The 144,179-nt window shown below is 41.7% G+C and overlaps 1 protein-coding gene across 1 annotated transcript; it reads right to left on the bottom strand.

Moving 5' to 3' along the window:
- Positions 1-31,291: 31,291 nt before the first annotated feature.
- Positions 31,292-107,288, bottom strand: Ell2 (elongation factor for RNA polymerase II 2). Its single transcript, XM_045133391.1, has 13 exons — positions 107,209-107,288; positions 107,022-107,178; positions 88,056-88,103; positions 62,197-62,318; positions 57,274-57,437; positions 49,112-49,368; positions 45,311-45,435; positions 45,065-45,152; positions 42,588-43,155; positions 40,139-40,205; positions 35,794-35,965; positions 32,999-33,043; positions 31,292-32,908 (listed from the first exon to the last, which is right to left on the bottom strand). Exons 1-13 carry the CDS (start codon positions 107,286-107,288, stop codon positions 32,792-32,794), a joined length of 2,010 nt encoding a protein of 669 aa, XP_044989326.1. The 3' UTR covers positions 31,292-32,791.
- Positions 107,289-144,179: the final 36,891 nt, after the last annotated feature.

Here is a 144,179-nt window from a genome sequence, read left to right as displayed (position 1 = left end):
AAAATGAAGACAAATTCAGAGGAGCATGCTCAGTATGCTCTCAGGCAAGTATGCAATGTCGTGAGCATTTTGACTTGGGACATAAATTCTATCCCTTCCTGACTCAGGGAAACACACCGAGGCTAAAGAAAATGAAAAAAGTTCAGGCTTCTTGTGAACAGTGTACCTGCACGTCTTTTGTTGTTGTTGTTGTTTTTCGAGGTAGGGTCTCACTCTAGCCCAGACTGACCTGGAATTCACTCTGGAGTCCCAGGGTGGCCTCGAACTCACGGCGATCCCCCTACCTCTGCCTCCTGAGTTGCTGGGATTACAGGTGTGAGCTACCATGCCTGGCTTTGCACGTCTTTTAAGTTCGCTGGTCATGACCGATCCAGGCTCATCAAGGCATAAGCCTGCCTGCAAAAGAAAACAGCTGTTGTCACCTTGTAAGAATGCCAGCGCGTGTGTGTGTGTGTGTGTGTGGGGGGGGGGGGGGTCATAAGCTATGTTGTGTGTGGTCAGAGGACAGCCTTGGGTATCAGGCCTCACCTGCCACCTAGTCTGAGGCAGGGTCTCCTGATGTTCAGTGACGTGTATACCAGGGCGACTGTCAACGTTCCAAGGATTCTCCTATCTCTGCCTTCCATCTCAGCATAGGCACATTTAGGATTATATATGGTCCTCCTGGATCTGGCTGTACGTGGGTTATGAGGGATATAAAGTCAGTTCTTCACGCTTGCGCTGTTAGGACTTCACCAACTAAACCATCTGCAGCCTCTCGTCTGCTGCTTTTAAATATCTGACCTTGGCAGAATGGGCAAGATGGGTTTGAGTGCCTTGGCTGACACAGGAGGCCCTGAGTGAATTTCCTAAGAACCTGGATGTCAGAAGTATGACTAAGCCCAGCTTGAATCATGCCTTGAAACGTCGGCTGCTCAGCCTTTGTGGGCTGAGCGAGGAAGACCAGTATTAAATCAAAAAAGCATCTCATCTCTTTGTAAGAGTTGTGAAGATCAGGGGTCTCCTGTGAGTGAGGACGGTCTTACCAACATCCCAGCTCTCAGGTGAGCCCTATACTATATCCCGAGTGATCTGCCTGGACAGTCCCGCACCCATGAGCCACAAATGAAAGAATGGCTGGAATATTGCTTCATGTTCTCTGGCCAGCAGTGCTGAGTTTATGTAATTAGAGGATTGTAGGATCTCAGCCAGACTTCTATCATCTACTTCTCTTCCCTTATGAGGAGAGTTGCTGGCACAATGGTGGTTTCCTGTCTGCGTGGTTAGTGTCTAATTCTCTAGAGTTGCTCAAGTGTGTGTGGCCGTGTTTCACTGACTCACGCCCCGACGCCTGCGCTAGATCTGACGGCTATTGGATGGGAAGAAGGCGGCGTGGAAAGCCCAGGAATTGTCCCCTAGCCTGCCCTGTGGCTTCCTGCCGATTCCTCAGAATAAGCTGCGCATAGCTTAACTTTCAGAATGAACCGCCTCACTAGTCATTGCTCCTGATGCGGAATTGGAAAAAGGCTGTCTCTGAGGGTAAAGTGGAAGTGGGCATGCCAGCCTGCCTGGGCCTGGTTCTCGGAGTCCATTGCTCCCCGCTGCAGTTTGCACGCCAGCTGGATGGCCGAACGCTTGTGTCTGTGGCAAAGGCTTTCGTGGTGAATCAGCTGAGTGGCAACTTTGTGGCTTCTCTGCAATTACTGACGTTACCACATTGAAAGGGGTGGATTGGACATGAGACGTGTCTTAGGAATAAACTCTGCCTTTAATCCCAGCACTTGGGAGGCAGAGGCAGGAGGATCACTGTGAGTTCGAGGCCACCCTGAGACTGCATGTGGATTCCAGGTCATCCTGGGCTAGAGTGAGACCCTACCTCGAAAAAACAAAAAACAAAATACAAAATCAAAAAATAAAAGGAATAAGCGTTCTTTGGTTCAAGACAAAACTGTTTTCTTGAGGTGAAGGCTTTATTTGTTTTTATTTTTGAAAAGTCTAGAGCTAATTACAGAGACAGTACAGTCATCACCTCTTTTCACCTATCCTCTAATGAAAATGAAAATATCAAAGTAACCAGAACTATCAGTTTCTCATGCTCCGTAGTTATTGTGTTTCTTGTCTTTGGCACACATGACTGGCTCCTGTGCCACGCTGGCCACCCTTTCCCCCTTCCTTTCTCCTGTCTCACTTGCTGGTCTCATAGTTCCTCTCAATGCCATTGTCAAAATCACCTTTACGCACGCCTGTAAGCCCAGCACTCGGGAGGCAGAGGTAGGAGTGTCACCATGAGTTCGAGGCCACCCTGAGACTCCATAGTGAATTCCAGGCCTGCCTGGGCTAGAGTGAGACCTTACCTAAAAAAAAAAAAAAGACAAAAAGTCACCTTTCGTGTGGAGGCACTTTGGGGTCTTCCCCCCCTAGTTTATCTTGGGGGTAGAGTGGTGTTGCAGTCAGGTTCGCATTGCTGGTAGAACTCACCCAACCAAGAGCAGCTTGTGGGAAAAAGAGATTTATTTTGGCTTACAGGTTCGAGGGGAAGCTCCATGATGGCAGGGGAAAACGATGGCATGAGCAGAGGGTGGACATCACCCCCTGGCCAACATAAGGTGGACAATAGCAACAGGAGAGTGTCCCAAACACTGGCAAGGGGAAACTGGCTATAACACCCATAAGCCTGCACCCAACAATACACTCTCTCCAGGAAGCATTAATTCCCAAATCTCCATCAGCTGGGAGCCTAGCATTCAGAACTTCTAAGTTTATGGGGGACATCTGAATCAAACTACCACAAGTGGGTTGGGGTAGGGATGGGTATTTATTTATTTAACACATGTAGCCCAGGTTAGCCTGGAACTCAGTGTGTAGCTGAGGGTGACTTTGAACTTGTGATCCTCCTGCCTCTACCTCCTGAGTGAAGGGATGACAGGTGCACCCCGCACTGACTCCCAGCTTCTTCCTGCCCTGATCCTTATCCTTTTCAGCATCTTCTTTTACTTCTGAAACTTGTACACAGCGTTCTCAGGTCATTCCCTGGGTACATCATGTGTCTGATTATTCATTCAGGTCACGGCAGTGCCTTCAACTATCTCTTGTTTCTTCCCTCCGTTTCTTCTCACCGGTGATACGCAATCTATGTAGCTTCCAGTGTCAGGCCTCACTCTTGGGCCAAAAAACAAATGTTCTGCGAGTGAGATAAGAACAAAACCCCCTTCTTCTGAAGCCCGTGTGAATACTACACCCCCCCCACACACACCCCACGTAGCCAAGACGTACAAAGTTTCAGATTCAACCTCTACCCAGACACGAGCTTGCCGAGATCATCTCCGACCAGATGACAAATCCAGATGTCTCTGCTTGCTATTCACCACTTGCTTCCTGGTCACGTTTCCAGGTAACCTTAATGGCTGTGTGCTTCTGGAGAAAGAGGAGTAGAAAATAACTTACCTCTTCAGTAAGTGGTTTTAAAAATGTAACAGGAGTTAAAAGCTTTTAAAGAGCCATTCTCTCCTTCCGGCTGCTGGGGCCATGTTTGCTTTGTGATAGGAAACCCCGTAATACCCCAGTTTGGCAACATCCAACCAGGACAGAAGGCAGGTCGAACGGGCAGGAGATATATTTATTTATTTTTTTCTCTGAAGAGCTTTCCACACAGGGTGTGGGAGGGAGATCATTTGGCCAAGTAGTGGCCTGTGAGATTTCCTCCATATGCTCTTCATAGGGAAGGCTAGTCAAAGCCCTTTTCAACAAGTCAGTCCGAAATCCCAGTGGGGAGCAGGTTGTTCTGAAGACCCTGGAGGGCCAGGCATGGGTCCCAGCTATCTATCTATCTGTCTTCCCATTCTCGTTTCCATGCAAAGGTTGCCAGGGAAATGGACCCACATCATGCGCATGTTTTGGCTTCTTGTGGCCACCTGGTCGCTACTCAAGCCCGACTCTGGTGAGGACGAGTTCAGTGGGCCAGTGCAGGTCTGTGTGGACAGCTTTAAGAGCCGTGAGGGGCTGGAGAGATGGCTTAGCGGTTAAGCGCTTGCCTGTGAAGCCTAAGGACCCCGGTTCGAGGCTTGGCTCCCCAGGTCCCACGTTAGCCAGATGCACATGGGGGCGCACGCGTCTGGAGTTCGTTTGCAGAGGCTGGAAGCCCTGGCACGCCCATTCTCTCTCTCTCCCTCTATCTGTCTTTCTCTCTGTGTCTGTCTCTCTCAAATAAATAAATAAAAAAATTTAAAAAAATTAAAAAAAAAAAAAAGAGCTGTGAGGACAATCCCCTCTGCTTGGGACTTACCTTCCTCTAAGCAGTGAGCAAGAATCTCATGTTTATAAAAATCTCAGGCCCCAGGGTGTCTTCCCGTGAGGACAGAGAAAGAGGAGTCGGTAGTTCAGGACACCTCATGACTTCTGTCCCTCCATTCTTGCCTAGCAAAGAAAGATCTGTGAGGTGCCAGCGATTGGCCATGCGTTCATTGGTTAAGCTTTGGCAACTTGGTCTAAAAGTTTTCATTGTAAATCTACTAGGTTTTCTGTATAGACTCTTATTTTTGTTTTCCCCAAACTGTAACACCATATTCATAAAAGACCTACTCTATCTTTTTTTTTTTTTGATGACAGAGAGAGAGAGAGAGAGAGAGAGAGAGAGAATTGGCAAGCCAGGGCCTCCAGCCTCTGCAGTTGAACTCCAGTCACATGTGCCACCTTGTGCACGTGTGCAACATTGTGTGCTTGTGGCACCTTGTGTGTCTGGCTTATGTGGAACCTGGAGAGTCGAACATTGGTCCTTAGGCTTGGCCGACAAGTGCCTTAACCACTAAGCCATCTCTGTAGCCCCTACACTGGTCTTGAAAATGCACTGGCAAATGCAGTTTTTGTTTTAGTAAGGACTTAGTGTGTGTGTGTGTGTGTGTGTGTGTGTGTGTGTTTCCTTAAAAAAATGTTCATTCTTTTCTTGTTTTTCTTTTTGATATATATGTTCTTTGACATTAAGTACTAACTCAGTATTTGGTGAATGTGATTCAAATATTTTCTAGAGTTTTCTGTCCATCTGGTGTTGCCTAGAGCAGAAATGGCCTCATATTTTATGCACAGCCACCATGTCCTCACTCCTCTGCGTGTGTCTCTCTTACACCTAGGAGTGCAAACTGCTTCTTACGTTTGATGGAGCTTCTAGACTTTCAAGAAAAGTGTCAATGCCCATCTTACACAGTGAGCCTATGTGGGACCCAATTAGATAATGTCTTTTAGAAGATACGAGAGGTTAGGGGCCATTCAGAGTTTTACCTATTTGAAGACACGGTGACTATATGTGTATTTGCTACTCATTGATCTGTAAGGAATGAGGATTCTAAGGTATCATCGTATGAAAAATAAAACGTTATCATGTGACTGTAAAGACTCTGAAAGTACTGGTTCATAATTTCCTTAATTAATTGGAGCGGGATGATAGGAACTTAACTGTTCATGTTCAGGCAGAGTCAGGCCGAGATTTCCATCAGGATTAAACTCTTAGTCACATTAATGTTGGGTGAAAGTTTCATGAAGAAGTTTGGAGAAGCAGCAAACAATCTATGTGTAGGACTTTAGAAAGTCGCACCTCACATATAAAGTGCTCAGGTTCATTTCCTACTAGTATATATATGTACATTATATATTACATATATAATTCAAAATCAAGGGCTGGAGAGATGGGTTAGTGGTTAAGGGGTTTGCCTGCAAACACAAAGGACCCAGGTTCAATTCTCCAGGACCCACGTAAAGCTAGATGCACCAGTGGCTAGAAGCGGTGGCATACCCCATATTCATTCATTCATTCTCTGTCTCCCAAATAAATAATAAAATATTACAGAAAAAGAATTAAAAAAAAATTCAAAATCAAGTCTATGGGAAGCCACAAGGTAAATATTAAAACAGCCTCCCATGGTAGCTACTTGGTTGACTAAAATATGTTCAACTTTTCCTCTCGTTCCCCGCATATTGCTGCCATCCCAACTAAGCACGGGCTTGGTCTGACGTAGTTACGTTAGGCAGGCAGCTTTGGAGGAGGTCGTTTGGAAGAATGTAGGTGCAAAACTGAGGGTACCCTGCCTGCACAGCCAAGGGCCAAAGAGAGTTAAGTGACAGCCCCAGCGAGAGCTGCTGAGTGAGTGGAAGTTACAATGAGTAGGCAGTTCCTTTTAAGCGCTGAGTGCTGGGCATGCAACTTATGGTTTGCACACACACATCTTTTGGCTGGATGGCTGGAGGCAAACAGCTCATTAGGAAAATAACCAAAGAGCTAAATATAATAGAGGAAGTAGGCTAGGCGGCTGACCCTGGACAGACAAGAATGGCTCATAGTCCTTTATAGGAGACCAGAGGCCAAGCCAAACCAGCACGCCTGTCCCCTCTGAGGTCAGCCATCCAGGGCTTTATCACACCAGGAAGGGAAGGGAGTTTCAAAGGGCCTTTTGTGGAATACACACCGCTCCTGCCCCTGAGATTCAAATCAGGATCTAGAAACCTGTGTAGCAACCGCCTGCTCACAGATGCTTAGAGACCAGCCGGTCCCTCCCCTGCCCCTTTCCTTTCTGTGGACTCCAAGGTTCCCTATAGTTAGAAAACAGTTCACTAAGAAAATAAGTAGGACTAAAGAAAAACTCCTGGTTACAGTGTAAAACATGTTATTTACCTGTTTGTTGATAAAACAGCAAGCGTTACATTACTACTTTGTTTTTGTTGGATATTAATCAACAAAAGGGAAATGTATTTTAAAGCCAAGGGTTTTCTTTTTTGTTTCTATATGTCATATATATTTACGCATGGACTCCTTCTGTGTGCATATATACGTCTATCTGTCTCTCTAAATGTACATATATATTTGTGTGTGCATAAAGTTCTGAGCCAATTAGCAGTTAACTTACTAAAATTTGAAATAAAACATAATGTATAGATTCTCCCTCATTTTCACCTCTATTTTCTTTTGTTGGATCGTACTTTCTATGCATATTACTGCCCCTTTCTTTTCCTTAGAATGGCTAAAGATGCTTCTTGAACTCTTTTCTATTCTTTTCTTTTTTTAGTTTTTTGAGCTATTCTTTCACTCTAGCTCAGGCTGACCTGAAATTCACTATGTGGTCTCAGGGTGGCCTCAAACTCATAGCAATCCTCCTACCTTTGCCTCCCGAGTGCTGGGATTAAAGATGCACACCATCACACCTGTTTTTGTTTTTTTTTCTTTAACTTTTTTTTTTTTTTTTTTTTTTTGAGGTAGGGTTTCACTCAAGTCCAGGCTGATCTTTTATATCTTGCTTGTGCTCATGATTGAGCTGCCGTGTCTCGGGGGTGGGTTTCAATCAGCACGTAGCCCTTACTTGTTTAGCTTGCTTAGCTTGCTACAGAAGCAACGTCAAGGGCTCTGGGCTGCAAATGGGACGTGTGAGGAGACAGTGCCCGCAGGGCAGAGGACCTCAGGGCCCCTTCCTCCTGGGCCCCTGCTCACGCCCCACTTTCTAGGTGGTGGCCCCCGGCTGGCCCTTCCTGTCCTCCGAGATGCAGTTTTGTGGCTGCTTACCTCACCGAGTTGCTGCGGACATCAAACAAAGCAAGGATTATCAAAGCACTGCTCAGATATAAATTACGTGTTACCATTAGTAAGGTTTCTATTTTATCCCAAGACAAAGGAACATGGGCTAGTCACTCATTCGGTCTGTTTTCTTTCTTGACTCCTGTCTTTCATTCACCACGCTTCCTCTTTCTATTTCTGTCCGTGGTTCTCTTAAAATTTTACAAGGTTAAAATGATGTTGTCATTATTGAGTCAATAACTGAGTCAGCCATTAAGAATATGAATCGGCGGAAACCTGGGGCAGCATGTCTCACAAGCACGGGGGTGTCACTAGGGGGTCACTCACTGCCTGTTGGAGAGGGGAAAAAACAGTAATCTTTCATTGTGAAATTCTCAACGAAATGTTAAGTGGAAGGCTAAGGGGACTGGGTCTGTTAGCAGGGAGAGGCAGTGGACAGTACATGTAGCGTCAGAAGGATTTTCAAAAGCTGCAGAGGGCCATTTTGAACTTGCCGGCTTGGTAACCTGTAATCATCCTTGAAGACAGGAATATCATAATCTCAGCAAGTTGAGCCAACGAGGCTAACCAGTGAAGCCAACCTATAGTTATGCAATGGCTTGCCTTGCAGTTCAGTAAGTTTGCTGACAATGGGTTCTCCCCACCCTTTCATTGAAGTTTCTTGCTCCAGGAGGGTTGAACCTCTGTCAGAGGCCCATGCCTAAAGTGAAAATTCCTTAAGCATTGGTCATTATTGCCTGTCATGTTCCTATTGTGATTGATGTATTTATAAACCAGCCATTCAAGTTTGTTTGTGAAGCCTAGCACTGGGCTTTCAGCTTTTGGTTTTTGAACATGACCTTGTTTAATACGTGACAGAGTCCTTGGCCCTTCTCAGAATGAGGGTGCTTTATATTTAAAAACACAAGACAAGGGGCTGGAGAGATGGCTTGATGGTCAAGGCGTTTGCCTGCAAAGCCAAAGGACCCCGGTTCGATTCCCCAGGACCCATGTAAGCCATAGTCACAAGGTGGTGTTTGTGTCTGGAGTTCGTTTGCAGTGGCTGGAAACACTGGCGTGCCGATTCGCACTCTCTCTCAATCTCTCACTCTGCCTCTTTCCCTCTCTCAAATAAATAAAAATAAAATATTTTAAAACACACAAGACCAGATACACAAAGTACCAAGAAATCCAATTACATATGTACTTCTTTATGGATATATTGAGATTTACTGGTAAGTTTAATGAGTGTTTTAAATTAACATAGTGATAAGATTAATTTTTTACATACCTATTTTAGGGTGTTGACAACAAATTTTAATAATAGGTAAATTTAATAAAGTCTCAACTGTCTTTATGACTAAGAGAGATGCTAAGTTTCAGGTATAGGTTAGTAAAAATATTTAGATCTTTTTCCTCTCTGAATTTTAGATGCCTGGACTTTTTTCTACCCAGCAGCTCCCTTCCGTTTCTTCAGGTCCAGGTAAAGCACTGTGCCACAGCAGCTTCCTTGGGACAGGTCTAAAGTGGTCACATGGCCCGAGATGAGCAGAATCCCCTCTGTCTTCATGGTGTCTGTACTTAAGAAGCCCAGTCTTTCACAGTCCATTCCTAACTGATGGGTCTAAGTAGGGTGAACAGAATGGCAGGAACTTGCAGAAGTGAGTCGGGATCTCTAGTCAGTGCACACCATGCTTGCTTTCTGTCTCTGCTGGGGTGTTCAGATAGCCAGACTACACAGAGAGTCCAAGTTCGAGATGACTTGCCAAAATAAAGGTTCAGAATCATCAAGACTTTGAGGGAATCTAGGCCCTTGGAGATAAGCTGAGAGGCCGGCACAGAAGTGGACAGCCAGCCAGATGAAGGCAGAGTGAGGCCCACATCAAGGGTAGCGTGAGCGCAGGCACAGGAGGCGTGGAGAGGTGCGGGGCTCAGGCCTGCGGGCCCGGCACAGGTAGTTCTGCCCTCCATGTGCCAGATCTCGACTGGGCGGCAGGGTGCCGGCTCAGTGAGCCCAGCAGCACAGGGCGGAGCCAGCCTCGGGCAGGACCATACATGAAAGCCAGATGGTGGCCTCCACCTGTAGTCCAGCCCTTGGGAGTCCGAGGCAGAAGGATCACCATGAATGTGAGGGCAGTTTGGGTTTCAAAATAAAGTTCTAGACTCACTTGAGCAAAAGAATCAGACATTATTAAGCAAACAAACAAATAAATAAAAAGGAAATGAGGAAAAGAACAAGAAAGAAAAATAAGAAGAACCACCACCACAAAATCTATTTTTTAGAAAAATATTTTTTCGGCTTGAGAGAGCTGGTTTTCTTTTGGGGACTCAAGGGAAGTGAAGTTTGAAATGACTTTCACAATTAGGCAGCCTCCATATAGAATACATTCAAGAAAGAAAAAGGCATTAGTAGACCTTAGAAATCATATGTCTTAACCTGCTCAGAGCTTTAATTAATTCCAGAATAATTCTTAAGTTTTTTTTTTATTAACAACTTCCACGATTGTAAACAATATCCCACAGCAATACCCTCGTTCCCCTTTGAAACTCCATTCTCCTTCATATCCCTTCCCCATCTCAATCAGTCTCTGTTTTATTTTGATGTCATGATCTTTTCCTCCTCTTATGATGGTCTTGTGTAGGGAGTGTCAGGCACTGTGAGGTCATGGATATCTAGGCCATTTTGTGTCTGGAGGAGCACGTTGTAAGGAGTCCTACCCTTCTTTTGGCTCTTACATTCTTTCTGCCACCTCTTCGCAATCAGAATAATTCTTTTGGAGATGTTGATATCAGTGTTTTTAAGACCTATACCTTTACCATTTGGCACTGACCAAATTTTATGAATGTGGATTGATATGTATTCACGCAAAGTATGCATTATATTATAGTTTGTGGTTCTTTTTGTCTTTGAACATGTCATTAACTGCAAAGAAGCTGGATAAACAATCCTTATTTTGAGAAAATGAATTCAAGGAATAATAACCCGAAGCTGGATAACAAACCTGAGGGCCCCGTGGTGTTTTCTTACTGGTTTCTTCCTGAGTCACGTACACAGTATTTTCAGCTAAGTATCTGAGGGAGCCATCTACGCATGTTTCGATAAGGGTTGAGTCAAAACGACTCGAGGGAACAGCTCTGAAGAAATAAAAGGTAAGTGAGGTCTTCCAGAGAAGAACAAATTTGCTTTTAGTTTGGAAAAGAACCCCCTTCTCTGAAATGGAGAGGAGTGCATTGTCTTGCTGGAGGAAAGCCTTTAGGGTGAAGATGGGTTCGCAGTCAGTGGGTTCTCAGCATCGCAGGGGCTTGGGAGCAGCCCCTGCTGGGATGCGGGGTGCGGGGAGGAAGCACGCAGGGGGTGTCTCGAGCTGTCACTGCCCCCGTCTCTGCCTCAGAGCAGTGGGCACCTGCGTGGCATCCTTCTGCTTCCCTCTGATGTCTGGGCATCTGAGAAGCAGTAGCTCATTGCTCTGGGCTCGGTGGCTACCAGGTCTAGTGGAAACGCCCCATTTGAGCTCAGCCCCCTGGGGTGGCTGAAAGTACTGGCCATGGTTTCTATGCAGGGACCCAGTTTCGAATTTCTAAAAATAAAATAAAATGAAATATAAAATAAAATAATAAAATCATTGTGCTATGTTGCTAGTACTTTCTTTGTAATGCTTGCAACAGAACTGAAACCTGTCGAGCTCCTTGCTCCCGTGAAGAGCGGGTTCCTCGCTTCGCTCCGTAGAACCCATTTCCTGAAGCAAGCCTTGCACACGGTGTTCTGGGAGGTGCAGGAGGATTAGGAGTGACCTTTCGCTGGGGAGCCAGGCAGCGCGTCTACAAGAGATCCTGACCTAGTTTTCTCTCTCTCTCTGTGTATGTGTGTGTGTGTGTGTGTGTGTGTGTGTGTGTGTATCATATTGCACATCTACGGAGAACACTGGCAAAGTTCCAAGCCCGGCTCAGGCAGACCCTAAACAGTAGAAAACTTGTCTAATTACATAAACACCAGGGTAAAATTCCAGCTAAGATTGGCTAAAAGTGTCACCTGTTCAAAGAGGAGGGCCGGGATTTCTTTTTCAAAGGAGGGGACATCAACTAATACGATCATGTGACCACAACACCATTTGCTTACACTGGTTTAGTACCCGATAGCTGGAAGAATACTTTCACAGTGTCCCATTTGACTTTTCACACAGCAGGTTTACAGAGCAAGATGATACTTGGGCCACACCATTATATAACGTATAATTACCTACATGGAAGAACATTCCTTTTAAAGCAAACTTCTTATATGTTAAATATTTAATAAAATACACATAACAATTAAAAGATGAATCATGTTTCACAATAGACTTCACTTGGAGAGAAAATAAACATTTACAAAACACTTTTATAAATATTTTTATTTATTTATGAGAGAGAGAGAGAGAGAGAGAGAGAGAGAGAGAGAGAGAATGGACACACCAGGGCCTCTATCCACTACAAACAAACTCCAGATGCATGCACCATCTTATGCATTTAGCTTATGTGGGACCTGGAGAATTGAACCTGGGTCCTTTGGCTTTGCAGACAAGCACCTTAACTGCTAAGCCATCTCTCCAGCCCAAAACATTGTATTTTTATTTTATTTTTTGGTTTTTCAGGGTAGTGTTTCACTCTAGTCCAGGCTGACCTGGAAATCACTATATCGTCTCAGGCTAACCTTGAACTCACAGCGATCCTCCAACCTCTGCCTCCTGAGTGCTGGGATTGAAGGCGTGCGCCACCACACCCGGCTATAAAGCATTTATCACAGTCTAGTACAAAACAGAAATGTGGACCAATGGAATAGAATATAGGACCTAACAATAAACTCACCCAGCGACTGCCTCTTAGCACCATGCACAGGAAAAAGGACAGCCCCTTTCCGCAAGTGGTCCTGGGAAAACAGGGTTTCCATCTGTAGAAGAATGAAAGCAGATTTGTGTCTCTCATCCAGCACAAAAACGTCAGTTCAAAATGGTCAAAAAATCTTAATGTAAGACTTGGAACTCTGAGCCTGGTAGAGGAAAGCACAGGCAAAACACTTCAAGATACAGGCACAGGCGTGTAGTTCCAGCATTGGAAATCATCCCGTGAACTGACAACTAAGATGGCATGAAATTAAAAAGCTTCTGTCATCATAATAGGAGGAAAAGATCACAACATCAAAATAAAAGAGAGACTGATTGAGATGGGGAGAATGGAATTTCAAAGGGGAAAGTGGGGGGAAGGAGGCTATTACCATGGGATATTTTTTATAATCATGGAAATTGTTAATAAAAATTAAAAAAAAAATAAAAATAATTTTTTAAAAAAGCTTCTGTACAGCATAGGAAGCACTGAGTCAAGCAAAGAGACAGCCTACAGAACCTGAGAAAAACCTTTGCTGATTAGCTGTCCCACAGGGGCTTGACATGCAGACTCTAGAAAGAACTCCTCAGACCCAAATCATTCAATCAACAAGTGGGCTAATGAATTGACCAGGTAGTTCCTGAGAGAAGAAGCATAAATGACTGATAAATATTTGGAAAAGTGTTCAACATTGTTACTCGTCAGGGAAAGCGAACCAAGACTACTTTGAAATTCTTTCTCATCCCAGACAGAATGGCTATGACGAAGAAAATACATGACCACAAATGCTTGGGAAGATGTGAGGAAACTGGAACCCCTGTACATTGCTGGTGGGAATGTAAACTGGTAGGGTCACTTTGGAAATCAGCATGTAGTTTCTTTAAAGAAACTGAACACTGAACTACCAATGATCCGGCCATAGCACTCCTGGCTGAATCCATGAAGGCTTCTAAAGTGAGCATAGCACATAGACACTCGCACATCCAAGTGGATTGCTGCACTGTCCCCGATAGCCAAGATAGGAAACTGGCCTAGAGGCACACCTCCGGTGATGGGCAATGAACATTTGGCACTATGTACACTGGAGCTTTATCCAGCTGTAAAGAAAAAGTGAAGTAAGTACACTTGCAGGAAAATGGATGGTACTGGGTATCACGATGTTAAGAAAAATAAGCCAGAAAATCATCACATTTTCTGCCTTCCCCCCCTTTTGTTGAGGTAGGGTCTCACACTAGCCCTGGCTGACCTAGAACTTACTCTGTAGTCCCAGGCTGGCCTTAAGCTCATGACTCATGACAATCCTCCTACCTCTGCCTTCCAAGTGTTGGGATGTATGCCACCACACCTGGAATCTAGATTTAAATTCATACCTACACACACACACACACACACACACACACACACACACACACACACACGGCATGAAATGAGAAAGGAGACTATGGGAGGGGAGGAGAGGATCTTAAGTGAGGTGAGGAAGAAGGAGAAGAGACAGAATAGAGGAGACAGTAGAATACATATGGCATGAAAGCATAATGGGGACTATTACGTTGGGGAGCAAGGGAAACAGAAGGCGAGATGGGGGACAAGGGAAAACACGGAGAGGCTGAATAAGGACAAAGTATAATGATAAATATGTCTGAAATGTCACAATGAAACTATTTCTTTGTATGCTACCAAAACATTAACAGTAGTGGAACAAAGCACTGATGAGCCAGGCACTGGGCAGGGATCTTGACATTCATTATTCCTTTTGGCCTTTGAAACAGATTGGCAGCATTATGTATTTTACAAAGACACAAAGTTCATATTCAGAAATGAGTGGTTGTACTGAGGTCACATAGTAATTGTATGACCTGAGAAGTGAAGCCAGTGTCTAGATAACTCCAAAGCCCATGGTCTTGCCGTTAGACTAGCCTCCCTCAGGTTACATAAATTGAGCACATATCACCCAGGATTTCAAGTTTTTGCTAACCAGTCAACTGGATAGGATCACCCTGTTGTCAAACTTTTCATAAATTCCTCTCATCATCATCCTTGCTATCATCATCACCACCATCATCACATTGATTGCATTTCCATTGAACTCCATTGAATGCATTTCATTATGGTTACTTGCAAATTTCTCTTCTTCCTCATGTTATATCATGTGTTCCTTGGGAGTAGGTCTTGAGCTTTTGACTCATTTTTATATCTTTATCAGTGTTTTACATATTCTTCTGCATCTATGATCTCCTCAATCAATAATGTGGAATGAAAAAATAAGGAAAGAGAAATACTCATAATCCAGGGAGTTCATAAACTAGAAAGCTCAGAAAATTCAATATCCTAGCTAAAGGGTTTTTAGATATGTTTTTCTTTATTCCCTCCCATGAAACCTACCAAAAATTATTTTGTGAAATATGAAAATTCTATATGAAAGGGCCATCTACCAATGAGACTAGGAAATAGCTTAAATTTCAAAACCATGTAATTTACCAAATATGGTAAGTCTGGATCAAGTCCAGGGAGCTTCTAGAAAGCAAAGACCCACCTTCTTTAAAAATATTTATTTATTTATTTATTTGAGGGAGAGAAGAAGAGAAGAGAGAGAGAATGAGTGCTCCAGGGCCTCTAGCCACTGCAATGGAACTTCAGACTCATGTGCTACCTTGTGCATATGGCTTATGTGGGTACTGGGGAATCAAACCTGTGTCCTTAGGCTTAGCAAGCAAGCCCCTTAACTGCTAAGCCATCTCTCCAGTCTCATGACCCACCTTCATGATTCCAGTTAGGACAGAGAATCTCCTGAATGTTGGACAAGTGCCCCAGTAATTTCCTTCCTTCAAGCAGGGATGGAGGGTTCGGATGGGACTCAGGATGCACACAAGTGCAGATCATTCCCTTGGGGGTTGGTTTTACTTTGCAGAGAAGAAGGGATGGCCAGACAGATGGTAGGAAGTTATTTGGCAAGATATGTTTATTTTCTCTGAAAATAGAATGTCTATTTAGGAAGCTAGGCAGGGATTATAAAAAACAGCAACAACAGACAACTTTGCACTGGGTGAACCAAACCAAACTACAAATAAACATAAAGAACCAAACAGGAGATTAGAGAGTTAGAGTCTCCACCATGATTCTTACTGACTGACATCCTGCCTGGACAACCCACTCATTTGTATGGTCAGAGAGTATGATAAATATGGCTACGCAGACCCTGTGAGCAGCCAGACCTAATTGGAAGCCTATGCCAGTCCCTGCTTACCCTCACTCATCTCTAATGCTTTCTAAAAAACTAGCAAACCAGGAGAGAAGTGAGCTTCTTTCAGAACAGACACAAGGTTTTCACATAGGCATATCAATAGCCTATCAATATCACTTATCAATAGCACCAGAAGCAAATAAAGACAACCCCACTACAAATAAACATGCAAATAAAAACAAAACAAAACAACAACAAAAGTATTGGAGAAGAAACCTTCCAGTCAAATGGCAGATGTGGCTGGGTGTGGTGTTGCAAGCCTTTAATCCCAGCACTTGGGAGGCAGAGATTGGAGGATCTCCATGTGTTTGAGGCCACCCTGAGACTACATAGCAAATTCCAGGTCAGCCTGAGCTAGAGTGAAATCCTACCTCGGGGGGGAGGGGGGGGAGGGAAGGCAGATGTGTAAGATCTTAAGAAAGATTGATCTAGCAAACCAAAGGGCATCTGATGCATATTTCTCTACATTCTCAAAGAAATGTAAACAATATATAAACTCCTTGTGAAATGAATTTCAAAATGAGCCACAGGAGGTGAAAAAAAATAGAGAAAAGAAGATAGAATAAGCAAAAAGAGAGGTGACAGAAATTGGTGATGAAACCATCATAGTAGTGAAAATTACATCAGAACAGATACTGTTGGAAAAATGTCAATTATGGAGGTCAGACCATAGAGAATAAAATGACATTTAGTGGGGGCAGGCACATGAATGGAACTGAGCAAAGTGAAGATGACAGATACTCAATATAGCCACCTATCAACCAGCATATGGGATGATGCTGTATTTGAAATACAGAGCAGAACATGGGTCAGGGAAGAAATGCCCAGAATAAAATTGCAACCCCACTGAAGTCTAGTGTGACCCAACTGTTCCGGTACAAAGATTTCAGGTGGTGAGACACCAGATTACATACAGAATGACCAATAAAAAGGCATGTAGGAACACACAGTGAGTTTCTGAAACAATACACAGATTTTATGAATATCCAGGCAGAAACTACAAGATTCACCTAAGTCAAAAGAAGAAGCTGACCTCAGGTTTTTCAACAGAAATAATTCAATTATAAAAATTTATAAAATATAAAAAATTAAAAAAATTATAAAAAAAGGAAGGGGAGGTAATGAAATCTCAAAAAAAAAAGTCAATCAAAGATAAATCCATTTAAACACAGGGTGCACAAAGCAAATGCATGTAGAATCTTGTTAAGGAACAGAAGGTAATGTGTAAACATGAACACAAATGTGCAACATAATATAATCAGAAGTCCAAAATGTGTATAGGGAAATGAAATAGCTTCTATTTTTTCCTCTTGATTCATAGCATAGAACTTTAGCTACCACAACAAATTGCTGAATTCAAGAAACAATTTAGTTTCTCACATCCAGAAATTACTGGGTCACAATATTTCAAAGTTTATTTTTTGCAAATGATTTTCAAACATCCTTCAAATTGCCTTTGTCCTTTCTGGGTTCTAGAATTTGAGAAAGATTTGATGAATGATGCAGACAGAGTAAGGGAAGTGGAAACTCTGAGAAGGGACTAAAGATTAAGATGCTAAGCAAGGTCTGGAGACATGGCTCAGCAGTTAAGGTGCTTGCCTATGAAACCTAAGGACCCAGGTTTGATTCCCCAGGACTCACATAAGCCAGATGCACATGGTGGCACATGTGTCTAGAGTTTACTTGCAGAGGCTATAGACACCTATTCTCTGTCTTTCATAAATACATAAAAAATCAATTTTTTTAAAAAAAAATATGTTAAATGATTCAGATAAACAAGAGAGTTTCTCTGACCATTTTTGGTGATATGTCCAAGTTTTCACTCTTAGGAATAAGATGAATCTCATAATTGACGTAAACTATTAAATGGCTGAGTAGCATGCAGTGGTGAACAAGAATGAAACGCGACATGACTGGCTACTGCACGATAAGGTTCAGGCAATGCTGTTAGGTATCTGCAGTTTGATATCATATTTGGACAAGTGAACAGTCCATGGACTCTTGGCAGTCCTGTCTGAAACTTGGGAAGAGGAGCTTCAGACTTGTATCATATCCACTGAGTTTTTAGAGTTTTTGCAAAGAGCACAAAATAACTTTTAACAGCAGATTAAGATAAAAGAGAAAGAATCAATGGATCTTGTTTTATATTGGGTTATTAAGAAGAGAAAGTATTGATCTTGATTTATATTGGGTTATTATAGTCATGGTCAGTGAATCAGGAAAATGATCTGGTCAAATGGCTCTGCTTATCACTGTCTTTCAGATTCTGTTCTCAGCCTGGCCCTGTGGCTTGGGAACACTCAGGACCTCTTGTATAAACCTAACTTTCTTGCCCTGGCCTGTTTCTGCTGGCTTCCTGCTGTACCCTGACTCTATGGCCTCTAGCCTTATGATTTGGCTTCTAGTTTCAGTTTCACCTCAGCATTTGCATTGATTCCTGGCAGAGCCATGGTTTTGCTTAGCTCTGTCTTTCAGAATAGAGACCTTTGGAAGGCAAGGGGCTCTGCAGATTTAGTGTTAGGCAGAACTGCCATGGAGCAGACTTGCCAGGCTTTAGTGAATGAATGATTCTTTCCATTAAGGCAAGGTTCCTGGAGGCAAGCCACCAATATGTCTACAGGTTGATCATTCATTTGTCCCATTTTCTTTCAAGTTTTTTCCTCCCCTTTGTGTTTTTCCATCAGATGTCACTATGTGGGGCAGGCTATCAGAGACAAAACTGTGATTAGTTACATCATAGATTGCTTTATCTCATCTGGTTTTGTATAGGGCACTCAGTCCACAATTTCAGACTTTCTTTGGTAGAAATCATCTGAGTAATACTCATCAAGGGTTGACAGATAGAAAGCTTTTTACAAATAATCCCAATTCCATTTTTTAAAAAATAAAAACACGTGGGTATTGAGCTTTTGTCCTATTCAAAAAAGAAGTATGGATGAAGGGGTGTTGGGGACCCTGAAATGTTAGAAAATGTATTTGATATCAGGCTCTGCACCTCACATATGAGTTTATTAAAGATACTAGCTTCCATCTTGAGATTCTCTTTCTCCTTTCACTATGTGAGAATCTACTCTTTATGTATAAGGACACTTACTCATTTTTATTATTTATTGAGAAAGAAAGAGTGAGAAAGAGGCAGATAGTGAGAGAATGGTTGTTCCAGGGCCTCCAGCCACTGCAAATGAACTCCAGACATGTGCACCCCCTTGTGCATCTGGCTCACATGGGTCCTGGGGAATCGAACCTGGGTCTTTTGGCTTTGCAGGCAAGTACCTTAACCACTAAGCCATCTCTCCAGACCACACTTACCCATTTTATGAATAGCTTCCCATGGTAAAGAAAGGACGGGCCCAGCCAAGAGCCATCTAAGTAAGCTTAGAAGGAGGTTCTCCAGCCTTGTTAAGCCTCAAGGCAGTTGCAGCTTTAACCATTACCTGAATTCTAACTTGGTGCAGAATTGTAAACTAGAGTTACCTGAGACCTGATCCTCCAGAACTGCATGGGAGAATTTTAAGAGGCTAAATACATGGCCATAATCAAACTTTGCATAACTCTTCAACATTAAGAATTATACACTGTCATCATGTGAGATTTACAGGCATTAGGAAATGGTCCTATGGGCAGTTTGGGAGTTTTTCTTTGCAGTTCTATGCCACAGCAATTTTTTTTTTTTAAATTTTGTAGAAAGGAAACCTAAAAATGTACAAAACCCCTCTATTTCTTCCTTTTCTCTTTTAAAGTATACCACAGCTGTGTATCTTTAATCTACCAAAAAGGACTTAAAAAGGAACAAATGCTACCAGATCATAAAACTAATAAAAACAAAAATGGAAAGACACAACTGACCACAGTTGTGAGGTGATAAGAATATACTAGGAAATCGAAACTAAAGCAATGTTACAATGAAGTCCAGAATCACTTTTGGTTTCCTGGACTGAAAGCCAAACAAGACAACATCATGGGCTGAAAAGTTCTCATCTAACTGAAGGAAATAAACTAGCATGCTGGAAGAGGTTGCTGACCCCCTGGCCCCCAGTGGCGTAAAGCTCAATGCAAAAAAATCTCAAAAAGGATGGCTGATGAAAGGATTGTTGAGAGTGAGTGTTCGCATGTACAAGCACACACACACATACACACACACACACAGAGCACGTATCAGGGAGGCTCTCTGTCCTTTTTCTCCCTTGCGCCCTCTCTAGACCCTCCTTTTTTCCTTTCTCTCTCTCTCTCTCTTTCTTCCTTCCTTTTTACTTTCTCCTTCCTTCCTTCCTTCCTTCCTTCCTTCCTTCCTTCCTTCCTTCCTTCCTTCCTTCCTTCTTCCCTTTCTCCTTCCCTCCCTCCCTCTTTTCTTTCTTTCTTTCTTCTTCTTCTTTCTGCCTTTCTTTCTTTTTTTTTTTTTTAAAGTTTTTTGGTTCATTTTTTATTTATTTATTTGAGAGCGACAGACACAGAGAGAAAGACAGATAGAGGGAGAGAGAGAGAATGGGCGCGCCAGGGCTTCCAGCCTCTGCAAACGAACTCCAGACGCGTGCGCCCCCTTGTGCATCTGGCTAACGTGGGACCTGGGGAACCGAGCCTCGAACCGGGGTCCTTAGGCTTCACAGGCAAGCGCTTAACCGCTAAGCCATCTCTCCAGCCTTGCCTTTCTTTCTTTACAAGGACTCCAGTCAGCGAAGAGATGGTTTGAGATAGGCACTATCGCGCAGGTACACGGCATTCCAATGAGCCGACTTGCTGTCAGAACAATGTTGAATAGAAAGTCTAAGGTAGCGTTTCTGTTTCTGATTGGAATGCTGGTTGTTAGAGACTGATAAAATGGTGCACTCGTTTCTGTTCCCTGGTGAAGATTGGATCAACATATTAATGGTTGCCTTTGTAAACACAAAAATGTTGTCTCCCTCTCTCTCTTTTTATAAGAATGCATTCAAAATGCTGAAATTTGAAGGTTTTTTTAAAAAATGCTTAATTTATTTATGAAAGAAAGAGAGAGAGAAAGAAAGGGAAGGAGAACGGGTACACCAGCCACTGCAAATGAACTCCAGATACCTGCACCACCTTTTGCATCTGGCTTACATGGATTCTGGAGAATCAAACTTGAGTCCTTTGGCTTTACAGGTTAAGTGCCTTAACCTAAGCCATCTCTCTAGTCCAAATCTCTGGAATACAGCATTTTCCCTGATTTCTTAGGCTGTACAATTCTTTTTGTGCAATGTCTACAAACCTTCCCTGACATTCACCTGGGAGATGTAAAGTCTTAGCCAGGTAGATAAACTTTCATGGACCCACATCTACAGACTGACTTCCTAGATGCGGGTGAGGGCCTGGGCACTGTGGTGGTTTAAAAGTCCCTAGTGGGTCCTAACCACAGCAGTTAAGGACATATTTGGAAGGTATCTTAAAAAAAAAAAGAAAGCACTGAGGGCTGGTCTTACCCTGTGGGTTTCTGATGCAGTTGGCGGAGGGCCCAAGATTTTGTATTTCTTCACCAGATGTTTCTGCTGCTGGTCAGTGGCTATTTCTGAGAACCCCTTCTCTGAGGAACCATGGGTTTCAGTGGCTGCCAGGTTGAACAGTCGCAGGTGCAGGGCACATCTCCTTGCCGGGGCAAAGCCACACACACACACACACACACACACACACACACACACACACGGAGATGGGTTACAATAGGGGCTGGGAGCCTGGCTAGGCACCAGGGATCTGCGGAATAGTCTCAACCCAAGGGCAGTGGAGCAGAAAAGGAGGTGCCTTCAAAGCAGGTTGAGAAGACAGGGCAGTGAGGAGCTCCTGGCTCCAAGTATACGTAAGGCAGGAGAAACTGTGCTTCTGGACCAAAAACGGGGGAGAGGAGGTAACTTGAATAGTTTGGGGTAAAACTCAACTTCCATGGAGGTGGAACACAGGCTGTGAGGAGCCTTCCTGGGTCCCCCTCTTTGGGACCGGAACTGAGTCAGAGGGCAAGAAGCTCCTAACGGGTGACATGAATTGGGGTGCGGTGGGGAGGCAAGACCTGCACTCTTGTCTGTCACTCACCTGACATGGTCCCTCTGGGCTCACTTGGTCACCTCTCACTGGATGGGAGTGGATTAAAGAGCTCAATTGAGAGCTCCTGTAGAGTGCGGCGGTCATCAAGTGGTAAAAGGCAAAACCCGAAAACATACATTTCCCTACTGTTGCACATTTTCCCTCACAGAGGGGTTCTTGCGTTTCTCTGACCCTTTGGCATTTCCCCAGACCCTACCATTTCAGTTTCCTGTTTGCCCAGTAACCTCATCAGAGTCATACCTCACAGATGGTCTCCCTGGCTGCTGATAGCAGAGCGATCTGGTTGGCAATGTTTTTTTTTTTTTTTTTTTTTTTTTTTTTTTATTTGAGAGTGACAGAGAGAGAAAGAGGCAGATAGAGAGAGAGAGAATGGGCGTGCCAGGGCCTCCAGCCACTGCAAATGAACTCCAACCATGTGCACCCCCTTGTGTATCTGGTTAACGTGGGTCCTGGGGAATTGAGCATCGAACCTGGGTCCTTAGGCTTCACAGGCAAGCGCTTAACTGCTAAGCCATCTCTCCAGTCCTGGCAATGTTTTTTTATAAAATATTTTTATTTATTTGTGTGGGAGAGAGGCAGAGAAAGAGAGAGGGAGAGAGAGCGAGAGAGAGAATGGGCGCACCAGGGCCTCCAGCCACTGCAAACAAACTCCAGACACATGTGTCACCTTGTGCATCTGGCTTATGTGGGTCTTGGGGAATTGAACCTGGGTCCTTAGGCTTCCCAGGCAAGCACCTTAACTGCTAAGCCATCACTCCAGCCCGTGGTTGGCAATCTTAATGGTACAGATGTTACTTCTGTTTCTCAACGTGAACTACACTTGCTTAAACTGAAGCAGCATTCACCCCAGGTTTCTGGCTCGCTTGCTCTCTCTCCACGCCCCCCATCTCTGTATCAGGCTCTGACCTCCAGCATGACAGAGGTGTCACACAGTTTGGGAAAGGTGGTCACAGCTCCTCCGTAGCTCACAGTTGTCCATGTGAAAGCGAATGGGCCATTCCAGAGTCCACCGGCTCATCAAAATGATATCTATTCATTTTGGTAACTTTCTTCAGCAGGAATTAGCAATATAAGCCACCAGATAAGAATCTCAAGTACTAAATAAGGCAATAAAGTGACATTGCTCGCCCTCAGGAAAGGAAGCTTTCAAGTCTCTTGCTTTAAGTCCCCAGAAATGCTTTGTAGAGGAAAATTAGCAACCGAGGGACCAAGTAGAACAACAAAAGAAAAACAGGCTCTTTTGTTAATGAGAGCCATTGACTAAACAAACATGACATTGACTGAGGGCTAAAGGCATTCTTAACTTTCAGGCCTTCCCAACATGTCCTTGTCTGGGCAATCACTTGTCATGCAATTGCCACTAGCTTCCTATTGCTTCCCCAGAACACCTCTGGGGTCCCTCAGCACCGTGGCCCTTTCTTACTCATTCTCACAGCTAAACTTATTTCGCAGCATTTGTCGTCAAAGGAAATCACTTTGTAGAATTCACATTTGTCTTGTTGAGTGTTGTTTTCCTGTTTGTAAACTCAAAGCTAAAGTGTATATAAAAGACTTGCAGGCTGGAGAGATGGCTTAGTGGTTAAGGCATTTGTCTGCAAAGCCAAAGGACCCAGGTCCAATTCCCCAGGACCCACGTTGGCCAGACGCATAAAGGGGCACACGTGTCTGGAGTTCACTTGCAGTGGTTAGAGGCCCTGGTGCACCCATTTTCTCTCTCTCCCCCTTTTTCTCTCTGTCAAATGAATAAATAATAAAATAAAGTGTATATAAAAGACTTGCTGAATGAACACAGAATGCTGAAAGAAGAACTCAAAAATTATGCAATGAAGTTAGTGTAGGACTTTCTTACAGCTTTTGTTGATGCCTGGAGACAGTCGACATCATCTTTCTGTCTGCTGCCGCGCTGGAAAGTCAGATCTGGAACCACATACGTGGAACCTTTCAGAGGGGATGGGCAAAAACCCTGGGACCACTCCCCTTAGATTCCGATTCCTTTGATGGTGGACGGGATAGAAGTTGACAAGTCTGTAGCCATGAAAGGCATCATATAGCTCCTACTGAAGAGCTGCTGCTGTGATCTTCTTTACCAAAGGCTAATAGAAGCTTCATGAGGGCCTCTTAGAAACACTGATTGGTGACTCCCCAAGTTTGCGCTGGTATGTGATTCACGAACGAGAATAAGTTTATAGCAGAGTTGGGATACACTTGGTGGCTATTGCCCCCTCAGTGAAGGTCACAGGGCTTCCGGATGGGAAGAGTGAGGGTGAGAGAATAGATATCACATCTCTAGCTTGTATGATGGTCTGGTCATTTTAAAAAGAGGCCTTTGGTGACTAGCTCACTGCCTGAAACCAAAGTAAGCTGGGTGGTGACTGCTAGGATCCGTGCATGCTGTGAAAGCCAGAGAAGGGTCTGAGATGCCCAGAAGGGACCTGCTAGTACTTGGAGGAAGGCGAGGTTCATGTCAAGGAGCTCTTCTACCCTTCACCTCTGCCCTGCCCTCTTCCTTCTGCCCTGGGGGAAGCTGACTGGTGGAAGAAATAGGAAGAAAATAAACACTTGGCCACAAGACTAAAGCAGGCCAAAGCTGGGAACAGAGAGAAGCTTTAGAGTTCTGGCCATTATTCAAGACTGGAATGTCAAGTTCTCAAAATGAGAATGCCTTATCTAAGGGCAGGTGTTCTGGAGACATTGTGGGACCTGCCACAAGCTTCTCTCTGAAGGCGAACAGCTTGCAGGGGGACCCAGGCAGACGAGTAGCGTCACCTAAGCGTTGCTGTGCCCGGTTCTTCTAGTTCAATGCAACAGTCTTAATCCGCACGGAACTGAGAGTTATCCTGATATTTGCTAGTTGATGGATGGAAGATCCAAACTTCCCTGGGTCAGAGATTGGCAACCCCAGAACTAGAACGAAGACACGGGGCACAGGTCACTACAAAGCAGTTCATCTCTGGTTCCCAAGGCTTTCCCTTGCTGCTTTGAGTGCCTGGTTTCTGAACCGGGCTTTTTGTCACCTGTTACCTGAGTTACCTTTGACCAAAAACAAGGAAACGGTGTGACGTGAACATATGTACAGAGGAGAGGGAGGGCAGGGTAGCTCATTCAGGCAAGAAAAGTAAGCTAAGGCAGAAGCAGGTGGATGGTGATCATTGGCTAGCACAGCATTGCAGACTTGTCAACAGGGGCAGAGAGAAGGGGAAGAAGAGAATGGACAGAAAGGTGGGTTTTCTACCAGCCCCCAGCATCCCCTTACAGCTGTTCTCAGGCCTCCTAAGGCAAGTCTGATATAAATGAATTTTATCCTTGAGAAGGAAAAGCCTACAGGTGTAAGAGGGAGTTAGTTTCATGACAGCCTTTTCCCCAAAGCATCTTTTTTATTTCATTTTATTTTAATTTTTTTATTTGAGAGCGACAGACACAGAGAGAAAGACAGATAGAGGGAGAGAGAGAGAGAGAATGGGCGCGCCAGGGCTTCCAGCCTCTGCAAACGAACTCCAGACGCGTGCGCCCCCTTGTGCATCTGGCTAACGTGGGACCTGGGGAACCGAGCCTCGAACCGGGGTCCTTAGGCTTCACAGGCAAGCGCTTAACCGCTAAGCCATCTCTCCAGCCCTTCCCCAGAGCATCTTAACTGTAATAAATGATGTCAATCCCCTCCAGCCCCTAGGTGGCAAGAAGCACTAGGCTTGCAAACATAAAGTTCTTTTAAAGAACTGACCGTCCTTGCTGGCTTGGGAGGAAGAGGCAGGAGGATCACGATGAGTTCCAGGCCCGCCTGGAGCTACAGAGTGCGTTCCTGGTCAGGCCCGGCTAGAGTGAAACTAAAAAAACTGCCCATTGTAAAGATAACTGGAAAAGGGAATAGGGACAACTTTCACAAGTTTTGAGCAAGTGCACCAGCACTGTAAGTTCCCGATAGCCATGATGCTATCATGGAGGTACCTAATTAGGAACCGAGCCACAGAATGTTCTGGTCTATCTACCATGAGGCGCTCGATCACTGTTATGCAAAAATCTAACCCAACTTGCTTTGTCAGGTATTTTGCTCCCAAACTTTCCACATACAAATAAAAGATGGGAAGGAGTAATGTTGAAATATGCAATGAAAAACATATATGAGAATTTAGTTAAGTGAGGGGCTGGAAAGATGGCTTAGCAGTTAAGTGTTTGCCTGTGAAGCTTAAGGACCTCGGTTCGAGGCTCGATTTCCCCAGGACCCATGTAAGCCAGATACACAAGGGGGCATGTGTGTCTGGAGTTCGTTTGCAGTGGCTGGAGGCCCTGGCACACCTATTCTGTATCTGCCTCTTTCTCTCTGTCTGTTGCTATCAAATAAATAAATAAAAATAAACAAACAAAAAAGAATTTAGTAAGTGAGGCCAGGCATGGTAGCGCATGCCTTTAATCCCAGCATTCAGGAGGCAAAGGTAGGAGGATTGCTGTGAGTTCAAGACCACCTTGAGACTACATAGTGAATTCCAGGTCAGCCTGGGCTAGAGCGAGACCCTACCTCACAAAAAAGAGTAAGTGCCAGGTGTCTCTTCAAGCGTGCATCCTCATAACAACCCCAGAGGGGGTACTCTCCCATTCATTGATAGGAAACTGGAAACAGGGCTGTAGACACCTGCCCACCATCTGCAGCGTGTGAGGGGCAGAGCCAGGCTCCTAAGCCAGGCTCACGCTTGGAACCACAGCAGCCATTGCCTGTGCCGTGGTCCAGCTCACCTGGCTCTTTACCATTTCCTGGTTCTCAGCACTACCTAGCAAGTGTTTAAGCTCCTGGGGGCCTCTCTTTGTTCTGCCATATGCTGTCACCCCCGAGATCTTTGCCATTAACAAAATGAAGGCAGCTTTTGTGAATGCTAAGGACTTCACTAGCTCTACCCTTACAGGAAGCCCTTCAAGTGTCTACCCCTTGGAAAGTCATAGGAGTGCTAGCCACAAAATGAACGTCAACAAAAGCTTATGTTGGACTTAAGGAAACTTTTCTAGAGCTGTCTGAGGAACTTCTACCCTCCACTCTATCCCTGAGAAGTGAAAGAAAGCTGTTCAAAACAACTTAGGAAATGAAATCAGTACCTATCCAGAAGCTATGGTCAATAATAACAAAATCATTTCATTTCAGATTTCAGAACACTACAGACCGTTGAGACATCTGCATAAACTAGAGGTGTGAACGCCGCTATTGGAAAAAGAAGTCCATTTGAAAGCATCACTAACCGTGGCAAAAGGACTCCTAACATTGTTAACCCATGTATGCACCACGGCTTTGGGGAGACAGAACAGCAAGGCACAGGGGCGTGAAGTATCAGGGCGATCCAAGTGAGTGTGGGAAATTGGCAATGCTCGAGTGGAGATTTTCGCTGAGGAGGAAGGGAAGACAGGTAGCACTTAGCACCTGAGACCCTGGGACGGAGGGGGGGGAGCAGTGTGTATTGGGGACCCTGCAGGTGGGCCTTATGAGCAGGAACAGAGAGTGAGAAGAGCAGGAAATGAGGAGGGTAAAACGCACTTTCCACAAAGCAACACAGCGCGGTTCTGCAAACCCAGTGGGAAGTCACTGAGCATGCGGGGCCCTCAGAAGTCCTGTCTACTAACCTGCTACCTAAAGCAAACACGCTTGCTGGCAACGTGGGCTCATTTTCGGAAGCTCTCTCCCACACATCTAGACAGGGAGTCTTTATTACCCATCTACAAAAGCCCACTCCAGTCTAATCAAAATTGAGAAACCCAGCCTGGCAGGTCAGCTGAACCAGGCAGGCGGGCATTGGAAATGGCATGTCTCTTGACTCCCAGCTCGAGAATTAAGCAATCATAAAAATGCCCCAGCCACCTGCTGCCGCTGCCAGCCTCCCAGGCCAATGTCAGAAAAGTCAAACCAGAAGAGCAGGTACACAAGTGCCTGGCATTCCATCAAACCAGCCCCGAGCACCCCACCTCGAAACCTCAAGCTTCTCTCTGCCTCGGTCCCCTTTGCAATCAGCCAAAACGGACCTGCCTGTTCTCACTTGGAGAGCACTGCTTCAAGAGGTACGGTCTGCACCGGACACCCGGTCTCTAGACCTCTCTAATGCTTTATGCAATGAGATCTCTTCCATAGGCCAGTGGGGAGACATGGTTTCCCTCCAGGGCTGAGGACACGCAGTGGAATGTCAGACCTCTGACAGGAAGGGCTGTTGTCCCCACGATCACTTTTGAGGCCTCGTTTATCCGTCAGGCTCCCTGTAAGCTAACCAGAGTCATCGCTGGCACCAAGAGCTCCGGTTCCTACTGGCAGTTCTTGGGAGGCTTCCTGTAGCTCCTCCTGCATTATTCCCTCAGAAAACTTTTAGCCAGGCTGTCCTGATGTCTGATGCAAACTGGGTAGCTTCTAAAGTTGGGAGTCTGCTCCTGGGAGACAGCCTTTAACTACAGAAAGAAAACAAGACCGTGGCCTTCTCTAGCTGCCCTGCCCCACTTTCGAACAATCCTCTGCTCAGACTGAATACGTTCAAGAGTAAGGGGGTCAGCGCAGACACCATCTGTTCTCAAAATCCATTTCGGCCTGCTTTAGACCTGCTCTATTGTTCCGGACAAGTCGGCTTACCGAGAATCTTCTCCCAGCCATCACACCAAACGACGTTATCTCACCTCTTTGGAATCGAGAGTTTGGTCTACCCTGTGTGATACCACGGGGACTGCCACCCTGTGAAGAGGAATCTTGCCCTGTGCAGCTCAGCAGGGCAGTGTGGAGAAGTGGTTAGGAGCACAGATGGGTACCACCATTTATGAGCTGTGATGGGAAAGTTTTTTTTTTAAATTTTCTTTTGAGGCAAGTGCAATAGACTACCTCTTTTTTCTTTTAGAGTTTTTTTGTTTATTATTTACTTGAGAGTGACACAGAAAGAGGCAGATAGAGGCAGCCACTGCAAATGAACCGGGAGTCCCTTGTGCAGCTGGCTAACATGAGTCCTGGGGAATCAGGCCTCGAACCGGGGTCCTTAGGCTTCACAGGCAAGAGCTTAACTGCTAAGCCATCTCTCCAGCCTGAGAAGTCTCTTCTTAAAGCCTGTTTGCTTATGTGTAAACTGAAGATGACAGCAGTGAGAAATGGGATGACACGTGCAAAAGAGCAGCAAGTAGAAAACTCAGGAAGTAGGAGTGTCGGTCACCTTTTGATGGTGCCCCCCGTGAGCATGTCCTGTACTTACAGAGACGACAGAGTCCTGGGGCAAATGTCCTGTTGCCATTGCCTCGTGCCACTGACCAGCAAGGTCTCTGTCCCAGGAAGATCATTTACAAGAGTGTGTCAGAGAACACCGTGTCATGGGCTTGAAGTCAAGGGCATTGAAAGGAGACAGAGGAAAAAACAAGGACCAGAAATTGCAAAGTTAACATTTTTATTGAACTGAAATTGTGTAGAACAGGGGTCACCACAGCTGCTGAGCTCGGTAACAACTGAAAAGCCCCTGTGACATTTTGCCCTTGAAAAGCCTACCATGATTGGGAGGGAAACAGCAGAGATACATGTATGTGTGTGTGTATAATATTTATATATAATGTTATACATATATATGTTATATGTATTTTTATATATAAATTATATATAATTATTCACTTCAAAATAGTTTGAAATGAGCCTCACAGACTATCAATTTTTGGGTTACATTTTGGCCTTCATTTAGTAGTATCAGTTAATATATTTTCCACAAATCTTTCTTTCGAAATGCTGGGTATACTTTTTTATTTATTCAATTCTCACCCATACACATTAAAAAAAAAGACTTAGTAACACTTGGGCAAATAATGAGCTGGAAGAACTCAACAGTAGGAAAGGCATACACTAGTAAGCACACTGACTCGCCATCCATACTGCCGGTGAGCTGGCTGAGGAGTTTCAGGCACGTTCCAGAAGCAGAGCACGCTGCACTCACGGAGAGGGCAAGGCACTTGGGCAGTGTGCAAACCGATGGGCCGCTTCTGTCTATATGCCATTTCAACACCTTGCTTCCAACACTGTAAGTATGCATTTGTTTTACATATAAGGTTTAATACTGTAAAGGAAAAGAAAACCCCTAGGAAGGTTATAAAGTCAATTAGAAAGGGCAGAAAATTAACACTGAATTTTGATAATCAACTAACATAATAATAGTAATGATAAAAACTGACTACACCAATAACTTCTGCAAAAAAATAACTACTGAACATCTCTTAGAAAGTTGGAAGCCAATGATACTTCAAAGAAATAAGACAGAAGGTGAAAATCCCACGTAAATGTTCTTCTACCTTGCTTTAAATTAGCCATCCATTCAACATGAAGTTGATGAGCATTGCTAAAATCCTTCAAGAACCCGAATTATTTTAGATGAAATGTGACAAAATGAAATTGTTCTACCAGAGTCACTAATTCCAAGTGGCCCTTCAATCCTTCAGCACTCTTTTGCAAGAAAAAAAAAAAAATCCTGCACTGGGAATATATAATGATTATAAATATTTTAAAAGGCCCATTTCCACTTTCAGGAGGGAAGTAAACTTGGCTCACAGTAGGTTCAGAGACCTACAGCTTTAGGATTTGCAATGCTAAACATTTTGCAAGGATAGGTCTGATGTCTACAACATCTACATTAAGGCTTTTGCTGGTACGTGGTCAAGTCTATGGGTGTGCCATGCTGGGTTTCCATAAAGCCTCTCCAGCTTCCACTTCTGATCCAACTGGTAAACCAGAAGACGTGCTGACCGTAGGTGGGTAGGCAGGAGCTCCAGGGGGTGATGATTAACCAACTGGAAGTTTTGTTTGTAAATACAAGCTGGCAGTGAAGCAACTGCGAGGGCACCTCAGATTATGCTGAGGGGAAAACCGTTTGCAGCTGCTGAGGGGAATGGGCCTGAGAAACACCGCATAGATGATCTAAATACAGCCCAAGATGCCAAGACTAAGGCACTTAAACGTTTATAGAGCTATGTTCACACCAACGGTCCTCACACTAACTTGCCAACGTCACTTACTGGAAACTTGTAGAAAATATAGGTACCTGGGCTCTACCCAGAGATTGTAATTTGGGTAAGCCATCCGAGGATCCTGCTTTTGAGAAACATTGGTTTTATCAAATAGCAGCACAAAATCTGTGATTACAAAGCCAACATATCCAGGAAATAACATCACTGAGGTCACTAGCTATAGACACTCCCCCACGCCCGAGACTCTACCATAATAATCTGAGGATCAAGTTTAGCTTAATTCATTTCTTTTCTAACCACAAGTTAGAAATAAATTAACATTTAATAATGACTGTTCCAATTCTGAGGAAAAAGGAAAAGCACCAGGGATCTTAAGGCTAGAGGAAAAGGAGTTCCCAAGGAGGTTTATGTGCCACTGAAACAAAATTTCTGCACTGTCTTAGGGTGTAAGGTGAAAGGGTCTTGTGTCAGGTCTGAACAGTGTATGTGCTGCTAATATACTACCTAACCTTTCCAGTAATGTCTTAGGGTGTAAGGTGAAAGGGTCTTGTATCAGGTTTCTACAGTCTATGTGCTGATAATATACTACCTAACCTTTCCAGTTAATGTGTTAGAAAGAACCCACAAAGATACTTAATCCACACGTTCCGTCATGTTTCTTAAATATCAACGTTTTCTGTTCACAGTGATACACGACCAAGTTAGGTATTTATTTATTTTGTGGATGCTGGAGACAAACATCTTTATTAAAGATACTACCAAAGTTTTGGCAAACATTTCAAAACAGATTTGTAAACATAATGCTTCCCTTTTCAACTGGCAGCACTTTGAAAACACAATACGATACGACAACACAACTTGAATCAACATTATTCAAAATCCTTATATTTTTGACCACATAACTTATGTTCCCACATGATAAAACAAGTGACATTTTAAATCAACGTCAACAGATAAACTCCATGAAATGAAAGTTTGTGCTGTTTGATGAATCACAGTATGTTATGGTTAAATATATCTCCTCTTTTTTTATATTCCTGGTGTCTAGGATGAAAAAAAAATCTTTAAATATACATCTGATGTAGGTAATAGCTTCTTTTCATATCTCTCTTCAAAAAATACTTTATAGCAATATATAAATAGGTTACCTACACATTTAATTTTATAATTTTGCCCCAAAACTATAGATCTGTTTCATTTTTATAATATATCAATTTTTTGCCCAACATTAATAAAGCTGACAAACTGTTGAAATGGAAATGCTTTTGTCTTCCACAATAGAAGTAGCAATTTGACAGAAAAAAAAACAAAAAAACAAAGAACACCACCCTACAGTAACACTCATCAGTTGCTTAGCCCGAGCGTTTGGCCAACTGAGAGTAGCAGCTCTTTTCCTTCCAGCATGCTCACGTCCACTCCACCTCTGCACACACACAGGCTGAACACACGCTTCCGACGCTGGTAGTCCACAGTGTGCTTCCCGTTGCTGTCATCACTGGGAAGCAGTGTAGCTAATGATTAACCACACTATGTACACACCTAGCAAACACCTTAAGGCAACCATTGCAATGGGGGGCTAACTTACAGGGCAGATTCAATATTCTAGATCAAGTCAGCCTGTAGATAGGTATGTGTAGAAGATCTATACGCATACTCACTTAACTTTCCATTTTTTTAACCCTCCAAAACAATGTTTTAATTTTTTTTTGTATTTTGTGCAAATGTCTTAAATATTCTACCATTTAAGGCAAAGAGTTCGCATTAAGAAAGGTCAGAAAATAGGCTTATGTTTATCCAAAAGCATTTCATCTTGCACATTACTGTTTGTTTTGTTTTTAAATATACATAACTTTTCAGTATGGACATTTCATCCTCAATATTTAAAAAAATCATTTCTAATGACAAACACAAGTTTTCAAGGAAAAGTTGATTTGAAGTATAGACACTGGATCCCCAATATCTAAAAAAAAAAGTTTCTATTAACAAATATAAGTCTTGAGAGGAGGGGAAAAAGAGGACCAGAAAAAAAAGCAGCTTCAAAATGCAGGAAAGCAAAGTAAAATGAAGAAAGTAACTCGAGTTTACTAATACTGAAACTTTCAGCAGGCAAAGTTTCGTCTTCTTAGAATCTAGAGCCACTTACGTGGCATTTTAAATAAATAAGCCTAAGTTTATTCACATCTTCTGGTCCAGGCGCAGTTCTAGTGCCACGACTCTGCTTGCTGTTGATCAAATTCCCCTATGAGTCTCTTGATGTGAGCCAGCTTGTTATGAAGATACTCGCAGCGGTATTTTTCTTCATGGTAGTTGGGACTAGACTGCAGGTGAAAAAAAGAGTGAGGCATTAGTCACTGAATTTATAAAACTTCTCAACTTCAGGTCAGAAAAATCACAGTGATGAGACCCACCTGCTTGATCTTCTGATATTCTTGCAAGACTTCTTCATGAACATTCTACAAAATTAAAAATTAGAAATAAGAGAACCATTTTTTTTTTGGGGGGGGGAGGCAACACAATATCTAACAAGCATTCAGCAAAGTTAGGAGTGCTGAGGATGACACTGTAACTTCTTGGTACAGTCTTTACGGAAGGTCATTTGGCAACAGCTAACAAGACAGCAAGTGCAAAACCGATTCAGCAACTCTGTCCACCCTGAGTCCATGACGCCTGCATAAGATTGTTTACTGCTGCACTGTACAGCAAAGACACTAACGACATTAAAACATTCATGAGTCGATACAAGGGAGACCGAGAAAACATTCAAAGTGGAGAAGTGGCCAGGCATGGTGGTGCACGCCTTTAATCCCAGCCCTCGGGAGGCCGCAGTGGGAGGCTTGCTGGGAGTCTGAGGACTGCCTAAGACGACAGGCCAGCCTGGCGCTACAGCGACACCCTGCCTCGAAAACCAAACAAAAAAATGAGGAAGTACTTCATGTACTGATATAAAAATTCTCGCCTTTAATCCCAGCACTCGGGAGGCAGAGGTAGAAAGACCACTGTGAGTTTGAGGCCACCCTGAGACTCCATAGTGAATGCCAGGTCAGCTGGGGATAGAGTGAGACCCTACCTCGAAAAACAAACAAACAAACAAACAAACAAACAAACAAACAAACATCTCCAAGACTCATCATATTGTTTAGTGAAAAATGCAAAATTATATGGACATGGGACTGGAAAGATGACTTAGCAGTTAAGGCACTTGCTTGCTAAGCCTAAGGACCCAGGTTCGATTCCCCAGGGCCCACATAAGCCAGATGCACATGGTGGTGTATGCATCTGGAGTTCGTTTACAGAGGCTAAAGGCCCTGGTGTGCCCATTCTCTCTCCTTTCTCCCACCCCACATCTGCCTCTTTCTCTCAAATAAATAAAAATAAAATATTAAAAAATAACATTAAAAATAAATAAATTTAAAAAATACTAAAAATAACATGGACAGTTTAATACTATTTGTTTAAAAGAGAAATATAGTATATTAATAATTTCAAAAATTTTAAGATTCACATTTCTCAATACATGGTTTAAGTTACTAGTATATATCATGGTGCCTTTTATAGCTGAAAAAATTATATTCAATTAAATATAGTACATAGGTCAATTTGTATACACACATACATACACACATACAATACACGCTTCTGAAAGAACACACTGGAAACCTGTATTGATGACGGCCCCAGAGGGTATATAGGAATATACCAGGTACCAGGCATGAATCTATCTACATAGTTTACAAACTCCTGTTACATTTATTACTGACAGCAACTTCACAATAATTCTGCTTTGTGGATGTGGAATTTTAGGTAGAGTCACTCAATAACTTGCTGGAGGTCATACAGATATTAAATAACAGAGCTTGGAACTTATTTAATATTTTATTTTTATTTATTTATTTGAGAGAACAAGCCAGAGGGAGGGAAGGAGGGACAGAGGGAGAGAGAGAGAGAGAATGGGCACACCAGGGCCTCTAGCCACTGCAAATGAACTCCAGATGCATGTGCCCCTTTTATATCTAGTTTACGTGGGTCCTAGGGAATTGAACCGAGGTCCTTTGGCTTTGCAGGCAAGTGCCTTAACCACCAAGCCATTTTTCTAGCTCTAGAACTTGGAATTTAACCCATGTAATGTGGCTTCCGCACGTTCTCCTAATCACAATTGTTAGAATGACTAAATTTTAGTTTATATATAGTCATAGAAACTAATAAAATAATAGTGCAGGAGAAAACAAACCACAAACCTCATCAGCAAGTTTTTCTTTGAGTGTTTTGAGGTCGGATCTCGCTCTGGCCCAGGCTGACCTGGAATTCACTATGCAGTCTCAGGCTAGCCTCGAACTCTCGGCAATCCTCCTACCTCTGCCTACTGCATGCTGGGATTAAAGGAGTGTGCCACCGTGCCTGGCATCAGCAACTTCTTGTACTGCAAACATGGACTCTTCTGGCCAAGTCTATGACTCTTACCAGCTTACTGAAGACATTAAGGCCCACAAATCTAAGACATGACAAACTTCCTAGACATACAAGGCCTTAGGCTGCCTTTCCTGACATGGTGAAATTCAGACATTTTTGCACGCAGGTTCTAGTCACAACAATAGTATCTATCTATTTGCTAAGAAGTACAGAAAAAGTCAGGAGATAAGTCAAGCTTATACTGATCTTTGTCAGCTACAGAATATTACCATGCAAGGTGGGGAAATACAGACAGATTAATACTTGCTAACAAGTACTCGGAATATAGCTGGAAGCAAAAACTTTCTTAATTCCCAAACCTCTACAGATTACATCCTTTTATATCTAAAATGTCTCCAATTCTTTGTCAGAATGAGGTTACAAAAATAGTAATTAAAAACTATCTGAAGTAGAACATTTGGGAGGAAAGTGCTGTAACTGGGAGCCATAGTCTCAGCTGAGCTGAACGAAATCGAACACTCAAGTGAGCGCCAAGGCCCCCGTGCCCTCAATTTCTATTCCACTGTGTTTGATATGTTTCTCAAGACGGTATACTGTAGTTGTGTAATTTTTTTTTTTTTTTTTGCTTATTTACTTATTTTCAAGAACTGTGTCAAATATGTACTTTCTTAAAGTACTAGAGAGGCTGGCCTGCTGGAAAGCAGACTATGGAAGCTAGAGGCGGCCGGGGTCAGTGGCACTGAAAGGACAGAGGTACAATTTCCAAGTCGTTCCGTTCAGGGACGAAGCCGTTTACCTGGTACTCCTTGGAACCCGGGGAAAGGCGTTTTCGTTGTGCGTCCAGCTTGATAAACCTCCTGGCCACAGTCTCCATCCGGGCATGCAGCGCCCTGTACTCGTCATACTCCGCGTTGAAGTCATCCTTGTAGTTCTGCCGCTGCTCATAGGAGACGATAGCAATATACTTTCTAGAAAGAAAAACAGCAACAAATGATAAATGGGGAGGAGCTACGGAGTAAATGGGATAGCATGGGTCTGACGTTTAAACACGTAGAAACAATCTCCTTGCAGATTGCTGCTGGTATTTAATGCCATGATACCACTAGTTGCTGCCAGTTGACTCCTCACAGAACCTTTCAGGTAGAATGATTATGCAGAAGGGCTTAAGTCAGCGCTTCCATGGAGGACAAATGTGGAAAAGACCACAGTGGAATTTAAAAACTTCTGTGCAAAAAGGTAACAGTAGAGTGTGGTAGTACATGTCTTTAATCCCAGCACTTGGGAGGCAGAAGTAGGAGTAATGTTTTGAGTTCAAGGCCAGCCTGGGGATTACAGAGTGAGTTCCAGGTCAGCCTGGGCTAAAGTGTAGCTTGAAAAGAATCGAACAAAACAAAAAGAACACAGTATTTACACAATTTGCTTCCTGAATTTTTTACTATACAAACAATTCACTACCTCACTGATGGAAGAGGTCAAACCATGTGACAAGTTCCATCAGGACAGAAAATCTTGGTGAGGAACATGAGACCGGGGGAAGTCTACACAGCCCGCTGAGCGCTGCAGCCAAGGATGGCCCAGGACCCACTGCCCACGGAGCATGTCTTTCACCTTGCACATCTGTGCTGAGCAGAAGCCTTCAGAATGAGGCCTCCAGCTTACTTCCGGGATTCCTTTTCTCATATTTTTAATTAGGCAAATATAAAATAGAAAAAGGGAATTGTTCATGTATTCTTTTCAAGTGAAAGTCAGTCCTCCCCTTTCATCAAAGGGAATAGTTCTCTAGTTTTCCAATTCCCCCACCCTTGGTTCTTTTTATTTATTTATTTATTTGAAAAAGAAAGAGGGAGAGTGACAGAATGGATGTGCCAGGGCCTCCAGCCACTGCAAACAAACTCTAGACGCGTGTGCCCCCTTGTACATCTGGCTAACGTGGGTCCTGGGGAATTGAACCTGGGTCCTTTGGCTTTGTAGGCAAACGCCTTAACCACTAAACCGTCCCTCCAGCCCCACACTTTTTTTATTTTTTGAGATGGGATCTCAAGTAGCCCAGGCTGGCCTCCAGCTCCTCCTGAATACTGTGATCACAAGATGTGCTCTACTACACCACCTGTTTCTCTAGTTCTTTTTAAATACTCACCATGTCATATTACATGCAACAGAAAGCCAGTGTTGTACTACCTAGTCCAGTTTACCCTCAACATAAAATGACACACATCTGTTTTCTCCTTTTGAGACATGGACAGTCTGTGGAAACTGCTAAGTGAAGTCCATCATCCCAGTATGCAGTTTATCCAGTGTTAAATTGAAACAGCATTAAAACAAACCATATCAGTAGTTCATGGTTGGGAACTAGGATCTCGTCAGGCCTGGTTCTTTGCCCTCTGTGCTCCTGTCCTGGAAACGTCTCCCTCGGTTGGCTGGGATGAAAAAACAAGATTCCAGGCAGCTGGGCAGCTTCTGTATGCATCCCAGAGGTACCTATTTGTTCCTATCTGGGGTAACATCTTGGATTTCAGTCCCCCTCAAGTAGTTTTACATAATCCTATTGGATTTATTTAAGTTGCTGTATCACAGATGCCTGGCTGGAAATGTGAGAAAGGTGATGCAGTGTGCAAGCTTAGTGTCTGCATTAATACTTCATTCCTGCTGACTGGGCGGTGCGGAGGTGGAGTCCTCCCGTGTAACTGGGGCAGCGAGCGGGTGGGTCCAGAGTGGCGCCGAAGGGAAGCCCCCCCTCCCCCCCCCCATGGCTATCCTGCTGCACGGCCCCGGAGTCCTGAGGCAGAAACAGGTTCCTGGGGATGAGCGCATGTAAGCAAAAAGACTAAACCAATTCTGAAACCCAGATTTAAATGGTTGTATAATGAATTTACAACACTTTCTCAAAAATTATACGCTTAGTATTATTAGGTTAATAATTTTATGAAGGAAAAACTGGGACAGTCATGTTACTATTTGCTTACACTGGCATTTTAATAAAAACGCACCCACTATTTTAAAGCCTACTTTACAACTGGACCTTGTGTGTGTGGAGTGCACATGCACGTGTGTGCAGCTGGGCACACGCGCGGAGGCGCGGGTAGGGTGTTCTGTGATCCTCGCCTCTCCGTCTTCCTGGCCAGGCTCTCTCAAGCCCAGCACGCGCTGATGCCTCCAGTGTGGGCAGCTGCCTTGCCACGAGGACTCCCGGTCTCTGCCTCCCACGTGCTGGGATTACAGGCGCTGGCACACCCACCTGGCATTTACGTGGGTGCAGGGAGCTTGAGCCCCAGTCCTTAGACTTGGGCTGCAAGTGCTTTCTCCAGAGAGCCGCCTCCCAGCCCCAACGGTCCACTTTTAATGCAGTGACAGCATAAAAATGAGGCCAGGAATGGTAACCCCACGCTTTTAATCCCAGCCCTCGGGAGGCAGAGGTAGGAGGATCGCTGTGAGTTTGAGGCCACCCTGAGCCTACAGAGTGAATTCCAGGTCAGCCTGGGCTAGAGCGAGACCCTACCTCAAAATTAAAAAAAAAAATTATTAATATTGCGGTTCAGTATGTTATCCATATGGATCACTAAGATTTTATAATATTTCCTTTTCCTTTGCTTAGGAGGCAACTTAAGTTCTATGTTTTGGTAACTTTCTCAACATTTTTAGACAATGTGCTCCATTTGTACTTAACTTAGCTTTTAGGCTTGGTTAAAATACATTGCTTTCCTTTAAATAACTTAAGCATACAACCTCGGCCCTAGGGACATGACAAGCATGCCCCGAGGCAGAGGTAGCAACCTTCCTAGATGAGTAACTAAAAAAGTTCTTCACTACAGAATTAGCTAATTAGGTTGGCACACACAGCAGCAGCTCTGAATCTATGAAGAGAAGTTTAGTTCTTTTAGTTTCCCCACCAAATTCTGTTGACTGTAACACAAGCATACCACTATTAATAAAACCGACTGAAATCCATCACAGGAAAATGACAGCGGCATCCTGGCAGTTACGACTCGAGGGCCTGACTTTCAGCAGTTGTCTAAGGAGCAGAAGTGGGTTTGCAGCTGGAGGGGGAAGCCCTTAGCAGTGGAGCCAGGGGCTGTCACGGCTAGGGACGGATGACCACCCAGAGGCAGCTAGTTTTCAGGACTCCCGCACATAACTCTAACCCCCCCACGACTTTAGATGACAGAGTACGCAGCATGGCTTCCTGGGCTCCTCCTGGTAGTTAGGAGACGATAACCAGCATTATGCATTTTCCTTTCCCAACAACTGTAGCTTTCACACTAGTCTAAAACGTTCCCTCTAGACAAGGCAAAGCTAAATAGCACCACTTAATTTTGTCTGGTACGAGAAGCCAGTGACAGAAAAAAATGTTCCTGCAGCCCAAATTTTATTTTTGTTCTACATTCTAGCTATTTTGCACATTAATTCATTCTCGTGTTGTCTGCCATCCGATGTTTTCTCTCATGCTCCATTTTTCCAGGTACTTGCAACTTAATTATTTCCTTCTTACAGAAGTCTTTTATTGTGTAAAAAAGCTAGAATTATGTGTCCAAGTTATAATTTCTATGATAAGCAGTTACAAAAATGTCCCCAGCTCAGCATTTAGTAACTTGTCATAACAAGAAAAGCCATTATAACTGGTGCTAAAGTGAAATGGTCAAGTTCCACTATTCTCTCCTCTTAAAATTAATTTGAGGGCAGACCTTTCTTTACATAAAAACGAACATATCTCCACTCTGTATTATTAGGTACAGAGGTTCAAGCACATTGTCAGCAATAAGCCACCCCTTCAGGGGGCCCCAGTGAAGGGCTCTGCGTTGACAGCCTGTCAGCTTTGAAGAGTCAGATCCCTGAAATCTTCCATAATCAAATGCGTGGCTTGGCCTGGAACAAAGGACAAGCTTCTCTACACTTAAAGGCCAACGGGCTTGCTGGGACGGGGAGGCACCGCCAACGGGCTTGCTGGGACGGGGAGGCACCGCCTGCACGCGCAGCCTGGGCTGGCTTTGGGACAGCAGGCTGGACAGCAGCTTTTCACCCGCGCTGGTGGCTCCAGGACTCTATTTTGGGAATTTCTTACTTTTTTGATTTGCAAATGAAGGCAAAAGAATTTGCAAACTTTCTAAAATTAAACACCTCTCTCTCCCGGCAGACATACAACTTACATCAAATAATCTGGGAGTCCCGTTGTTGATGAAGGCTCCATGGAGGCAGTGCAATCTTCTTTAACGCCTAGGAAAGGGGGGGGGGGGGAGAATCAGCATTCATCAACTGGGGTGGTTATCAAATACCTCTAATTCTGAAATAGATTAGAAACATCTGGAACACTTTTCCTCAAATTCGATTCTTCCACCTCGATAAGCAACAGTGGGGAAGGAATACAATTGGACACGAACAACAGAGGCCCCGTGACCAGCGCCAGCAGAACCGACGCCAGGCATGCAGAGCGCCCTGGCTACTGCAGCGTCTGCACAATGAAGGAATTCCATCCTCACCCAAGGTCAGGCTTCTGTCCTTTCAAGAACAGTTGTGGCATCTGGCCAGCAATTCAAAGACTGTGGTGGCAGATGCAGCCAGACAATGAGAGATACAAATTTTACATCAACATCTACTTTTCATGAGATTTGAACGAGGCAGACCAAACAGAGAAGTCAGGTAGCAGAATGCTTTGGTCACTGCATTTTTTATTGCTATGCTTTTTTTTTAAAGCAGAATTTCATAGGAAGTTTCCCCATTGGTTTTAAAACAAGGCATTATTGAATCTTGATTTATACTCCTCTAATCTCTAGTTCTCACAATATTAAACACATGCTTTTAGGACAACAACCACAACACAATGTTCCACACTTGCCTATGTTGTTTAAAGTGGGTAAATTCTCAGTATTCTAATTGTTTAAATACATCATTTCTTTTCTTAAAATATTTTTTAAAGCATTAAAAAATTTATTCATTTGAAAGAATAAGAATGAGAGAGAGAGAGAGAGAGAGAGAGGGAGGGAGGGAGAGAATGGATGCACCAGGGCCTCCAGCCACTGCAAAGGAGCTCCAGACGCACGTACCACCTTGTACATCTGGCTTACGAGGGTCCTGGGGATTCAAACCTGGATCCTTTGGCTTTGCAGGCAAACACCTCAACTGCTAAGCCATCCCTCCAACCCTAAATACATCATTTCTAGGGGCTATATTTAGACTCTTTATTAAGGTAATTTTTTTTTTTTTTACTTAAGGTACACTTAATAACAAATTCTAATCTGCTGGCAAGATATAACATGCTCATTATAAAATAAATGTGACTATCTGACAATCTCTCATTCAAATACTGTAAAAGACACAGTGCCCTAAGTAATTTACACAGGCGGGCTTACTGCTCACCCACACACATCTGATTTAGGCCTGGCTTCAAGGGCACACTTTTGCTCAGGAAACAGCGTCAGGAACAGGTCACTTGCCCTTTGCCACAGCCGTCAAGGAAGTTCCCACGGTTGCACGGCATGCGGGTCTGGATCTGTCCTGCGTTTGTGACAACCTGTTTGGCTGCTAAAAGATTTCCCTCCTTCCACTCAGGAAGGATTCCGAGAGTCTAGCCTGATTCCCCAGGCTGCCGATGCGCAGAGCACACAGCCTGTGCCGCGGTCTCAGCACGCGGAATCGGGTCCTCCTCGCAGGAGGCTCTGACCCAGGACCGCCCGCTGACGGGGGAAGCGTGCAGAGGGGAACCTAGCTTATTAACTCTAAACATGGACTTAGTGCTTCGCCATGGCTTTTCCTGGCCTGACAAACTCAAGTTCAAGAGTGTGGGAGGGAGAAAAAAGCTTATACTTAGAGGTAAGAATATCATAGTGTCTACATATTTCAACAGAAATCCTTTGACATGCAATCTCCTCAGTGCAGGTCAACAGAGGCGCTGTGTCGTATTCCTCGGTCACGCCTCCTCTGCAAGTGCACCTCACAGAAAGCCGAGCTGCTCTAATTTGGCAGAAATGGCCAGGTACATCTCAGGATCGTAGGCTTTCAGTGATATGGGCAAGATACGGGTTGCCAATTGATGTTAGTTTACTAAAACAAGTAGTTCAAAACTGAAACGCAGCTCACAGTCGCCAACAGCCTTGTGAAAGACAGGCTGCCTTCACCGAGAGGAAGATGATGCCATGGACCCACCAGCGAGGTGCTCTGACCTTGCCTGTTTTATGAAGAATTTGGCATTTTCTCTGTGCTAATATTCATTAAATCAGAGGTGCTTGAGCAAGAAGGAAATTAGTATTTCCATTGCTAATTGTGTATTTGGTTAGATCAGCTCAGGAATGGCATGTGCCAGTCACTGTGAGGATGCACAGTGACATATTAGATAAGGAAAGGACACTGAAGTCCACCTTCTAGCAATTTTGCAGAAGGGCAGGGTCATTTTCAAATGCCACCATTTTATTAAGTAATGAAGAAATCATATTTAATCCTTGGCTAAAGAGAGACTGAAATGGCAGTTGTAAGATGAAAGAAAGAAATGGACTTAATAGAATGTCATTTACTTAAGAAGCATTACTAATTATAAACATCATTTAAAATTGACAGCACCAAGCTCTACAAAGCAAACAAACAAAAAGCTCAAATGTACAATACCTTCACTGGGATTTGGACTGGAGTTTTTTATCTTGGCAATTTCTTCTCTTTGAGGGTCTTCCTCCTTTTCCTCAAGAGTCTCAATGTCCTGCTTTTTGGTTTGGTCCTTTTCCTTGTGTTTTTTAGACTTTTTTTTGGACTTTTTGTGAGACATTGACTGGTTTTCTTCCATAGGCTTTGGACACTTTAGTAGAACTGAGCCAGGGGGTAATGTTTCCAGAGAAGTCCTAGAGGTATATTTGTCTTGCTGGTCCTCATACATGCTCCCGTTTTGACTAAAACTGTCAACAGGCAGGTCTTGAGTCCCCCGGCCTTCTGGAGTGCTAGGGGAGTTGGAGTTGGAGTTTACAGTCTGAGGGGGGTTGGAGACAGGGAGGCGGGCGGAAGGCAGCGGTGAGGGAGTGGGGGCGGCCGCAGCTGCAGGCGGGGGCAGGAGGCTGGCAGCAGACTTCTCACCGGTGGAGTTCAAGTGATCGCTTAAGGTCGGTGGTACTCTATTTGTCAGGTGAGATATTCGGGCTTTTTTATTCATTAAAGGATCGATGAAATCGGAATCCATAGGCCGTTTCTGAGTGGACAAGAGGAAAGTGAGAATTGCATTAAAATTGAATAAATTCAATATATGTGTGTCATTGGTTAAACAATTAGGCAAATTTATTCATACTAAAGTGTCTCCTAGATTAAGCAAAAAAAAAAAAAAACACCCCAAAACAAAAACATCCCCCCTCAATTCCTGTAATAGCCCCAAACTAACAACAGCAAGCAAAAAGTAAAATAAATTTCACTTTTTACATCAAAAGCAGCATCTGGACACTTCAGCACTTCTTGTAAGGCTGAGTCAATCTTTCTGATTTTACAGCCTCCCACTAGGTTGCTATGCTGTGCTGACTTCCGGGGCTTAGACCACTCAGGAAGTACTGAGCAGAGCAGCCAGTCTTCACTGCTGGCCATGGCTGACCTAGTTCTAGCCAATGAGAAGAGAGCAACGCGTAGCATTTGAGCCCTAGTGAGGCTAGGTAAAGGGCAAGCCTGAAGCGTTCCAGTGCTCCCGTCAGGACTGCCGCGGGCCACGGAGTGAAGCGGCCATCACGTTTACAGCAGTGTCTTTCTCACTGCAGTTCTGCCTCCTTAGGCATCTGTTCACAATCTACTACACCAAGTCTCCAGAACTCGCTCATTAAAATGATGTACAAGTGCCTTAAAATCAAGTAATATTAGCTCAGCCCAGCAATAATAATAGTTTTGTGATTGCTATGAAGGAAACTCAACAGTTGAAAAGTATAAAGCATATAAGCCACACTTTTTTTTTTTTTTTGCATTTTGGCTTGAAAGAAAATAATAGGAGGCTGGGGAGATGGTTTAGTCAGGCAAGTGCCTGTTGTGAAAGTGTGAGGACCCGAATTTAGATCGCCGGACCCCATGTAAGTGCCGAGTGGGTGTGGCAGGCTGCCTATAATTCCAGCACTTGGGAGGAAATGAGGATCCTTGGGGCAACCTGGCCAGCTAGACTAGCCCAATGGGTGGGCTCTGAGTTTTGTGAGAGACCATATTCTCAACGCGTATGGTGGAGAAGAACCAAGGCTGACCTCTGGCCCCCATATGCCCGAGCACACATGTCGTGACCGTGTTCCTTCGTACACCCACATACATTTCACAAACACAAAACAGAAAATAACCCACCCGTTACTTTAACTTAGGCTCATTTATTTGGTATCTGGTATATGACGTGATGAGAGTAGAAGCTGTTTCACAGAAGTAGGGGTTAAATAAAGCTTCCACAGATAATGTGCAGCCAAGACAGAACTGCTCATTCTTTCTCCCTTGCATTCCTCACAACAGATTGCTGACATTTTCTGACACATGACTAGCATTTGTACAGGGTCTGCTTGGTGTTCTCCACACATCTGTGTGCTTCTCTCTAATTCTTAGCGGCGGGTACAGAGACGAGCTCCTGTATCAGCAGTCCTGCAGACAGGCAGGCCTTCCCCACTGCCTGCCTGAAGCACGCAGAACACGGAAACTCACGGAGAGGAAGCCAGACTGGAGCAGGGCCTGACGGGAGTATTCTGATTACAATCAAACTAAAAAGAGCTTGAGGAAAACACGTACACAATTGTCAACGTGTTCTGTTTATTTGCTCATTGCAAACATACTTTCCCAAGAATATTCTTCTAGAACACGTTTTAGAGAAAATTAAATATAAAAATTAGAATTAAAATCTTTAATTTCCTATATATGCTAAGGATTCCATGAGACTGGAGAACAATTCTAGTTTGTGACAAATGGAAAAGCAGATGTTCTTACAGTGAAGTGTGACTTTTGAAACGTGGGAAAGTAAGGCATGTGTTCAGTTCTCTGACAAGCACTTAGGCAGCAGGGAAGAGTCCCGGGTGGGCTTTGTCTCCTTCCTCACATGTAAGTCAAGGGCCTGGCTAGCTGTCAGGGCAGGCCTGTGGTTTTGCAGCCTTGCGACGTACCTGAGGAGAGGACGCAGCATCTTTGCCACTACATACGGGAGATTCCGAACGGCTAGTGCCAGCGGCATTCTGAGATGGGTTTAGTTTTCTGTAAAGGACATGCACATTTGAGGTAATGAAGAGCACGTAGAAAAGCTCATAATAGAAAACTGCATGTCACTTTCCTACCACATCACTAAAATAGCAACAACTAAAACGATTAACTTATATGCATCATTTCTACAAAGGGGCAAAAAACAAGCTTACCTAGAGAGCACCGACTCCAACGCCCGCCTATCTGCTTCACTGTACCCTGGCCAGTCTCGCTGCAGCTCCTTGAACACATACTCCTTTAGAGTATAGGAGAGGTCCTTAGGATTCAGATTGGCCACCTGGGGTAGAGTGTAAAAACACAGCATTAGATACTTTTATTGGCTACCTAAAACAAGTGATATTTAGGATTTAAAGAAAATAATTAACCAATTGGTTCAAAAGGAGTGACTAGTTTTGCATGTCAGATCTCAATACATGCCATTCATTTCATGTGGGGAAGTTAAATGCATGCAATGAAACTTTTCTATGTGGAGCTCAATGTCCCCTTCCCATGGCTACTGCATTTATCAAATTTCTAATCAAGTAAATCCATAATAGGGGGAAAAAAGAGGGAAGCTTTTTTTTTCCAAATACATATTTTCTGGTCAAAGTAAAACAAAAGTTACATATCTGTTAAACCAAGCAACCAATACTTCACATCTGGATTTCTGCAGTCAACTCACTTTACTCCCTTTCATTCTCCCCCTCTACCCACACTCTGTAACCATGCTTGTCACAAAAGTCTGATTTGTTTGACTTCTCATCTCACTTAAGATACAGCTCGAATTTCTTACCCTTGACCTAGAAAGGTTCTCTGGGATTTGGCCTCTATTCTTTCCTCCTCTGTCTTGAGCCTTCTCTTTCACCAGATTCCAGAAATGACTCATTTAATCTCTGGCTCTTCATTTCAGCTAACAGGTATCCAACTAAAGAAGAGGTTCCTGAAGTGAGGTGTCCTCTGTGGGTAGAAGACCTCTCACCCAGCTCCTCTCAACTCCCCATCCTACTGAGTTGATCTAATGGCTACGCTTTTGGAGACTAGGATTGTCCGGTGGGGTAACTCTGGGATTCCAGCATTCAGAGTGCCACCTGGTGCAGCTGAGTGCAGTCACCCCTTGGTTTTCACAGGGGACTGGTTTTAGGACCCCAAGGGTGTCAAAATACCTGGATGTTCAAGTCCCTTATATAAAATTATGTATTCTCCCATCTACTATAAATAATATCTAGGTTGCTTATAACAGCTCATATAATATAAATGTTAAATAGTAGTTATTGTTTAGGAAATAATGACAAGAAAAAAATGTATGTTCAGTACACATGCAATTTTTAAAAAATATTTTGATTTACAATTGATTGAATTCATAGATATACAGCACAAACTATTCTTAATGAATTGAGCTGAATGAAATGAATGTTGAACTTGAAGCAAATATCCAATGTTAAGCTGAAGGAGAACTTCATTAGGTTTATCTAGTTGCTTTTCTGACTTTTGAACTTTATTATACATCATACTTTTTAATGAAAAATTGTAAGAAAAAGGAAGTTTTACCAATGTATAGTAGCTTAGTAATAGTTTTCAGCTGTAGTGGCACATGCCTTTAATCCCAGCACTTGGGAGGCAGAGATAGGAGGATGGCTTGTAAATTCGAGGCCAGCCTGAAACTACAGAGTGAGTTCCAAGTTAGCCTGAGCTGGAGTGAAATCCTACCTTAAACTGTCCTGACCCCTTAAAAAAAAACTTAAATTAAGACACAATATGGTTTTATTGGGGAAAAGTCATCTTAATTTAAAAAATGCACTACTGAAAACTACTATGTAAGTAACAATTCAGCAAGTATCTCTATCAGCACAGGAAAGAAAGACTGACCATTTTAGCTAACAGGTTTAGCAGCTAGAGACAAAATAACCAATTTTGGGGATGATTTGTGTATTGTGTTTTATATTCCTTTCCTTTCATGTCTAATTTTGGTCCATTTCATTGGCGTAAAAATCATGTTATCTTAGCTGTTAGGTAAGTGGTTTAAGTCCAAGTTCTCAATGTAATTCTGTTGGCTTCCTTGTGAAGAGTAAATGAAATCGTGCATGAAATGTACAGCACACACAGTGTCTGACACATAGTTCGTGCCTCTGCAGTGCTATGTGTTTTCACTAGGCTGGCGGTTTGTTGCTCATGTTACACATTTGAATTGCTCAAGTGATTTATATAATATTGGTGCCCAGGTCCTACCTTCAGATACTTAGATTTGGCTAGTTTGGGGTAGAATTCTGCTATACGCAAATGCAAAGCCAGGATGAGAGTATATTCTAGAGTCTTAACAAATAACCAAATAAATTACTCTCTTATCTGCTTGCTTATGAGTCAAGCACATCCATTTTTATGTCTTGTCTGTCTACTCTCTCCCTCTCTCATAAAACTATTGACATGTACAGCAGTAGCTTTGATGAGGCTACTCTCCATCATTTTGATGTCCTCTACCCACACCCTTGTTTTAGTAAGGTAAATACTTTGTCAAGTATTTTGTGATATGTAACCTGATTCTTCCCACTTCCCCAAATGTAAGACTGAACACACACACGCACCCATCTTTTCTCTCATTTGTTCTCTTTTATTTTTAATTTTTTAAAAATATTTTTATTTATTTATTTGAGAGAAAGAAGCAGAGAGAGAGAAAGAGATTGAGGGAGGAAGGGAGGGAGGGAGAGAGGGAGAGAATGGCGCACCAGGGCCTCCAGCCCCTGCAATCAGATGCCCTCTGTGCATCTGGCTTACATGGGTCCTGGAGAGCTGAACCGGGATCCTTTGGCTTTGCAGGTAGATACTTTAACTGCTAAGCCATCTCTCCAACACCTAATTTGTTCTCTTGAGCTTTAAAAACTGATATATGACATATGGATTTAAATTGTCTACAAAGGTGCTCAATGAATTTAATAAAGATCATTGAGACTGATGAGGATGTTTAGGGACTGGATGATCCTGACATGCATATGATGGTTTTATTCTTTCATAACATCATTGTCTTGAATGTAAGATAATTAATGAAAATAGGCTTAACAGTGTTATCTTTCAAGTAGCAGATGAAAATAGGCATTTTTCAGTGGTGAGATTTAAGAACAATTTGGAAATGTCATTGCTTTAGAAAAAATAAAGTGATGGACCACTATTTATGATGGATCAGAATGCTAATTAACATTTATAACCTGAAGTATGAAAAGCACAGGAAGTTACAATTGGACAGGCTACTGTTGTCAATAAAAATAATGGCCTACTTTACACTGAAATGTGACTATAAGGTAACTAAATGTTCATAGCTAATATTTTACACACTCATACCTTTTGTTGCAGACAAGTAACTGACCAATCTAGGCATACCCAGTGGCCAAAAAGGCAAAGTCATAAAAACTCAAGAACTTGAAAGCTGGGAGACAACCTACTTAGTTGGCATAAGTGTCGTGCTTACACCAACCAAAGCCCACTAGAGTATCCCACACAACCTTCCCTATACACAGAAGCCAGCAAAAATTAAGGCAAGACTGCAGGTGATTCAAGACTATGAGCAGATAACAAAAACTTCATACTTACTTCTTAAGGAAGTCACAGCAAAATTTATTTAACCTAAATAAAGACAATATCCATGTTTCATCTGGTTTTAAAGTAAATGCTTTAAAAAGATATTTTAAGCCTGGCATGATAGTGTATGTCTACAGTTCCAGGACTCAGAATGCCAAGGTGGGAAGACAGGTGAGTTTGAGGTCAGCTTGGGCTACATAGCAAGTTTGAAGCAAGCCTAAGAGACTTAGCAAGAATTTGTCTTAAAAAAAAATGTTTTAAGCTAAAATCCAATAGTTGTATTTTATATAGGATTATCAAAATGACTGAAATGTATCTATAAGTAGTTATAATATTACCAACAAAAGCACTCTGAAGTGAACCCCGCAAGAGGGCACACACAAGTACCTCTCTCCAAAAGTCCTCACCTGTTGCAGAATTGCTCCCAAGGAGTTCTTATCTTTTTGATTGACACCATCTTTCTGCAGTCGGGCAAGCAGCTCAGGCTTCTTGTAGGCCTTTAGTGCCAGTAAGTGAATGACCCTGTCCCTGTACGGCCGCTGGGAAACAGTGCCGCCATGTGTCTTTCGAATTGTATTTGCAGGGTTCATGGGGGTTGACCTTTTCCTCTCAGGCACTGCATCCGAGACGGCTTGAGGTGCTTTCCGAATCTGCACTCTCTTCCCTAAGGGCCAGTGGAAAAGACACTGTCACACGTCTGTGGGTTACAACATAACGAGCATTTTGGATTCCACAACTCTGGCTTAGGTACCTATTGGTTTCTAGAGGGAACAAAGGCCATTTTATTTCAACTTCAAGGGGACATACAAACAGGAAGCATTCTAACTAAACTGCCTGAAACATGTAGTGGGAATTTTTGATGGAATCCCTTTTTGTAATAAATGGTATACACAGGAGTACTAACTGCTGACACAAACTACATCAACAGACTCGACTTTCTTTTTCTTCAAGGTAGGGTCTCACTTTATCTCAGGCTGACCTGGAATTCACCATGTATTCTCAGGGTGGCCTTGAACTCACAGCAATCTGCCTACCTCTGCCTTGAGAGTGCTGGGATTAAAGGCGTGTGTCTCCACGCCTGGCTAGACATTTTTTAGATTGTAGGCTATTTGATGTTAAGTGGGAATAATTTACATGCTTAGACCATTTTTGAAAAGCGGACATGAATAGAGTGAATATGGAGAAGTGTGAGACACCTGCTGGGCCTTACTGAGGGCTCACTCTTGCTAACTGGGGCGATACTGCCCCGACTCCACAGGTGCAGAAGCCACAGGGCGAGGCCTGAAATCCCGCCAGGTGGCCCCTACTGACACTCCTGCAGCAGGCCGTAACAAATTTGGGGAGTTAAGAACCAAAATCAGCCAACCACCCACTCAACAACTGCCAACCAACAATCTGTGATCAAAAGGGTCAGACTAACATTCCGCCCTCTGTAGAGCTGAAAGTGCGCGGGTGGGTCAGAGGCCTTCTCGTAACTTTTACAGGGCTGGGGGCATCCGTGCAGGTCACTCGTTTTCTGCTTGTACTGAAAACTGATCCTTGACAAGTGGCTACTTTTAAAAAACGCGTGGGGTAGAGCAACCTGGGTACTGTGTCTGTGAAAATTATCCAGACATGGCTGGTCACCGACAACCTCAGAAATTATTCCTTGCTGAAGGAACAGAAAGTAGCAGAAAAGACCAATGTCTCTCTTTTTAAGATATCTGGGGTAGAATCTTTTTAGCTCATGTGTGCCCTCTGGTTATAGACGGGGGAGAACTGGCAATGCTATGCGATGTTGGGCAAATGCATCAGGAACAAGGCTGGAACGTAGACACAATGGGTAAGGAGAAACTGTCTCTATGATGGGCGAATCAGCTGACTGAGGCAGAAACTGTACTGACTAGAGTAATGCTGGTCAGAGGGCGTAAGTGTTTGGATACCATACTACCTCAGGCAGGGGAAAAAGGACAGATGTTCTCAGAAAATGTTTGCTAGTTAGTATACTTCTTTATAATTTGGATGTGAGTGCTGGCAAATATCAGATCAAACTACCACACAACAGGAACTCAACACTAAGGGGATGCGGCCTAGTGATAAGAAAAACTGTCACATCAAGTTACAGTTATCGAGATACTTAGGCCTGGCTTATATGTTTATAATTAAAAAAATAGCTGGGTCGCTGTCAGCTGGGGAAGGAACTCATATTTACCATGAGCCAATCAAGGAGGAGCAGTGCTAGGGGCAGTACACCAGGTGACGTGGAGTCTCATGGCAACCTGAAAAGGTGTCTTGTCTCCATGTCACAGAAAAGAACTCTGAGGCTTTCAGTGGGACAGCTGAAGAGCAAAGTGCTCACTTAGCGAGTGAGTTCAGTGACGCCGGCGACGGGGGGCGCGGCGTGAGGTCAGGCCGCGCTGCACCCCGGCCGCGCAGCCCTCGGCACTGATGGCTAGTGGGGGGCAGCAGCCCAAGCCAGATGCTCCCACACCGCAGAAGGCGGGTCTGAGGACAAGCTGAGATCTCTTAAGGTGAAAATGTGAAGGCAAGCCTGTTGTGTTTGGGGAAAAACAGTATCACAAAAATTTAGAGATGCTAGATATTCCAGACTTCCCCAGCCCTGGCCAATAGTTGCAGAAAAGGAACCTACTCTACTCTTCCGGACCACACTACTACGGTCCAGGCATTCAGAATGAATTCACGCCAGCGAGAGACGTGAACAGGTTCCAGCTGCCTGGCCTCTGTGCTTCTGGTCCCCCTCAATCCTGCCTCAGAAGGGCTCCATCGTGCGCTTCATTCACCCTCATCTTCCCAGAAGCAAGCATGGAGGAAACCAATAGAGGAGGCCAACCGTGCCCATATGAGGGAAATAAGTGTGACGTCTGATGAGAAATTCGAGTCTGGTGAGGGAGAACAGTCTCAAGGAAGGCCCAGTGCTCAGCCTTCCCTTCGTCTGAGGACCCTCACCTGCTGATACCCTCACTCCAGTTTTCTTTCAGACAGCCAGTCATGAAGTAACCATTTCTTTGAGTGTTGAATGAACAATGCAAGAACACTGGACCACTGACTTATACTCAAACATCACTCGCTTACTGGATTCTCAAACTTTCTATGTCTAATTCAACCAGGAAAGAGAACTCATATTTAAGGAATGACAAGCTACACGTGAAAAAAACAAACCACCACCACCAAAAAACCATTTAGTGACACAGATGTTTATAGAATTGAGATGCTAGGGAAAGAAAAAGTAAAGCAGGAAGATGCCAGCTTCCAAGTGGACAGCACAGCTTTATTTTTAATATTTGCCTCAAAAGGCTTTTAAAATATTTTATTTATTTATTTGAGAGAGATACAGAAATATGCAGGGAGGGAGGGAGAAAGAGAGAAAGAGAGAGAGAGAGAGAGAGAGAGAGAGAGAGAGAGAGAGAGAGAGAGAGAGAGAATGGGCACACCAGGGCTTCCAGCCACTGCAAACGAACTCCAGACACGTGCACCCCCTTGTGCATTTGGCTAATGTCAGTTCTGGGGGGTCGAACCTGGGTCCTTTGGCTTTGAAGGTAAGTACCTTAACCGCCAAGCCATTTCTCCAGCCCTCAAAAAAGCTTTTAATAAAGCCTACGGGAAAACCTAATTCTCTTCCCAGGCCCAACTGTTAATCAATTCCCTGGGCTCCTTTATAAACAGCAGCAGTGGTACCAACAGGCAGGGTGATGTGGGACTGACTATATCTGAGTCGTCATAGTTTTTCATAACAAGGAGTCCACTTTTAGCTCCTCTGTTCAATACGGGATGGTACTTGTGCCTTAAAGGCTGAAGTATGGTGTCACACACCTTAAATTTCAGGCTGAGGTAGGAGGCCAGCCTGGTCTCCAGAGTGAGTTCCAGGTCAGCCTGCGTGAGAACCTGACTCAGAAAAGAAAACAATAAAAAGATTTAAACCTCAGGCTAATGGATCTGAGTCAATGACCTGAAAGAAGATGTAAAAACAGGTGATCACAAGAAGAGCAGAGACTGTGGCCATCTTCTACATTGTTTTCCTCTTCAATGGGAACTGAACAGAGCCTTTGCAACACAGATTCGAAGCTTCAGAAACACCAGCAGGGCTGCGACGGTCACTCTGCTAGTTTACCTTAATGGGCTCCATCTCTACCAGTTAGCAGTTGTGACCATTCTTTTTTCAAAGGTTCACTACCAAAATATATATGCTTAACAGACACCAAAATGTTAAGAGCTACAAAAGGACCTTGGATGTTATCTAGTTCAGTTACCCTTTCTTTAAGATTTGATAAAATTAACAGGTTTAATGATTCGTCTCATTACTAAAATATATGCTAACTCATCAAAAATAAGGAAGGTGGAGAAACTGAAACAAAATTTTAGGTATTAGATAAGCTGAGCTATTTTATATATCAGACTAAAAATATCAATACCTAAAATGAATTGAAATTCAAGAAGATTCTAGACTTCATACAGGAGTCCATAAGCAGACTTACGATACTACACAAGTAGACATGATGATGACTAGTGTTTTTTTTTTTTTTAAGCAAAGGGGAGGAGCTGTAATAACATAATATTAACCACTGACACAAATGTCATGACCAGAAGTAGAAATATTACTGGAGAAATAATATTTAGGTAACAATATCTTTGGCTCCTCTTCTATGCAAATAGGATTTGCCTTTTTTGGGGGGGGGGCTTTTCAAAGTAGGGTCTCTAGCCCAGGCTGATCTGAAACCTGCTGGCCTGGAACTCATGGGGATCCCCCTACCTCTCTCTGCCTCCCATGTGCTGGGATTAAAGGTGTGCTCCACCACACCCAGGGTCTCCTTTCTTTTTAGTAGAAACTTTGTATGGACACATCATGTACTGGTACCATCGTTTCCCTACACCCTCTCTACTGAGGACCCTCCTTGTGGGACGGCCAGGATGTGGGTGGTCCTCATGCAGGTGTGGGGTCTGAGTTGCGAGAGCAGCAGTCGGTCACTGGGGAGAGGGGCAATGCCTCTGGATGTTCCCTCCCACTCTGGGAGTTTGCTTTATTAAACCTGCCAGAAGATTGTAGAACTCATATTCCAAGAAACTAGGCCAGTTGACTCCCAGACCCCTAAAAGTACAAACTTTATCCTTTAAGCTTGGCTTGTGCCCTAGTTTAGCTGGCAGAGGCCTGTCTGGCATCAGGCCATACCACAGTGGGATGAGCATTATTCTCACTTGCCTCCACCCAGGCTGACACTACCGAAAGAAACCTTGTTCTGCAGGTACTCAGGCTGGCATAGGTGAGCTTTCTGTGCCATGCTACATGGCATGGTCAATTATGAACTAAATAGGTGATTCCTGTTGTTCAGGAAGAGCACACAACTTGCCCATGAGGACATGCCTACATCATCTGCTGTCTCCTGAGCCTAAAAACCCAATATACAAAATGAGGAGATAGTCATAACCTCCTTCGTAATTATGAGATTTAGATGTGGAGCTACATGTAAAGTGCTGTCCCATGTCTTATGGGCAGTGAACGTTCAGTAAGTACCAGGTAATATTAGAATTACAGGTCGACAGACCAACATTGTAAAGAACTGAGCTAGTTTTAAGAAATTGGAAAAAGCAAAAGCAGACATATAAAAATAGCTACCATATCAAAATCCAGTAAAAATGAAGCAACAGAAAATTCAGTTGGGACACTAAGGGCTCCAGAGCTGGCCAGCTTTTTATTCAGAGGAGCCTGTCCAGTTTGGAAATGTGAGGCGAGGAGCTAGAGGCAGTCCAGAGAGGAATGATACAAGTAATTAAAGGGTTCAGATACAGGCCACATTAAGTCAAGTTAAAAGGAGTTGGGCTAGGTGACCTAGAGAAAAATGGCTGAGGAGGTTAATGGCAAGATTTTAGAGCAGAGAAGAGCATTGTGCTGTGACGGTGAGTGGCCAGGGCAGTGAGAACAGGCTGGTAGGAAAAGGCTAAGGAAGATGGGATGACAGGGATTGGTGCATGTTCAGAGGAAAGAACACTCGTTCTAAATGGGAGACACAGAATTTGGGTCTAATTGAAACTTTGTTAACTTCAGATTTTTTGTGATCATCTATAAAGAATATATAAATTGAATCCCTGTAGAAAGTGATGAAGATAGCAATGACAATGACAACGACCTAGAGAATGAAAACTGTATGCACACTAATTAATGGAAGTCCTAGGAGCCATAAGAGAGACTTTCCTGCTAGTGATATTAATGGAAATGAAGTCACCTACCACATTAAAAATAAAAGTCTGAGATGGGGAGTTTCAGATAATCGAATGTAAATCCTTTATCAGATTTTAACTTGTGTAGTACTTGAAGTGAAACACAATGAAAACTTTAAGAGAAATTGTCTCTTAATACATTTACAGTCTTCTATTTACAAGCTAAATATATAGGAAATCACAAATAAATCCCTTTTAAGTTTGAAAAAAAAAAAAGAATATATAACTTGAAATCCCTATGAGAGGGTTGGAGAAATGGCTTAGTAGTTAAGGCGCTTGCCTACAAAGCCAAAGGACCCAGGTTTGATTCCCCAGGACCCACATAAGCCATAGATACAAGATGGAGCACGTGTCCGGAGTTCGTTTGCAGGGGCTGGATTCCCTGGCATGCCCATTCTCTCCCCCCCCCCCCGCCCACCTCTTTCTTTCAAATAAATAAATAAAAACAGAACATTAAAAAACTCCCTATAAGAAACTCTGCAAACTCTAAGGTACTCTTGTGGGATTCTGGATGTTAAAGAGTATGTTGTATAGGTTGGGTGTGGTAGCTCTTGCCTGTAATCCTAGCACTAGACAAGCCTAGACAGATTATGAATTTGAAGACAGATTGGCTACACAGTGAATTCCAAGCCAGCCTGGGCTACAGACTGAGTGTCTCGAAAACAATGACAACAATCGTGACCACAAAGCAGAAACTCAGAGAAGTTTGGTGTGTGTGCTGTAAATGACTACACGTGGTCATGACCCTGCTAGAACAGAAACAGGTCATCAACACGGGGGACACTGAAGGATTGCGTGGCAGAAAAGTACAGCCAGTAGTCATGGACGATCTTTAATCTTTAGAAAAGATCATGGCAAGATTTCAGCTAGTTTCCTGGGAGGAAAGAGTCATTTTAATGATTTGCTGCATTGACTACTTTGCCATGCACACCACACATTAAAACAATTCTTTCAGAAAGTGATAGATAATTCATAGCTTGTGCTTAAAATGTAAGTGTGGATGACTGTGTGGATTTTTAAAAAAATGTACTGTACGATGTAGCCTAGTAGCATGGACAGCTAACTAAGTTACTTATGAGGTTGGAGAGGAGAGAGAAAGAAGGCTGGAAGTTGCTACTTCACCGAGTAGAAAAGAGAAGGTAAAAAGTCTCGTCACTGGTAATTTAGTAGGCAGGGAAGTGTGCCCTGGGGCACAGATACCTGGGGACATCATGAATTGTTGTTAAACCAAACTAAAAGTATCTAAGCTAAGCACCAAGCCCCAGGAGCCCTGGCTGTGTTCCAGAGAAACACTTATTAAAAATACTAGTGGAGCCTCTCAAGCTGTACAGAAGCAGAGTCACATGCGAACCCTGGAAGATGTTGATGAAAGGGGCTCGTTTCTGTGAGGGACTGGTTTTGAAAGCATGGGCATTTCCAAGTCAGTAGCGTTTCGCTGTTGCCGCTTGAGTTGTGAAGCTGATCAAGGAGCCAGACAGGTCATCCTTACTCTTTATTGTTCTATTCCTGCTCACAGGCACTGTGAATTAACTTCATCAAGTTGCTCAGGACACTGCTCACAGACACTCCTCTTGCCCATCTGGTCTAATTTCCATCGGATGCGCATGCGAGAGAGCAGATGACGGAGGTGGTGACTGGGGCACGTGAGGACAAGGGTGACAACTGGAACCAGGGTCACCCTACTGTCTTGCTGTAATGCTGTGTCATCAGCGTATTTTATATCTTACAGTAAAAATTCGTTACTGTTCCACAATCCTCTGAAAATATAAGCAAAATCTGTAACAATGAGATTATGAACTCGGAAATCTGTCTAGTAGATTTTGCTGTTAAAAATAGCTTAACAAAGCAGGGTATGGTGGCACCTGCCTTTAATCCCAGCACTCCGGAGGTAGAAGTAGGAGGATTGCCGTGAGCTCAAGGCCACCCTGAGACTACATAGTGAGTTCCAAGTGTGCCTGAGCTAGAGTGAGACCCTACCTCAAAAAACAAAAACAAGAAACCAAACAACTTAATAAAAATGAAAAACGAGAACCTTATCATTGAAATTACATCATCTAATGACAAAGAAAACACAACGGTTCCACTGTTAAAACCTCACATAATAACATGACCAGATCCCAGTATTACAAAATAATAATAGCCAACAGAAGATTCAAGATTAAGGAAGTCATAAAGATTTAAAATTTGCTTTTACCAGTGGTCTAAAGGGAAAAAATTACTTTTGTAAAACTATGTACTTAATGTAAGATGTTCTAAAAATATCAGTGTTTTCATTAAGTCAATATTATCAGTATTTACCTATAGCCAGGCTGAATTACTCCAATCAATCAATGAGAAGGATAAATATGTCTATACAAACCTACATATGGTCCACCGGGTTTGATAACTTTTGTGCTTCTATTGCGGGATTCTTCCTCTGCCTGGGTCATTCTTTCTCGTGTCATCTGATACGAATCATTTGTTGCACACACTGTAATTTTATCTTGGATAAATCCCAGGCAATTAAGCTGGGAGGCTCCAGAGCTGTCAAGTAAGATAGTGGCTTTGTTAGCGATGACCCTTACTCTGCACAACAGAAGTGAACAAGAATTGTATTATTCTATAACCAGCAGCTCAAATAAGTTTGCAATCCTACAATAACTGATATGAATTTTAAATGTAAAGATTTAAAAATGCTTAATTTCTCTCTTTGTGCTACTCCCGCGTCTCTAACATTCTGAACAGAATGGGTAAAATAAGCTCTCAGAGGCCAAACCATGAATTTTTAAAAATAGTACATGAACTGAAGACCAGAGTCCCAACGGACGCTGCAGTTCTACTTTCATTTAGCAGTCAACTATTTTTAAATTACCCACCACTGACATGAGCAATGCTTAAGATTTTGCTTTCAATGAAAGTAAATTATACATGCTTTGGAACTAAGTGAAATGTACTTGCTACAGTTCTATTTTTGATATTTTTATTTATTTTTGATAAGGTATTGGTTATAAGGCTAAAATTCTGACAAATATGAGATATTTTCTATTATTAGTACCCTCAAATTTATAAAATTTATACTTGCCACTTCCTTGTATTTATAGATAGCAAATAATTGAAAAACAATTAAAGAAAACATTCTTGCAGATTATTTTAAAAAACATTGAAACAATAAATGTTAACATTGACTCAGAAGATAGTGTTGTTTCACAGTAATATGCTAATGTCAGGGGACCATGGTAGTAACAGTAACTGATGTTTTAAAAGGAAACACTATAGCTTTAACAGAAACTAAAAGACAAAATAATGAAAACGACACTATACTTCAAATCCTCTATTTCCACACTGATCTGGAAGTAACTTTGTTATAATACTAAGAAATAAAAGTTGATATATATTTCTTCAAATTGCTAATAACTGTCTTTACAAATTCTACTTATAAAAAGGCTCATTTAGGCCAGGCATGGCGGCGCACACCTTTAATCCCAGCACTTGAGAGGCAGAGGTAGGAGGATCACTGTGAGTTCAAAGCCACCCTGAGACTACATAGTGAATTCCAGGTCAACCTGAGTTAGAGTGGATGTGAGACCTTACCTCGAAAAACCAAAAAAGAAAAAAAAAAAAAAAGCTCATTTATCTCATACTTATTTATGGGGCAGGTATGGCATGTTGGGTAATGAGAGAGAAATCAAATCTGAGACAAGGAATAGGCAGACATGGTCCCTCAATCAAGAAACCTCTTCTCTAATGGGACACAATTTTGCTATGGGACATTGTAACAGTATGACGAAATCCAAGGAGCAGGGGAGCCCCAGGAAGAATGCTTCACTTGGACTTCGCAGAGGACTGTACGGTTACTGGGCAGGGAGAGGAGACAAGAATGCCCCACCAAGATAACCGACCTGCGCAAAGCTAGGCTGGGGGCAGCAAAGACGGCCATCAAGCACAACTACAGACAGTGAAAACCACCTCATGCAGGCTTTGGGAGTCATGTTAGGGGTTTCTGAATGCTGAATACAGACACTATCTCATTTGTGTTGTGGGAAGATCAATCTAGAGGGCAGAAACATGAGTTATAATAGTGATGTGAGACTGAATGCTGGGACCAGTCCGGGGTCCATGGAAGGGCTACAGGCGGACAGTGGCGCCTCAGCAAGAGCACACACAGCCTTTGGAATGCAGAGGGTAGGCGGGTTCCAGAGATTAGGGGAGGGGCAGAGCTGACGCCATCTGAGCAGTGATTAGACACAGGGACGGGTGGGGGAGGGAAGTTGAAGATCACGTCCAGCTTACTAGCCATAGGAAGCTGCCCACCGAACGCAAAAAGGGCAGGTTAGACAGTGTTGGAAGATAGTGACTTTGAAGGAATGAGGGGAAAAAAGCCTTGGGACGGAACTATGAAAATCGTTAACACGTAAGTCATAGGAAGAAAACAAGACCACAAGAGATTGAAAAGAAACAGCCACAGAAGTAGGTAAAAAACACAGAAGAGTACTCGGTCAGTGGAAACCTCTAGAACAGTGTTTCCGGCAGCAGAGTGAACACTGTGCAACACTGGCCTGAGGACAACAATTGTAAGGAACCTAGAAATACGCACTGGGTTTAGTGGCAAGGAGGTCACCACCCCTTTGAGGGAACAATTATGGTGGAATGGTGGGGAGTGAAGGCAAGAAGTGTGTGCAAAGGAGGTTGTTTCCATTTTCTTTTTAAATGAGGCAGATTTTAGTGTGTTTGAATACTGAAAGCCCAGTGAAAGAGGAGGGAGGTTTAACTCTCAGGGAAGAGTGAAGGTGTGGTGGCAGGAAGCCTGTGTTTGAGCATCTCGCTGTGTCTCACTGAAGAATGCAGCCAGTGAGGTCAAGCAGAACTCGTGCCCATCATGATGATGACTGCGCACATCACCCACGATCAAGACACGGATCTTAGATGAAAATACCACTAAGCTTGTCCATGCAGGCTAGACATCCTTTACAGATAGGAAGCACCAGTCATTCAAATCACCTTGAAAGTTGGCGCATTTCAGGCATGCTCACCATTGTTCCCCTTCTCTTGTTCTGGTCTGGTTCAGCTTCCCACCTGTAAGTGGGTATTACTGAATGACTCAAACTACATAGATTAAAGAATTTCTGGCCAGGCATGGTGGCGCACACTTTTAATCCCAGCACTTACTTGGGAGGCAGAGGTAGGAGGATCGCTGTGAGTTGGAGGCCAGCCTGACTACATAGTGAATTCCAGGTCAGCCTGAGCTAGAGAGAAACCCTACCTCAAAATAACAACAACAACAAAAGAATTTCTGAAAGGTAATTTGGACTGTGAGATTTCCTCCACTTTATGTACAAGAAGAGTAAGGTTTAGAGACATGGAAGGGATCAGGATTTGCTGAAAATCTACTTTAAGCTAAGGCAACAGTGGGGCTAGAAAAAGAAAGCCCTCTCTTTCTGAAGAGACTGCACTACTGAGGCAGTCATAAGAGCCAGAGTACACACAGCTTTGCTTGCCAAGCTGAGAGAACTAACAGTTTCAGAGCTTTCATTTTCATGGTGGCAAATTTTAATTTATAACCATGCATCTCTTCTTTCTCACCCCCCCCCCCACAGACACATACGACACATACATCATTTGATAAGCATCTGAAGGAATACTAATGCATTTTCTCAGTTTTCTTATATTTTTTTTCTGTTTCTGTTTTCTTGCTGTATCATGAAGTTTTGTAAGTCACCTTAAATCCTTTTCTAAAAATGTAAAATAGAAATAAACATACAGTGCATACATTATGTAAGGTAAAACCATATTAGTTATTATATTATAGGGTTTTGAAGAAGAGACTAAAATTTATAATAAGATTCCTAAGGGGACATAGTTCAGTTCAATGTCAATGTCAGATGCTCTACTACAATAAAATACTTAAGGACATGCATCTCAGGGATGGCACACTAACTGGACGCTGGCAGTGAGCCTTGTGGTATGGAAAGCATACCAGGCTGGGAGAGCTCAGTACTGCTTCTGCCCAGCTACAAACTGACCAGCTATACAGCCATATGCAATCACGAAGGGTCCTTAATAATCTACTGCAGTGACATCCAAGAGAAGTTCCTTCAGAGGCAGAAATGACTTGTATCTGTGATATCCATGTGATAACCACCTGTGGCTTGTGAGACTAAAATATTTTTAAGGGGAATGAACAATAACTTTCACATTTCATGTTAATTTTTACCAGTTGAAATGTAAATAACTACCTGTAGCTAGTAGCTATGGAAATGAATAGAGCATAAAAGATTAATCTATACTATACACAGTTCATATCAAAGTTTTCAGAGAGATTATTTTCAGAAAGCCAGAAAAACAAAAACAAAAACAAAAACAAACAAACAAAAAGCACATCACAATTTATACTCAAGGTAAAAAGTTGGTCACCTTAAATGGGAGGGAAGGAAAAAAAAACCTGCGAATCTTTCAGTGATGTGTGTGGTTTCATCCTGCCTCCTGGTCCAGCTTTCCCTCAACTAGCACGTGCGTACACAAATCCAGTACTGCACAGGTAAGCCACAAACACAGAGTACCCCAGGGCCTTTGGACCAATGTCAAAGTCTTGCACTCACGCAAATAACAGCTCTTGACCTCTCAGCTTACGCAGGGACAGAATAAACTCCCTCTACTCAAGGGCCATCCTTCAGTCAGAACCACCAAAGGGAAGTGAAGGAAAACAATCGCTTATTGTTCCCAGGGGATCAAGCCAGGTGAGGGATCCAGCTCTGCTAGGCGGTGCCTACTCTGGTCTCCCCCCCCCACACCCCGCTTTTCCTTCTTTTGTAAAATTACTTTCCTGGGGTTAATGCCTTGTTTCCAGCTTGCTGTTACATAAAGATTGTTTTTAAAAACAAAGATATACACAGAGAAAGAGGAAGACGACATACAAAATATTTATATATTCGTATTTTTTACCTTTATATGTAAGCCTTGAATCTACTAAAAGATGCTTTTGTTTAACTGCAGAAAGTCCTCAAAACTTTAAAAACACATTTTATGGGATTATTTTCAAATTTTTGGCCTTTTGTGGTTATATACCAATGACAAACACGGTTTCTAGTATGTAATAGGTACTCAATATTTTTTTATTATTCTTTTTTATTATTCTTTTCTTTTTATTAACATTTTCCATGATTATAAAAAAAATCCCATGGTAATACCTCTCCTCCCACTTTCCCCTTTAATATGTTTTAAAGACAGTAGCTCTACAATTCACTAAATACTCACTGGTGATCAGGAAGGGGAAAGCTCCCCTTTAGCACACCTTGGGAAGACTTACCTGGAGAGCGTTTGCTGGATACAGTCAAAGCTGCCCTGGGGGTTGTCTCTGCCCACGTTTGACAGATAGAAGTTAAAGTTGTGTACTTCACTGACGGGGTCATTTTTGGGAATTTTGACAAGCTAAAAAGTAGGAAAGAGACAAACACTTCAAATACAGAATTGCCAAAAAAGATCATATGATCTTCTGCCTTACTGGTTTGTCAAGTGAATCATTTTATAAGCCTCTTGATACACATCTTCATAGCATTTAAATTACCAAATAATTCTAGCAATCTGACAAGCATGCCTATAAATCACCACATTCTTATTTCTATTTTTTTCCTTACCAATAGTGTCAGTAATCACTTCTGTTCAGTAATTAGCTTGTAAGTGGAGTAAGAGTTCTTCTCATCAATCATCAGAAGATTACAGTTCACACGAAAAGGTTAGTAGTGAGCTGGATACAAAAGCTCTTCTTCCTTTGAGCCATGAGCGAGGCCAGCTTTGTCTCTAGCTGGTAAGATCCTTGCTGAGCAGCTTCTAGACATTCTACATCACGGGGTTGGAGATATACTTCACACTCTCCAATCTTTGTCTCTTTTTCTGTGGGCCAGGCTAGCCTCACACTCAAAGCGATCCTCCTACCTTATCTTCCAGAGTGGTGGGATGAAAGCTGTGAGCCACCATGACCAGCTAAGATTTTTGTTTTTGAGTTTTAATTCTTGGAGAAACAATTCTCCACATTTATTATCTACTCTATATTAAAACAATCTTTCTTAATAAACCTGTAGTTACTCTCCAAATTTCTGTCAGTTCTAAAATGCACAGCTTTGTGAAGAACTCTCAATTAACTCTAGGAATTCGTCAGGCTGTGTCACTGGGTGTACAAACTCACGCCTGCTCGGCACACATACTCGCCACACCTCAATTCTATGGCAGTGGAGAAAGCAGGGTCAAAAGAGTGCTTATGCGTGACAAAGGGAGCGGAGATCCCATTCACATGCTTTTTGTTTTCCTGAGGAAAGTGGGGTACTACTGACAGAGAAGAGGGGTGTACTGCAGCCTACAGAAGGGAGGAAAGGTGGACTGATCTGAAGGAAATCCTCTCCTTGTTCATGACTCCCTTAACTCTAGTTCATCTTCCCTCCCTACCCTAAATGCAGTAACTGGTTCTGGGGGATGAGTTTCATCACCGGCGAGGTGTCATCTCTGTTCTACGCTGTTTAGTTGGGGATGCAGCACGACTATGTATCAGAATATGTAAGATTCTCCCCTTTGGAAGATTCTAATTTACATCTAAAAAAGCAGAATCTTTCCATTTTTAAGGGGAGTGGAACATACCCAGATTTCACAGATGTGCATTATTCTTTAGCTTATTTACTATTTACTATTAATTTATTTTAGCTCAGATATCTACTAAGTAGAGCTTAACAGGAAAGACCTTGAGTTTTCATCTTAAATGGATATTTTCCTTTCTTGTCCCTCAAATTTAAGTAACATAGCCTTTAAGATGAAACAGTGATCTTTTAAATATTTTTCATATTTTTAACATATGTTCATATAATTAGGCTACCATCTTAATCAAGAGAGTTCAATCATAAACTAGCTTGTAACAGGCAACCATACCTACCTCAGCACCTTAGGGTAAGGCCTGATATAGAGATAAGCCTTTTTTTTCTTTTCAAGGTAGGGTCTTGCTCTAGCCCAGGCTGATCTAGAATTCACTATGTAGTCACAGGGTGGTCTCCAACTCATGGTGATCCTCCTACTTCAGCCTCCTGAGTGCTGGGATTAAAGGCTTCTACCACGACGCCTGGTGGCATAAGACTTTTTGACATTCTCATTCGTTAAAAGTCTCTTCAGGAGCTGGGGAGATGGCTTAGCAGTTAAGGCGCTTGCCTGAGAAGTCTAAGGACCCAGGTGCAATTCCCCAGTACCCATGTACGCCAGATGTACAAAGTGGGGCACGTGTCTGGAGTTTTGTTTGCAGTGGCTGGAGGCCCTATTTTGCCCATTCTCTCTCTCTTGCCAATAAATAAATAAATAAATATTTTTTTAAAGTCCCTTCAATAGTAACAAAAGCTAGTTATCAAAAAAATATGACTATGACCAAAGCATGAAAGACTCACAATAAAAAGTTAAGTTTGCACAGCCAGCTCAGTCTATGGATCTACTGGTGTTTTGCAGTTAATTATATATAGAGAGTCAAGCAAAACAAAAAGACACAATTTTTCCTACCCTCCAGGAGGTCTGGGAAGGTCTGACTGGCATGTAGGGAGAGGGCAGAGACACTATCAAACACTATGTAGCATACAGGATGGCCTCCATCTGTTGCGAGGCCAAACGCGTACAGTGCACAGAACCGCGCCCGTCACCAGGAAGCTCCCAGTCTGCAAGGCCAAAGGGCCAACACTGGGAAACATCTGGTTAGAAGCAGAAGTAGGTCAGAGCCTTCAGTGAGGATCAGACTTTGGACTTCACTGACTTTTGTAAGCCAATGAAGTAAAGGGGAAAATGGTGTCTTTAAAGACACAAACGTACTCATTTTATTTTAAATGAAAGGAATAATTCTACCTTTTTTGAGCTTCCAATCAGATGAGCTTGAAAAGCAAAAAGGTAAGTGCACCTGAGCCTTATAAGAGCTGAATGTTTTTCAAACGTGGTTTAGGCACATTCATTTTCTTTTCAGATTCCTCTGAGGGGAAGTTATGAAATGCAAGGCATTGCTTAAAAGTTTCAAGCAGCTCCCGAGTCCTTAAGTATAAAGATATTCCTCCTGACCTGCAGGAAAAGCTTAAAGTACTTGCAACTACAATTGAGAAGTTCCTCTCTCATCAAGGGATCTTCTACCAGGATTGTTTCTATCTTAGCCTCAGAACTGATTTCCCATGGTAGTTAGCCCAGGCCTCAGGGCTGCTGCTCCTGCCTGTCCACCTTCCCCTCCTTGGAGTACATCAGTTTGAAGGCTAGTTCTTAAGAAATGCTTCATAACCATGTTGAAGAAAACCCTGCCTAGATAAACTGTGGGAAAGGGCTCCTACATGTCACAGTGGAGTGGAGCAGGCCCAGTTCCTCTGAAATTTAAGCTCTCTGAAATGGCTCTGGATTAGAAAAAGTCTCTGACCCAGGTCAGAAAAGGCCTTCAAGAGTCTCACAGGCTCTGGTCCATCCTGAGATGTGCCTAGTGCAGCTGCGATGTCCACGCACTCTGCCATATACAGCCTGCTCTTAGCAGTAACTGGCCCAAGTGCTATGCAGACTTGGCAGCTGTAAACATGTAAGTGTTACTGCGTACACCCATTTCATTCTTGAGGATGTATTTAGATATTAATACAAATAAACTTTGCATCCACTTGGTACCTTGAGAATGAAATTTATTTAGAAAGCACTAAAGATTGTGTGATTCCAGATTTTATTCAGGATGAAGGATATAAAGATATATTACCACGTCTAGGCGACTGGGAAAGTAGATTTTAATTTCCATTTCAAAAATGACAGACTGCAAATCAAAGGCTTAGGACCACAATCCACAACCCTCCTCCCAAACTCCTGTCTGTCTTCAATAAAAGCTACAGAGAAAAAGTTTCAGGAAACTTTCAGACATTTATAATTAACATAAACACTGTATACCAAGATGTGTAAGTCAAAGCTTCTAATTATTCTGAGATCCAGGCTCGGGCATGTGGCAAGGGAATACTGTCTGAAAGTCATTTCAACAGCAAGTCACAGACCTGCTATTTACATAAGGATCTAGGGCAGAAGTGCACGTGCACACGGCTGCAACGTTCACATGTGTGCACGGTACGGTCTGCTTAACTGTGGCCGGTGCAAATACTTCCTACTCCTCATTGGAATAGGAATATGCTAGATTAAAAATAGGAGCAGACAGACGGGCATGGTGGTGCATGCCTTTTATCCCAGCACTCAGGAGGCAGAGGTAGGAGGATCACTGTGAGTTCAAGGCCACCCTGAGACTGCATAGTGAATTCCAGGTCAACCTGGGCTACAGTGAGATCCTACCTCAAAACAAACAAACAAACAAACAAACAAACAAACAAACAAACAAACAGGAGCAGAAGCCTGAGCATATACTCAGTGGTAGAGGGCTTGCATGCATGAGGTCCTAAATTTAGGTTTAATCTCCAGATCCACACATAGCACACAAATCAAAAACAGGAACAGTTATTTATTCATTTATTCATTCATTTGAGATGGGAGAGAAGTGGAGGGAGGGAAAGAGAATAAATAAATGAGTACACCAGGGTCTCTAGCAACTGCAAACGAATTCCAGATACATGCACCACTTTGTACATCTGGCTTACATGAGTACTGGGGAATTGAACCTGGGTCCTTACACTTCACAGGCAAGTGCCTTAACCACTGAGCCATCCCTCCAGCCCAAGTTTTTCCCCTTTATTTAAAGCTTTGTGTGTGTGTGTGTATGGAATTATAAAAGGTCTAAGTGGCATAGCTCTCTTTTGACAGCAATTATACTGAGCAGTAACACATCACGTCTTCTGTTAAGGTGACTATAAATGGTCAACAAGACACTCATAAACTGTAAGTGCCATAGTGTAACATGACAACTATTAGGTTTAAAGTCACAGTGCCTAGAGAGCCCCAAATCATTTAATTTCTTCATTTCATAAATTACGTACAAAGAGTCTCAGTGACTGGCTCAAAGTTATATACATATTTAAAATTGTAATCCATATACTTCCAGCCCACTTTCCTTACTCCATGGTTGTCTGAAACACTTATTACCTTGTAATACTCACATATTATGTTTATGGTATTTCTTCCCCCACTAGACTATCAGCTCTGCAAAGACAGAAGCCTTTGTGCTTTCCATGAATATACTGCTAGCATCTTGAATAGTGCATACCACAAAGTAGTCACTCAGTACATATTTGCTGAATGAATAAAAATGTTGATTAATTTTGTTCTAGGACTAGAACTGGTATCTTCTTTCTTTCCACTTATATCTACAAAGTATACTGAAAAGTTTCCTTATTTAAAAAGGGGATTCTATCCTCAAGTAAATTTGGGAAATGCTAGGTTAAACAAAATGACTGTCTTTGCTATCGAGTTGTTTCCCAGTTAGTATGAGCTCAGAGGCCACTTCCCTCTGTCTTTCCAGTATCTTTGAAAGTCAGCCTGCTTCTTATTATTTGATTAACATATTTATCATTTAACTATATAGTTTGTAAACTAAATATTAAGTTCAGACATAGATGAAACTTGCTGCAAACATTTAAATATTAGAAAACTCAAATTCTTTGCAAAACTTTGATGATTCTGATTTTCTAACTCTAGGAAATGGTTGAAAATGCAGATTTGCATGTACTATTAGGTACTACACTGTACTGGCAGAACTTAGAACCTAGAATCAAAACAGAAAATAGAAACTTCAACATGAAAATCACAAGTCCTATTTTTCAAACTAGAGCTGCAGTTATGACTTTAGGCCCAACATTACAGGTTTAGGAAAGGAAAAGAAACCAGCCCAGATGTACCAACCCAGTGGGGGATGGAGAAGTAGGAAGAAGGAGGAATCCTTTACTAGCAATAGAAAAAGTTCAGTGTTAGGAAGGAAAGGCAGGGAGTAGTAGAGAAATTCTAATGCATGCTAGAAACATAGGGGGGGACTTCATATGATAAGTAGTTTAGAGAGGAAAGTAGTATAAAATACTAAATTCATCTAGCACAAAGAGAAACAGGAAATTATAAAAAAAAACAGGTCATGTAGCAATTTACATAAATAATTCGGGGCAAAATAAGTCCATTTATTTCTTGGATTTCTTTCCCCTTAGCAAGCTGTATGTTAAGGAATGCAAAAGTAAAAACAAAAAAAGCTCTCCCTCTTATTCTTGATATAGCTCCTATAGTCCTAGTTACTTGAATTTCTGAAGTAGTGCTGAGTTATAAAGTAAAACCTAATACTGAACCTTGCCAAATTCTTTCCCTCTTGGTTTTGTTTTGGTTTGGGCAGGTGCTGTGGTTACCCTCATAGGTTGGAGTAAAGCCCCTGACCAAAAGCAGCTGATGGGAGAAGGGTTTCTTTTGGCTTCCATTCTCAAGGAGAACGCATGACATGAGCCGAGGCTAGACCTCACCTCTGCCGTAACAGGTGGAAAACAGCAGCAGGAGAGTGAGCCAAACTCTAGCAAATGGGGGCTGGCCTTACCGACTCTAATCCTGCCCCCAACAACCCGCCTCCTGCAGCAAGGCCCCACCTCTCAAATTACCACCTGCTGGGGACCAAGTACCCAGAACACATGAGTTCATGGGCGACATCCGATTCAAACCACTAGGATATGGACTTACTAGAGATATGATTCTTGAGAATTTTAAGTCATTATGTATTCTCTTAGAGCTTATGAAAAACATTGATGTAGCCTTTAAGAACTAATTCTATTTGTAAACTATAGTTTAAGTTACTGCACAAATATGAAGTGCACAGGTAGAAGGATTCTTAAGATATATTAAAGGTGAGGAGTAAAAGAGAGAAATAAATGATAAATTAAGGTGATTTTCCTCAAAGAAAGGAAGACATATAATCATCTATCTATGTCATCTATTGATCTATTGATCAATCTATCTTTATATATCTATATCTATATCTTAGATGTGATGAGAGTATGTAACTGTATCTACTAACAACCAAAGTATACTTATTTTTTAAAAAATATTATTTCTTTATTTGGGGGGGGAGAAGCAAGCATGGTGACAACAGGGCCTCCTGCTGCTGCAAATCAACTCCAGATGCATGTGCCACTTTGTGCATCTGGGTTTATGTGGGTACTGGGGAATTGAACCCTGGCTATTAGACTTTGCAAGCAAGCACCTTTAACCATATAGCCATCTCACCAGGCCCCAGTATACCTATTTTTAAATACAATTAACCAACGTTGGTTTTGCTGGCTAAAAAGGGACTCCAGAGTGAGTTTTGTTATGACTCATTTTGTAAATTTCATGGCTAAAAATTATATAGAAGGAACCAGGTGGCTGTATGTAAGTTGGTTGGTAGTCACATTTATGTATTTCCAGGAACTAAGGGTGGGAAGGAATACAGTTATTGGTAGGGGAAAAGTGCAAATAATACATATTAGAGATGTTGTATCAAGAAAAGGTATGACCAAAGGAGCATGAGAGAATGAAAACTTATTTAAAAATAAATGCAATAAATTGAGCCAAATGCTAAAGCAGCTTTTGGAAGCAAATGATAGGGCCACTGAGGGAATCTGAGTAGTTTGTTCAAAATGCAGTCATGCCTAGACGACCCACAAATTCTTCTGGAGCAGAAACTAAACCCTCCCATTGAGTACAGCAACTCTCTCTTTTTTTTTTTTTTTTTGGTTTTTTCGAGGCAGGGTCTCACTCTGGCTCAGGCTGACCTGGAATTCACTATGTAGTCTCAGGGTGGCCTCGAACTCACGGTGATCCTCCTACCTCTGCCTCCCGAGTGCTGGGATTAAAGGCGTGCGCCACCACGCCCGGCTCTCTCTTTTAATATTTATGTATTTGAGAGAGAGAGAGAGAGACAGACAGACAGAATGGGCACCCCAGCCTTCAGCCACTGTAAACGAACTCTAGACACATGTGCCCCTTGCGCACCTGGCTTATGTGGGTGGGTCCTGGGGAATGGAACCTGAGTCCTTTGGCTTTGCAGGCAAGCGCCTTAACCGTTAAGCCATCTCACCAGCCCAAGTTCAGCAACTCTTACCATAGAGTTGTAATTAATTGTTATTTTATTAGTCACTTCTAAAATTTAAGTATATTCCATAGAATCAATGCTGACATGAAAAGGAATCGTGTGAATTACCATGTCCCCTAAACCTCCCAACACTGTTTGTCTCCTGCTTAATAAAGAGCCACTTATTTAGTTATTTAGTTACTTTCATCTCAGGGACGTAGCCTCGAGCTCTCTCTTTTATACTACCCTAGAAAGACATCTTAACATTCAAGTCACCTATGTTCTACTGATTGGTCCTCCGAAATGATTCCTTGTAAGTTCTCATCTGGGCCCTCTGCTTTGGTGCTTACCACCTCTGGCTTTTGACAATGTCTTTCAGCCTGCACTGTGGTCCCTTGGTAATCCCAACCTAAACCGTTCAGCTATCATTCCCTTATGATCCAGGTTTCATGGCAACTAGTCTCACAAAATCCCAAACTGACCACATGTATCTCCTTCATCGGGCACTGTTTATGGCTTCCTCCTGTGCACCAGTATAAGTCTAAGCCCCGTACAGGGCGAAGCTCCCTTCCGCCTCCCCCTCCATCCTGCATTTTGTGTCTCAGAAGGAGTACTGTGCCACGGGGCAACAGAGAGCACTGGTCCTTGCCGTATTTCTTGTTTACCTTGTGCAAATTTTTCCTTTGCTTATGACTCAGCCTAGGCTCTGTCCTCCACAGAGAAGCCTCTCCTTCCCAGTGAGGTTTGTTTAGAGGCCTGCTTTCTGGGCTGCCACCTCTACTGTTCCCTTCACTAGACTGAATGCAGAGTACTTATTTATGTGCCTTTTTCTCCCACTAGACTGAGGTCTTTGGAAACAAGGACTAAGGTATTATTTACTTTCATGTATATTTGGGACATTATAGATACCATATCAACACTTGCTATATTTATATGGTAATCCTTATACCAATAATAAAAAGTATAAACATATATGAAATAGATCACTTAAAGGTCTGTGGAAAACCAGAACTCTCCAGAAAAGGCAAATATAAATAAAACTGAGGTAGGCTGAGGGGGCAGAGAGCTGCCGGCTGTGAGGCACAAATGTCAATATGACAAAGTTTCTGACCTCTTTCAGCCTATGTTTAGTCCTAAAACATAGGCCAAGTGGCTTTTTGGGTTTGTGGGACTTAAATTTATATTACATGCTTTTCTTTTTAAAAGTGGATTTTATATTTATTAAAATACAGAAGCTCTGACCTCAACAAATTCCATTTGAAAATATAGCCCAACCTCTTTAAAACCACTTTGTATCTTGAAGGACTCAAGGAGACCACACTAAAAAGTCCTAAATTTAGAAGCTGTCCTGGTTAAGTAGAAAGAAGAATTAAAAAAAAATTGTCTCCTTCTCTAAAACAAAGCTCAAATGTGAATTCTACAAGGAAACACCACGGTTAAGTTTGGCAACTTTTAAGTCACTGCAAGTCTTCCCGCTTCCCGCTCCCAGGTTTTCGGGGCAGTTGTCTCACACGATGCCAGGAGACGCTGCTGGCACACTTTGGCAAGCCTGGGATCCGTGCCTAGCCGTCGCCAGCAGTGGTGTGAATCTAGTGGGGAGACGGGGACCTGACAGATGTGAGCTGTCCTCAAGATCAACAGAGGCTTGAGAACCAGCCCAGGCCTTGGATGTTGCAAAAACACAGGGTTTCAATCCAATCCAGTTAATATCACTATGAAAACTTGTAAGCTCACTACAGCAAACGACAGGCAGAGCTGAAGAAGGGTGCTTCATGGAGACCTGAAGGGCCTCTGCTCTAATTCTGCTTTCTGCCCCCAATTACTTTCAAGTTTTTTTTTTTTTCTTTGAAATGCTACTCAGAATGCCTTTTAAATGTTATTTTTTTCAAAGTAAATCTTCTGGGGATACCTAGCATGAGTTACAGAATGAGAGCTGCTCTGGTGGGAAAAGGAATGCCGTGGGACGTGGGACGGCCGGGGCAGCCGTGACAGCAGTATGCTGGAGTCTCAGGGACCAAATAAACTACTGCAAGACCATGTTCAGGGGCTGTTATCTTATTAACTGTATTCCCAGCACCTTTGTGTATGTCTGTGAGAGGGAGAGAGGCGGGGCGGGGGGGGGAGAGAGAGAGAGAGAGAGAGAGAGAGAAAGAGAGAGAGAGAGAGAGTGTGTGTGTGTGTGTGTGTGTGTGTGTGTATGTGTGTGTGTTTCCTTTTAGACAGCTTGTCACTATGTAACCTGGCCTGGCCTTGGATTTACTCATTTACAGCCTCAGCCTCTCTAGTGTTTGGGATTATTGGCAGTGCCACACAGCCAGCACCTGTGTCCTGTTTTATTTTGTTTTTAAACGGGAATTAGCACTGACCAGTCAAAGCACACTCATGACAGGAAATGGCGTCCTACTGTCGTGTTCTCTGTCCCTTGTTTTTTTTTCAAGGTAAGGGTCTCACTCTAGCCCAGGCTGACCTGTATCATTCAATATGGAGTCTCAGGGTGGCCCTGAGCTCATGACAATCCTCCTACCTCTACCTCCCAGAGCGCTGGAATTAAAGGCATGTGCCACCACGCCCGGCTCTTCTTTTTAAATATGGTTTCTTTAGTACTCTTTTCTATTTCCAGTTCTAAGTTGGGGTTCATTCCTTTGAGTAAAAAAGTGCTACCTTCCTTTCTACACAGATATAAAGGAGATGGCCTAAACCAACCACAGCTAGTGTGCTAGATCATGCATGGGCTTTGGAGCAAATAGCTCAGTTTCCTTATACTGGGCTCAGTGTCTACTACCTGCGTTACCCTGGGCAAGTCACTGACCTCAACAGTCCTTCGTTTCTTCCAGGTAAAATATAGACAATGGTATTACCCACTTCAGAACTGTTGTGAAGGCTAGAGATAGACTTTCTGAGGTGCCTAGTATCATGTCCAGTACTCAGTATGTGCCAGAGTAATTGCTCTGGTGATGCTAGGGCAATATTGATGAATTCCCACTTTGATTATGACTTGTTTGATGCAGGCAGAAGCATGCCTTCCTTGGCACAATGACACATTTTATTTTAAAATTTTCAAATAGCCAAAGCCTAGTAACAAGTGTCTGGGAAATACTCAGAAGTTGACTCTACTTTTCTGAATTCCTGTTATTTGCAAAAGTTAATGGGCCTTCTATGTCAAATCTGTCACATTGGTATAAATAGAAGTCAGTGACAGAGCCGGATGTGGTGGCACACGCTTTTAGTCCCAGCACTTGGGAAGAAGAGGAAGGAGGATGGCCGTGAGTTCGAGACCATCCTGAGACTCCATAGTGAATTCCAGGTCAGCCTGGGTTAGAGTGAGACCCTACCTCGAAAAACCAAAGGAAAAAAAAAAAAAAGTCAGTGACAGTATCTTGGAAATAATCAAAAAGTCTAGCAATATTCTTTTATATATCTATATCTACATTTGTCTAAATACAGACATATAATTATCTGAGAGAATTTGGGGGGGGGATGGGCATGCCATGGTCTCCTGCAACTGCAAACAAACTTCAGATGCATGCGTCATTTGGTGCACCTGGCTTGATGTGAGTACTAGGGAAACAAATCTGGGCCTTAAGTCTTTGTAAGCAAGTACTTTCAACTGCTGAGCCATCTCTCTGGCCCCAGACTAGTAATATTTTTAACTGTGTCAAACTCAAAATAGAGAGAGATGGTACAGGAATGAATCAGTCACAACAGGTTATCACAGAAGGCTGCCTGCTGCCGTTTGAGAAGGATAGCAAACCCTAACTCCCAGGTGCCCTGTCCATAAAACATATGCTGCCCCCAGAGCCTCAGAGAGTTCCAGATACTAGCTAGAGTACAACAAAGAAACAAAGGAAATAGAATTAAGGGTTCTCAGAGGAACCACATTTTTTACTTTAAAGCATTCATTTTTTTTTTTTGTAAATACGGAGAACTTTTTAAATTTTGAGGGTTTTTGGGTCAAAGCTACAGATAACTCTGAAAACAACTGATGCCTATAGTATTTTAATTTTTGTAATTCTTTCCCCAAGTATCTGCTCTGAAAATAGACTCCTATAGTAGGACATACATAATCAAAAACTTAGCCTGGGGCTGTGGCTCAGTGGCCAGTGCCTGCACACCATGCTTGAGGCCCCGACCAATACTCAGTACCAAAACCAACAAACAAGAACTACATGCAGATAATCCCAAAACATTACTTTCCTTTACTTTTCATTACCAAATTTATGTGCTACATTTGTTAAGCCAATAAGGAAGAAAAATGAGTTTTGACTCCACAGCTACTGACGTATACAGGGCATCAAGATCAAAATGAGACTATAGTTCTGATTTCTAAGATACTTGGCAGGTCTGATGTGAGTAAGAGAGCCCATAAGCTTCTTAAGTTGATTTATGATTGTAAACAATGTGGGGCTGAGGAGATTCCTCGGGATGGTATTGCGAGGCTATTGGCAGGACCACTAAGCCTGTGTTCACACAGAAAGATGCCGACACAGAGGGCCATACAGTAACATATGGACAATGACGGCAATCACTGTGTTTGGAAAACTCGTATCACAAAGTTTTTTATTTTCAATTTTTTAATATACTATTTTTATTTATTTATTTAACAGAGAGAGAGAGAGAGAGAGAGAGAGAGAGAGAAAGAGAGAGAGAAAGAGAGAGAGAATGGGCACTCTAGGGCCTCCAGCCACTGCAAACGAACTCCAGATGCATGCATTCCCCCTTGTGCATCTGGCTAAAACGGGTCCTGGGAAATTGAACCTGGGTCCTCTGGCTTTACAGGCAAATGCCTTAACCACTAAGCCATTATTCCTCCATCCCTATTTTTTTGTTTGTTTATTTTATTTATTTATTCAAGGGCCACAGATAGAAAGAGAGAATGGGCGCGCCAGGGCCTCCAGGCACTTCAAACGAATTCCAGATGCATGCATACCCTTGTACATCTGGCTAACGTGGGTCCTGGGGAATCAAGCCTCGAACTGGGGTCCTTAGGCTTCACAGGCAAGCGCTTAACCGCTAAGCCATCTCTCCAGCCCAGCAAAGTTATTTTTGATTATCTTCTACATGGTCGTTAATTCACCACCACACACCACATGATCTCTCTAGGATAACTGAACGATGTGAGGTAGTAAAACATTTTATCCTCTTGTTAATAATGAAGTATGGGGGAAGGGAAGAAGAGAGAGAGAGAGACAGTCAGAGGTCACTAGCTTCTTCAGTTTGTAATGCCCTGTTATAGGAGACAGTCATCTAAAAATGAGGGTGGAAACTCAAGTATGTTAAATTATTAGGACCATGAACAAAGGTCCAGGAAAATATGTAAAAGATTTTATAAATAAATAAATATAAAAATATCTGAAAGAGTCCTATGATTCAGTAAAGATTTCCCCTAGTACATGAGGAGAACTGAGTAAGATAAAGAAATGAAAACTCAAAACCACTTGTTAGCAGTATCAGATGGAGAGAGAGGAGCATCTGATGATGCCTTACGTACCTGAACCGCTGCAATGCCTCGCCCATGCCAGATACTATTAAGAAAATCGCACTGTCAGTTTTCAAACATAATCAAGTGATTAATTTGAAATAAAAGAATATATTTAATACTAACTAGGGGAAGCATACCTTTAGATCACATGCCAGCACATTTGAAGAGCCATGGAAAAAGAGAGCAGCAGCTTCCAGGGGCAGATGGGCAATTTGGTGTCAGTTATTGAAAACCACTCATACTTTCTGGACCGGTGTTTTCTAATCTAAGAATCTATCCTGAGGGGCTAGAGGGATGGCTTAGCGGTAAAGCATTTGCCTGCAAAGTCAAAGGACCCAGGTTCGATTCCCCAGGACCCACATTAGACCCAAGTTCGATTCCCCAGGACCCACATTAGGCAGATGCACAAGGTGGCGCATGAGTCTAATGTTTGTCTACAGTGACTGGAGTCCCTGGCTCGTTGATTCTCAATCTCTCTCTCTCTCTCCCTCTTTTTCTGTCAAATAAATAAAATACTTAAGAAAGTCTATCCTGATGTGCTGGAGAGATGGCTTAGAGGTTAAGCACTTGCCTGTGAAGCCTAAGGACCCTGGTTGGAGGCTCAATTCCCCAGGACCCATGTTAACCAGATGCACAAGGGGGCCCACGCATCTGGAGTTCGTTTGCAGTGGCTGGAGGCCTGGCGTGCCCATTCTCTCTCTCTCTCTCTCTCTCTCTCCCTCTTTCTCTGTCTTTTGCTCTCAAATAAATAAATAAAAATAAAAAAATCTATCCTGAGTAAACAGATGGAAATAAATATAAGGATGTTCACCATACTATTATGATGATATAGATGTTGTATAATATCAGTAATAGGAAAATGATTAAGTGTTAGTATACCCATACAATTAAATGCTAGGGAGCTACTTAAGTGGAAAATGTTCATGATACATGCTAAAACATCAATAAATATGCTATCTCTACAGTTTAAAAATTAATTTAATTAATTAATTTGTGGGGGTGAGGTAGGGTTTTGCTCTAGCCCAGGCTGACCTGGCATTCACTATGTAGTCTCAGGGTGGCCTCGAACTCATAGCAATCCTCCTATCTCTGGCTCCCAAATGCTTGGATTAAAGGTGTGTGCCACCATGTCTGGCTTAATTTGACTTTTTGAATAAGGTCTCAAGTATCCCTGGCTAGTTTTGAACTTGCTATGTACAGAGGTTGCCCTTGAGCCACTACTGCCTTCGCCTCCCAAGTGCTGAGATACAGATGTGCTCTATCATGTCCAGCTGCTTCTATAACTTAAAAAATCCACGTATATATGGGCATGAAAAAGACTAGAAGAAATTCAACAGAATTACCTGTTACTGGCAGGATCACTTCTGTTGCTCATCTTTACCTTTATACATACTTTAAACAATTCTAAAGTTTGTTCACTTTGTTTTTCAAACAGAAACAATAAAAGCTTTATAAAATTAATAAATTAGCTTTCAGGCTATCATTATGAAACTTGTACTTTATGATGCAGTCATCTTAAATATTTTTTTTCTTTTGTTTTAGGAAATTTTTAAAAATATATATTTTGTTTATTTATTTGAGAGAGAGAAAGAGGCAGAGAGAGAGAGAGAGAGAGAGAGAGAGAGAGAGAATGGGTATGCCAGGGCCACTGCAGACGAACTCCAGACACGTATGCCCCTTGTGCATCTGGCTTACGTAGGTCCTAGAGAATCGAATCGAGGTCCTTTGGCTTTGCAGGCAAATGCTGTAACCACTAAGCCATCTCTCCAGCCCTTAAATACTTTTTCTTGAGTTTAAGGGGTGAGAGAGAGAAAGATGAGGGGAAGGAGAGAATTAGACAGAGGGGTGAGAAGGGATGAGAGAAGGAGTGTGTGCCAGGGAAGAGCAAGAGGGGCCCAGAGAGAAAGGAGAAAGAAAAAGAGGGAGGTAGAGGGCAAGAAGGAAAGGTGAATGCGCCAGGGATCAGGACAGCCAGAAAAGCCACCTTAAGTGTTTGTGAAAGGTTCTTTAAAACTAATATTATAAACTATAAAAAGCTGAGTTTCTCCAAAATTAATTTTGGACCCATAGTTTTCCTTTTCTTCAAGTTCTCTAAGGAAAGAACAGAACACCATTTTCCCTAAAAGCAGAAGAAACAAAACAAGCAACTAAGCATCTCAACACAAATGGCCAAATGCAGAACTCAGACAGCAAGTTGGTGTCAGCTCACTGTCTAGGGGAAATGGAACTTCCCAAGCGCTTCCCTTCCTAACCTGTGAGGACCGTCCGCAGTGAATCACTAAGACAAGACAGAAAACGAAAGCTCCGCACTCGTGGTAAGAATACTCAGCGCTGATGGGCAGAGTACCCCCACCTTAATGCACATGGCTACGGCTCAGACCTTCACTTTCCCAGGGCCTGGGAGACGGCTTGGTAAAGCGCTCACCATGCAGCCATGAGCACCTGAGCATGGAGTCCCAGCATCTGTTTAAATGCCAGGTGTGGTGACTTGTGCCTGTGACTCCAGTGCTGAGGAGGCAAAGACAGGAGGATCCCTGGGGTTCAGTGCCTAAGTGGTCTAGCTGAATCAGGCCAATGAGAGACTCTCTCTCAATACAGAAGGTGGACAGTGACTGAGAACCCCAACATCAACTCCACGTGCACGTACATGAGAATGTGCTCACATGCGTGTGCCCCCCCCAGAAACACAGCCACACACATCACATGCATATATATGCACACAAAAAATCCCAAAATAAGCTATTCCAAAAGCACACCGAATGACTACCAAAGACGGTGGAAGCTTTGTAAATATTCTAAAGATTGTTCTTTTCCTACGACTTTTTACTTGCCAAGCCTCTACTAGTATAGACCCTATTTACACCTTAGCCAGTTCTCTATTAAATTCTGAGGTTCTTTTCTTTTTTAATCCTACCCATTCCCTCTAAGGATCTTATTGTTAAAAATTCAATTAATCAGTTTAGTCCCCTCAACTGGCCTATGTAGACTGAGTCCCCCCCAACCCCCACCACCTTTTAGGAACTGTCACAGTGTCACTGTTTCAACATGTCCAGTGTTAACCCAGAAAGAAAACGCCTCTCCTGCCACACCCCTGATAACAGCGGCGACTCTGCGTGAGCCTTCTCTCCATGAGGGAGAGATCAGACTGAGAGAACACTGTCTTTCTCCACCGATAGATGACGAAGCAACTCTATTAGGTAGCTGACTAGCAGGATACGGAGCTGGTGTCTAGCTACAGATAAATTCTCAAGACTTATGCTTCCCATTCTCCTTTGTCAGCAGCCTGTTTTCAAAACCTCTAATACTCTGCTTTTCACCTAGGTTTTCATATTTAAATTTGACATCTCCTAAAGTTATGGAACATTTAGAAAATACAGATAATATCTCTTAGGCATGTATCTTAATATGTCCTGTCTTTCTTTCTTTCTTTTTTTTTTTAAAATTATTTATTTATTTATTTGAGAGTGACAGACACAGAGAGAAGGACAGAGAGAGGGAGAGAGAGAGAATGGGCGTGCCAGGGCTTCCAGCCTCTGCAAACGAACTCCAGATGCATGCGCCCCCTTGTGCATCTGGCTAACGTGGGACCTGGGGAACCGAGCCTCGAACCGGGGTCCTTAGGCTTCACAGGCAAGCGCTTAACCGCTAAGCCATCTCTCCAGCCCTGTCCTGTCTTTCTTGACACTGTAAGGTCACCATTCACGAATTAGTGCAGTAGCAGTAACACTGCATCTATTCAAGTGTTCTCTTTCCTCTTCCTCTGCCTGCCTTTCTCTCTTAGGATCCTAAGTTTTGGAACTTCTGGGATATAACTCTGTTTTTTGATTAATAATTTGATCATACATAAACTACACAATACAATGTCTGATGTCTGCTTGTCACTAAACTTTATAGAGGTGACATTACTCTTCTGTGCCTTCTTGAAGTCTCCACTGCCTCGCTGCTCTGTTCTTCATGGCTGTATGCTCTTCCATTGGATTACTGTATCACAGTTCAACTCTACTGCAATGTTGGACATGAGATATTCATAATTATACATATGTGTTTATGTCTATAAAATAAGTATTCACACACAAATCAATATTCTTCACAGCTGAAAAGTAGTCTTGAAATGCAACTTCATAACAGAATTAAAAGCTGGGTGTGGCAGCACACTTCTTTAATCCCAGCACTTGGGAGGCTGAAGTGGGAGGATCGGTGTCAGTTTGAGACCAGCCTGGGGTAGAGTGAGACCTACTTTAAAAAACCAAAGAGAGGGGCTGGATGGCTTAGCAGTTAAGGGCTTGCCTATGAAGCCTAAGGAGGACCCTGGTTTGGGGCTCGATTCCCCAGGACCCACGTTAGCCAGATGCACAAGGGGGCGCATGCGTCTGGAGTTTGTTTGCAGTGGCTGGAAGCCCCAGTGCGCCCATTCTCTCTCTTTCTCTCTGCCTGTCACTGTCAAATAAAATAAACAGTTTTAGAAAAAGAAAATCAAGTTAAAATGTAAATCTGACCACATGACTGGTTAAACTTAAGAAATAAGTTGATAATCTCACATTAGGTGTGGTGGTGAACACCTTTAGTCCCAGCACTTGGGAGACAGAGGTAGGAGGATTACTGTGAGTTTGAGGCCAACTTGGTGCTACAGAGTGAGTTCCAGATCAGTCTGGGCTACAGTGAGAACATATCCCCAAAATAAAAACAAAGCAAAACCCCACCACCACCACCACCACCACAAACACCCAACCAACAACAAAAAAAGATGATGATCACCTAAAATGTTTATAAACCATGGATTGTAACCTATTGGAAAATAAGGATGTTCAGTGGATTGTGACCACAATATATTAGAAAATAGCAGTATGCATGGATGTAGCAAGGGGAAATATGTGCAGTAGGACTCATCTCAGCGGTATGAATGTGCATATGTTTAAAGAGGGTTACAAGGTAAACTACTTTGTCTTAATGTTAATGATCTGTAAATGCATTTGGAAGATATTTATCTGCATAGGTGGTTTTCTTCCATTAAAAGTTTTACTCAGAAATTGATGATAGTCATAGCCTCTGAGGAAAGGTAAACATATCTGCACACGTATGTAGTCTTATGTTCTCATGATAGTGAATCTAGCTATCATAAGAAAACCAGAGGGGCAAGTTTTCCAAGTCTACATTTATAGTCCTTAAGAAAGATTTTTAAAAATAAGGTGGCCTGATCTCCACAATGAAATTTTAGCTCCTAAGAAGGTGGAGACATTTGCTATACTCATTTATCACTTTGCCAATGCTGTACCTCAGGCCCCCAAAATATTTTCCTCTTCTCTTGTCAGCTAGCCCCTGGTAATCCTTCAAACCTCAGCTCAACAGCACTTCTTCTCTGAGGCCTCCTTGACCATTATTCTTCTCCTTGCTAGTTGGAGAGGTGGTCAACAGATGAGTATGTGAATGTGAGAGTAAATAAAACATACTCATTGATTGCTTATCACAGGAAGGAGGGTTGGGGCCGCGGTGAGAACAGATGTCTGGATCTGAGTCAGCTTTCTTCAGCAGTGACATCACATACGGTTCAGTACTATAACTTTAAAATCATAGTTTACAGAAGAAAATCTATGTATCTGCTTCATAGCAAGGCTATAAGTATTAGATGAGAATAACAGATGAGTAACATAGGGTTCCTAGCAGTAATAATGTAGAATAAATTTTAATGGTGATTACTGAAAAATAACTGGACTCTATAAACTATAATAAAACAGATCATTGTGGACTTTATGCTCAATATAGAACAAATGATAAGGGATATGAAAATTCTTAGCTTTACAAAGGAAATTAATCAGTCTCAAAGCATGCCTGTGGGTTCTTAAATCATTACGTTGATAAAATGCTGTTCCTCTAAACTTGCTTGCAAAATAAGTAATTTTTATTTATTTATTTATTTTTTATTTTTATTAGCATTTTCCATGATTATAAAAAAATCCTGAAGGGAGGGAATTACCATGGGATATATTTTATAATCATGGAAAATGTTAATAAAAATTAAAAATAAATAAATAAAAAATAAAAGAGAAATAGAAAAAAAAATCCCGTGTTAATTCCCTCCCTCCCCCCCACACTTTCTCCTTTGAAATTCCATTCTCCATCATATTACCTCCCCATAACAATCATTGTACTTATATATATACAATATCAACCTATTAAATACCCTCCTCCCTTCCTTTCAAAATAAGTAATTTTTATAAGTTAATGTTTTGGGCTCAAAGATCAACTAGGTTTTAAATTTATTTATTATTTTTTTTTTAGGTCAGTCTCACTCTAGCCCAAACTGACCTGGAATTCACTATGTAGTCTCAGGGTGGCCTCAAACTCACAGTAATCCTCCTACCTCTGCCTCCCGAGTGATGGATTAAAGGGGTGTGCCACCATAACTGGCTGTGACTAGTTTTTTACATACATATAATCCTTTCAGTTTAATAATCACAATTCAAGAATGATTATAAAAATACTCTCTTGTAAATGCTCCATTTTATCTAATATATGAGGCTACTAATTATAACAAGCTAGTCGAAGATGGGCTCAGGAAAGAAACTTTAAAAAAAAAACCATTTTATTTTTATGTATTTATTTGACAGAGATAAGAGGGTACACACACGTGGGCACGCCAGGGCCTCCAGCTGCTGCCACCTTATGCATCTGGCTTACGTGGGTCCTGGAGAATTGAGCCTGGTTCTTTTGGCTTTGCAGACAAACACCTTAACCGCCAAGCCATCCATCTAGCCCAAGAAAGAAACTTAAAAAAAAAAACAACACAACATTTTTATTAGCTGGGCGTGGTGGCACATGCCTTTAATCCCAGCACACAGGAGGCAAAGATAGGATTGCTGTCAGTTCAAGGCCACCCTGAGACTACATAGTGAATTCCAGGTCAGCATGAGTGGAATGAGACCCTACCTCAAAAACTTAAAAAAAAAATTATTTGCAAGGGGGAGAGAGAGACAGCATATGAATGAATGAGAATGGATGTATCAGGGCCTCTTGCTGTTGCAAAAGAATTCCAGCTGCATGTGCCATTTTGTGCATCTGGCTTTATGGGAATACTGGGGAATCGAACCCAGGCCATTAGGCTGTGCAAGCAAGCACCTTAACTGCTGAGTCATCTCTTGAGCCCAGGAATTTTTGAAAAGAATATGTAAAGTTATATTGCAGCAAAGGAGCACTCTCTAAATATTTCTACTGCACTGCTATAGGTCAGTGAATCTAAGAGGTCAGTAATGAGAGAAACCGCATGATTGGATCCACCACTACGTAATCAGAAACACTGACAAACCATGACACGATATGAAGATGCCACTGACAATGTGATATATTCTAAGTTAACACATATGAAGAGAACAAACACACGCAGCCTTGGAACCAATGACACATAGTTTTAAAAATTGTTATTTTTATGCTAAGTGTTCATTGAAGCAAGACCTGGGGCACTAAGTTTTTATTTTCTTCTGGCTTAATTGTGTGTGTGTGTGTGTGTGTGTGAAGCTTTTACAAATCCACCTTGCGTAAGACAGAGCCCTGGACAAGTAGGAGATTGACAGCTACTGCGACAATGCTCGTGCTTCAGATTTAAGGGATGGCTTAGCTACAGGAACCAGAGGTGTCACAGAAGGGTAAAATAATTATGCTTAAGCCTCAGTAACAGGGCTACTGAAGTGACATTGTCTGCAACAGAGGTGACTCAGTTTCACAACTGAGTTCAGTTTTCAGTAGGAAAACAAAACTAAACCGAAGCCATCAGTGGCATATTTCACTGACAATATCTGCTAGGTAATGTCAATTAGGAATAAGAGCCAGCATTTTAAGGTCAGATTTACCTTTGTTTTGCCCTGTCTACCCCTGCCTGACTGTCTGCTGGATGAAGACAGCAGTCAGCTCCCTGCTAAACAATTCATGGAATCTGTGGCATGTTCAGGTTTTAGGAGCTTCCTCTCCCGCTCTCCAGTCATGCAGGCGGGCGGAGGAAGAGCCCTCGTGTTTGCACTCATGGCCTGGCGGGTTGCTACAGCTGTTATTGAGGACTGCATGCAGTGTGGTCAGCAAATATTCTCAGGCAGGTTTCACAGGGCCCTACCGTCACCCAATGTTACCCTGTTGCCCTCTGCTACTTGAACTCCTGGGAGGCCAGTGCTGGCCCGGGTTCTCTTCATGTTGTGGGTGCTGGGAGAGGTACCCAGCCATGCTGCAAAGAAAGAGATGGTGCGCTTAGCTCACTGCCTCTGCTCACTGGGAAAACCCAGAGGCTAATTCTTATCCAGAAAGAAAAGGAGGGCAGAGATAAGTGGCAACCTAAAACAGAGAAGCCAGTTAATTTACAAGAGCTTCAAACTATAATTCCATCTTTAATTGAGATAATGAGTTTCCAGGGGCAGCTCATGCCATTAGCTAAAATAAGACTTCTTAAAACTATGTTTGTGTGCATATATGAGTTAAATTGTTTTAAAATTTCTGTAATTTGGTACTTTATTAGTACCTTAGTAAATTATCATACACTTAAAGTATAATTCAGTGTAAATATTAAATGTTATCTCCATATGTAAACCCCTATCTATCTATCTATCTATCTATCTATCTATCTATCTATCTATAGAACTGCTATTCCAAAGGACATTATTTTAACATCCTGCTAGTATTAATTATAGCCAAAGCCAAGAGTATAAAGGTAGCTGCTAATCAGCACCCTTCTGAGCAGATTGACTAGACACACCATTGGCAAAACCAGTGGGCTAGTCAAGCCTGAATTAGCAGGGGAAAGACATCCCAGGAAAGACATGTCATCTAGGAGAGAACAGAAGTTCTGGGGGCTGATTTTTGTCTCTGCTGCTTGTTTCAAGCTGATAGTTATCTTTGCTTCTCAGGTTCCACAGAGGGTAGGGATGGTAGTCTGTGGAAAGCATCTTCAAGATGGGTTGAAATTGCCTACTAATTTCAGGGCCAATCTTCTCCTTAGCCCCTATAAAGTAAAATAAGTGATTAGCAAAATATTTCTGAATGCTAAATTTGGATTATCTTTTAAAGAAAAATCCAACCCTCTGTCTTTGGGAATTAATGCCTCTATCTCAAGAGTTTATAGCACTATTTGAGTCTTTAACACTATTAAATGCTGATCTGATGTTTAGAAGGTCACCATGCCTTTTTGGAAGGCATACATTTAGAACTCGTTTGGATGTGTGGTTTTTGTTCATTCTTGAAAAAGTGTATTCTATTCAGTACAGGAAATATATAGTATATAACAATGTTTGTATTTTCAATAATTTCTAAAGGTTATATGTACAAGACTACTGTTTTCTACAGCTTCTAGGATGGTGGGGTCTGAAAGTAGGCAGTTAGGATTTCTGAGTACCATTCGCACAACAAATACTGAGTCAACAGAGTCCAGGATCTTGCACAGTGACAAAGTTAACATTATTTCTCATTGCCTCAGGCACTCATTTCCTGGACATCAGTCCCTGAGGCCAAAGGCAAACCAACTGCAAGGGCACTACATGCCAGCAAACGTGGACATTTTTGCTGCTGAACACTTTGCCACTTCAGATTTTCTCTCTGTTATAATGTACTGCAGATCTACTTGTGCATGCGTGTTGGATTATACATGAACAAGCACTTCTTAGTCAGGTTTGCAGAATTTCATGTATTTACTGTCAAGATGTAGTTTTTAAAATTTAAATATAAAGGCATGATTTGGGCTGGTCTTGTACCTGAGATCATCCTGTCAAATCCTGAGATTACAGGTGTGTGCCTAGACATAACATTTTGAGTCTACATAATTGGATGACCCACACCCTTCAGAACGAACAAGCCACTTTTTATATCGTGTACTTACTCCTAACCCTTCACGAGCTTAGCAATCAGAATCATACATATTTTATCTTTCTGGATACAGAAAATACCTGAATGACCATCCAATTTTCTGAGTGTCCTGTTCTGCTAAGGGGAACAGGTGAAATGATACTCTGAAAGACACAAATTTCACGTCCTATGCTATCAAAGCTGCTTCTCAACTACAGAGCTGAAAGTCCAGATACTCAATGATTGTAAGGTTTTCGCTTTGTGACAGTATCCTGTTATACTTCAATGTTTCAATCTATTTATTTAGAAGTTGACTTCAACCTAAGAGAGTATGTTCCAGCAGAAAAGTAAATATGCTTAAACTCTAGCCTGCCAAGAACCAAATTTCGATCTTCTAGAGACATTACTGAAGGAAAAAAAAAATCCTATAATTAGCAATAAGCAGCAGTATAATCACATAGTATTTAGCATGGGTTTTAACAGAGAAACAAGAAATAATTTTAACACATTATCACTTTTAAAAGGCTATTTTAACAATGCTTCAGTTATATTTTCAATTTGCTTATATATGTCACTATTATGACAGTTGGGGTACATTTCTAATTATGTCTGGAAGTAAAAAGATAAAAATTTCTCATTAAAGAAAAGTATCTTTGTGGAAAATCAAGATTTAAGCCCTTCAATTCAAAACCCTGAACATTTTCCACAGAGGAAAACTCTGTAAGCATACTTCTTCAGGGCTTTGGAAACAATCAGATCAGGCAACGTTAACGTATCACAGCTCTCAAGAAAAACAGCACAGCACTGTACAGAAGACCCTCACAGTTACGGCTCTGCGTAGTCCCTGTGGGCTGTGCCAACCCACTCTCTCTCCTGTAATGAGTCTTTGTTTTTACTAAGTCCCAAAGGGCTGGGGAGAGCTCGGCAAAGGGAAGGGGGAAGGGCAGATGGAATGCAGCTGCAGGCTCTAAAACAATGCTGAGTCCATATATTTTGTTCCCAGTGAGAATAATAAGGGTAGGGTTTTGAGGATACAGACCCTGAATGAGCAAGGTAGGGCCAAGCAGCCCACAGCACCAACCCTCAATTACCACACAAAGGCAATCTCCATTTATTTGGGCTGAAGAGCTATCAGTGAAAATTCAAATATGCACTAAGAGTTAACCGACCAGCCATAACTAAATTACTTTTATCAGTAAACTACATTCAGGCAAGGCGGGCTTGGAAACATGGGGGACAGGAAAGATGTGGGGAAAGGTGGGTGCAGAACTTGGAACAGAAATCTGTAAGATCTCAAATGCAAGTGGCTCGCTTTGCCATGGTGCCTAGCACCTGGGGGTATTAGTATGCCACAGCAACCATGCCCCTTCAGAGACGGTTGGGAGCTGCAAGGGTCAAAACCCAGGGTTTAGAAGCCTTGAGCATTCGTTCCGGCCCTTTAGTCTCTCCAGCTAACTTAGCGCTGGCTGCTAAGGACTTGTCCTTGCATATTTTCTTAACTTGATGTTCCAATGGAGTAAGTGAGAACTAAGGGGAGCAGCGGTCACAAGGTGTGGCTCTGCAGCTCCTATCAAGAGAAAAGCAGCTAACGCTCACTTTCTTGCCCTGGGCCTTGCTCTCTCTTCTCTAAGATAATCCTTTATTGAAAATCCATGGACTTTCAAAGACTACCCCTGCAATCAAATATTACTGATGCAATCAAAACCTGCAGGAAAACTTCAAAAGCCTTAAATAAAACTTGCAGAAAAGACTACTTAAAAAGCCAGGCAACGAAAGTCAGATGAATGCTTGCTCCAATTAGGATCTTATTTATGAACACGTAGTTACTAAGGGGGAAAAAGAACTTCATTGTAAAGCTGTCATGTAGGAGCAAAGCTCTGACAGCCATACAAACACCTCCTTCAAGTTGGTTTGACACAAAAGATTTAAAAATACAGGACTCTTAGCCCATTGAATGATATAATGAATCTGACTCTTAAATATTTTTAAGTTATAAACTTTAGAAAGACTGCATTTATACTCACACTTTTGTATTCATGAGATAACAAAAATTCACAAGTACTGATTTTCAAAAGTCAAGTACATGACCCTCTTCCCTAGCTTGCCTTTTTCTCGAAGTTCTAAACTCCACTCATGGGCAATCTACATATCTGTACTATAGTTAGTATATAAAGACAGAAGTGCATATTAAGGGAGCAGGCAAAATAAAGATGTATTTACTTTATTAATGTTTCATCTTAATAGTAACAATTTACTAAAAATTTCCTCAAAAGTTTGTTACCTAGTCCAAACATAAAGTTGCTAGGCTCATTTTGTTCGATGTTATCATCTATTATGCTTTTCTTTTTTCTTTTTAGTGCTGGGAACTAGACCCAGGGCCTTGTACAGGCTAACTATGCACTCTGCTGTGCCCCCAGCTTATTATGCATTTTAATGCAGCAATAAAACAGACATACAAAACTGCTTATCCTGTACAATGGCAAGGCTTAATGTTCCATTTAGATATTTAATTTCCTAGGATGTATAATTAAAAAATTAAGTGCATAGACAGCAAAATTTTATTAATAGCAACAATAATTATATAGTCTTAAGACTCTATTTAGTTATGGTAAATAAAAGATATTTATATAATACTTTGATACTTCACCCTTTAATAAAAACATTCAATACACAATTAACCATGATTTGGAAGAAACTCAGTAACCATAAGTAATTATTTCATTTAGTAAATTAAAAAATATAAAGCATTTTAATAAAAGATGACAGAAATTTTTACTTAATCATAGAGATCACAAACAATGAGTGACTATATTAAGCTAGTAAGGTGAGAGCAAATTTTTAAAGTTTCATAACACATAAAATATATTTTTTCCAAAACAGCATTACTTACCCCTTGGAGTCCTTGGAACTGAATCGAAGGTCGAAAAGGAATTAAATTCTATGAAAAGAAACATAAGAAACAAAGAGGTAAGATTTGTTGATTGTGACATAGAACAAATAATTAAACCTCAAATCTATGTCTTTGTCATAGTATGAAAAACATCATTTTATTACTACTTATCTTCACATGTAATCATATTTAGATGGCTTGATAAGTTGTTTACATTTCTCTGAATCCAGGCATTTCCAAGGTAAAAGGTATTGGGGGAAGTATAGCAACCATGATTTCAAGCTGACTGGCATGATTTGTAGGCAAGAGTACAGTAATTCAATTTTACATAAATAATTTCTTGCTTAGTTTCCTGACTTTTTAATATTAGAAGAGAAAGGGAAGAGTTAATTGGAGGAACTTTGGGAAAAAAAACCCAATGGCATGATAGACATATAACATTTGAAATATTCAAAAACTACCTATAGCTCTACGTCTTTCTTAGAGATTTAGTTTTGGTTGAGAGTCACACAGGTTACCAATCTTCTCACAAAATTTTTACTAGGAGAACATAATTTCTAGACAACGTTTTTCCGTTTTATTATTGCCTTAGTCTTTTTTACACTTTTAATACTTTGTCATAGAGCTTTGCATTTGGAAGCAGAGCAATAATTGTGAATATCTGCCCATTTTCAACATGATGCTCCTTGTTCAAAATCACCATTATGTTTTTCTAAGGGAAGGTTTTCTAAATTGTTAGCAGCAGTTTAAGGGGTAGATTAACTTTGAATCTACCTGATGGTAACACAACAGTGTAAACTATTTCACCGCACAGAAGTAGCAGCAGTGCGCCTGCTCCCAGCTCTACTTCAGCTGCTAACAGAAAGGCATCCATGTACTTATCCCAGCAGCCACAGCACACCACCTACTCCATCCAGTTATTTCTCAAAACTTCTACGCAGACTTAAAGTTTACTAATCAGAATTGGAAAAAACTAATGGGAGGTGAGGAAAGCACATTTTTTCAAAAAGATAAGACTATCTGAATATAAAATCAAGTGGTAATACTATCTATCAAGTGGATAATGTCTTGGGAAAACATTATAATGGATACTGTTCTTATTGTTGTACACTCAATAAAAGATAATTTAACTTTAAACACATCAACTGAATCATAATACTGTATACGCAGTGATAAATTGCTTTCTTTTATTTATTTATTTATTTATTTATTTTTTTAAGTAGGGTCTCAGTCTAGCCCAGGCTGACCTGGAATTCATTATGTAGTCTCAGGTTGGCCTTGAACTCATGGCAATCCTCCTATCTCTGTTTCCCGAGTGCTGGGATTAAAGGTGTGCGCCACCACGCCTGGCTTAAATTGCTTTCTTGATTTGGGAAAAGTAGGGTTTTTTAAGAGGGAAAGAAAAAGTAGTGCTTATATTTTTAAAACCCAATTTTTAATAGTTACCCTAATTCATGGGCTTTTATGAAAATATAGATTATTACTTTTCTTTAAGGGGAACCTCCCCCCAAACTACAATTCATGGCTAAAATTAATCTTCTGAAGTAATGAAAGCATGTTCACCAGACCCTGAGGAGTCCCTTTTTGTGTGTAAGTAGGGTGGCCTTACACTTTAGATAACAAGGACAGGTTCCAGAGTTCCCAGTATTTCTTATTAACCCACCTTCTTGCATCTCCCTTCCAGCTCTCACATAGAACTTGCCTTGGAAGCTGGTTATACTTCCCTCAATAACTTAGAACTTAACACGCTGACTTCAGCGCATCACTGGCAATGCAGTTCTCCAGCAAGTTCATCAACACTTCCATGTCAAGTAAACATAAAACTTTTCCTCAATTTGCATATTCTGATTTCTCCACTGGATGCTATCTCTTTCTTCATTTTAGAAACACCAGTCCTCCTGCTCTTTGATCATAGGTCCCCTTTCAAAAGCAAGTGCTCTGCCTTTTCTTGTTCTAGATAGCTTCTCACTGTAGGCTCACTGTACCTGTTTGGTGATGACTGCATCTCTTTTCCACTCAGCTGTCATCATTTCCCAGCCTGCCACTTATTACTGCCTCTCACACTGCATTAGAAACCCTCAAGGACAGCAAACATTCCCTGACTGGCAAACACTAACATCTCCCCAACCAAACTGGCCCTCTTCCAGTTGCCTCTTCTGGCAATGGCATGCTCATCTGCTTAGTTCTTCAGACTCAGAATTAACTTATAATGCCTAGGACAATCCTCAAGTTTTGTTAGTCAATCACATGCCATTAGAACCACAGAACTCCATGTGCAGAAGACTTAGGAAACACAGCTGATGCTCACCTCTCTACCCCGACCCTGTGTTCCATTAATCACTAAGCCAGAACAGAACCCACAACTCAGTCTTCCTAGTTCACTCTGGTTTTTTCCTACTGCCCTGCACTGCACACACATTTGCTATGGGAGCAGGAGACTACGACAGCGTGAGGGCCCAATCCTTCATAACAGGGGTCACTACTTAGTTGAGGTTGAGCCCTACCAGGAAGAGAAACATGAATTCCACAGAGGAGAATGTGAGTTAGAACATCTGCTCTTCCAGTTCTAGAAAAGCCAAAGGGACTATGACAAAGGGAGATCGCCAGTCGCAGATTAGAAAAAAAAAATCAGACTCCTGGGAAAAAGAGTTTCTTGAGGAAAAAGAGCAAGAAGGGGCACTCTACAGACAGAGGCAGGTGTGTAGGGCAGAGTTTTTTCACACATGGAATACAAAAACTGAACCCAGTGATTCTTCCTGTTCTTGAAATTTGTCTCAATTTTCAATTTCCGTAGGACAACCAATAAAATTTTAGACCTTAAGATGTCTATTTAAAAGGTCTATTACCATGTAAAATAATCCTATCCTTAATTCTCCCCTTACCCTCTCACTGATGATTTTTTTCTTCGATGTGATAAACAATCAGAGGCTCTTCCAATTTTATGAATTAACAAACAACAGTTTGCTGAAAGCATTTTTTTTTTGGGGGGGGGGGTAAGGCAGCTCCTTTTAGCCATATGCAAAAACAGAGAAAGATCGATTGGAGTAGGGGAGGGCTGGGAAAATGGGTTCAAAACAACTCAAGGGAATGCTTTAGAACTACTCTGAAAGTGTGATAAAGGTCTAAATTAAAATGATCACATTTGAAGCCAATAGGAAGATAAGGCGGATCCACAGACAGAAAGATATAACATGTGTTGACAGCTTGAATATCAGTCACCAAAGAAAAATGCTATCCAGGTGGCTCCAGGGCTACCGGTCATCAACCTCGGTCATCTGCCTCAGACTCCCTCATATTAAACTCTCCTTGGGAGGCTCATGGTCTATGTCAGGCCCTTATCACCTTGGGACCCAGATAAAGGCCTTCCCCTTACTTTCAAGTACTCAAGTAGCTGGCTCTCTCAGACACTACTCTCTTCTCCTCATACCATGAAGCTCCTTCTCACTCTCTACCAAAGCAAAGCTAACTCCTTGACCGACCTCTACACTCCGTATGCATCTGGCCACTGTGAAACAGGCTAGCTACCATGAATCACTTTCTAAAAGCAACTCCACTGTAAGCAATTGTATCAGGTAGGTTAGGTGGTTTTTTTTTTTTTTTTTTTTTTTTTTTTGTCAAATGTATAGCCTACTTGTTAAAACAATGATGCTCAACTCACTGGATATTTAAATAAAATTTAAAAGCAAGTCAAGATAAAGAAATTATAGGTGACCACTCATAATACAGCATGCTTTAAAACAATGCTAAAGTTACTGAATACTTGCTTCAACCTTCATTGTGTAGCTTTAATTAAATGTTTGCATTAAGTAGCTCTTTTGAAAATCAAGTAACTCTAGGGCTTAACTGAACAGTACTTGTGCAATAAATAAGATAGTGACCTGGTGTCAACATGCAGCCAAGAATCACGTGGGCATACTAGAATCAGCTAGGATACCCACTTGGGACAAATGTTTTGAAAATGCTCAATGTAATGCTTTTCAGTCAAAAGATTCTGTTAAATTGGTAGCAGTTTCATTGATGTTATTCTTAAACTAACTCTCTCTAATGTCTTATGAAAGACAGGGATCCCTAAGTGCAGACTGCAGTGTCTTAAACTGTGAGTCACCAACCTTATATGAGTCACGTAACTGAATGTAGGGGCTGCAATGACCTGGACAACTATAAAAGGTTTCTGAATGTGCAATGTCCAAAAATTGTTTTCTTTCTTTTCCAGGTTTTTGATGTAGGGTCTAACTCCAGTCCAGGCTGACCTGGAATTCACTATGTAATCTCAGGCTGGCCTTGAACTCTTGGCCATCCTCCTACCTCTGCCTCCCAGGTGTTGGGATTAAAGGCGTGCGCCACCACACCCGGCCCAAAAGTTAATTCAAAATCAACCTTATACCATGTTGCACTGTGAGACTTCACTGCGGCCTTGATTCTGAACACACAACGTGTGTGCTTTATACTGTATTTGGTATCATCATCAGCAGATACTGCCCCAAACATCTCAACTCCTGTTTGAGATGCGGTACTGTGTGTTGGTGGGAAGCAGTGTTCTCAGCACTGATGATTATTAGATCCAAATGCCAATCCATTTTGAAGAAACACTGAAGGTGCTTTACACTGCAATGACAAGCATTCAGCAAAGATTTAACTTCATCGTACATCCATCTCGTCATATGCAAATTTGCCTTTATCTTCAATAGTTGGTAAAATTGCATGTGTATCAAAGAATTGTTTCAAAATACTTTTCTTTACAATTTATTATTAAATGCTTGATATGTATACCTATATGCCAGAGTCACATAAAATTTCGGGAGCAGGGCTGGAGAGATGACTCAATGGTTAAGGCACTTGTCTGCAAAACCTAACAATGCAAGTCTGAGTCCCCAGTGCCCACACAAAGCCAGGCGCACAAGGCGGCTCACACATCTAGCGTTTGCAGCAGCTGGAGGCCCTGGCCTGTCATTCTCTCTTTTATCTCTCTTCTTGCAAATAAATAAATAAAAGTACTTAAAAAGATTTCTGGGGCTCAGTGGTTAAGGCACTTGACTGCAATGCCTAAGGACCCAGGTCTGATTCCCCAGGACCCACATAAGCCAGATGCACAAGGTGGTGTACATGTCTGGAGTTCGTTTGCATTGGCTAGAGGACCTGGTGTGCCCATTTTTCTCTCTCCATCCCCCTCTCTCTCTCAGAAATAAATAAATAAAATATTAAAAATTGAAAAGATTTCTAGGGCAAAAAGGGATCATGAATGGAAAAAGTTTGAGAAGCTCTGGTATAGACAAATACTAGTATGTATATGTAATTTTGTTACGCTCTTACTGTTTGCCATTTCAAGCTAATGCTACCAAAATTGCTCTATGACCAATTAGATCTATGTCTCTTTACTTCCAGGAACCATTCCTTAAAAATATATCGCAGCTATAAAAAGACTACATAATCTGCTATGTGGTTATACTAACTAATATTAATTTTATTACATAATGTTGACTCTTACATGACTCTCTTAGGGCGGAAAAGGGAGAACAAAGTTCAGGTTTCTTAAGAGCTAAATTAAAGAAAGTTACTTATATATACAGGTGGTTTTAAACCTACTTCCCCTTGCTATTTACATGTTACTGATCCATGTAAATAAATTAGATCTTTTATCTTTAACGTTATTAAAACTTAGTTTTGTGAACATACAAACATAAGAAATCACATTTTGGCCTTAAAAAATAATAATTTTCTCTAACAAGCCATAAGGATCTTTCTAACTTTATTCTCTTAGGTTAGTGATGTCCTTGAAATGCCTATACTGTCCATTCTGATCCCATCATAGAACTCTAAATTAACTCAAAGTAAACCTAGGCTATTCTTGAATTATTGAATTCTTGAGTTACTTAAAACCAACTAGCAAACATTTGTTAAATACTGGGTATTTATTTACCTATGTTCTTATGCTGCATTATATATTATGCTAAAGATAGCACAAAAATTCCAGGTCAAATATAATTATGGAACCTTGCCATAAGCAAACAAATAATGTTCTACAAATGATGATGGCTCAAATATCTACTTTAAGTAGACTGTTTTAAGACACAATTGCTAAACCAGGTATGATAGGACATGGGATGCTCAGGCATCAGGGAGGCTGAGGCAGGAGGATCATAAGTTCAGGCCAGCCTGGGCTATATAATGAAGTCCATGCCAACATTGGTTGTTTATCAAGACCCTGTCTCACAAAAGAAGACAAACAGAATGACGAGAGAGGAAAAGGAAGACAAAAAAAAGGGTAAAAAAAAAAAAAAGAGGAAGGAACGAATTGTAATTAGTTATCATTTAATAAGTGAATGCTTGCAATGTGAGGATGTGCCAGGCATTATAACTATTTTCAATTTTCACAACTAGGACCTTTTGCCATATTCACACCCTCTTATAGGGTAGATACAAATATGTAATATTATTCGTATTTCTCAGCAAAGTTTTATTAATTATCTAAGGCTATACAGATAATAACTGACATGGTACTCAAAGCCGATAGTACTTTAGGAACTGTGTTATTATCCACCAACTGTCTCACCTTAAAACTACATTTTTGGGCTGGGAGATAGAGGATCAATGAGTAAAGTGTGTTCTGTACAAGCAAAGGGATCTGAGTTTGGGTCTCTAGCACCCATGCAAAATGCTGGGCATGGTGGTGCCCGTAATCCCAGTGCTGAGAACGTAGGGATGGAATATCGGGCTTCACTGGCTGCTAGCCTAGCCAAATGAATGAGCTCTAGGTTCACCAAGAGGGTCGATCTCAAAAATACGGTGGAGAGTTATTAAGACTCCATTTAAGAACTCAATGCACCTGCAGTACACGTGAGCCCACATACATATACACTCATTCACACATACCAAACACACTGGTTTTGCCTATCACTTTATGTAGCTAGTTTTTTTTTTTCCTGGCCTTCTCCAAAAATAGGTACTTAAAAATCTGAAAGATATAAAAACTAAAGAATTCATAATTGATAACTTTTATGGTGTCCCACTAAGGCTTAAGGAGACAGGCAAATGTTTCCACTGTGTAAGTAAACAGTAAATACACTTTTTACCTGAGGTATAACTTGTAGAAAACAGATTCATCTTTCTTCTTAAAAAGACACATTATACTATTTAAAAACTCGTGGCTATGATCCTTTTCATCTAAAGACTCATTTTATTCCACATTCTTTATAGTATCACCTGACTAAGAATTTAATACCATCTAATAGTTATATTCTAACCACCATAATAAAATCTATCTAGGCCAGGAGAGAGGGAACACTGGAGCTGAAGCAAGAACACAGGAAACCAGACTGTGGGCACTGAAGAAAAAAAAATTAAATATGCTCAGCTCTTTTGAAAGGCCCATAATAATGATACATGATGTGAAATTTAGAGATAACGAAAAACTATTTTAATGAATGGTATCTCCTTTGCCTAGACTCTTTCAGTAGATGGCAAAAAGTCACTAAAATACACAAAATGAGTGAATCCAACCTTAGATATCATAGAAACTCCTTTTGAACAGATTTTGATGAATAAGATTAAAGAGTATATGGAGTGATAATTTATTTCTAGCTATTATATCACGTGAAAGAGTAAACTACAAAAGGGATTACCAAACCAGTAGGAAGGAAAGAGCAAAAAACCTAATCTATTTAACAATTCTTCTCTCAAAGACCTGTAGTTTTTGACATAAGCAAAAAAATATTATTGTCTTAAATCTGAGGATTTCAAATAGCTCTTAAATAAACATGGAACGCTAAAGTCTGAGCCTTAAAACCAGTCAAAAGTTATTTACTGTGATCCAGCCTTTCAACCAACAATATCTGAAACATAATATCCCATTATTTCCTCCTAAGAGTGTAATGTGGCCTGTATACTTGTATAATAAGCTTGTATGTCTAATCTGACTTGTTAAGGTAAATAAAGCTTTGACCTAAAGAATCATTATCTGGAGAAGTTAAATGTAGTAAAATAAGATTAGAAGATGGAGAACATTCTTTAATTATAAATTAATCAAATGTAGCACCTAGGTCATGTTTGCAAAAGGAGCCATTAGGGACTTATAGGAAAGTATGTGACTGTGATCAATGTTTTCAAAGACAGTGCACTGTGTAGACAGGGGTGGACCAGATCATGGGAGAAGAATGGAAATCTGGAGTCCGGCTGGGAGTCCATGGTGGCAATCCTGAAGACAGAGGATGGTGGTTGCGACTGGAACGGTAGCAATGGCTGGGCTCAGATTCTAGGTACTTTTTAAGAGTGACAGGATGTGTTGATGGATTGAATGTGTGAAGAAAGGAATAGACAGATTATGGGCAATTCCTGGTCAACTGGAAAGTGCTGCCACTTACTGGTATAGGAGTCACTCAGGTAGGTGCCATTTTAAGAAGGGAAACTGAGACTTTTGTTTGGATATAAGTTTGAGATCCCTACTAAGCTTTGGCGAAGAGATGGTATGTAAGAAGTAAGTGCCTGGAGTCAAAATTATTGTTATGTGTGTGTTGCTGTTAAGTGTTTTCAAGACAGGGAACTTGCTCTACAGGCCAGCCAGACCTTGAACTTGCATGAATCTTCCTGCCTTGCCTCCCATGGGCTGGGATCAGGTGTGCACCACCACCACACCTGGCTTGAAAAGATTTGATCTGGAGACGAATACTTGTAATCCACAGGTGTCATGTAAATCCATAGAACTAGATGACCTCACCTAGGCAGAGAATGGTAAGGACAAAGGACCTGAAATCTTCAACTTTCAGGGGCCATCCAAGCAGAGATTAGCCAGCAGACACAGGCAGGAGGAAATTCAGAAGAGGGTTTCTAATAGAGAGACGCCATCAACAGGCTGGAATGCCTATCCTACCAGACTACCAGTGACTGCGAGTGCACAGGAGTGGGGGTGGCTGGCAAGAGGACACCTGGTCGGCTGCAATTTCAGGGCTGTGGTGGAGACGGAGTGTTCAGCCAGAGGTGGCAGCCAAAGAAGACACCGTGTATCTTCCAACACAGCCTTTCTCTTTTGGTGTTGCCGGTGGTTTATTTGTTTTGTTTTTCGTATTCTTTCTCCCTTCTACTAAATGCCAAACACTTTTTAATAGCAGAGGTCATACATATCTAGTCAGCTTTATGTCTTTAAATTCTTTAAAAATATTCTATTTTTCTTTGAGAGAGAAAGAAGAAGAAAGAAGGAGAGAGAGAGAAAGAGAGAGACAGTGCGTGCATGACAGAGAATGGGCATGCCAGGGCCTGTAGTCACTGCAAATGAACTCCAGATGCATGTGCCACCTTGTGCATCTGGCTTATGTGGGTCTTGGGAAATCGAATCTGGGTTCTTAAGTTTCACAGGCAAGTGCCTTAACTGCTAAGCCACCTCTTTACACTTTATGCCTTTAATGCTTCAATCTATGCCTTGCATATGAAAGAAGAATATAATGTTTGATAAATTTATATATATATATATATATATATATATATATATATATATATGTATGTATGTATGTATGTATGTATGTATATGTATATATACACCCCCCACACACCCACCCACAACCACATATACTTGGTAGCTGTAATCATAGCTCTTCTCTCTGAATTTCTTTTGTTTTTTTCCAAGGCAGGGTCTCACTCCCACGGAGGCTGACTTGGAACTCATGGTGACCCTCCTACCTCAGCATCCCAAGTATTAGAATTAAAGGCATATGGCACCATGTCTGGCCTCTCTTATTTTTTTTTTCAAGGTAGGGTCATGCTATAGCCCAGGCTGACCTGGAATTCAAGATATAGTCTCAGGGTAGCCTTGAACTCATGGTGATCTCCTACCTCTGCCTCCCAAGTGCTGGGATTAAAGGTGTGTGCCACCTTAATTTTTTATTAAAGAAAATACATCTTAAAATACCCAACTGAGTTTTGATTACATGGATATCTTCTTTGGTCCACTGAAGCAGCTTGGTCTGTAATGCAGCCGCAAGCAATGATAGGAACTAACTCAATGTTATCTTAAAATATGCTAGCACTCAGGTTTCCAGATAAGAATATTTAGAGCCTAAAGTCTCCAGGCCTGATTTTACCCTTGAGGTCATTATTGAGTGACAGTCTTCAAGCCAAGAACTAGATGACCTCCCTCCATTAATTATGAACAAAGCAGCCACTATGTCAGTACATTACAATGTGTATGTTTAACTCTCAAACAAAAGTAATTACAAAATAAAAAACAAGAAACTGGTTAAGAGTATACCTCAATGATACAACAATGCTTAGGTTCCATTACCAGGACCCAAACCAAAGCCACCCACCAAAAGGGAAGTCTAGAGAGTGATCTGGAAGAAAAGAAAGCATTAGCATTTTCAAGTCCTTTAGGAATTATACTATTTCAAAATGGTACTTGAAGTGTAAATACAGGCACATTCTATAGAGTTATTTACATTTCAAAAACTCACTAGGGTTCTGATCTTCATATTAAAATCAAATTAGCTTTTTGTGTCATCTATGTTCAATGATGGCCTGAAGTGCAATTTATAGAAGTTATTCAATACAGGAAGTCTGTAAAAATACAAACAACTTTAAAAGCCCCATTCAAACCATTTGTTTCCTAATTTCAACTCCCCTCCAAACATCAGCAGTATCCACAATTTCCACCATATTAAAGAGCTGATATAACATATTAAGCAATCTATGTGTTCAAGATACCTGTCTGCCTAAGACTTCCACATATACTTCTAAATATAAAACATCTAATCAACCTAAGTCTTTTATTATTAAACTGAATGGATAGTCACCAAAATGATATTTGGTGTTTTATCTCCCCCACTTCTATCTTACCTGCTTCTGACTTTATCTTTTTTTTTTTTTTTTAAACTTTTTTAGAGAGAGGGAGAGAGCACAAGAAGGGGGGTGAGAATTGGTGCACTAGGGCCTCAGCCACTGAAATCAAACTCCAGATGCTTGTGCCACCTAGTTAGTGGGCATGTGTGACCTTGTGCTTGCCTCACCTTTGTGTGTTTGGCTTATGTGGGGTCTGGAAAGTTGAACATAGATCCTTAAGCTTCACAGGCAAGGCCTTAACCACTAAGCCATCTCTCCAGTCCCTTATTTTTTTTTAACTAAGAGTTACCCCAATTATTATCAATGGCAAGAAATGTCAACTCCATCCCCCCTCCCTTTTAAAATCTTGTTAAAGTATACATATATATTCTGTGCATCTCTAATATATCCTACCAGTGTAGACCCCAGTTTTCTCGGGTTTGGAGCACGTATTTTTTCCTTATCCAACCATTTACTTCCAGATTCACAGTAGAGTCAGCCTGTATACCAAGGCCAGAGTAATTTGAAAACACAGCTTAAAACATCTCAGATTTCTATGCAGTATCTCCCAAGGAATGACAGAAAAAAGTCCAAATCACTTAATAAGGTAATCAACCTGCCCTAACCTGCCTTGACTCTTTTAAACCCAGCTCTCCTTTCCTGCTGCACCCCAGGTACAGTGGAACAGGCTCTTCCTAGACCCTGCCCTAGCTTTTCCACCCAAGTTTCTGCCTTACCCACGACATTCCATCTGCTGGAGATGTGGTCCCCTCATCAATCTTTGTTTGCAAAAAACCTTAATGGTAAAATCCTTAAAGGTCCAAGGATCTTTTTTTTTTAATCTTATTTTTATTTGTTTATTTGAGAGAGGGAAAGAGGCAGAGTGAGAGACAGAGAGAATGGGCACGCCAGGGCTTCCAGCCACTGCAAACGAACTCCAGACACATGTGCCACCTTGTGCATCTGGCTAATGGGGGTCCTAGGGAATAGAACCTGGGTCCTTTGGCTTTGCAGGCAAGTGCCTTAACCGCTAAGCCATCTCTCCAGCCCAGATCTTTTTAATTTTTTTTTATTAAACCCATAGCATAAGATTCCAAGAAGAAAAGAGGTTTATGCTATTGGTCTGACAATGTTGTTACAGTGAAATTAGTAGACAAGTGCCCTAAGAATGCAGGTCAATTCCAGGTGCCAAGTTGAGTTTTGAATCTATAAGCAGATTATAGCCTAATAAGATCCTCTCTGCTTATATATTAAAATTGCCAGCCATGAAAATATCAAGTAGGTTTGGTCTTTATTGGAAAGTATTGGTAAAAGCCTTTAAACCAGTTCAAGCTGGGCATGGTTGCTCACCTTTTTAATCCTAGAACTCAGGAGGTTGAGGTAGAAGAACTGCACTAAGTTTGAGACCAACCTGGACTACAGATAGCCTGAGCTAGAATAAGACCCTTCTTAAAAAAAAAAAAAAAAAGTAGATCAGTTCTTTCTAAAGGCTTTAAAATTACAAGAAGAGGCCTTATACAACAAAAATTATAGATAGGTGAAAATTTTGGAAAGAAGAAGGGTTAGGAGAAAAGGAGGGGAGGAAAAATAAAGAGAGAAAGTTCCCTGGCAAATGCATGATGAATTTATGCCACATTTTTCAGTTTTAATTTGGCTGTGGAGACATGGCCATTAATTTATTATACTCCCTGGCAGAGGGGCTTTTTTAGATTCTTGCTTAAGTCACAGGAAAAATTGTATGGAGCTGTGGTATTCTGGAAAGTCAAATGTGGAGGTATCTTGCTATTTTCTTTACTATAAATGTAGAAATGTCCATAATATCATATTTTAGTGATATTTTCTCAAACATTCCACATATATTCGGTCCAAAGTGGCTGGACTATGGTGCTAGCTTTTGAGTCTGGTTGTGACAAAGAAAAGGATCACTGCAAGTGGTTACAAATGACCCAGGACTGATCACCGAAATTCTGACTTCCCCCACTGCTGGCTCTCTCACCAATTACCTAACAAGCCCTATAAGCACAGCTTCTGTGATTTTTTTTTTACAAGTGCAAATGGAGCAAATGGAAAGGCTGAATCTGGTGATTGTCCTTGGTAAGCTTCCCTGGAAATCATTCCAAGAATTCTACACTCCTTTCCTTTTAAATTCTTTTCTTGAACATGTTCCAATCCTTCACATATGTTCTTTCTTTCTCCTCCCAATTTTGGTGCCAAGGTTCTCTGTCTATCTTTTTAGGCAATCTGGCTACTACTTTTCTCAGGGAGGGGCACTTTCCTTTGCATTGAGAAACCCACTGATCATCTGAATAAGCTTCAAATATTGCAGAATGGGGCACAAAATTGCTTTTCTTTAATCAAAAAAAAAAATGCAAGGGGAAAGAGGGAGAATAAAACAAATTGGTACGAAAGCACCATAATGAAACTTAATTCTTTTTAAGTTAACAAAAAATTTAACAGATTTTTTTTAAAGCACATTAAGATAAGTACAGACTGAAGATGGGTCCAAGTTAAAGGTCAGTAAGGTCAGCATATTTAAATTAGACCTAGCTACAGTTTTGAAGTCCAATGAATGGAATCTGTTTTACTTAATAAGCAGGACAGTGACCGTGGTGCTGGTCTGCATCCTGAAGGGACAGCTGAAGGGCACACTCTTCTGCAGAAGGCACATTGTTGAAAACTCATAAACACACAATGATTAGGGGCAAGAAGAAAAAGTAGGGGGAAGCATGAGATGAGTACTATTCATGTCATTAGACACAATGAATCAAATGCTGAAAAATCCAATTCATCTGGAAAGAAGAAAGTCTAGGCTGTGAAAATTATCTAGTCTATGTCCCATGAAAGCAGGGATTTATCTATCCTATGACCTGTGGAAGCAGAATTGAAATAGACAATCAAGTCACAAAGTATTGGGAACTACTAAGTGACTATGAAAACAGTAACACTGGAGGCTAAAATGAGGCCTGCTTCGATTGGACATAATGTTGAGTTATTCATTCAAAGTTAAACAAAGTATATTTGCACAAAGTTTCACAAAGGCAACATTTTCCTAAATGGCACCAACCAAGGCAAAACTTAAAAAATTAACTCAATTGAACAAAAAAGCATCTGCTTGCTGATCTTCTGGGATGAAGGAAGAATAGGCCCTGCCTCCAAAAACAATCTTGCAAGCCTCGTTGTTATAGTTGGGTAGGCACAACAATACCTGAGCCAACCACCTTTGAAACTTTAAGCAAACATTTTTTTTTTTTTAATTACAAGGTGAAGTTCATAAGTTAAAGGCTTGCCTGGCCTATAGAATGAGTACAAGGCCAGTCCTAATAACTTAGTGAGAACCTGTCTCAAAACAAACAACAAAAAAAGCAGTTTTTTTTTAAAGGGATGGAGAGGGAGGACAGGAGGTTAAGCTTATTTGGTGCTTGCTACCATGCAGGAAGCCCTAGATTCCCTCTAGAACATGGCTTAAAACCAGGTGTGGTCACACATGCCTCTGGGAGGTAAAGACAGGAGGATCTGAAGTTCAAGGTCATCCTTGCCTATGCAGTGAATTCCAGCTGGGTAGAATACATGAAGTTCTGTTGGGGGGGGGGATTTAAATAGCTAGAGGCTGTAGCTCAGTTGTGGTAGAGCGCTTGCCTAATATGTGAGGCCCTGAGTTCAAATCCCCAGCACCTCAGATAAAAGAATAGGAAAAGCAAACAAACTTAGTTGATGGGCTCAGAAATGACAAAAATCTAAAATTTTTATTTTGATAAGATTTTTATTATATATAAATAATGTCAAAACAAACAAAGCAAACTATTAGAGAAATCAGCTAAGACATGCTATAAAATGTTATATTTTAATTTCAGTATAGTTGGACATTTGGGAGAAATATGAAATTATAGTAATCTATGTAGAGCAAATATTTAACATATGAAGAGCACATGCAGACCACACAATGTAAGATGACTATGAATTTGTGATTTTATTTGGCTACTTGTATGCATATATCTCAAATTCAACTATCTCCATTTAAACAAAACCTGATATCCTAGATATTTGTATGAGCATATCTTCATTTTTCTGTGAATCATGAAAATAACTTTATCATTAATATTTTACATATAACCAATTTAGAACCGTTTCTATATTCAAAATGAGTGGAAAACAACTTTGAGGTGACATTTACTCCAACAACTGTGACTCCTGAACTCACAATATTTACCTGCCAGCTTACAAACATGAAAGCTTGAAGAACAAAGGCAAGTTATGTTGGCTTATCTTTTGAAGCAATGAGGAACTGTGATTTGAGAATATGAAGATCTCAGTATTTTCAGATTTTCCTCCCATGAACTATGTTAAATTTAGTGTATTTTATTGAATATATTTATAAAACTATGTTCTGTCTAAATCCTAAATTCATCAGCCTGGGCTAGAGTGAGTCCCTACCTCAAAAACAAACAAACAAACAAAGTCCTAAATTCACCCTAAGAAGACTTACATCAAGTGGACTTAAAGAGCAAGTCAAATGGACAATATAATATGGACAGAAAGAACACTTTGATGCTTAACTTAGTAAATAATCTGTTGAAATTTCTGGCCCTTAGAAAGTTATTACAAGATGAGTAAATTATCATTTTACATAAGCCAAAGCCACTTGGTAGCCATGTGTCTTCAAGCACCTCTTGCATTAGCACAAAAATGTTGGGAGCAGTTTTGTATGAGGAATTAAAAAAAAATCACTTTCCCCCCCCAGATACATCAAGCTTAACCATCTAGAAAATTTGCCCCAGTTAATTATCTAACGCAAGCCAGCATATGCCCAAGTAACAGCTACAATTTCAAGTCAGGAGTCCTACCTACCTACTTCTGATAAAAATAGAACAAGTAAATACCCTTCCACTGGAGGTTTGTAAAAGCTCAGCCACATGCCCACTGCTGGTAACTGCTATGGTGCCCATTGGGGAGCCCCGGTTGGGGCTGAGCCAGGGGAGGCCTGGAGGGCAGGTCTGTGAGGCTTAGCTGTGTTCGCAGGAGGACCTCGCGCTACCAACGGTGCGCAGTCACGCAAACCGGCGTCACTGCTGCGGCCTCTTCCCTATGCATACAACCACGCTTCATATGTACACCCTAACTCAAGCTTGCTTTTCAGAGTCCCTTCAAAAGTATTTTTGGAAAATAAACAAGCACAACAAACAAACAAACGTCTCTGTAGCTAGAGCAGCGCTCATGACAGAAGGCAGGAACTGGTTAAGTGGGGAACCAGGCAGCGTGTAACTTGCAAAGGCTAAATCAGCCATTCAATTCCCCCGCCCAACCCGAGCATGCCAGGGACTGCGAGGCTACCAGTTTTTCCGGAGAAAAGGAATTTGAAGGCTAACTCAATCTACCAGGTTCCACACTTAGAAACATGGAAGGATTAGTAAATCTCTTTTTCCTTTCACTGCCTTGTGTAGATTGACCATGGCCATTAATTTACATGTCAAGATTCGAAAAAAGACAACAATGATATTGACAGACAATAGAACAGTAATTAAAATCACTGACTTCAGTATTTTTAATTGAAACAAAGTAAAATGGGAAAAAAAACCTTCAGGAACTAGTGGCGAGTTGGGAGAGAGAGAACACTTAAAGTCTCCTAGAAGTTACCACTATCACGTTAATTCCAAGCTTGAAAACATCAGGGTATAGAAGAAGCAAAAAGCGAAGGCCGTGTGAAGTTGGGACAACCAGCCTACTCCCTTCCTGGGCCTCAGAGGGCACACAGATCACTGGGCACCGGAGCATTCTCCATACTCCACTCACACTGAGCACTCTTTCTTCCTTCCCCAAATGGGCTTCTTCACCTCACCAATTCCCTGAAAAGCAGATGGTGTCACCCTGGCTGTTTAACTGTACAGTTTGCCGGATGTTTCCCAAAGTGGCTGGCTGACCTACTGTCCCCAGAGATGCCTTTCCCCACCCAGAGTGTCAGTACCCTCCCCCACCCGCCCCTCCAACAAGGTCTGCTTTTCTTCTTTTTTCCTTACTGGAGGCTGGCCTCCTGCTGCTGTCATCTCCTGACCTGTGTGTTTCTCTTTTTACATCCACCTGACCTACCTTCTTCCCACTGTCATTCCTTCCCACGCCCGCCCTTCCCTTGGAACCTGCAAAGCTTATCTCTCCGTCTCACAGGGCTGAGTTTCTCGGCACTGTCTTGCCTCCCGGTGTATCTGGCTTCCCCAGTTCGGGCCTCACACTCGATGCCGGGGCCGGCCTCACCTGTCGGAAGTGGCTCCTGCCGCTCTCAAGCCTTGTAACTGCTTGTATTTCTGTGTTCTTAGAGGCGGCTGTATACTGATCTCCTAGCCATAAGTGAGGCTCTTTCTCCTTGGGTGTAGGAAGGTGTCTTTCTCCCTGTACGGGCAACTCCTCCTTGTTTCTCAACGGCTCAATCCCCCACAAAACCTGGGAGTGTTTTTCACCATATACTTCTCTGGTGCATAACACGTGTGTCCACCCGATTCTTTTTCTGAGGATGTGCCAATCTCTCCTGCTGTATTTACACGTACCCTGCTCTAATGGGAATTCATAAGCTTGCAGATATGCACAACCGTGTATGCCTCCCCGCTGCGTGGCCGACCCTGCCGAAGCTCAGCTGTGCCAGGTTCGCACTTCCCTGGCTCTGCCCAGAACTGTCTTCTCTGTATGCATTTAAAGTGCCTGGCACTAGTGGGAGCTCAACAGATGTTAACTCTTTTCTTCACTTTTTTAAAAATCGGAATAAGTATGTTTGTGCCCGGTGTCCCTCTGCCTCCCTGTGCTTGCTTTTAGGAGACCAACTGGAACACTTTCCTTAATATGGGAACATTTCTGTCAGGATGCCCGGTGGCACTGCGTCTCCCTCTTCTCTCAGTAAAATGTTACTAGTCCCCGGCGATGTCTCCGCATGGGCACAACCAGTTTCCCCGTGTGCCCTCTGGATTGTCAGTGCCTCTTGGTGCCCATGTCAGCGTAAAAATGCTTCCTAGACTGGGACTCCAATTGCGCTGTACGTGCCCCTGAGCCTGTGTCCGTGTCCCCGTGGTTTCTCTCTGGAACTCGCCACGGGAGGCAGGCGTCTCTGCCCAGGATGTGGTTGCATTATGCCCCCCCCCCCCCACCTTGGGATCGCGCCTCGGTAAACCCTCGGAGTCAGTTCCGGGCACACCGGAGCCGAGCGCCTTTGGGTTACGCTGCGCTTCCGAGAGAATCCCTCTCGCCGGCCACAACCCCCGCGTCTCGCTCGGGGCCGTGGGTGCGCGAGCCCTGGGGTGCCTCCCGGGGGGGGGGAGGGATGCAGATGGCGGTGGTGTGGGTTCGTGCCCACCGGGACGCACGGGGCATCGTCTCGGGGATGGAGGGAGAAGCGGGTGGGCTCGCGGGGAAGGAGGGAAACGGGGAGGACGCAGCGGAGCTCCGGGGCTCCCCGAGCTAGCGAGCGCAAGGTGCGTGCCGCCCTCCCCGAGCCCTCCGCGCGCGCCCCGGCCTCGGCGAGGACACCGCGTACGCTCCCGCCCGCCCACACGCCCAGTGCCCGATGTCCCCAAAGTGCCCGCGGGGAGTACAAGTTGTCTCTCCTGACACCCCGCGCGGGGGGCGCCGGGGACCGCCGCTGCTGGGGCGTCACCCCGAGACAGGGGAACGACGGGCGCGTGTGTTGGGGGGGAGGGGAGGGTCGCCGGGGTTCTATACGGGTAGCTGCGCGCGCCCCGTACCCCACCCTCCCCCCGCCCCCGCCGCCGCCGCCACGGGCCGTCCGTCCAGGCCGGTCGCTGCTCGTCTCCCTCCGTCCCGTGGGGCGAGGGTGGGTGGGGGGCGGGCGGCGAGAGGAACCCCGCGAGCGCCGTCGGAAAGTCCCGCAGCTGCGGGTCGGGCTGGCAAGCGGCTTGGGCTCTCCCCGCCGCCAGGGGCCGCCCGTCCATCTGTCCATCGGTCCGTCCCTACGCTCGGGATCGCCGCGTCCCACCCGAGCGCTGACGACGGCGGCCGCAGCAGCAGCAGCAGCAGCAGCGTCTCCCCCTCCGCCACCCACCCCGCCGTCCGCGCCCAGGTGCCGGAGCCCGAGGGAAGCACGAGCGGGCGACCGAGAAGCGCTTGTCGGCTCCGGCCCCGACTCCCACCACTCCCCCACCCCCCCCCGCCGGTCGGGTCGGTTGCGCTCACCTTGTGGCTCTGGTACGTCTCCAGCGCCCTGATGGCCGTCTCGGTGAGCTTCACATGCAGCACGGTGATGTGGTCCTGTCCCAGACGCCCGCACGACAGCCCGTAGCGCTGCTCCTCGCGCAGGCCCGCCGCCGCCGCCGCCCCCCCCCGCCGCCATCTTTAAACTCCCCGGGCTAGCGCCGCCGACGCCGCTCGGCCTCGAGCCTCCACTGCGGCCGCGGCTGCTCGTCGCGCTCGTGCAGCAGCCGCCGCCGCAGCTACGGCCATGCCGCTGCTGACGTACTGTCATAGACTGCCACAGCCAGACCTCGGGCTTCCACGGCCCACGCCGGGCCCCGCCCCCTCCCCCCCGGAGCCACGCCCCGCGCCCCTTCTCATTGGCTTAGCCCCGGCCTCAGAACCCCTTCTCATTGGCCGCAAACCCCTCCCCCGCCGCGGCGGGGGCGGGGCGTAAAGTCTGCCGGAGTTTTGCTCTCGGGGACGGGACGTCCCACAAGAGGAAAAGGCTGACGTCGAGGTGACGCGCCGACTTAATCGCGTCTGACGTCACGGCTGGTTGTCTTGGCTCGGGCGGCCGCGATTGGCCCGACTGATTTTTTTTTTTTTTTTTTTTTTTGGTGGAACTCTCCGGCCAATTGGGTATCCGGGTTACCAGGTGTGGTTCCCTAAGTGAGGGGGAGCCCCGCCCCTCTGAAGGGATTGGATCGTCTCGGGTTGAAAGAGTGGATAACCAGGTCTTATCTTTTTTTTTTTTTTTTTTGCCCCTGTGGTCCTGGGTGATAGTCCTCGTGGCAAAGGTGTGGGGCAGGATAAGAGCACCAAGGAAGGAGGTTGTTTTTTTTTTTTTTTGTCTCCTGGGCACCTTGGCAGAAGCTCCCGGCCCTGCCATGGGTGCCTGTGAGGCGGGCACAGAGGCCAGGCAGCCTCTCCTTAAAAGGAACAGATGGGATCCCTCTCTGAACTTGAAATTATCAAGTCTGACCCCGGTCTTTAAGTGGGATTAGCCTGTGTGGAGCCACGTCAGTCACAAAAGCACGCTGAAGGTTTACATGCCTCTCGTGTGGTGGGCCTGGTACCTTCTGCACAGTTCACTCAAACCACGCCTTTACCTGAGTGTGACCTCACAGCAAAGGAATATGCTCTGCTCTGTCATATGGCCAGGAATATCCCCCCCACACACCCCTTTTAAAATGGCATTAAGAGAGTAGGTGGTTTCTCCTTTCAAAGTACTCCAGACCTAAATTTTAAAGAGAGGCATAAGACACCTTTCCATCCATCCTCTGGTTCTGTTTGAGTTCCGTCCATCTTATGTGCTAGAGCTGGGAGAAATCCAAGCTGGGTTTTGGGGGAAAGCAGATGAGCTGCTGGGCTGAAGTAGAGATTAGGGGTGTAAGCGTGCGGAGGCCTGGCATACTTTCCATTCTCGGTGGATGCCGCGTACTGTGGGCGTGGCTAAGGGAGAGAGCCTAAACCAGTCCTCTGTAGGCTGTGTGGATAGACTAGACAGATAGGCTCCCGGAGATGGATTAATTGGATGATCAGCAGCACCAGATTTAAAAAAAAAAAATTGCTGAGGCGTGAGCCACTCCTGTAATCCCAGCACTGGGAGGCTGAGGCAGGTGGACTGCCAGTTCCAGGCCAGCCTGGGCTACATGTTAAATTCAGGATAGCCTGGGTTACACAGTGACACCCTACCTCAGCAACAAAATGTCAACAACAATAACACAAAACACAATCAAGGGAAAGGTTTGAAGCATTGGTAAGCACTTTTTAAAGTTCAATTTTTCTTTTCATAAATTGAGACATTCACTTGTAAAACCTTGGTATATTTTTGCTAGAGTTTCCCAAGAAAGTTTATAGGTATTTAGTATTTTCCTAACCTTTAAATAAGATTAGGGCTAAGAGTTTTTTTTTTTTGTTTGTTTGTTTTTAATTTTTATTTATTTATTTATTTATTTGAGAGCGACAGACAGAGAGAAAGACAGATAGAGGGAGAGAGAGAGAATGGGCGCGCCAGGGCTTCCAGCCTCTGCAAACGAACTCCAGACGCGTGCGCCCCCTTGTGCATCTGGCTAACGTGGGACCTGGGGAACCGAGCCTCGAACCGGGGTCCTTAGGCTTCACAGGCAAGCGCTTAACCGCTAATCCATCTCTCCAGCCCTAGGGCTAAGAGTTTTTTTCATGATTCCATACATCCCTCACATCTAAATAAATCCCTTTTTAGTCCAGATTCTCAAGTATTCTATGTGTATAATGTAAATTTCAGAAGCAAGTCTCTCTCTGTAGAGAACACACGTTCTACAGAGAAGTTCTGTAGGGTAGGGATTCAATGGAAGCACCTGAATTAAGCCTTGTTTCATCATGAAAAAGCAGTTGTAAATTGCCTTAATGTCAAGCAAGTGTCTTTCAATGCTGAGCCATATCTCCAGCCCAAAGGACTTAATTTCAATCCAGTAACATTGGTTGGCTGTTAAAGCATGATTAACACTTGTTAATTTAGTTTGCTTTAGTGTTAATACAGCGTCATTTCTTTTTAAATTCAATGACCAGGAAATTAAGGCAATAACAAATAAATGGATCAAGAATTTTTTATATAGAAGGGGAATGAAGATGTGTATTTCCTAGTTGATTCAGCATTCCAAAGGTAAAAACTTGACTCAAATGTTTCATGTCTAAGTGACATAGTGGTAAAAAAAAAAAAAAAGAAAAGAAAAGAAAGAAAATTACTTCTATGCTTAAATTACTCTGCTTCTCTTGTCTTCTTTACTTCCATCGAGAATTGCCGAGCACACATCTAAAGCCTTGCTTATTTTCTGACACAGTGAGGATGAGGAGGGGCAGGCTCGGCCAGAACAACTAAAACCTGTGTATCCCACACTGCTTCTAGGGTGAGGGTGGGCAAGTCTCCGCCCACGTGTCATCCTAACTTAGTCTCCTCTTACTCAGAACTTCTGATGACATCCATAGGGTGAGAGAGGAACAAGAGTGGGTTTCACCCTACTTTTCAGATTTTTAATTGATAGCCCCTTACTGGCAGACTTTTGTTTCTTAATTGTAGATGAATTTTTCTTACATTTGGTTTTTGTGGGTAACAAGTTATTCAGAGGGTAGTATAGCATTGTAATGTGTGTTCATGCTCTTTACCCACCTCTGAGCTTTCCAACTGGGTCAGGAAGCAAACATTATGTATAGAATAATGTGGTGATCTAGTAAGCTGCATCTAGCAGACATCACAATTGATGTCTTACAATTGTAGTACATATTTTGCCTGCTGGAATCAGATGGTCAAATTGTGCTGCTCATAAGGATAATTAGTTTTCAGGAGGATGATCTAAGTTGCTCTTTGGGAAAGTTACCATTGTATACACATTTTTTTGGCATCTTTATTGGGTTTAGACAATCCACTCAGTGCTAGTTACATGTAATGTACTGTGGAGGAATTAAAGCTTGTAGTTTCCAGAGGAGTGTTCTGTGTAACTGTGGTGAATGAACCAACATACAGCAGAGCAATTAGAGAACTAGAAAAATGATCATTTGTATATGGCTATTGATAAGCATAAATGCAAGGAAAAAAACTGGAAAAGCTTTTGTAGCGGTGGTAGAAGAAATTTTAACATTTCTTGACAGCCAAGAAGATTCTTGATAAGTGGACATTGTACAGATGGAGAGAGGCCAACAAAAAATGAACTTAATAATCACTCTAGCTGGACCCATTCATTTTATGAATGAGGAACAGAGAGACCCGTTAATCTAAAAGGAATCTGCCTAACATATTATAATCAGAAGAGACAGCTTCTTATGGCTTCTCTAGTATGCATATAAACTGACAAGCTATTATTTGGATTTAAATAAGAAAAAAATCTACCTTATAAGATAGTTCAGCATAGGCAAAAGGAAAAAAGGAAGTAATGTGATATAGGGCCTGCCCATTTCTAATGTTTAAGTGTGCACCATGGGCAGAAGGTGTATGGACATCAAGGACTTTTCTAGTTTTCAAGCTGTGACATCCCTCCCTGGTTGCTGTATATTCAGTGATTTCTGGTATCTTTGATGTGTGAAGTTATCAATTTAGACACCTTCATGGATCATTTAGTACCCAAATGGATGAAACAGACCAGAAAAAAGTGTCATAGAGATGAAAGGTACAGGGGGTATAGAAAGGGCTCAGTTCTTTCTTGGACCAACGAGTTGTTCCGAGTGAGCAAGCAGGGATCCCCTGGTGACAGACCTAGTTTTTCAAGAAAAGTTAGAGACATTGGTTTTAATGTGAACCTCCTGAATTTTTTCAAATCATTACTAAAAATGTTAATTTTTTTTTTGACATTAAAGTGATTGACTCATGGTGGTACAAGACTGAAATCTCAGCACTCAGGAGGCAGAAGCAAGAAGATCCCAAGTTCCAAGTCAGCATGGACTACAGGTGGGAGAAAAGAAAAGAAAAAAAAGGAGCCAGGTGTGGTGGCACACACTCTGAGGGGCAGAGGTAGGAGGATTGTTGTGAGAGTGAGGCCAGCACGGGAATACAGAGTGCATTCTAAGTCAGCTTGAGCAAGAGTGAGACCCTGCCTCAAAAAATTTAAAAATAAAAAATAAACAAGCAAATAAATAAAACCGCATAGAAAGCCTTTGAGTCAGAGTTGTTCCAATTTCTAATTTTCAATGTCTGCTTTAGAGATCTTCAATATAGAAGCCCATTCTGTCTTATACCATTCTTAGCAGCTTTGTGAGTTATTTCTTAATCCTACTTATATAAAATGCCAATGCTTACTAAAGTCTTAAGACAAGACTATGGTTACTGTTATGAAAGAAGAAGAACTTTTTTGAGATATGGTATGGAAGCTCTGTGGATGGAGATGGAAACTGGTTCTCTTGGAATTCTTTCTGATGATTCTCTTCCTCATTGTATCTGACCTGTAGCAGTATACTGCCTTCCTTTTGAGACTTTGCCCAGCCCTACGTACATTTTATCCTTTCCTTGGACACAATTGAAGTAGTAGCTTGGTGGTTTTAAATGATCTTCATAACTTATAGAAAACAAAAACCTGGGCTGGAGAGATGGCTTAATGGTTAAGGCATTTGCCTGCAATGCCAAAGACCCAGGTTCAAATCTCTGGGACCCACGTAAGCGAGGTGCACAGGGTGGTGCATGCATTTTGAATTCATTTGTAGTGGTTAAAGGCCCTGGCATGCCCATTCTCTCTCTCTCTCTCTCTAATAAATAAAATAAGTAAAGTTAAAAAAAATCCTATGACAACCATATGTTTCAAACTAAATGATTAGACTGTATCCTATATGAATATTTTTCATCCCAGTCCATGTAAATATAAGGAATGTTACCTTGCATTATTTATTGTTGCTGTGCCATTTCTAAACCTGGCTCCTATCACCTTGAAGGGTAGAACAATGCATTCAAATGTTGTTAGTTGTGCATAGCTGTAAACAAAATACCTTAGAGTTCAACTTATGGTTTCAGAGGGCTCAGATTGTAGGTGCTTGGACCATAAGCTTGGGCAGAACATCAAGTTGGTTGGAGTCCATAGTATAGGATCCTAGTCATATTATGACAAACAGAAAGCAGAAAAGGTCAGGGGTCAGTCATAACCTTTAAAAGCAGACCTCCAATGACTTAGCTAGATCTCATCTCCTAAAGTTTTTACCACTTCCCCCAGCTGGGGAGGTTCTTCCATGATGAAATCCATTCCTGTTAGTATAGTCCATAACAGGTTTATTAATTTCTCTTTGTGAAGGGTTTAGAAAAGTATGTGCTATAAATGGAAGGAACCAGAAGAACTGAATTGAAGCTGGGCTTGCATAACAAAATTCTGATTTTCCTTAGATTGTGTGTTACTCTTGGGTAGCAGTAAAGGTGGTATTGATGCGGATTTTGAGAAGAGAGGATGAAGCTATCTTTAGCCACATACCTGATGAAGATATATGCCCATGTGATTTTCTGGAAGGGACACTTGTCTGGGAACTTTGCTTAGATCAGAAGCCTTTGCATACCAGGTCCATCCTCCCTCTTAGATGATGGAAGGATACTGGAATTGGCCTGTGTATTTCCTAGCATTGGCAGCCTCTTCTACTTCTCACAAGCTACCTTCCTCTGTTCATCCACCTCTATACTTAGTCTACAAGGTTCTTTCCATCTTCTAGGAAAGTCTATCTGGATATTAGGAATGTCCTGTTCACCACGTTGTACCCCACCTGGCCACTCTTGCATCCTCCTCTCCTGTTCTAATCTTCCCTTCACTCTTGGGCGTGAGCGCAAGGGTAGGTGGTCAGGGTCAGCTCTCATTCTTTCAGGTATATTGAAAATAGAGCACACATAGATCCTGCAAGTGGGGATACTCAGTCTTACTAACATCTTTTCAAAGTTCCTCCTCTTTGATTTTTTTGTCTTGCCTTTCTTCCCTTGAAGAGCAGTCTTTAGGAAGTTGTGTGCTCTTTAGAAGCAAACAAACAACAAACAAACAAACAAAAAACCCCAAACAAAAAAAAATATACTTCACATTTTATTTTCCTATGCATCAAGAAAACTCTCTCAGTTCTACACTGAAGAGACTATCTTGGCACAATACAGCGACTTAAGTATCTCTTTCTCACACATGGTAATTGTTTTATGGCTTTTCAGCATAGTGAAAAGTGCCCTGAAAGATGTCAGATACATTCTGAGAAGGAGGAGAGTGTTTAAAAAGTGACCTTAACCATTCTATGCCGTTTGTATTGAAAAGGAGTACATGTTTCTAAAAAAATCAAAGATTTGAGTAGAAGGGGAGCATTTGTGTGTCTGTCCAGTTTTTTGTGTTTTCAATTATGTTAATAGTAGGCCAAATGCCATCAAGAAAAGATAGTCTTCACTTAATCCCAGCACTTGGGAGGCAGAGGTGGGAGGAGCGCCATGAGTTCAAGGCCACCCTGAGACCACATAATGAATTCCAGGTCAGTCTGGGCTAGAGTGAAACCCTACCTGAAAACCAAAAAAAATAAAAAAAAATTTAAAAATTAAAAAAAAAGACAGTCTTGCTGCATAGTCTAGGCTGACCTCAAAATCATGGTTCCTTTGCTGAAACTCCTGAATGCTGGGATCACAGGCATGCTGTATCATAACAGGCCTGACAGCTTATTTATTCTTCATGGAGCTTTGCAGTTTAAAGGCAATTCAGTTATATTATCTCTGAAGTTTTCTGGAACTCTGTGAGGTAGCAATTAGTTTTGCTTTATTATTTTTTTGCTGCTTTTTTAATTTAATTCATTTTTTATTGACAACTTCCATTATTATAGACAATAACCCATGGTAATTCCCTCCCTCCCCCACCTTCCCCCTTGAAACTCCACTCTCCATCATATCCCCTCCCCCTCTCAATAAGTCTCTCTTTTATTCTGACATCATCATCTTTCCTCCTATTATGATGGTCTAGTGTCAGGCACTGTGAGGTCATGGATATCCAGGCCATTTTGTGTCTGGAGGAGAGCGTTGTAAGGAGTCCTGCCCTTTCTTTGGCTCTTATATTCTTTTTGCCATCCCTTCTGCAGCTTTGGAAGATGTGATAGAAATATTTCAGTGCTGAGAACTCCTCTGTCACTTCTTCCCAGCACCAGGATGCCTTCTGAGTCATCCCAAGGTCACTGTCATCTGCAAAGAGAAGCTTCTCTAACCAAAAGTGAGAGAGTAGCATTAAGTTATGGGTATGGACATTAAGAGAAGTGCTTGCTGGACAATTTGGTGAGCATGGTATATACATATAGCCAGACACCCGCAGATGTTATCCTCCTAGGGCTCATGACTACCACTGTTGTAGGTTTTCAGTATTAGGAATGTATTCCCTCCCATGGAGTGGGCCTCCAGATCAATTAGAGAGCGGCTAGTTTCCCCTATAACAGATGTGCGACTGACTATTGCACCATTGGCTCATTTTTGGCCTGGCTGGCCAAATTTAAGGCTTGTAGTAACTACTACTGAGTATTTCCACTGGTGATTTCTCTCTTTCCCATTGAACTGCATGCTGTATTGCTTTTTCCAGCTTTCTGTCAGCTGGTCTGCATGGAGGAGGTTTTCAGCTCAGTTCCAGCAGGATTTCTCAATGACCTTGCAGCCCAAGTATGTGGAGTCTTTAGCAATAGGGTTTTACCATATATTCCTGGTAGGAATCCAAGAGCCTTGGAAGTGGTCTGTAATGTTTTAGGGGTATCAGTTACCTTCCTGGCCAACAACTCACTGGGAGATATCCCATCCCTGGCATGGAAAAGTTTATATATATATTCATTTTATTTATTTGCAAGCACAGAAAGAGAAGAGAAGAGAGAGAGACAGAGAATGGGCATGCCAGAGCATCTAGCCATTACTCCAGATGCATGTGTCCCTTGTGGATCTGGCTTACATAGGTGCTGGGGAAATGAACCTGGGATCTTTGGCTTCATAGGCAAATGCCTTAACTACTAAAGCATTTTTCCAGCTCAGCACTGAAATATTTTAAGGTAAGTGTGGCTCAGAGAGGGTGTGTATCATTGACTTTACAAATGGCAGAGCCAGGCCAGAATTGAATATTTTTTCTCCCAAACCTAGCTTATCTACTTTTGGACATGGTTGTAAAACCTGAAGAGCTAAACAATGTGTCACGTTATCATAATAAATTAACAATGAGAAAATGGTTGGTTCTACTTTCTTGGACATGTTGAGAATTGTTGAAAGCAAGGCTTAAGTCACCCCCGCACTCCAAACACAAAATAACCTAAAATGCAAGAAGAAAAGCAATAAAATGATTCATTCAGCTTTGGTTTATTATATCTAGCATAGTGATGTCAGGGAGATTTATGAAAACTAATTCTGTTTTTCTGTCATATGTATTTGTGATATATTAGAGTCCTTGGTGTAATAAATATGCACAGTATATAGGTGTCCATTTGAAAAAAGCTCAGATAACTTTTAGATTATTATGAAGATTTACAGCTGATATGTCTTTGCCTTTATTGCATGTCATTCATATCTATGATTTGACAATGAGCCTGTGGTCAAAAGCACCCAATGGCATCATTTGTTCCCATGGGAAAATACTAGCTACTTTATGACATGGTTTCTAGAACTTATTGTGGTAGGAAGTGCACCATAAATGTATCACACCTATGGACTCGGGAGATCGTTCTGTTCCAGCTTAGAATTGCAGCTGTGGCTGATCCTGTTTGTTTTCAACGAGCTGTTCAAGTATTGTGCCTGTCGTCTCTGACTAGTATTTGGGGACATTATGTCAGTGACTTTGATTTTAAAAACTAACAATTGTTAGCATATTTACAGAATGAGAAACATGGCAGTATAGGAAGTAGTCTAATAGAGGAGATAAGATAAAAGGACAAGGCACATTAGTCAAGAATCATTTGTTCGGGCACTAACTCAGTGTTATCAGGGCTCTGGATTACTAGCAGTCATTCAGCACAGAGGATTAGGCAACGATTCATGGGAGAGATAGCATTTGAATATCAAAGGTATGTGTTATGATTTGGATCTCAAATGTCCTTCATAGAGTCGTATGTTTCATGTAGGTCCCAGCTGGTGGTGTTATTTGGGAGGTGGTAGAACCTTTGGAATATAGAGCTTAGCTGACAGACGTAGGCCCCTAGGGTGGGACCTCTGGGTTATCGCCTATGTGTTTCTGTTCTCTCTCTGCTTTCTGATCTTCCAAGATATCAACAAACTGTAGCGTGAGCATTAGCATCATGCTCAAAGCTCAGAGTGGACGCAGCAGCCATGACAGACTTCTCCACCATGATGGGCTTATGTATATTCCCTGAACCTGGGAGTCAGAATAATCCTCTTCTGCTTCTGTCAACTATTTGGTCACAGCCAGGAGAAAAGGAATTATATTTATGAAAATTAAAGTATTAAAACATTTTAAGTATAAAGGATCTGATGACCTAGTGTAAGGTGTTTTGGGGAAGGACAGTAATTTGGGTTAGCTGGCAGATGGGGCATATGAAGGTGCTTGGAAAAGAATATGAAGAGAGTTTTTCATGTTGGCTTGAAGAGTATGGATTCCTGTGAGCAGTTGGAGTGAATGAAGACTTTACCTAATCTATGCTGGGACTATCCAGGTGGCAGAAATATGAGAAATAGGTTGAATGGGTGATACTGGGGGTGGGGGGGAGGGAAAGCTGAGTTTGGAAATAAAAAAAGAAAACTAGATAAGTCCTGTGTTTAGGTGTTGCTAATGGGAATGGAGGAGAAGACGACGATATGAAAGGTTCTAAGACAGTGGAGGTGGCTCAGTTGGCAGTGTTATTTAGATATGAGCAGAGAGTGACATGAAAAATGAAAATAACTACTGTTTTCAAGTTTGGTCTACTAGAAGATGTGATATGAAAAATAATAAGCAAATTAGGACACGAAAGTGGCTTACATTAGAAGTATTGTTGGACTTGGGGCTTGGCAACCATTTGAAAACAAACCACTTGGCATAACAATGGGAGTTGTGGAACTGGACAAACTTTCTATTTGAGAAAAGAGGATGAGAAAGGATAAAGGAGTAGCCCCAAATCCCATGGCTACAGTAAGGGCTGTGTACCACTTTTCTATTTAGAATCATGGCAACATGGACCACTCTTACTGGCAATGGCATATTTTGCTTGTGGGGTGTGTGTGTGTGTGTGTGTGTGTGTGTGTGTGTGTGTGTGTGTATTCCCAGTAGTAACATCACTTGTAAGCACTTGTATGCAGATGTTTCACATTTTTAAATTTTTTTGGAGTGGGAGAGAAAGGAATTAATCACTTCCCTTTAGACATGACCCTTATTTGGTATACCTTAGAAATATATTTACTATGAACACCTCATCTATTGCATGTATACTGGCAGAAAGTAGGTGGCCGGCCATTCACTGTTGGAGGCAACAATGGGAGGACCTGAAGGCATGCTGTGTTCTGGAAAGCATAAAGGGCAAAAGAGACTACTGGGGAGAATAAGTAGAGAGCCCAGTGATCAGAGGCGGCTGTGTGTTACTGGGAGTTTGAAACAGGGTACACCAGTTTAAGACTTATGAACTAATCTGAAGATAGTATTTGGTACAAGATCATTGCCACTACTAATTATCATATGCTTACTGAATACAGCTTGCTTTGTGTATAGTAGTATTTTTCCTAAATGGGCCAAAATTTTTATCCTAGGAAATAATATGCAACTGGGGAAAGGAAAGGAATGTATATATCCCCAAGGATATTGTTGACTAGTGCTAAAAGTGACAACCTCACTTCCAAGTTGGTGCAGCAAATTAATTTCCATAATGACTTATTAACATAAATAAGTTTGATCATCAATTGTCTGATCTCAGAGGCAGGGCTGTTAATTGAGACTAAGAAGAGGTTCTGTGTTTCTGATTTGGTTCTGCTAATCTTGTCCTCAACACATGACTTCTTTTATGTGTAAAATAACTCTGGGTAATTGGAAAGCTCATGTTATCTGGATTGTGACATTTCTTTTCAATATCACTCAATTGAACCATTGTAAAACATATAAAAAGGGGCTGGAGAGATGGCTTAGCAGTTAAGCACTTGCCTGTGAAGCCTAAGGACCCTGGTTCAAGGCTCGATTCCCCAGGACCCACGTTAGCCAGATGCACAAGGGAGTGCATGCATCTGGAGTTCGTTTGCAGTGGCTGGACACCCTGGCATGCCCATTCTCTCTCTGTGTCACTCTCAAATAAATAAATAAATAAAAATGAACAAAAAAATAATTTAAAAAACACATACAAAAAGCCCAAGTTCTGATTTGTCTTACCTGTGAGTAGAGGAACCGTGCCTAACAGGGATATCTACATTTCTTAAAAACCACAGTCCACAGGGTGGATGGTCTATTATGACTGTGACCACTGGTGAAGATCCTGAGATTGAAGTCAGCAGATTGTTTTAAACTTCAATAAAATAGAAGGCCAAACAGCATGATTTAGCATTGTCAAGTGTTGGAAAATGGATTTTTCATGGGGAAAGATGTCTGGGCTGAGCAGATTTGAGTATCTCCGCCTCATTTTTAGGTTTCTGAGTCTTTTTTAAAAGAAATATTTCTCTGATGGTGTAAAAATTAACCTATTTTTATAAATTCACTCTGAGCACATGGTTTCAAAGGGCTTATTCACCTTAAATATAGAAAATTGGGAGACATTTTTGTGGGGGTTTACAATAATAATTATCCTAAAAATTTTATTGTTTTACAAATGTTGCTCAACATAATAAGCTTTAAATTTTTTTTACATTCAATTCTCATACCATAAAATTTCTTTCTGGCATATAATTTTATATATTTAACAAAGAAAACAGTTCTATGTCTCCCATAAAACTTTTGAAAATAGTATCCCAGTGTGGTCAGACTCTCCCCTGGCTACCCTCAACCCCTGGCAAACACTGATCTCTTCTTCCTCACTATATTTTGTCCTTTTACAGAACTCTGTGCAAATTGAAGCTGATGTTTATAGATCCTCAGACTTTTTTCACTAAACATAATGTATCTGAGATTCCTCTAGTTTCTCTTTTTTATTGCTCAGTGGTATTCTTCACTGTGGATATTCCACAGTTTATCAGTTGACTGACACTGTGCACATTTTGGATAATTATGAATAAAGCTATTATATATGGTCACTACTGGCTTTCATGTGCACATGAATACTATTTCTCTTGGGAAAATATTCATGAGTTATCTTACTCTGTATGACAAGTACATACTTAACCTCATGCATTATAAATTTTCCAATGTAGCCAACCATTTGGTTTTGTTGATTCAAGTTTCTCTGTAGTCTTCCCAGCATTTAGTAATGTCATTTTGTTAGGTTTTATTAAGTTATTTTTTGTTTTAGTGGTAGTAGAAGATACAATGTTAAACTAAAACAATTTTGGTTTAAAATTGTCTCCTTGCTTAGGAGACAAAGTTTGGCCTAACTAGACCCATAAATAGTGAACCATACCTTAGCTAGATGTGAGAATAATTGTAACCTAAACACAAGTATACCTTTGTCAAGGCTTATTTATTTATTTATTTTTGCTTATTATGAAACAATCTTGATATATAGCCAAGGTTGTCCTCAAGCCCCTGTGACTCCTGCCTGCTTCTCCCTACTGTGACTACAGGTCTGTGCCACCAAAACTAGATAAGAGTATCAACCTCAGCCAACCACAGCAGTTGTGCCTCAGCCAATCACAGGCTGCCAAGAGATCAGACCACGTCCCTGTAAGGTAAATGCCCACTTCAGCCAATCCACTTGGTTTCTGTATGCCACTTTCTTTCTTTTGTCTGTAAATTTAACCTTTACGTGTGCTATGACAGGACACTCAGCCATCTTTGGAAGAATGTGTGGTTCTATAACTTCTTTTTATCTTGTTCAAATATACTTTGTTAAATTTAACTGGTCTCAATTTTTCTTTTAAGAATAGTAGCTTCTCAATTGTGGCCATGATTTGCATTTCCCCAGTGACTAATGCTCTGGAGAACATTTCACGTGCTTATTTGCCATCTGTGTATCTTCTATGTTGAGTCCTTTCAAAGCTTTTGTCCCTTTTAGAAATTGGGTTATTTTCATATTGTTAAGGTTTTGTAATTTTTTTAAAAAAATTTTATAATATAGTCTGGATATAAAGTTTTTGTCAGATAGGTGTCTTGTCAACACTTCCTGAGTTTGTGACCCATCTTTTTCATTTTCTTAAAAACTCTCTTTGGCAAAGCAAAATTGTTTTAAATTTTGATGAAGACCAATTCATCAACATTTTTCCCTTTTATAAATAATGCTTTGGTGATATATTTAAGAACTCTGCCTAACTCAAGATCACAAAAATTCTCCTGTTTGCCTCTCAGTATTACATAGATTTACATCGACATGTAAGTCTGTGGCTGGTTTGAGTTCACTTTTATGTGACATATGTGCTAGGTTCACTCTTTGGCATTTAGAGTTATACTATTTGCTAAAAAGACAGTCATTTTTCCATTGAATTTCCTTTGCACTGATGTCAAGAATCAATTTGAGTCTAGTATTAGTGTGAGCCTATTTCTGGACTCTCTATTCTGTATTGATCTGTGTTTCTATCCTTTTGCCAATACTGCACTGTCATAGCTAGTGCAGCTTTACAGTAGAATTAGCCTTTGAATATCTGCACTAGGGAGAAATCCCAATTTTCCTTCCAATATTTTCATCTAAACAAATGGATTATTTCCAGCCATTTTAATGTCTTCAATCTGAATTAAGCTTATATAGATTATAAACTTGGAATAAATTATAACTACATTTCTTTTATCTCTTTACTGGATAGAAAAAGACCTTAGGCACAATGGCATTTACCTTGTGCTTTCCCAACATCAAAGTCAAAACACAAAAATTTGCAACAGAACCGTCTACTCAAGTGCTATTTGTAGAAGTTCCCCCGAGTGACTTCCCAAGCAGGCCTCTTCGAGGCCCCTCCATTCTGCCCAAGCAGACAGGACAGTGGCGACACCTTACCAGTCATTGATAACCAGTTTCCTGTCTGGTAGAATGTCAGTTGGTGGGAACCAGCTGTTATGATTCATCCCACTTAAGATTGCCTTTTGAGGAGTGACGCTATTAAGAGCCAGGCTGAATGATGTCTGATTGGGAAGATTTTCTTTATAAAAGCAGTTTGATTTCTAGTGCCTGAGCAATTGAACTTCTTATTTATTTTTTTTTTAGTAGGTATGCTCCAATTTCCAGTCTCTGTGTGTGCTCAGTGAATAGATAAATGTTATTTTCATCAAGTATTTGTACCAGCTGTTATTTCTTCCTGAAAAACAAACATGAATTGCAACTTCTATAACAAAAAAAAGAAAGAAAGGAAGAAATAAAGAAAGAAAATGGAAAAAAGATAGGGAGAATGAAAAAAGGGAAGGAAACTAAGGAAGAAGGGAAGAAAGGCTGAAGAAATAGTTCTAACCAGAAGCAACTTGGGGAAGGACAGAGTTTATTTCAGCTTATAGTTTTGAGGGGAAGTCTCATCATGGCAAGGAAGGCATAGCAGGGCTGAGCAGGCAGAACGTGTCACATCTTCATGTCATCATGGAGGAAGGAGAGTGAGAATGGCAAGCAACGCTGGGCTATAACATGCCCAGGCCAGCTCCCAATGATCCACCTCCTCCATCCAGCAGGGATCTACCTTCTAAAGGTTCCCAAACAACTTTCCCAAACAGTACCATTGACTAGGTATTAAGTATTTAGACACATAAGTCTATGGGGGACATTTTACACTCAAACCACCACACCATGCGAAGGCAAGTGGCTACGGCTAGTGTCTGTAATCTCAGTGTGCCTATGTTAAGATGTGAGGCAGAGACAGGAGAATTACAAGAAGGCTTATAGCCCAGAAGCCTGGGAAATGCAGCAGCATTGTGCATTCAGAGACCCTGCCTCAAACAAAGTTGAAGGTGAGGCCTGACGTTTCCTATAACCTCCACATGCCAAGATACCACACGTACACACCCACTACCACACACACACCAAAAAATGTAAGAAAAACCCTTCTGCATTACTGATTTTGTTTTCTATCTTCTGATATTACCCAAAAGGCAAAAAAAAAAAAAAAAAAAAAGTCCCTACTCAAGATGTGCTTGGTTACCTTTGGTGATGGTGACAGAGTTCTTGGGAACCTAGGAGATTGCTTTATATATATGCCTTGGCATAGTCTCTGTGTTGGCTTGCTGAATTCCATTTTATCCTGTTTTGTTTTATCTTTCTTCTTGTCATTTTTTTTTTTTTAGTACTGATAAACTTAGAAGTATTATTTTAAAAGACAGAATATTTGTTAGGGGGTTAAAACCATATGTAAAGAGGTGACAAGCTATTGTAAATACATTTCAAAGAACAATATTAAAACAATGTATTTTGAAATGTTGATCAGGGAAAGATGTGCTTTTTTGTGAGTTACTAAAAAAGCAATATTGTCTTTAAGGAGAAGGACTGTGATGAAGCTTGGGACATGCCAATCATGGTACCTGTATTGCTCACTGGAGACAGGGGTCTGCTACTGGAAGATATGTACAAGCTGGGTCAGACTTCTCCAGCATTACTACAGAAGCCTTTGCTACATAAAGAGGAATACCTGAGATAACAGGGAATTAAACTGTAGCCAAAATTGTTCCAATACTAAGAAGTGCTGATTTTCTAGAACCAATTAAAAAATTAAAGTTGTACTAGAACTTCAACATTATACAACACTTGGTAATGACAAATGCTTTTTAGCTTTGGATTGGTGACACACTGGGGCAGTTCTAAAATGTTACCGCACACGAGAATCATCTGGGGATGACATAGGTCCCTGGGCCCCAACCCTGAGATGTTTGAATTTAGTAGGTCTGGGAAGTAGCCAGGAATCTGCATTTTACTAACCTTACTTCCTTTGGCACCCTTGGTCGTTTCTCAAAATGTTGCAGCATTTTTCCAAACAAAAAATTTTTTCCCTTAAATTGAATTTTTAAACTACTATTTTATTTACTACAAGTAAATATTAGATGTAATGATGCCTGAGCTTCAGATTTCCAATGAGATTAACAAAAACCAGTTTAGAATTCCTAGGTGTAAACTTGGATATAACTTTCAATGAGCAGTATACATTAACTTAAATTAGATTTCTTTCAATTAAAAGTTATTAGTGACAGACAAATTTCTATTTTCAGGTCATCTGTGCACACATAGGTGGGATTAGATAAGTGAGGTAGCCCAGGCAAAGATAACCTAGGGAATTTCACAAGGTGTTCTATGATCATTTCTTGCCTACTGTGCCCTTAATGACATTACTCAGGATCCCATTAAGTTAGCTGTGAATGTAGTAATTGGTCTCCTGATAATAGCCAGGGGGGCCCAAATCTTGTAGCTCCACCCCAAAATAATCATGGTAGAGACAAGAGAGAAGTTTTTGCTGACATTCTTTAAGGGTGCTTTTCTCTCTAGGGATAAGGCACGGTATGCCCCAAAGGACATCTCGCAAAGCACAGCTGGGGTCTCCAGAGAGCTCTCTGCTTCTAATTCAGGACTTCATCTATGGCCTACTTTTAGACATTTGAAAAATGCCACCAAACACAAGCAATGGAACCTAGACTCTTCGCTACACATTCCGTAGTCCCAGCGTGGCAGTTTCCATATGCTACATCTATGGCTTTAGTCCATTTTGAATAGAATTACCTGTGTTGGTGCTCAGGTAAGATGGAACATGTCTAGTGTCTGGACTCCAAGCACTTGCACAACTGAACCTCACGTGGGTTGTTTCTGTGCCTCTGTAGCAAAGGTTTAGTCGTTTGGGTAGAAGGCTAGTAGGTCCAATCACTGAGAGGTGGTGGATCATGAGAGCTCTGACTAATTAGCCCACTAATGGATTCATAATTTGATGGCATTATTGGGAGGTGAAAATAGGTGGTGGCATCTTGTTGGAGAAAGTAGGTTAGTGGAGGGGGTTTCCTGAAAGTCATGCTTTGTCATGGCCCTCTGCATGTCTGTCTCTTTACTCCTCATCTGCTATGAGGTGAGTGTCCTCTTGCATTTGTCCCACTCCCATATCGTTTTTGTTTCACCTGGAGCTTAAGGTAATGGAGCCAGTATACCATTAACTGAAACTTCTGAAACCAGGAGCCAAAATAAGCATTTATTTCTATAAGCTGCTTCTGCCAGACACTCTGTTGTCACAACGTGTAGCTAATTAACACAAAAGGGAATCAGATTTGACGACCTGGCTTTTGTATTCAACGTTCTTCAGAATTGGAATCCTGAGACTTTTTCCCCTTATGGTTTATATATAGACTTGCCCTAAGAAGCCTCTAGATTTGTAAAAGTTCCAGTTTGTAGCACTAGACAATCTTTTGGAAGGTGGGCTTAAGAGAATTCTGTTTCTGCCAAGTACTCATTCTGAATCACCAGCTCACGACTATGCTGTCTTGGCTTAGTTGCTTCAGGGTTTTTTTTTTTTTTTTATATGGTTCTTATCATCTAACTTATTTAAACTTGCACCTTTAACTCTCTCTAAAATCAGCCTTTTCTTCTATAGTTATTTATCTATAGCTATATGTTGTCCAGTAGCCTTCTGGAATAGCAAGTATTGTGCAGTGTCCTGAAGGCTCATGAAAGATCCCTGGAGGACTGAATGGACAGCCTAAATTATGAAACCTGGATGATATTTTTTCTCTCACTTACTTCATTGTCTGGTTGGACTAAGTAAATTTACCCTGAGAAGCCTCAATTCATCACAAGGAAAGCGGCACTGACAATAGTACCTGTGCCATGAAGTGAAGCACTAAATGATTCATGATGCACATACCAGGCCCTCAAGCCTCATCCTGGGATTCAAAGCAAATTGATCTGGAGTCAGCTCAGGTATCATACATCCTAAAGCTAACAGATTATGCTTATGTTTTCATTTAATGTCTTATGTTCTATTTAGAAAGCACTGTAGGGAAGCACGATACTCTAATAGTAAGAGTACAATGGTTAGGGCTGGAAAAATGGCTTAGCCAGTAATGTGCTTACCTGCAAAGCCAAAAGATGCAGGTTCTATTTCCCATTATCTACATAAAGCCAGATGCACAAGGTAGTGCATGCATCTGGAGTTTATTTGTGGTGGCCAGAGACCCTGGTGTGCCCATACACTTTCTCTCTCCTATTGGCCTCTCTCAAATAAATAAATAAATAATGTTTTTAACAAAGGGTTTGAGAGTGGCTTAGCAGTTAAGGTGCTTGTCTGTGAAGCCTAAGGACCCAGGTTTGATTGGTTCCCCAGCACCTACCTTAGCCAGATACACATGGTGGAACATGTGTCTGGAGTTCATTTGCAGTGGTTGGAGGCCCAGACATGCCCATTCTCTCTCTGTCTCTCTCTCTCTCTCCCCAACAAATACATAAAATATTTTTTTAAAAAGATTTTAAAAAGAGTACACTGGTAATATTTGATTATGATAGATACTTCATGATTCTATGTCAAGAAATATTTCACCTCAAATATTGGACAAGGAGTTTTTAGGCTACTTAACTTGGATTATCTGGATTAACTTGGATTACTGTCCTCATGTGGAAACCATGGCCTTGCTATGTAAATATTATCATGGTGGTCCCCCATAAACTCATGTGTTCTAACTGCTTGATCCCAGCTGATAGCAATTTGGGAGGTGGGACCTTGCTGGAGGAGGTATGTTGTTGGGGTGGTTCAGGGTGTTATAGCCAGTTTCCCATTGCTAGAGTTGGGCTCACTGTCTTGTTGCTGTTGTCAACCCAAGGTGGCAAGGGGGTGATGTCCAGCCTCTGCTATGTCATTTTCCTGCTGCCATCATGGAGTTTCACTTTGAGATTATAAGCCAAAATTAAAAAAGAAAAACCAACTTTCCTCCCATCAGTTACTTTTGGTAGGGTGCATTGCCCAACAATGAGAAGGGAGCTACAACAACAATAAAAAATGGTACCATGAATAAGATTGTTGCTGTTAGGAACCTGATTGTATTGTTTTTGGCCTTTTGGAACTGATTGGTAGGAGGAATGTTGAGGGTTTGAAATCTTGGTCTAAGAGACACCTTGCAATGCTGTAAGCAGTGTTTGATAAACCACTCTGGTCTGAGTGAGTTGAAAGACCTAAATGCAGTAAGAACTGTGAGTTGTTCAAACTTGGCTTATGAGGGGAAGAAAGAACTTTGTCTGGACTACTCTCTAAAAGCTGTTTACATGAGAGGCTTACTGAATTCTGCTTGTGTCATGAGAAGTTGGGCAGAGTTGAATTTAGAAGAAATGGACTGATGTGAGCAGATGGATAAGGCACAGAAAGAAATGAAAGTTCAGACCGGAGACTACAGCTGTTTTGGCTACAATTGTTTGAGAGATTACTGCCATTGAGATTGGGCCAGCTGTTCTGCATTGGGGCAGTAGGAAGAATGCTGACTCTTTTGAAAGAAGGGGGTCTGAATGCTGAGGACTGTCCTCTTCAAAGGCATCTTTATTCCCCCTGTTCATAATGTTCCCTAAAATACTTCCTTCAGATAACATAGGAAAATGCAGAGAAAGATAAAACCCAAATTGTCCACAACTCCTAACCTAAAAAGTGATTGCTAAGAACATTGCATACCAATTTTTTCCAGTGCACATGTGTGTGTGTGTGTGTGTGTGTGTGTGTTATACATACATATACATTGGATTAACTTTAGACCATGCCACAACTGAAAATTTACATGTATTTAAAACAAAATCCCTAAGAGCAGCTTATAAAGGAAAACAATTTTTCTTTGATGTAGGGTCTCCTGAAGCCCAGGCTGGCCTTGAACTCCTAATATAGCTAAGGATGACCTTGAACTCCTGCTCTTCCTGTTTCCACAGGAAGGTGTTATAAGTGTGTACCACCACGCTAGGTTTTATGTGGTGCTGGGTAGTTGAACCCAGAGCTTCATAAGTACTAGGCAAACACTCTACCAACTGAGCTACATCCTCAGACCCCAAAGCAAAATAATTTTTAAGTTTTATTCTTCAGAATACTTATTATATATGTTAAATAATAATGTCAGATCAAGATAAAAAAAAGTAAGTAAAAGGAAGTTAGTCAAGGGCAAAGAAACAGGACTATTAAGAATAAATAATGTTTTTTCAGAGTATCATTGTAATTTATGAATAAATTATTTATGGTAGTGCTGAAAAGTGCAGGCTATAAAACTATGGGAAACGTTTGGGGTTTCAGGAATGCTTCAGAGAGAATTTGTTTAGCTTCACTAATAATCTTTCAGGAATGTCTCATTTTATCACTTAATTATACTGGTGATTTAGGAAGTATTAACCATATGAGAATATAAACGTAGCTCCTGATAGGTCTCAGTGTGGTCCCTGAAGTTCATATGTTGGGCCTGGTCTCTAAGGCAACAGTAGTGAATGGTGGATCCTTAAGGTGTAGCGATGAGTTCATGAGGGCTCTGCCTGGTGGATGGAACAGTGTTATCATAGACTGGATTGCCCATAAAGCCAGTCTATCCTTCTCTTGTTCTCCTCTGCCATGTGATGAACCTACCATGTTATGTGACAGCAACAAAACAAGAACCTCATCTGATGTGGACCTTCAACCTTGATTTTCTCAACTTTGTAAACCAAATACAGTCTTTATATATTAACTAGTCTCAACCAGGTGTGGTGGTACGCACTTATAATCTTAGCACTTGGGAAGTAGAGGCAGGAGGATCAGGAGTTCTAGTTCAGCCTTGTCTACATAGTGAGTTCAAGGCTAACCTGGGCTACATAAAACCCTGTCTTAAGACTGCCCCACCTGCACAACTTATCCAGTCTCAAATATTCTGATATAGCAAAATACAAAACAAAATGGACTAAGGAGCCAGGCATGGTGGCACATGCCTTTAATCCAACACTCGGGAGGCAGAGGTAGGAGGATTGCTGTGAATTCAAGGCCAGCCTAGGACTACATAGTGAATCCCAGGTCAGCTTGGGCTACAGTAAGACCCTTCCTTGAACCCCCCCCCCCCGCCAACATCCCAAAAGTCTTACAGAAACTGGGAATAAAAGGAACCTATCTCAACATAATAAAGGCTATTTATGACAAACCTACAGCCAACATAGTACTAAATGAGGAAAAACTTGAAGCTTTTCCACTAAAATGAGGAACAAGACAAGGGTGTCCACTGTCCCCACTTTTATTTACTATAGTAGTGGATGTCTTAGCTATAGTAGTAAGGCAAGAGATACAAATAAAATTGATACAAATTGGAAAGGGAGAGATCTAATTATCATTATTTGCAGATGATATGATTCTATACTTAAAGGACACTAATGACTCTAACATCAAACTCTTAGAGCTGATAAACACTTTTAGCAATGTAGCAGGATACAAATAAATAGAAATCTACAGCCTTCCTATATACTAACAACAAACATGCTGAGGATACAATCAGGGAATCACTCCCATTTGCAATTGCATCCAAAAAAAAAAAAAAAAAAAGTACCTTGGAATAAACCTAACCAAGGAAATGAAAGATCTATACAATGAAAACACTCAAGACAGAAATGGCAGAGGACACTAGGAAATGGAAAGGCATCCTATAGTCTTGGATTGGAAGAACTGATTTTGTAAAAATGTCAATCTTACCAAAATCAATCTCCACATATAATGCAATCCCCATCAAAATTCCAATGGCATTCTTGATGGAAATAGAAAAAACAATCCTAAAATTCATTTGGAAGCACACACACACACACACAAAAACCCTCGAATATACAAAACAATTTTTAGTCACGTAAATGGGGCTGGTGGTATCACCATACCTTATTTTAACTATATTACAGAGCTATAGTAACAAAAGGAGCATGGCACTGGCACAAAAACAGACACACAGATCAACGGAACACAATGGAGGACCCAGATGTAACTCTGGGATGCTACAGCCATGTGTTCTTTGACGCAAGTGCCAAAAATACTCATTGGAGAAAAGATAGCCTCTTCTACAAATGGTTCTGGGAAAACTGGATATCTATATATAGAAGGATGAAAATAGATCCTTATCTCTCTCACAAAAATTAAATCCAAATGGATCAAAGACCTTAATATCACACCCAACACTGAAACTGCTAGAGGTAAAAGTAGTTGAAGCCTTTCAACATATATAGGCTTTCTGAATATAAGTCCAGTGGCTCAGGAAAGAAAACCACTAATCAGCCACTGGGACTTCATGAAATTACAAAGCCTTTTTATAGCTAAGGGCACTATGAATGGAGCAAAGAGGGACCCTACAGAATGGGAGAAAATATTTGTCAGCTATACATCTGACAGAGGATTAATATCCAGGATATATAAAAAAAAATTCAAGAAACTAAACAATAAGAAATCAAACAACCCAATTAAAAAGTGGGCTATGTGGGCTGGGGAAATGGCTTAGCATTTAAGGCATTTGCCTGAGAAGCCTAAGGATCCCAGTTGGATTCTCTAGGACCTATGTAAGCCATATGCACAAGGGGGCACATGCATTTGGAGTTCATTTGCAGTGGCTGGAGGTCCTGGCACATTCATTCTCTCTTTCTCTGTCTCTTCCTTTCTCTTTCTTTCAAATAAATAAATTAAATTTTAAAAAAAGGGGGCTATGAAGCTGGGCATGGTGGCACACGCCTTTAATCCCAGCACTCAGGAGGCAGGGGTAGGATGATCACCATGAGTTCAAGGCCACCCTGAGACTCCATAGTGAATTCCAGGTCAGCCTGGGCTAGAGTGAGACCCTACCTTGAGTAAAACAAAACAAACAAACAAACAAACAAAACAAGGGATGGGGGTGCTATCGAACTAAATAGAGAGTTCTCAAAAGAAGAAATACAGACAGAAAATAAACATCTAAAAATATTCTACATCCTTAGCTATCAGGGAAATGTAAATCAAAATTACTTTGAGATTCTATCTCCTTTCAGAATGGCTATTATCAAGAAATCACATGACAATAAATACTGGCAAGGATGCAGAAAAAGAGGACTGTCTCTACACTGTTGGTGTGGAATGTAATCTGGCATAGCCTTTGTTGAAATCAGTGTGGAGGGTCCTGAGACAGCTAAAAACAGATTTGCCATATTACCCAGCTATACCACTCCTAGGCATATATCCTAAGGAATCATAGCACTACGTTAGAGATCCTTGCACATCCATGATTATGGCTACTCTCAACACAATAGCTAGGAAATGGAACCAGCCTAGATGGCCCTCCACCGATTAGTGGGTGATGAAGATGTACATTTGTACAATGGAGTTCTATTCATCAGTAAAGAAAAATGAAATCATGAAATTTGCAGGGAAATGGATGGACCTGGAAAGGATTATACTTAGTGAGGTAACCCAGGCCTAGAAAGCCAAGTGCCACATGTTCTCTCTCCTATGTAGATCCTAGCTACAGATGTTTGGACTTGTATGTCAGTTGGGATAAAACTCAGTAGCAGAGGCCGGTAAGCTAGAAAGGTTCTCTAAGGGAGGGAGGAGAGGGGAGGGCGAAAGGGCATGGTATTGGATATATGTACATAGAAGAACAGGGAAAGGCCTAAGGGAGGTCAGGGGAAGAGACTGAGTAAACAAAGGGTGGAGTGATGGCTAATCAAAATGTAAGAAGGTATTAATAAGTCATATGGAAGCCTTTTTGGACAATGGTGCATCCAGAAGCCATAGATTGCTACTAGAAAATTTCCAGTGCCAGGGATGGGATACCTTCCAGTGAGTTGCTGTCCAGGGAAGTCCCTGATGCCCCTAAAACATTACAGGCCCCTGGTGAGGCTCTTGGTTCCCCACCAGGAATAGATGGTAAGACCCTATTGCTAAAGACTGCTCATACTTGCAGTGCAAGGTCCCTGAGAGCTCTTGCTGGAGCTGAAAACCTCCTCCATGTAGACCAGCTGGCAGAAAGCCGGAAAATGCTACCCAGCGTGCAGCTCCATGGGAGAGAGAGAAGTCATCAGTGGAGATGAACAACAGTGTATCCTTCAAGCCTTAAGTTTGGCCAAGTGAGCTAGTGGATACAATAATGGCATGACTATTATGGGGAAATCAACCACTCTGTAATTGGACTAGAGGCCTGATCAATAGGAGGGAACACATGCCTGATACTGAAAACCTATGACTTGGGAAGTCATGAGCCCTAAGGGTGTAACACTTTATGGTGTCTGGATAAGTGTATATATCATGCTCACCAAACTGCCTGATAAGCACATTTCTTAATGTTCATACCCATATATTAATGCTACTCTCATTTTGGTTAGAGAAGCTTCTCTTTGCAGGTGGTGGTGACCTCTGGCATGACTCAAAAGGCACCATAGTACTGAGACGAAGTGACAGAGGAGTGCTTAGTACTGAGACATCTTTATCACACCTCCCAAGGCTCAGGGTCCTTTACAGAAGAGGTAGCAAGAAGAATGTAAGAGCCAAAGGAAGGATAGGTCTCCTTATAATGCAGTCTTCCACACACAAAATGGCCTGGATATCCAAGACCTCACAGTGCCTGGCACTGCACGCAACCATCATAATAGGAGGAAAAGATGATGACATCAAAATAAGAGAGAGACTGATTGAGATGGGGAAGGGAAGTGATGGAGAGTGGAGTTGCAAAGGGGAATGGTGGGTGGGGGAGGGAATTACCATGGTTTATTGTCTATAATTATAGAAGTTGTCAATAAAAAAAAAGCCAAAAAATGTCATGGCTTGACATTCAAGTGTATAGATATTTGAAGTGGCTTTTTCTAATACCTTCCTTCACATCTCTGTTAGATCTCCCTGCACTTATTCCCAAGGCTGTTTTACATTTTGTTTTTTGTTATTTTATTATATTTATTTATTTATTTATTTGAGAGAGAGAGAGAGAGAGAGAGAGAGAGGGATAGAGGGGTAGAGAGAGAATGGGCACACCAGGGCCTCTAGCCACTGCAAACAACTCCATCTTGTGCATCTGGCTTACATGGGTCCTGGGGAATCAAACTTGGGTCCTTTGGCTTTGCAGGCAAGCACCTTAACCGCTAAGCCATCTCTCCAGCCCTGTTTGACTTTTCATATATCTAAAGTAAAATCAACTGGCGCAAAGTATGTTTTGGATCTGCAGCTGTAGCTCGAACAAACCAAACAAACGGCTTTCCTTACTCTGTAAGCAGTAGGCCCATGAAAATTATTGGTGATTTTGTTTTAAGAGAATACAAATTTTGTCTTCTAAAGGATAGTTATCAGCAGGCTAGATGTTTCTATTTGGAGCCATTTGGTACAATCATCTTTGAGGCTTTTTTCCCTCTCTCATGGCTCTTGGAGCCATTACTTGTCAACACAAATTCTTAGAACGCAAGTTCATTTAGCTTTAGAATACACACAGACTCGTTGGAGCAGCTGTGCCAAGTTCCTGAATGGAGAAATGACTTCCCCAGCAAAATTTCAAGCTACATGTTATTCTTGGCGATAATCTAAAACAAATTATTTTTATTTTTACTTCCTTATTGTACAAAGGAAAGAAAGCTTGTCTGAGGGGTAGCATTTTCTCATTTTTGTACATTTTGCTTTAAGCACTGACAGTTTTTGACAGTCTAAATTGCCAGACCTTGGCTTAATGGTCTCCTACCTAAAGAAAGGGACAGAGGCAGTTTGTTTGCATGTAACAGGGGCCCTGAAGTATGTGGAAATGACATAAGTTCCTGTTTAATGTTTTGTCAGTGTTCTCATTTTCTCTTATTATTTCATAATTCTAGAACTTCTTTCCTTTTATAGCATTAAACAGCTATCCATGCTGAAGAGAGGAAGCAGAGGCTGAAGTTCTTCATAGTTCCACTTGGAAATTGTCTCACGTGGCTGGTGCAGGGGCCCTCCATACCACGGTGCTAAACACTGGAAATTTCAGAGAGATGCATTCCAGATATGAAATTGTCTCAATTCAATAAATTAACTTTTGGGGGAAGTGGGAATCAGGAAACAGAATTTTTTTTTTCAAGGTAGGGTCTCACTCTAGCTCAGGCTGACCTGGGATTCACTATGTAGTCTCAGGGTGGCCTCAAACTCTTGGCGATCCTCCTACCTCTGCCTCCCGAGTGCTGGGATTAAAGGTGTGCTCCACCACACCCGGTTAGGAAATAGAATTTTTGAGAAGCACACCAGCTCGGATGTCGCCAGTGTTAACGACAGACCTTGAGGACAGATACAGGTGTACAATCCAGAATTTGCCACTTATTAGCTTTAAACCTGCAGCGAAATCACTTACTCTCCCCAAGCCTCATTTTTCCTACTTGCACAATGCACATCAGTGATTTCAAGCAATTTTTTTTTTTCTGTCACAGAAAGTTCTCTTCTCTTGAAAACACTACTTTGTTGGATCTACTTCAGTAAGATTCAGATGTGCTCCAAGATCCAAATATGCTCTGAAAATAGGAGTTTGCTTACAGAAACCCAGAACATTCGCTTCTGCAGGCAAACAGAACACCTCCAGGGAGGGACTCCAGGAGCTGCGTCTTGCGTAGAGACCTTTCCTTGCAGTTTGCACAGAAGTCGACAAGCGGTGGACACATCCAATCAATTAAGCAAATTATGATCTCGCTCCCCTCCTCCACCTCACCACTTGTGAGGCCACACTTAGCATTTAGTACATTTGTTGAAGTAGAAAAGTAGAACATTAACTTTCCTGCCCTGTTTGATACAAGCGCCGGCACTGTACAGTGAGGCAGGTGGCGGTGGTGGCTCTGTGTGTGTGTGTTGGGGGGGGATGGGGGAGTGCAAGAGAAAAGGACAGATGGCAGAAGAACTAGTTGGCATTGATAGGAAAGTTACTAAATGTCAGTAGGAAGCGAAAGGTCATATCTAGGCTGTGTTTTATGATATTGTCTGTAATGTTGATTCAGGTATTCGAATAGCTGTTCTATTACAATTCTTTAGTATCATTTTGGTTTACCCACAGTGGGAAAGAACACAAAATGCTGGAGTTCAAACTCCAATATTTGCTAGCTAGGGGACCTAGGGCACTTTACTTAAGCTTTCTCAGCCTTTGGTCCTCCATCTGAACAATGGGGAATCTGTGTCAGTTTCTATATCTCATAGGATTAATAAAAAAATATATATAAATATATATACCCTTGTATATAGTCTAATATCAGATAAATGCTTCATGAATTAAAAGAAATAAAGATAAAATTTAATTTGGGTGTGATGGTGCACACTAGTAATCCCAGCACCTGGGAGGTAGAGGCAGAAGGATTATAAAGAAGTTCAAAGTCCGCCTTGGCTACATAACAGGTTTATAGCTAGCCTGGTCTACAGGAGACCCTCTCTCAACAAAGCAATGGTAGGAAAAGTTATTTTGTTGTCAGTAAACAAATGCCATGAAATATCACATATTTCACATAAAATATTATACATATATTATATAATACATATTTCTCCTAGGAGTTTGAAATCCCCTTTAAAATGCAATGGGCTTATCCTTTGCCGTATCTTTAGAATGAGTAGGCTTGCTTCTCCCAGGACATTTATAGTTCCCATGTTACATAAATGTTCCACTTGTGCTACTGTAATTGTTTAGTTAGCACAAGCCTAGCAGCTGGGTAAGTGTCAAAGTCTGAAGAGCAAGTGGATTGCTGGGGAGCACTACTATGTGTTAAAAATTGCTAATATAACCAAATAGTCTTAAAAATAATAACAACGATGGCTCCCGATGAAAAAGAGACCATATCCTACCACTTAAATTTGTTTCGTCTCATGGCAAGCATGTTTCTGTTGGCAAAGCTACTTTATTATTGTTTTGAAATCCTAAAACATGGTGTATCTTTGGGATTTTAAATTATTTAGCAGGTTTACAGTCTTTTGTATCGTGATTTCTCGTGTCTGTGTGACATACTTAAAGAACTAAAAACCAGCTCCCCAGTGAGTGGAAAGTGCTATCATTTATTTTTAGTAGGGAAGCTGTGTTGGTTCTTATAGCTGTTTTCCCAGCTGAAATAACATAGCAGATTGGTGCTGTTTGAACACTGTTAATTGCTGAATGTTCTTCAACTAGTAAATAGGCCTGATTAACTGGAAGACAAACAGTAACCCAAACAGACCTCGCCACTTTTGATAAGATAAACACTAGACTAGCTTAAATATGCCCATTGGATAATCTTTTAATGGTACGAACTGTTAAAGTAAAAGGTTTCCTCCTTGCCTCCACCCCTGGCATTTAGGAAGATGTTAGGAAAAGTTGTGTGGGATGTGAGAAACTAAGTTTCCAATGTTTGATTTAGTGGTTGTTAGCAATGCTACCACTAAACTATTAGTTTATGGAAATTGAATAATAGAAATTGGCCAGTACATGACATTTAATAAATTTAATTTAATAAACAAATTAAGTGTAATTTGAGTTCTTTATGGGACATTTTAAATATCAAAGCTGGGAATCTTGCTAGGATAGGATGAAACTCTATTTCTACTTACAATTTCAAATTTCATGAAAAATTCATAGACAAAATAGCTCCTTGCTATTTTGCAATAGTGAGCCAAGAAAACAATACGATTTTTTTAACACTTGCAAAAACCTAACTTGAATTTCTGAGCTAGATAAAGCTCCATAAACCTAGTTCAGTTGTGCATATTATTGATAAGGAGCTTACTTTATTGATAGGAGACACCAGGAGCTTTGGAGCTTTTGTCTAAACTCAAAAGGCAAGTAGGCTGTACTCTTAAAACTAACATTTCCTGATTAGACATTATACCACATTCTGATCATTCTTGTTGGATTCCTGCCTTCCTGTCAAGTTTAAGAGATGGCATGGCTTACAACAGTAGTATTTAATTAAAAGAGCTTTAAAATATTTTTTAACCACAAATCACAAACTTAACTTTAAATGTGAATGTTCTGGAGTCTGGACAGTGAAAAGAATCTACAGTTTCATCAGCTACTATTAAGGTTCTGATATATTATTTTCCAGGCTTTTGTTCTATACGTAAAAAAATGTTGTGCTCAAATAACACAAACACACATATATGTGTACATATATGTATGTGTACATATATGTATGTGTGTGTGTTATTTGAGCACATTTTATATATATACTTGTTTAAAATTTTATATATATATATATATATATATAGTTGTTTAAAAAATAATTTAAAATGGCGATGAATAAAAGTGTTTATTTTCCTATTGGACATTTATGTAAATTTATTTTATTTATTTATTTTAAGGCTGGTGATGTATGTGCTTAACACACACATACACATACACACAGTAAGTGATATTCATTAAAATGTGTCAGTCTTTTCTGCGTCTCTCATGTTATTTCCATAAGATAGAGTCCTGGAAGTAGAATTAGTAGGTCAAGGGTCTGAATAACTTTTTAAGACTCTTCTGTATTTGATCTCCCAAGGAACTAAGTAAGCTCTATTATCATATAAAATTTATTACCCTATAGAGGGCTGTCCTTATTTTGCTACAATCTGGAAAACTACAAATAATTTTTACCAAGAATTAAACATATGATTGCCCTGTGCTTGGTCTTTTAGGATTTGGAATTTTAACTAAGCATGATGCCATTTTTTCCATAAGGTCAATTCACTCACAGAGAGAAAAGTCGATTTCAGTCACAGACCATCTACCAGCTGTTAGAGAACTTTAAGATTGCAGGTTGGCTTGGCATAGGCCATGTTGGGTTCCATCTCCAGGAAGTGCTGAGTTACATCTTACTAAATTGACTTGACCCCGGTAATAACTAAAGACTCAGAAATTATATGTAGGCATTTGAGGTATAAGAGCATGAACAGAAGCCTAGAGATCTTGGTGAGAAATCCTTGCATGGAGAAGGTGAAGGAATTTAAAGAAAACCTAGGAAAGAATAAGGGATTTAGAATATCTGACTTTATTTCTTGCCATGAAGCTATAGTAATCAAGATGATGTTATTAAGCATAGCATAGACATATAGCTAAAAATAGAATAGAGACATCAAAACCAGATATCTACTTATAGGGTCAATTTATCTTCAAAAAATGGGCTGAGGCACCCCAATTTGGGGAGGATAGTGTATTTAACAAATGGCATTAGGCATATTGAATAGCTTTATGGAAAAAAATGAATTTTGGTTCTTATGCAAATAAAGTCAATATGGATAATGGAACCTTAATTGCAAGAGCTAAAGCTATAACTCTTTATAATTATTTTATTTAGCATATAGATTACTAGGTGTCATTATGACATTTTTCAAACAAAGTTTGTTTTTGTTGATTCTTCTCCCCTGCCTCTTCTCCCTGACCCTCCCTCCTATCTTTCCACCTCCACAGCCTCCTGTTTGCTTTCATGTCACATGTTTGATTGCCCCATTCTCCCTCCCTTGACACTTCATTTGCCCCCTCATGGTCTCCTTTCTTGTTTTACAAGTTGTACCCTCACTCATACCAGGTAAGGAGACTTGCTTGCAAAGCCCCTTAGCCTGGATTCAGTTCCCTAGCAGCCATGTAAAGCTGGATGCAAAGTAGATCACGCATCTGTGATCAGGATACAACAACGGGAGGTGGAGCCAGGGGCATTCTAAGTCACAGTCCGGTGTCCCTTTGCAGTCTGGCAGTGCCTCAAGTATAAGGCTGTCTTGGGCCACAACGAAATTCTTTTGAAAGAATTTTGTACCAAAAGCATAAGATGAAATTTACATGTCAATTATGAAATTAATAGCATACTTTTAAAAGAATATGGACAAGATAATAAAGGGAAATAGTTAAACATACCTACAAACCAACAAAAGATAGCTATCACAATTCAGCTCATAAATTTAGTTGCAAGGCTTCTAGCAGATAATGCCCACATGAAATCCAGATATGAGTATTAGTTACTTTTGGGTAGCTGTTTCTAAAATACCCAAGAGGACAACTTAAAGGAGGAAACACTTATTTTTCTCACAATGACAGAGGGTTTAGTTCATGGTTGCTTGGCTCCGTGAGCTTGGGAACAGAGGTATGTGCTAGAAAGAGTTATTCACCTCAGGACAGGCATGATGCAGAGATGAAGAAGGGAAGGGGAACCAGGTACAACTTTCACAGGTAGGCCCCCACTGACCTACTTTCTCCAAGTCCAGGAAGTCCCACCTCTTAAAATTTTCAGAATTTGGGCTGGAGAGGAGGCCTAGTGGTTAAGGTATTTGCCTGCAGTCTACAGACCCAGGTTCGACTTCCCAGTACTCACGTAAGCAAGCTGCACATGGGGCATATGATTCTGGAGTTCGTTTGCAGTGGCTGGAAGCCCTGGTGCACCCATTCGCTTTCTTTCTCTCCTTCTCATAAATAAATAAAAAATACTTTTTTCAAAATTATTAATTATTTTTTTTTAGGGTTTCAGAACTTAGCACATGCAAACTCCAGCCAAACATCAAGAGTTGCACACTGAGACAGTGAGTGTTAAAGCCATAGTGATGGGTTATATCCTTTCTCTTGTCTTTACTTTTGCGACAGAGTATCAGTCAGTGTATGTACGTCAGGCTGGCCTGGAACTCTCAGTCTTCCTAAGAGCTGCGTGTGTCACCACGCCCAGCTGCTTCTCCAGGAGAGTGTTAGCCTGTCAGGAAAACCATATACTTTAACAACTGGGAAAGAGGAGTTTTCTGTGGGAATGTTCATATAATCATACAGCCAGCGTTAAACACCACACTTGAAATAGTCGTTAAAGGACTTTTAGAAAGTCACAGATCTTCTTGGCATGCCTGACTGCTACTGATGGATCGCGGGCAGGCCATGTTCTCTTTGCTGAAGAGCTACAATGCTGCCTTCTGCTGTACTACTACCCTGGATGAACTTTGCAGATGTCAGTAACCCGACCGGAACAACGGACGTGAGCTCAAGAGTACAGGACGTGTGGTCCAGGACCATGGAGGACTGAGGCTTGTTTTAGAGAGAGGCTTACCGCTGTTAACATATCACTATAAGAATCAAGCGCCCAGACTCCAGTGACATTTACTTAAATGTTTACATATTTTCTGCTCAGTCTTTATGATCTGTGTCACAGGGAAGAAATAGTTTTGACTTGAATTGTCACTAGAATCAACAGTTACTCGTTTCTTCTATGAATATGGTTCATGTATAATGTTTTGATTTGAGCGGACCTATGGCCTGGGAAGCTTGCCAAATCATCTTTAGCCCAAACCTTAATTACACTAGTTGAGTTACTGAGTTATTTCGTTTTCACCATTTGGAAGCTGCTGAAATGTATATGTGGCAGGTGAAGGTTTGGTTCTTAGCATATTTGATATTGGATTATCAGTTTTGAGGCAGTTGATTAACAGGTGCAGTTACCTTTTGTGACTTTAGATTACTAGCAAGGCAAAGGATTATTGCATTTCCCTCTAATCTGTCAGGATCCAGGTCAGAAAACTTAGGCATGGCACAAAGGTAGGGAACTTTGGGAATACCTAAATTAAAACCATTTGGGGGTTGCTCTGTGACATGCTCAATCTTTCCCACTCCATCTGCCTCCTCCATTCTGTGCATGACCCAGATCTAGGAAATAAGAACACCATGTGCTCTTGCCATAGCAAGAGGCAGTGAAACAGAGTGACTCTGGAGATGGTCTGTGTGGTTGTCAGTTAATATCACAGTGGCTTAAAATCTTTTGACCAATCACTTCATATTTTCCTAGTTCCCTGGAAAATGAATTTCACTTTTCTAAGGCAGTATAAAAAATAAAAAGAGCCTAGCATGGTGGTACCTGCCTTTAATCCTAGCACTTGGGAGGCAGAGGTACATGGATTGCTGTGAGGTCGAGGCCACCCTGAGACTACATAGTGAATGTCCGGTCAGCCTGGGCTAGAGGGAGACTTTACCTTAATAATAATAATAATAACAATAATTAAATAAACATAATAAGTAAATAAATAAAAAGGTAAGTTTCCCATATCTCCAAAGCTAAGTTGAGGGCTAGAGAGATGGCTCAGTGGTCAAAGGTGCTTGCTTACAAATCCTCATGGCCCAGGTTTAATTCCCCAGCACCCATATAACATCAAATGCACAAAGGGGTGCATACAGCCGAGTTTATTTGCATCAACAAGAGGCCCTGGCTTGCCCATTCTCATTCTCTCTCTGTGCTTGCAAATAAATAAAAATATATTTTAAAAAGCTGTGGTCAGTTACGTGTGTGTTCTAAGTGATACAACCCCAATGTCCCAACGAAGACTGTCTTAGATGTGAGAAATTGGAGAAAAGGAATCACTTTGCTGGTTTAGGATGGATTATAGGAGCAACTGACTTAGGGATCAGGAATGGCAGTGATTCTTCCTTGAACCATGTATTCAGTGTATTTTGAGAGAATCCTAAAGTAATGCTTCAAAATTCAAAATTTAACATTCTAGCAGTAGAACCAACACAAGTATTTCCTCTATAACTTTCCTATCTCTGGCAAGTCAATCTCGTCTTCCTTTAGCAGAGATAATTATTTTCATGATACTGATAATTTTATAATATTTTCCCTGGAGACCATTTATTATAGAAGTCTATATGTGAAAATGTCAACACAGAGAGCATTATAGAGAAGAGCACCCTGACATATAATTGCTACTGAACCGAATGGAGAGGTCTGTTATTACCCCGTGTCACACTTGTTTGTGATGTAGTTTCTCATGCCAAAGCAGTGATTGGCAAACTTCAATGTAACATGAGAATCATGTGCAGAGCTTGCTAATGTGCATAGATTCCTGAGCTGCCTTCACAGAGATCTGGATTCATTTGGGCTAGAGTGGTGTCAAGGACTAGGCCTTCTGATAATTTAAGTAGAATTTGAATGAAAGTGGTTGACATACAGGCAGTCCAGAGATGGGACTTTTAAAAACACTGGACTGTATTTTAACTCATGTACATCTTTCATCCTTATTTATGCACACTTATCAATGTCAGTGTAGTTCCTGACACATAGGAAAGTATTTTTTTTTAAAAAAAATTTAATTTTTATTAACATTTTCCAAGATTATAAAAAAATATCCCATGGTAATTCCCTCCCTCCCCCCCACCGACAATTTCCCCTTTGAAATTCCATTCTCCATCATATCCCCTCCCCATCTCAATCATTGTACTTACATATATACAATATCAACCTATTAAGTACACTCCTCCCTTCCTTTCTCTTCCCTTTATATCTCCTTTTTAAATTACTGGCCTCTGCTACTAAGTATTTTCCTTCTCACGCAGAAGCCCAGTCATCTGTAGCTAGGATCCACATATGAGAGAGAACATGTGGCTCTTGGCTCTCTGGGCCTGGGTTACCTCACTTAGTATAATCCTTTCCAGGTCAATCCATTTTTCTGCAAATTTCATAACTTCATTTTTCTTTACCGCTGAGTAGAACTCCATTGTATAAATGTGCCACATCTTAATTATCTACTCATCAGTTGAGGGACATCTAGGCTGGTTCCATTTCCCAGCTATTATAAATTGAGCAGCAATAAACATGGTTGAGCACGTACTTCTAAGGAAATGAGATGAGTCCTTCGGATATATGCCTAGGAGTGCTATAGCTGGGTCATATGGTAGATCAATCTTTAGCTGTTTTAGGAACCTCCACACTGATTTCCACAATGGCTGGACCAGATTGCATTCCCACCAGCAGTGTAGAAGGGTTTCTCTTTTTCCACATCCCCGCCAACATTTATGATCATTTGTTTTCATGATGGTGGCCAATCTGACAGGGGTGAGATGGAATCTCAATGTGGTTTTAATCTGCATTCATAGGAAAGTATTTGCTTAATGTATTCATCACATGGTAAGTAGCAAAGGGCAGGCTTTATTCAGTATAGTAACAGTTCACATACTCATGCTGCCCCAAAAATCTCAGAATGCCATAGAACTAGGGAAGCAAACTTAGTTTAGTTTTTCTCTGTACAGTGATGTAACAGATTATCTGAGGGTCAGCTTGCTGGTACGGGGGGTTTCCTATTAACGGCACGATTAATTTTCCAGGCATGACTACACAGGTGTTAGTTTCACATATTTATCAGGAGGAAATTGTACCCATATGTCTGACACATTTATCACTAAAGAGATTGTGTTTCTGCAGAGCCTCAGTGCTTCAATTCTGACAGGACTTGCCTTCCTACTGCTCACCCAGCTCACCTCTCAATGAAACCAGCTGGACCAGGAGCTTACATTCGAGAGAAACAGCACTTGAGAAATAGTACCTTCTAACACACAATTATGTATTGATGATGTAGAGATAGCTTAATCATAGGGCTCCAGATGAAAGCCCAATTATTCTTCTAGCTTCTGTTCTTTGTCTGCCCAAGTGTGTTTGAGTAGCCAGGTATGACATCAGTGCTAACAGCAGGTAAACGTCCTTTGACAGGAAGAGAAACACCCGGCATAAAGATCTGTAGCTCAAAGCATGCCAAGGAGCTTTCTCTACCTTATGGCCCCATCAAGGAGGTTTCATACTCTACCACGGGAGTCTTGACTGTCATGTTCAGATGAAATCTCCTTTGAACTTTCTCGGTCTTCCAACACCCACATCCAGTAGGATCTTGCTATTTTGGGGACCTCTGCTATATAGTTTGCTCTCTTCTGTCAAAATGTCAGCGTTCTGAGGGCAAGGTGCGAGACTGATTAAGAATGCTATAAAAAGGCGAATCAACTGCTGTCAAAGGGTCTGTGTATCCCTGCTGTGTATAGAAAGACTGAAAGAGATTTGCTAAAAGGTAGTGGGGGCTGCTGAGAGATGTGGGTGGGGGGTAAATAGGGAGGACAGGAAATTATAGGGATACGGACTATAGTGAGGTTTTGGAAAATGAAGAGTGTCTGTCCATATAATGGAGTTCTAAATGATCATGAGAAAAGGGTCTTCTCAAATGGTGTAGGTAAGCCAATGATTCATTTCTCTTTGTGAAGTATATTTTATGTATCATAAAACATACCCATTTCAAATATAAAATTCTATGATTTTTTTTTAGTAACTTTACTCAAAGGTACAACCATCGCCATCATAAGTTTTAGAACAACTTTCTCTTTATGTGAAGACATCCCTGTACCCATGTTGAGAAAACTGGAAATCTACCTTCTGGCCATAAATTTGTCTTTTTTAACATTTAATATCAGTAAAATCATGCAGTATTTCTTGTTTCTGACTTGTTCCCACTTACTGTTGGCTTTGGAGTTCATCTGTGACATAGCATTTATTGCTAAGTGGTATCCTATTGTATGAATATGCCACCTTTAATCTTTCTAAGTCACTGCTTGTTGGATATTTGGTTATTTCCAGTATGGTGATATTAGAAATAATTATGCCATCATCATTTCTGTGTTAGTCTTGGCATATACATTTTTATGTAGCATGTAAATTCCCAGGAATGGAAGTGCTGGGTCATTTGGTAGTTTTATATTTAACTTTGTGAAAGACTGCCAAATGGTTTCTTAAAAAAAAAGATGAAAGTGCTGCAACATTTTACGTTCCCACTAACAACACATGAGGGTTCTCAGTTACCATATCCTCATCAACATTTGTTTTTATTTGCTGTATTTTCTATAGTAATTTTACTAGGTATAAAATGACTTCCTTGTTTAATTTGCATTTCCTTAATTAAATGTTGTCGAACATCTTTTCATATCTTTATTAGCCAATGATCACTTAAATATCTTTTTTATCGAGACCTCTGTCTGTACAGCTTGTCTACATTTTCAAAAATACTTAATTTTTATTTATTTATTTGACTGGCAGAGAGAGAAAAAGAGAGAGAGAGAGAGAGAGAGAGAGAGA

This window comes from Jaculus jaculus, chromosome 14 (genome assembly GCF_020740685.1).
Source record: "Jaculus jaculus isolate mJacJac1 chromosome 14, mJacJac1.mat.Y.cur, whole genome shotgun sequence".
Lineage (NCBI taxonomy): Eukaryota > Metazoa > Chordata > Mammalia > Rodentia > Dipodidae > Jaculus > Jaculus jaculus.
This window is presented reverse-complemented; position numbering and strand designations above follow the sequence as displayed.

Coding starts and splice junctions, on each gene's coding strand:
- Ell2 (XM_045133391.1), bottom strand. CDS start 107,288: ATGGCCGTAGCTGCGGCGGCGGCTGCTGCACGAGCGCGACGAGCAGCC. Junction 107,179..107,208: donor GAGGCTCGAGGCCGAGCGGC/GTCGGCGGCGCT, acceptor GGGAGTTTAAAG/ATGGCGGCGGGGGGGGGCGG. Junction 57,438..62,196: donor ATCCAGCAAACGCTCTCCAG/GTAAGTCTTCCC, acceptor CTTACTTGACAG/CTCTGGAGCCTCCCAGCTTA.